At 49.5% G+C, this 144179-nt stretch overlaps 1 protein-coding gene across 1 annotated transcript; it reads right to left on the bottom strand.

The window, feature by feature from the left end:
* Positions 1-52117: 52117 nt before the first annotated feature.
* CRIP2 (cysteine rich protein 2) lies at positions 52118-112041 on the bottom strand. The gene is given in 10 exon segments (XM_032783475.2): positions 52118-54214; positions 55078-55135; positions 56941-57035; positions 58822-58890; positions 60699-60836; positions 61578-61635; positions 73032-73126; positions 111673-111808; positions 111810-111854; positions 111856-112041. Coding segments are annotated over 10 exon segments (948 nt in total). The 3' UTR covers positions 52118-54146.
* Positions 112042-144179: the final 32138 nt, after the last annotated feature.

The raw sequence follows: 144179 nt of genomic DNA, 5'->3' as shown, positions 1-144179 counted from the left end.
TTGCCTACAGCTGAACTGCCTGTCCAGTACAAAGGCTGGTCAGGAATGTGGACTTTTGCAGTCTATGACAATTATCCATCCCCATGCTACTGGGGGAAGACTTGGCCAACCAAGTGAAGCAGTCCAAGAGAGTGGGAATGGTTACACGCAGCCAAACCAGGCAAGCTTCCAGACCCATTCCTGTTCCTGAGCCGTCCACAGAGAACCTGTCTGTGTTACCAGAGACCCAGACTGAGGTAGTGGACCCGGATCCCATGTCAACGGCTGAACCAGCCACAGCACCTCCAGTCCCAGACCCGGAACTGGAACAGCAACCAGCACCAGCACAAGCAAGTGCAACCACACCTTCAACCCCAACGCCAGAAGGGACCAACGAGCCTGAACTGGCAGAAGCAACAGACAACCATACCGAAGAGGCTCAGCAGAGCCTGAAATACCACCAGGTGCACCAGCGGACAGCGGTACACCAGCTACAGAAACAACCCCATCATCTACATCACTTCCAGAGGGACCAAGCCCAAGTCCCCAGTCTGAGGAAGAACTGGTGTCCCCAGCTTCAAGGGAACAGTTCCAGACTGAGCAGGAAGCAGATGACAGCCTTCAGAAAGCTTGGGTGGCGGCACGGAGCAACCCACCGCCTCTCAGCTCTTCTTCTAACCGATCCCGGTTTGTTATAGACCAAGGACTTTTTACAAGGAAATTCTTTCTGGTGGACACGCCAGGAAGAATGGCAGCCGCACAAACGGTTGGTGGTTCCAACTAAATACAGGGGGGGAAGCTCTTAAGCTTAGCCCATGATCATCCCAGTGGTCATGCTGGGGTGAACAGAACCAAAGACAGGTTGGGGAAGTCCTTCTACTGGAGGGGATGGGCAAGGAAGTTGCCCAGTATGTCCAGTCTTGTGAGGTGTGCCAAAGAGTGGGAAAGCCTCAAGATCTGGTCAAGGCCCCTCTCCAGCCACTCCCCATAATTGAGGTCCCATTTCAGCGAGTAGCTGTGGATATTCTGGGTCCTTTTCCAAGAAAGACACCCAGGGGAAAGCAGTACGTACTGACTTTCGTGGACTTTGCTACCCGATGGCCAGAAGCAGTTGCTCTAGGCAACACCAGGGCTAAAGCGGTGTGCCAGGCCCTAACAGACATTTTCGCCAGGGTAGGTTGGCCCTCCGATATCCTTACCGATTCAGGATCTAATTTCCTGGCAGGCACCATGAAAGACCTGTGGGAAAATCATGGGGTGAATCACTTGGTTGCCACCCCGTACCACCATCAAACCATGGCCTGGGAAAGGTTTAATGGAACTTTGGGGCCATGATCCGTAAATTCGTAAATGAATACTCCAACGACTGGACCTAGTGTTGCAGCAGTTGCTCTTTGCTTACAGGGCTGTACCACATCCCAGTTTAGGGTTTTCACCCTTTGAACTTGTGTATGGCCATGAGGTTAAGGGGCCATTACAGTTGGTGAAGCACCAATGGGAGGGGTTTACACCCTCTCCAGGAACTAACATTCTGGACTTTGTAAGCAACCTACAAAACACCCTCCGCCATTCTCTAGCCCTTGCTAGAGAAAACCTAAAGGATACTCAGGAAGAGCAAAAGGCCTGGTACGATAAACATACCAGAGACCGTTCCTTCAAGAGAGGAGACCAGGTTATGGTCTTGAAGGCGCAACAGGCCCATAAGATGGAAGCATCATGGGAGGGGCCATTCACGGTCCAAGAGCGCCTGGGAGCTGTTAACTACCTCATAGCATTTCCCAATTCCTCACTAAACCCAAAGTGTACCATGTTAATTCTCTCAAGCCCTTTTATTCCAGAGACTTACAGGTTTGTCAGTTTACAGTCCAGGGGCAGAGGACGCTGAGTGGCCTGATGGCGTCTACTATGACGGGAAAAAGGACGGGGGCGTGGAAGAGGTGAACCTCTCAACCACCCTGGAACGTCTGCAGCGGCAACAAATCCAGGAGCTGTGCACCAGCTTCGCACCATTGTTCTCAGCCACTCCAGGACGGACTGAACGGGCATACCACTCCATTGACACAGGTAATGCTCACCCAATTAGAACACCACCCTACCGGGTGTCCCCTCACGCACAAGCTGCTATAGAGCGGGAGATCCAGAACATGCTACAGATGGGTATAATCCGCTCATCTACCAGTGCATGGGCATCTCCAGTGGTTCTGGTACCCAAACCAGATGGGGAAATACGCTTTTGCGTGGACTACCGTAAGCTAAATGCGGTAACTCGTCCAGACAACTATCCAATGCCACGCACCGATGAGCTATTGGAAAAGTTGGGACACGTGCCCAGTTCATCTCTACAATAGACTTAACCAAGGGGTACTGGCAAGTACCGCTAGATGAACCTGCCAAGGAAAGGTCAGCATTCGTCACCCATGCAGGGGTGTATGAATTTAATGTACTTCCTTTCGGGCTGCGAAATGCACCCGCCACCTTCCAGAGGCTGGTAGATGGTCTACTAGCAGGACTGGGAGAATATGCAGTTGCCTACCTCGATGATGTGGCCATTTTTTCAGACTCCTGGCCCGAACACCTAGAACACCTGGAAAAGGTCTTTGACCGTATCAGGCAGGCAGGACTAACTGTTAAGGCCAAAAAGTGTCAAATAGGCCAAAACAGAGTGACTTACCTGGGACACCAGGTGGGTCGAGGAACCATAAACCCCCTACAGGCCAAGGTGGAGGCTATCCAAAAGTGGCCTGTCCCAAAGTCAAAGAAACAGGTCCAATCCTTCTTAGGCTTGGCCGGGTACTACAGGCGATTTGTACCACACTACAGCCAAATCTGCACCACTGACCGACCTGACCAAGAAGCCCCAGCCAACTACAGTTAAATGGACTGATGAGTGTCAGGAAGCCTTTACCCAACTTAAGGCGACGCTCACGTCTGACCCTGTGCTAAGGGCCCCAGACTTTGACAAACCATTCCTAGTAACCACCGATGCATCTGAGCGTGGTATAGGAGCAGTTCTTATGCAGGAAGGACCGGATCACAACTTCCATCCTGTCGTGTTTCTCAGCAAGAAACTATCTGAGAGGGAAAGCCACTGGTCAGTCAGTGAAAAGGAATGCTATGCCATTGTGTACGCCCTGGAAAAGCTACGCCCATACGTTTGGGGACGGCGGTTCCAGCTACAAACTGACCATGCTGCGCTAAAGTGGCTTCATACAGCCAAAGGGAACAACAAGAAACTTCTTCGTTGGAGTCTAGCTCTCCAAGATTTTGATTTTGAAATTCAACACATTTCAGGAGCTTCTAACAAAGTAGCTGATGCACTCTCACACTGGTTAAAACTTTTCCTTAAGATGTAGAAGTCTTGTAGTTTACATGCTTACTAGTATATGTAAAGGTGCATGTGTTGTATTACTCTGATTAGTTTAAAGTTCTAGGTAGAAATCACCTCCAGTGAAATTTTACACTGTCTGTGATTTGGGGGCGTGTCATAAGTAGATAGGTAAGGTAAGGGTTAATTTTCTTTTGCCTGTAAAGGGTGAACAAAGGGAACCAAACACCTGACCAGAGGACCAATCAGAGAACTGGATTTTTTAAAAGTCAGGGGCGGGAATTGTGTACTCTGGGTCTTTTGTTTTTCCCAGCTATGGAGGAAACAGCTTTTCTGCTAACTCCTATTTCTTTCTAATAATTTTCCTCCTACAAAGTGTGAGTACAAAGGCACAAGGCAAATAGGGGGGTCCCCCAGGGAAAGGTTGGGGTGACTCGGGGTAACTAGGAACCCTAAATAGTCCTAGTTGGTGGCAGCGAGATAAAATCCAAGCTGGCTATGAGCTTGGGGGGAGGTTCAGATAAACACTCAGATTTTGAACTCTAAGTCCAGATTTGAGACAAACGTTTATTACAGCTCCATGTGTTATAAAGTATGTCCGCCCCTGCCACAGATGTTCACAGTCTGGGGTTGCTTTAGAACCACGGACTCTGGGATTCCGATGTGACGCATGCTGCAGTTCATCTGCTAACAACTAGGAGTTTACAGCATTTCCTGGCTCATTTGGATTTTGCCCGGTGTTATCCATGCCTGTCACCTACAGCTTGAACTGACGTAATACAAGCTACTTGGGCCATCCTCATACACTACTCAGAAGCTTCAGCTTGGTGCATGAGGTGGCAACCCACTTGCCTAGTAGAATGGGTCTGTGTGAGCACACCCTGCCTCTGCTCCATGAACAGCCCTGGCTCAAGGGCGAGTTCTAATCTCTAAAGTTCTACGTTGTCTTATCTCCTATGCCCTCGAAGCCAGCTGAGATCACCAGTTCATTGTGTGCTTACAGGCCCAAGCTATGCACTCGGAGTCAGGCGGTTTCCAGTTGAAAGTCCCCAGCTATGAGACATGCTGCCACTTGCAGTCACCCTTAGAGCTCAGGTTAACTGACCTTCAAGGCACAGTGTAAAGCGCAGCTTTTAGATCAGTTGCTTTCTTCACTATGGACAATCAGTAGCTCATGTCACAATCCAGTTCAAGTTGCTAAGTGACAACAAGTGTTGCCTGTCACTTCCTTTCCAACAGCCAAACACTTGAGAGCAAGGCAGTGATAATTAAGGACATCATAAATCGTACACTGCTCACATAATCGACACATACATGTGCTTGTAGTCAAGGTGCTGCACTATGCACTAGGAGCTCTGGATTCGGCTTGTGGCTCTGCAAGACACTTGAGCACTCCGTACCCATCTGTAAAATAAGGACAATACACCTTTCTTACGGGGGTCGGGGGGTGGGTGTGGGGGATAGATCCACAAGAACTTGGAAGATGCTCAGCTAGGATGATGAAGTGGTGAGGAAGCAGACTGATTTGTTGCAGAGGCACAAGGGGATATTTGAATGGACTTGTTGCTACATAGGATCTTGAATCGATTTGTGGCCAAATACACCTCCGTCCCTGTCCCCCATACACACACAAACCTAAAAATCACACATCAGAGCACATAAATGGAGTGTATAGAAAATCTGACAGCCATCAAGGGGATATGCATGTCTACTTAGAATATAGCAGCCACACAGCTCTTGCTATTTCTACCACAGAAGAAATACCACTGCTTCAGCTGGAGTGGTTGAAGGTGGAGGTTTGGCTGGATACAGGAGGCCAAAAATCTAGTATTTTTATAGGACACTCTCTCCCTCCTCACTGTGAATTCTGCAAGCCCTTGCAGACACCAGGCGTTTGATATGAAGACCATAGAAAGCCTCTCATTGGCTTCAGTGAGCTTTGACTCAAGCCCCAGTGGACTCATTTTAGGTTTCTCTCTCCTTTGCTTCAGATCTTGATGCTTCTAGGGCTCTTTGGTGAGCTCTGTAATTATGGAATCTCATAATAGTTTCTCTGGCATCTCTCATTCATCCACAGGGGTGCTGGCTCGATTCTGTGTTTTCCCACTTCCAGTTTAAAGGCAGCAGGAATCCATTGCTGGAAGCAGGACACTGCTTCAGGCCTTATGACAGCCCACTCACTGCTAGACTTCTCTTTCTCCTGGATCTCAATAGCTTCCTTTTGGTCAGCGGTGGCGTTATTTGCAGCCTATTGATTAGCCTTCTGTGTTGATCTAATTTCCAGGACAGTGATCTGTTCTTCAGACAGAGATGAGCTTCTTATACTTCTCCCACTGTACTGGTCATCTTTTCTACTTTTCCCATAAGAACAGCGATACTGGGTCAGACCAAAGGTCCATCTAGCCCAGTATCCTGTCTTCTGACAGTGGCCAATGCCAGGTGTTTCGGAGGGAATGAACAGAACGGGTAATCATCAACTGATCCATCCCCTGTCAGACTCTGGCAGTGAGAGGCTTAGGGACATCCAGAGCATGATGTTCCATCTCTGACCATTACAGATTTTTAAGGCTGGCCTCCTGCATAGCACAGGCCAGAGAACTTCACCCAGCAATTCCTACATCAAGACCACATCTTGTGGTTAAACAAGATGTGTATTTACTAAAGAGACATCCAGTCCTGATTTAACTTACCTCCCAATCCTGCAACTGGATTCTCCCCAGGTGAACCCCTGCGCTATCTATTTCAGCTCCCAGTTTAGCAAACTTTGAGTCCCCAATAATTATAAGGTTAGTGGTCACTCCTGCAACAAGTTTTCCTTGGCATCTGTGGCTGTCTCAGTACTGGAGAAATGCAATAGAAGACTCCCCCAATCTGGTGTAAGAATTGCTGAAAACAGACAGATAATGAGAGAACAGGTTCAACACTTCTGTTCATACTGCTGCAGTGCCAGGGGCAATTGTGGGTAACCTCACCCAAACAACATGCAAGGGGGACAAGCTTCAGAGAACTACTAGTAGCTCTCGCAGTGTAAATGGACACAGAGGGGTGAACAGCGCTGGGTGGCCTGAACTGACAGACAGTACAAGTATCACTGCCCACAGTTTCCAGCACAACGAAGAGCCCTGGCTAGATGAATCAGTATTTGGCTGTGATTTGCACAGAGTTGTGCATCTTGGCATAGCCCGTGGGCGTCTCTCTCCTTAACACCACACGTTGATCTAGCCAGGCACATTGAGGGAGCAGCCCCCTGACAATGGGAACCAGATTTTGGGAGGCTGCTGACAGAGCAAGACAACATGTGGCCTCCTGTGCCTAGTGTTTCGACAGGAAAAACACCCTGTGTCTCCAGAAGGCATTTGAGAGGGACTGTAACAAAACTCTTTCCTAGCTAAGACTGGAGCGAGAGTTCAAAGGCAGGAGCAGATCTAGGCAGTGCAGCAGGCCTCACCACCCTTAGCCAATGTCTGCAAAATCCAAATTTCTAGCCCATTTTCTTGCAGAAACAGATTTGCAAAGTGAACCTCTTTAGCTAACATTCATCTGCCGGCCTGCAGACCCCTGCAGTGACCACAGGCCTAGCAGACACCAGTCTCACCTAGACAGCTGCGTCTTGAAAAGCTTTTCTAAATGTTGTACATGCTAAATTGTTGACAGCAAGGGTATTTAACCATTAGAACACAGTACCACGGGAAGTAAGAGAATCTCCATCTCCTGGGGTCTTCCAACCCAGACTGGTTGCCCTTCCGGAAGATTTGCTTTAGTCAGACTAGTTCTTGGGCTCAACAACAGGGGTGACAGTATGAAGTTATCTGGCCTGTACTGTTCAGGAAGTCAGACTAAGTGATCTCACGGTCCGCTCTGTCTTAGACTCTATGCCTAAGCCTCAGCACAAACTGCACAGCTGGTCTTCACTTGCCTCCAGCCTAGAGAGAGCATGGAGATTTCCCATGTATGATCACTTTGAGAATACATCAAAGAACAGTTCCCTGGCCCTTTCTCAAACCCCTCTTCTAACTACATGGTTTGCCATCATAGGTTTCCACTCAAAGAGGGAAACTCTTTGTTGCCAGAACATTTTTTCCCAACTGAAAATTTGGTTGGTCCTAAGCTAGGTGCTTGTATAACACTGACAGACCCTGCTCATCAGTGGGCAGGATCCAACCTGAGACCTCTGGAGCTTAGCGCATGAGCCTGTACTGCATGAACTAAAAGCCACATGGCTTGGCTATGGCTGTAGAGCAGACTCATTAATCTCTCTCTAAGTGGTCTCGGTGCCACTAGATGGGATAGAGCACCACACCCAGGTGGTGTGTGGGTTACACTTGCTTGTTTTCCAAATGGCAGTCTGATACCATGTGGGTCAGTCTTTCATAAAGAAGCAATTATTTGTACAAGTTTGCATACAATTCTGCATGATTCCACTCCCCTTTGCAATTCTTGCCTCAGCAGCTGCTGCTAAATGTAGACAACACTGAAGGAGTGTTAGTACACAATCAGTATTGCCAACTCCAAGTGTTGAAAATCATGAGATTAAAAAAAATAATAATTCAGTGACCTCACATTTATTATCTACCTTTTGAGCTTCCAGAGATCATATTGTCCAGTTTCTCCTCCCCTCCCCCCAGCCATTAGGGCTGGAAACTTACTTTTGTTCTAAAATGAAAGCTGAGTGTGTGTAAGACACACGATTCCTGGAGCTGGGGCTTTCACATAAATGTTGTACATTGCAGGAGCTGACAATGCTGCACCTGATCTATTTATTGTGACTCACTGGCAAGCCGAGACATTCAGAGCCATTTTCTGAGTACAGCCTATGGTAGCAGCAACTAGCATTATTTGTATTCTCTAGTGCCTGGGAGGCCTAGTCATTGACCAGGACTCCCAGTGCTAAGGTGCTGTGCAAACACACAGCAACAAAAGATTTTGCAGCCCACTTCCAGACCTGGAGACCATGCACGACTAGGCCAAACTTACTCTTGCTCTCCCCTTCCCCGGTATTGGATTTTCAGATTCATTCCATCGAATTCTGTTAATTTCTAACAAACGTGGCTGGCTGGCTCTAATTACAAAGGAAGCTGAGTTCCAGAAGAACATCCAAGTCTCATGATAAATGGGGGTAAAGAGAGAGGTTTGTAACAATAACACATCCTAGGAGGGCTGTGGCAGGCATGTAGCACTGGCTGGCAGTGACTGATGCAGAAGCAAGGCATGAGGAGGCCCATGAATCAGTACAGGAGTCAGATTAACTCCTGGCAGAAAGTCAAGTACAGGGGCCTGAAGGTGGAAACTCTGCCCAGGAAGGTGGAGGGAATGTAGCAGCCCCTAGCACATATAACCCCTCTCTGCTACAGGGCTCAGCGCTGATCAGTGTTGCTCCAGAAGTGGACATCAGTGTATGGATTGGGGGCATGACCAGGGCACTTGGGACATATGTTGATTCAGTACTTCCCCCAGGCAACCTCCTCCAGCAGGTCTCCTATGAAGTCCTAGCTAAAGCCATTCTCCCTGGGGTCAAAGCAAACACCACTGCCTTCCTCTGGGCCACAGCTGCCCCTGCTGGCTTAGGGCTGTACTAACTGCACCCCTTGTGCAACGGGTGAAGGGCTGGCTTAGAAGACTCTTGTAGCCCAGCATCCAGGACAGCTGGGATCTCCCCTGGTGGTTCATATTGTGAAAAACAAGTCAGATGAGTAAAAGCCACTGCGAAGTCCAGCAGTTTCACATTGCGCAAGGGAGATTTCCACGCAGACTGAACATCTTCTAGTTGCCAGTAACAGAACCACACAAACTGGGGGCCAACACTAGCTGCTAACTCATAGTCCCCAGCTACCTACCAATGCACGGATGTGCTCCTGGGACAGTTGAGGATTCAACCCAGACCAGTGTGGGGCTGTGTCACCACCTGCCCTGCAACTCTGTCTGCCTTAAATGCTATGCTGCTGCGGCTCACAGCCCTGACACCAACAGCCAGTGGGTCACACCTGGCTTCAACTACCCAGTCACTGTTTGCAGAGTGACCTGCCCCCCCAACACTTCCTCCCGTCCAGTCCCAAACTTCCCCCAAATGGTCTCCCTGCAGAGCCCAGCCCAGCCCAGCCCTCTCCTGGGACACTCACTGAAGTAGTTACATCTGCTGCCCCTTTAAGAGACAGAAATTGCAGCTTGGTATCTTGAATGGAGCGAACAATCACTTCAATCCAATCAAAGCACTGGGCTGGTTTAGATACAAAGTCAAACAAGTCTATTTGATTAAAAAGTCATTGGCTTAAGTTATACCACATACAAGGAGTAAGGACAGAAAGGGTTACAAGCAAACGAAAGTAAGAAAGACTAAAACTTAACTTCAGCAAGTTGCAATCTTTGCCTCAGCCGGTTTCTCACCTATATTCAGATACCAGAGACTTCACCTCCCCTTAGCTGAAGGATCCTCTTTTCTCTAGCCTCTTGCGTTTCCCCAGTAACAGATTCCAAAATGGCTTTCTGTCCTCGTTATCTTCCAAAGCTCAGTGACGTCTCTTCATCAGGCAGGAAGCCCTCCTGAGGCCCGGCTTGATGGCTCCACCCAGGACCGGCGCTAGGGTTTCTCGCGCCCTAGGTGCACGGCCATTTTGCCGCCCCCCGCACTGATCACACGGCTCCGGTGGAGCTGCCGCAGTCATTCCTGCGGAGGGTCTGTTGGTCCATGGCTCTGGTGGAGCTGCTGCAGGCATGCCTGCGGGCGGTCCACTGGAGCCACGCGAGCAGCTGACCATCCGCAGGCATGACTGCAGGAGCTCCACTGGAGCCGCGGACAAAGGGACCCTCCGCAGGCATGCCTGCGGCAGGTCAACCGGAGCTGCCTGCCGCCCCCCGAATAATCCTGGTGCCCTAGGAAATTGCCTAGGCTGCCTAAACAGTAGCACCGGCCCTAGCTCCATCAGGGAGATTCATTTTGGCAATCTCCCCCTCATATACTAGGTTGATGGCTTTGTTTCCTTTTACGTAATTGTGCCTTCATTATCTCTGCCAGGCTGGTCAGACAAGCAACTGCACATTCCTTTGTCTAGGGCAGCCTAGGCTGTAAGAAGATAACTCTAGCACATATTGATACACATGCCATACAGTGGTTTTCAGGACCAGCATGTTAGTGTAACCCACACACCACCTGGGTGTGGTGTTCTGTCCCATCTAATGGCACCGAGACCACTGTAAAGCAATGAATCTGCTCTACAGCCTTAGCCAACAGGCATATGGCTTTTAGCTCATGCAGTACAGGCTCATGCACTCAGCTCCGGAAGCCCCAGGTTCAATCCTGCCCACTGACAACCAGAGTCTGTCAGTGTTACATTAGCAGTTTGTATATGATCCCTTACAGAACCCCTTTTAGACACAGATCATGACAACGGTGTCAAGTGCAGGGGGCACACCAGACCTGACAAGAGGAGAGAGGAACAGAGGAGGAGAAGTGTTGCCAACACAGAGAAGGGAACTTCTGTGTCACAGCTCCCGAAAGTGTTTTCCGGTCCTGTTAATGGCATAAGCAATACAGCTTCCCAGTGCCCATAGGGGGGCAGGGGCATGACACAATCAATCGTTATCTTTTGCTACCTTGCATGTGCTCCTAAACCAACTGTGTAAGAGGGCACTGCCCTCAAACACTCCCCCTTGGAGCACAATATGACCCTGCGAATTGCACTGATTTACTCCCAGCCCAGAGGGCTGAGACCAGGACTCCCCCTTTATGGGCTGGTTTATTAACTCTGGTAGCAGTACAAATGCAGTAGCTCCTCAACTCCACCCTTCTTCTGGGAGCTGATCATGGGTGTCCTACATTCCAGAGTCCCACAGCCTCCCCCTGCGCCAGGGTAATAATTCAGGTAGGCTTACGCTCCTTGTATTCCTGAGTAGCACAGCTCTCCTCCTGGGGCTGACTGGTGAACAGCCAGGCTCTTCCTTGGACCAGGAGTCCCCAGCTCTCCTCCTGGAGTGCGTCTGTAACTCAGGCCAGCGGCAGGCTTCAGCTAGCTTCTCGCCAGGAGGCCCCTTGTCCCTAGGGAATCCTCTCTCCCCTCCGCCCATGTTTGGAGAGATTATCAGAGCCAGGTGCTTATTACTAACTTAGCTGCTCACCAGTCACCTAAATACTCAATTACATGGGGCTGAGATGGGCTTCTTCTCCTTACAGAAGGCTGTTTTGGGTAAACAAGACCCTGACTCCTCTTAAAGGGACCCCTGACAAACCCACTCCCTCTTTGATATTTACACCCCTTATCTTAGCTTCTCTTTGGGCCTGAGCCAAAGCCCAATGAAGTCAATGTGAGTCTTTCCATTGATTTCAGTGGATTTTGGATCTGGTTCTTAAGCCATCCCTGAGCCAAGCTATACCTATTTTGCTTTTTGAATAGTTTATCCTAAATCAAATCCTCCAGCTCTTGAGTCATTTTGGCTCCTATTGGCTGACTTTCAAGCACTGGGTCTGTATCTTTCTTGTACAGGTGCCCAGAACTGGAGGCAGCATTTCAGCAGAGGTAGCACCAGAGCTGTACTGCAGGAATAACAGCCACACTGTTCTGTGCTTTGTCTAACAGGGCCAATATCAGCTTGGCAGTCTGCTATCACCCCTCTCCCACGCTCTGCACTACTGCTTCCAGAGAACACCTTCCTGTTGGGCAGCTGTGATTAGATTATCTTTTCCCCACACAAATTAGCTCATACATGCCCAGGAGGAATCTCCTTTTGGTGTTTCCTGCCCACATGTCTAATCACTCCATGTCCATGCAGTGTCTTCCGTCCTCTGCACAGGTACTCCCCAGTCCAGTAGCATCTGTGAATGTCATGAATATGCTGTTTACTCTCTGCTCCTGGTCATTAATGAAGATTTTAAGTGAAACCAGACCAAATCCCACTGCATATGCTGTCTAGGCTGCCACTGGAACATCTCCCTCCCTCTACTTCAGTTCCACCCACTCGAGGCAGGCCAGATCAGTCGGCTGTATCCAGGGCTCCATCAAGCAGTAGCCATGCCCCAGCCCTTTGAAAGGGGCTGCTATCCCCCAGGTGTGTTGATTAAGGGCCTGAGGCGAAGCAGAGGGTGGGAAATGTGCCATGGCACTGGTTATTTACATGGGGTAGGATGGCTCTGGGGCACACTTTGCAGCAACATTGCTCATGCATCATCCTCTGCCATCCCAGCACAAACACTGGCCAAGGCAGTACTATCCATAGAACAATACAGAACCAGGCTTATGTTTCTCATGGTATCTGCGTATGTTGGCGGGGAGGGCCTTGGAGTTTGTGTGCACACACACTCCATTCCCTCATCAGCTGGAGCTGAGAGTCCAGCAATGGAGAAAGGCAGAAACCAAGCGAATCTGTGACTGAAGGGACCTGAGGAGCTGAATGCTCCAGGGGAGGTAGAATACAAATCACCCCTATGATACACCAGGAGCTTAATATTCTGCAAGCTGGCGCATTTGGAGCATGGGGTAGTTAGGAGACCCAGTGAAGAGGGCCCACCTCGCAGGCAGGAAGAGAAGAGGTATGCTGCATCTATAGTGATTAGCTGGGAGACCCAGTGGGGGTGTGGGGACGTACAGACAGGCCCTAGGACAAGTGACTCAAGCCTTCAAGGCATGCCTAGATCCCTAAGATTTAAAGGTCTGCTGTCAGGTCTTGTTAGCTGGCTCTGTCTGACACTTTCTAACACTACAGTCTGGACAAGACAAGCTGTACTTTAGCATCCACTAAACAGGCTGAGTTACCCCTACAGGGAGGTCACACTTCACTTGGCCACTTGAACAGGAGTCAAGCCGTAATCTGTTGTGTCTACACAGAGTCCTATGCGTAGTCTAGGCACAGCAAAGGAGCAGGGGTCAGGACAGGCTCAGCTACCAGCGACCTGCTAACCCTGCTCTCTTTCCTAGTCTGGACAAAGCCTTAGAAGGTGTTAGTTCAGCTGAGCCCATAAATCCTAGTCAAGACAAGGGCAGCTTCATTGCACTAGGGTCTGATTCGGGGACAGAGCAATTCAGGGATTAAACAGGCATCAGAGCGGCAGAGCCAACAGTACAGCTCTCTTCAGCTCCTGGCATGGCACTCGTGAAGCACTGTCCATCGGGAGAGACTCTCACAGCAGCACAGCCACTCCCAGCACTGGAAGGAAAGAGCCAGTTTGTCTCTTTCCAGGGAATATTTAGGTTCCCAAGTGAAATGCTCCCTCAGCCCCGCCTTGCTCTGGCAATGTGTGGGATAACACAGCCTCTTCCCTAGCCGAGCCCAGCTGCATGTTAGCTGGAGCTGGCACGTCAATGAGCCCCAGCTGCATCTGCTCCATTAGTCCCTTCCTGCCTGGTTCCAAGTCTGCGTGCCTGAAAGGAAAAGGAGCTCTGGGGCCTTGCCTCTCGCTGCAGCCACAGCTTGACTGTCCCGGGCCACCCTTGCTCTAAAACCATTATCCTTGTGATGGGGCATGCTACCCTCCAAGCAGAGGGCGAGGAGGGTGGTGGTCATGCCTCCTGCCAAGGGCCCTGCAGGGAGCAGGCCATGCTGTCTGTAGCTATGCATTGTGGAGACTGCATGTGTGTGTTGCTGTCTTGTGTTCTCACACGGATTCTAGCACGGGGTGGGGCGAACTGGAGTCTGGTTTGGAGGGCGCCCTAGGACTATGCACACAGCTCACACAGGAGACGCAGCTCCCGGACAAGGTCAGGCAGCTTGTGTGGGGGACAAAACTGAACTGGGACTTATTAAGTGTTATGGTTATTTAGATAGCTGGATTGTTGTTTTGGCAGAGGCTAGGGCAGATTAGGATGACATGTAACAGAACTGCAACTTTGGCAGAAATATTGACATAGCAGCTGGGATCCCAAGTGTGAGAGTCGGCTGCTACTGGATAAATGACAATTATTTGGGGGCTGTTTCCCTAGGCAATGTCAAATTCAAAACCTCTGCAGCTGGCACAGTGCATGAAGTGATGCCTCACTTGTGAAACAGGCACTGAATGGGAGGGATTTCTGCCCTTCTCACTGCACCATTGGATGGCACTGGGACTCACCCCACTGAAAACCTTATACCCTTGGAAGTATTTAGTCACCTAACTCCCATTGACTTCATTGGAAGCTCAGAGCCTAAATACCTCTGAGGATCTGAGTCTTAGTGTCCTTCCCTCCTAACCAGGTCCCTGTAGGTGAGCTACTCTGTCCCTCTGCAGCCCCCCAACCCACATGGCAACACTCGGGTTTTCCTAACCTAACAGGTTGCTAAAACTTCTCTTTGGACGTTGGCTCTGACCAGGAGCATAAGTGGCATTAGAGGGCCCTTGGACAAAGCAGTGTTCATGGGAAGCCCAATACAGCCCAGCCACCATTCATTCCAGTCTCACGGCTTCACGCTGATCCACTGACATCTGGGTATCACTCGCTTTGCCTTTGTGGCTCATGTCACTCCGTAAAGAGGCCATGACCCTCCTCGGATTGAACCCACCTTTAAAGATACCCATATGTCAGAGCCAGGGCAATAAAAATCAATGACAGTTTTGAAGATAAATAAATAAATAAGTGGGTTTTTTAGAAAATAATCGTAAGTTTTTCTTTTTAAAAATAGCCTTGTTCAAATGAAAGCTGAATTTAATACAAAATATGTTAAGGCGTAAACTTATTATAATCTTGCAAGATTTAAATAAAAAATAAATACACCCAATCCATAAGCCTCATCAAAAACATCATCCACTGAGCCCACCTAGGTGGTCTATACTCCTATTTTATAGCTTCTCCCTACCAGAGCTCTGATTGGCTCAGTTCTCAAATTATGAATATCTATAACTCCACCCATCAGTCACCATTTTCTAACATACTAAAAATAAACAAATAAAAGAAATCTGTAAATACTAAGCTATATAATTGCTTAAATATCATTATGCTGTAGCCTCCTAGGTAGCAAAAAGATGTACCAAATTGAGTGTCCGGGCTCCATTTAGTTCTAAATCAATATATTTTCATGTTCACATCTACCACTGAGAATGCACCGTTCTTTAGAAACTAAATGAAGTACAAATGGAAAAGTCAATTAAAATCCATGATTTAAATCAAGGATTTCTACTTGACATTTTAAATTATGATGTAAATCACTGCTTTAAATTGCTTTGATTTAACTCAATCTGCCCTGCTCAGAACAAGCCTGGCTACTGGAAGAAAACCTCTCCAGCCTTTGCAGTGTTTGCTGCAGTGCCTAGTGAGCATTGCATAGCCTCACCCCAGACATGACTGTGGATGTGCACACACAGTCTAGCATATTCCACCCTCAACTGTGCTCCTGGGAGATGGTTGCCCCCATCTTGCTAAACCTGGGCCCCTTCAGTATTCAGGCTGGCACTTTTCCATTTGTACTTCATCTAATTTCTGAAGAATGGTACATTCTGTGGTGGGCTGAAAGTGACTGTAGCATGGAGGGGAACGCAGCTTACTACTGAGAGACAGAGCCAGCTCCCATTCTGGCCATGTCTCTGTTACAGAAACAAGATGGCAGCTGATTCCTGGCACTGTCTAAGCATGGCACTGATTTGATCTATTTTTGTTTTACAGTTTTCCCCTAATAAAACTGTCAAGGGAAAAAGTAAAAAACTCCAGTATCTGAAAGTCTCCATCTGGGAGTAATCAGCCAGCCTGAGCCGGGGGAGGCTCCTTTTTCCACTTTCTTAAGCGCTGTTTAACTTTAACCAGAGCTGGCATGCATCTGTGCCAACTAGCAGCTGGGGCCACCGCCCAGGATGGCAGATAAACATTGACAGGAGCAGGGCTTAGTGTGTTTGCACTTTCCGGTCACCACAGCAACATAACACAAGAGTGTGGGCAAGGTGTGGCACTGCAGATGGCAGTAACAGAGCCTGCACTTCCAGGGCAGGCCAAGCCCTGTGCAAGAGGCCCAGCATGGGACCAACAGGGGCCTACAGAAATTGGCTGAAGAGAGCACAAGACGCTTTCCATGGGGCTTTGATCCTCACTGCAGAATGGCTCAACACCCCAATGGGCAGGAGGCCATGCTCTGCCAATACTCCTGCCTCAGGATGGGCTGATCTAGGATTTGGGACTTTTCCTCTGCTCCCTGTAGCCATCTTAATTTCCTGCCATTCAGTGAACTTCCCCAGCCCCAATACCTGCTCAAGCTCACTCCACAGCCACAGCAAAGAATCAGGCCCCGCTGCAGGGTGTGTGCCTCGCTCCGTGGAACAGCTGGGTTCCTGGCTCCCAGCTCCGAGAAGTCACGGCTGGGCTGCCTCAGGGAGGGGCTCTGTAGCTCTCCTCATGCTACCCTCAGGCCTGGAGAGATGCAGGAGGCTGGGAAGAGATAGGAGAGAAGAAATGAAGAGGGGGTGCCAGCCTTAGAGATCAGAGAGGGCCGAGAAGTAAAGGAGCCAAGATCCCACAGCAATCCCCCTCAGGCCTCTGACTGACAGCTTTGTATTTCATCTGGACTCCACCCGCCTGCTGCAGTGCCATTGGCCACGTTCTCTCTACACTGGGCCCCCTCCTCTTGCTTACTCTGAATGGGCCAGCGGTCCCTGCAGTCTGCCCCTAACAGTGGACAACGGCAGGGATATCAGAGGAAAGTGAACATCTCCCTGCCCCGCCCCACAATACACCTATCTGCACACTAATTGCCATGCAGAGGCACGTACTCTTGACTCCACCTGTGATCAGCTGAAGTCCTGAACCCTGGAGCTGGAAGCCCTTGTCATTTCACCCTGGCCTTGCACATCTCACCCCTTGTGCAATGCCAGAGCTGTTACCAGCACCATCTATTGGTGGAAAGGAAAGTTGCAGGCTTTACAGTGCTATGACAATGTTAGTAACCATTATACTTGTGACTAATTAGTATGGGACGCAGGCCACTTAACACTAGCCAGTTGGGCAGTGCCCTGGCCCCCCTCACTGGGAGTTAGACCTAGCCTCATATATGTCTCTCAGGGCTGGTCTATGAGCACTTAATTCACTGCAAGCTGGGGTGTAAATCTTACCTACCCTAGAGTGCTGGGGACCCTTCTGCTGCACACTTAAAGCTCCATAGTGCACTTTGATCAACCTTGCTTTGAAAGGGGAGCAGATTAAAGAGCACTAGAGAGATTATAGTGTACAGTAGATGTATACCCCAGCATGCCAAGAACGACATGTTTTGACAGACAAGCTCTCAATCATCAGTACAAGCAGGGTGCTGGGACACAGCTGAGAATCTGAATGCAGGAAGAGATCCACTAGAGGGAACCCTCCTGTGGACAGGCGCCTAATCCCCTTCCTTGACCTTGAGCAGTAGTGGGGACCTTGGAGCCTATAGGCTGCACAGGTCAGCCACACACTGCACACCTGTGTGACTTCACTCCACTCCAAGCACGTGTAAAATACCTTGGTAAGAGTGTGTGCTTGGGCCAGGCCCACATAGTATTGTGCTCTGGCAGAGAACACGCTGCTTTTCTGATGCAGCTCTCCAGTGCTGTTCACACATATCATAAGTGCCACTCATAATAGTTACCTCTGCTCCCTCCAGTCATCAGAGCCAGGGACAGCTCCAGCTTTTTTGCCGCCCCAAGCAGCGGGGGAAAACAAAACAAGAGTGAAAAAAAAGAAAAACCGATTGAGCTGCCACTGAAAGCGGAGCAACTGACCTGCTGACGAAGTGCCACCGAGGACTAGATTGAGTTGCTGCCAAAGTCCCGTCGAAGAAGAAGAGAGGGACCGAAGGATCCGCCACTGAATTGCCACCGCATACCGGGATGTGCCACCCCAGCAATGTACAGAGTACCACCCCTTTCTATTGGCCGCCCCAGGAACCTGCTTCCTTCACTGGTGCCTGGAGCAGGCCCTGATCAGAACTGATCAGGGTCAATTTAGTTCTTTGCCTTTCTCCTCTCAAGTAGTCCCTCCAGTCCCTTCATAATTTGTGTTGCTTTTCCCTGGCCCATCTTTGTGCTATGGGGCTGCCCAGAGTCATACAGAGAGAGGCTGTGACCATGCATGACGGCACCCAGAAATGTGTGTTATACAGGAGCTCAGACAAGCTGATCTAATGGTTCCTTGTGGCCTTAAACTCTGTAGAATCACATGGGCTTTTTTCCTGTCTTACGGACCATACTGGGTCAGATAACGCACTCAGCGTCTGACTGAGCCTTGGAGGAGAGATGGTTGAGGCTCACCCTGCATAAGATGGAAGTGATGCAGAATGGATGGAGGAAAGCAAACAGAAGGCATGACAGAAAGTAGATTAGCCTCTTTGCTGATGCAGTGCCCGTGAATCACTATTTAGCACCAAGGAGCGTAGTTTAGAGCAGGGGTCCCCAACGTGGTGCCCGCGGGTGCCATGGTGCCCACGAGGGCATCTAAATGCACTCACATCCTGGCTGGCAGTGGAGCATCTGCCAAAATGCCACCGAATTTCTGCAGCGTTTCGGTGGCGACACTTCTCGATGACGCCGAAACACTGCAGAAATTTGGCGGCGACGCCTCTGGATGATGTCACTTGGCACCGACAAGCGACATCATTGAGAGGCGTCGCTGCCAAAATGCCGCAGAAATTTGGCGGCACTTTGGCGGGTGCTCCACCGCCGCCACGGTCCTTTGTCTGGTGCCCACAAGACAAAAAGGTTGGGGATCACTGGTTTAGAGAGTGCCATAGGGTTTTGGTCACAGCTGTAGCCAAGACTGATGCTTTCCCTTCCCCTTGGCATGAGAAGGGAGCAATCTGTTCTGCTGGGTGCTGACCTCACCCCAATTAGTCACACCTCTGTCACCTCGAGACTTCGCAGCTGGGTGTGCTCCAGGTATTTCCCTGCAAACACCCCTGAATTTCCCCAACCTTCCCCCACCCCCAGTGGTTAACCATTTGCATGCAGTGTGGCCAATTTAGTCATTGGTTGGAAATTAGAAATTGAAACAATACACGTTAAAAGCATATACAGTATATGAGAAAATACTTGTACCTGAGAAAGCATAATGGGTTTGAAATGTATGAACAAAGACTAGCTTCCTCATACAGCTGTTATTTATGACAATGACGACACATTTGCTTCGACTACATTGACCATCCTAATAATTTCAAATTATGATTTGAAGACAAGATATGAATGAGCTCTCTCCTGACAGCTAGTGATGAGACAGGGTGGTGGGAAAGCTTCAGCACCAGACTGTATTATGGCCTGGTCTACACTACGCGTTTAAATCAATTTAACGCTATACCCGTCCACACTACAAGGCTCTTTATATCGATATAAAGGGCTCTTTAAATCGATTTCTGTACTCCACCCCGACGAGAGGAGTAGCGCTAAATTCGATATTAACAGTTCGGATTACGGTTAGTGTGGACGAATCGACGTTAGGCTCCGGGCGGTATCCGAGTGCAACATGACGCTCTGGAGCATCTGAATCGGATGCAGCGGGCCAGGTAACAGAAGCCCGCGCTTTTGTTACATTTCTGCTTGCCCCGTGGAGTCTGATCAGCACGGGTGCCGTGCGTCTCAATCCAATTAAAGGCTTCCACATGGGACGTAAGGGAGATACTAGTCTGATCGCTGTTGGGGAGCAAATCTGTTGTATCAGAGCTCGTTACAGAACACGAATGCCAAAAAGCGTTCTGAAAAAAAACCAGAGAAATAACGCACAGCGCTCAGATAAGACAGTGTAACGGGAAGCCAGAGACTCAATGGACGCATCATGGATGGCAGGGGTACTGAGGATCAGCTATCCACAGTCCACGCAGTCTTCTTGAAAGTTTGATTCTCTTGGCTGAGCTCCCAATGTTGTAGGTTCAAACACAGTTCTGGTGGTTCAGGAACAGTCTCAGTTGTCTTTCCGCCCCCCACCACCACATGAAAGAAAGGGAAGAATCATTCCTTGACTACTTTCAGTGTCCCTATGTTGTTGAATGCTGGTGGTGACGCGATTGCTGCAGCGTGGAAGAGCGTATCGCTCTTTCTCCCTCTCCCCTCCCTGGTGGTAGATGTGCAGTAGGCTAGTAACCGTCTTCATCAATATTCTACATGGTGACATTGACCCAACATTGGTGGTTACTCCCAGTAGATTAGGACAGAATGGCTATAAACCAGCATTATTCAATCGCAACTGGGGCTTCAGCCCCTCCCTTTCTGTGTAAAGAAAGGATTCCGTAATGCTGGACTTCAGCCCCGGAGGCTGCTCCAAGTGCCTCCCCCACCCTCATTTTATCTCACTACAGTCTCGTGTTTATTTCCTGATTCAATCAGGGACACAAAGGGGGGGGACCTGCACGCGTAGCCAGAAGGTGGGGGAGGAGGAGCATATGGGTGTGGTTGTTGCAGGGGCACCCCCTGAATACTGACAAGGAGCAGTGTGCTCTGATTACACTGGGTTCTGTTAAAACTTGCCCTTATTCTAGCAGGTGACTCTATTTTAGAAACCATAGGGAGTGATTGACTCAGTCCCAAGTGAGTCAATCCCAATTTGCTTTAAAATTTTCAGCCAGGGGCAATTATGATACGTGGACAGTACAGGGGGATGAGCTAACGTATCCTCATTGCAGTTTTCCGGCAGTAGAGGTACAGAATGAGCGAGTGATCATCTCTGCTATATTGCAAAGCAAGATGATCTGCTTGTAGTAGCGTGGAGTTTGCCTCTCTCTCCGATAGCATCAGCACATACCGGTGCGGAAAAAAAAAGCTGAACGGGCTCATGGTTGCCGCCGCTTGGCGTCTGCCGGGCAATCACATGGGAAAACGGCGCGAAAGGATTGTCAGCTGATGTTTTCCTGGAGGAAGGAATGACTGACGACATTTACCCAGAACCCCCCGCAACAATTAAGATTCAACCCTGAATTCCAAGGGGCGGGAGAGACTGCAGGAACTATGGGATAGCTACGAAAGTGCTACCCACAATGCAACGCTTCAGAAATCGACGTTAGCCTCGGAGCATGGACGCACAACGCCGAATTACCATGCCTAGTGTGGTCACATGAAATCGAATTTATAATATCAGTTTTATAAAACTGATTTTAGCAAATTCGATTTTATCCCGTAGTGTAGACGTGGCCTTACATGAACACACCTACTGTGCCAGCAGACAGAACTGTGCTGCCAAAGTGATCAGTTATGGCTGGTGGTGGGTTGCAAATCACTTTAGTAGAATGTGGGGGTCATGGAAAGTTATCTTTATTATATAAATAAAGGGCAGCAGAACTGTGCTTGACCTGTCTGAATGAGGAGGTCTCCCTCAGTGCTTAATTTGTGCTAGGGCTTGCCAGGGCTGAGCCCCAGCACCTCTAGGCTTGGAAGTTCATAGCCCCGGGACCTCTGGGCTTGCCACATCAGTTATGAAAGTAACAAATTTGCTTGAGCACTGGTCACTCTCAACTGAACTCCATGCCCTACGCAAGAGGTTTGATGCCATATCCTAGTGAAAAGAGAGAGAGAGAGAAGGGCATAAGTGTTTTGCTTGGTGGTGATGGCTCTGCCTAAGAGGCATGGGCACTATTTGACCTCCCCCTCTCTCCTGTTTAGAGATAGAGGTGATTAGAATTCATAGAGAGTCTTTTGGTTCATTAAGTGACCACTAGAGCTGAAATCATTGATAAGCAGGTCTAAGAGCTTAAACCTGCTGTGGGACAGTGTTTCTGTGGAAAGACAGCCCAGCCTGCACTAGCAGTAAGATCCCCCCCACTGAGAGCTGAAATCATTGAGAGCTGAGTGGAACCTCAAGAGCCCAACTCTAAGAGGTCACTGTGGCAGGTGGTAGCAGAATGTGGCTGTCCAGGGCCAATGGGGACGGAGCAGTGGAGTGACACTGGCATGACGAACAACAGTGGCCAAAGAATTTGTTTGTTGGACTATGTTTTAGTGACTTCGCTCCAGAATGCTAGATTTGTGACTGGGAAACGTATATAAATGTATGTTTCCTAGTAGGCCAAGATTTTTAAAATGCATTATTTGCCTAGGTTGTTATCTTACATCATTGCTATCTCAAGGCGTTTCTGTACTAAACCTTTTTATATTGTAATTAATTTTTATGTAAGAACAGCCATATTGGGTCAGCCCAAAGGTCCATCTACCCCAGTATCCTGTCTTCCGACAGTGGCCAGTGCCAGGTACTTCAAAGGGAATGAACAGAACAGGGAATCAGCCGATGAGCCATCCCCTGTCATCCATGCCCAGCTTCTGGCAAACAGGGGCTAGGGACACTCAGCATATGGTGTTGCATCCCTGTCCATCCTGGCTAATAGCCATTGCTGGACCTAACCTCTATGAACTTATCTAGTTCTTTTTTGAACCCTGTTATAATTTTGGCCTTCACAGCAGAACTCTGGCAAAAAGTTCCATAGATAGGACAGTACCGTATTTACAACCTCTTGCAGGTATCCCACCTTCTTTTAAAAAATGGGCAAATTGTCCAGTATTTTCCATTCCCTTGCTGGCCAGTCAGTGCAGCCCCAACTGCGTCTTGTTTGTGGCTGGTGGGTGAGTGCGGGCAGGCGGTGGCCAGTCAGTGAGAGCACATGGTGGCCTCAGGCTGGGTGGAGAGACAGGAAGAGGTGACGTCAGGTAGGAGAAGAGGCAGCCCTGTGGGGGGGGGGTCACTCTTCCCCATGTGAAACCTAAAGCAGGGGTTCTCAAGCAGAGTCCACAAGCCCTTTCAGTGGGGCCACTGGGCGCCAATGCTGAAAGCCAGAGCTTCAGCCCCAGTGCTCTCCATGGAGCTGAAAATCCAATCCCTGGCACCCTCTGTGGGGCTGAAGCTGGGAGCCCTAACGTGCCCTCCTCCCCCAGCTGAAGCTAGGAGCTGTGGGGCTGAATGCCCAGGCCCTGGTGACCCCTGCAGGGCTGAAGGCAGGAGCTGCAGGGCTGAAGCCCCAATCCCTGGTGCACCCGCCCCCCACTCCCTGGGGCTGAAACTGGACCCATGGGGCTGAAGGTCTGATCACCAGTGCTCCTCCACTGGTCTGAAGCCCCAATCCCTGGCACCACCCTCCACCCTGGGTCTGAAGCCCCGATCTCTGGTGTCCCCATTCCCCACTGCCCCCACTGAAACCAGGAGTGGCAGGGCTGAGTCCCGGATCCCCGGTGCTCCCTGTGGGCAGCGTTGGGGGGCATCAAAGATGTTGCCCCTCTAAACTGCAGTGGAAGTGCAGGGCAGTCCAGGGGCAGCTCCACATACCCCCACACCTCCTTCTCTCCCTGCCCCCTGGCCAGTTCGGATGGGAATCTGGAGCCAGACAGTGTGGAGCTAGTGACATGGAGGAGACAGCTGTGATGTTCTCTCCTCTCCTGCTGGGCCAGGGGGTTGAATAGTTTCAGCTCCCAACCCCATTTTTTCACGCAGCCGGTAAGAGCCATGGCTGGCAGAGCCCTCAAGGAATAGGGACCGTCCTGACTGCACACAGCCCCTAGCGATCCCTCCCCTGCACCCTGACCTACCCCCCCTGACCTCACACAGCTCCTAGCTACCCCTTCCCTGCACCCTGAGCTACCCCCTCTGCCCACACACAGCCCCTAGCCACCCCTTTCCTTCCCTGCCCCATGAGCTAACCCCCTGCCCGCACACAGCCCTTAGCTACCCTTTGCCTGCACCCTGAACTACCACCCCTGCCCACACACAGCCCCTAGCCACCCCTTTCCTTCCCTGCCCCATGAGCTAACCCCCTGCCCGCACACAGCCCTTAGCTACCCTTTGCCTGCACCCTGAACTACCACCCCTGCCCACACACAGCCCCTAGGCACCCCTTCCCTTCCCTGCCCCTTGAGCTACCCCATCTGCCTGCACACAGCATCTAGCTACCTCTCTTTCTGCGCCCAGAACTGTTTTCAAACTTTTTGAGCTGAACCCCCCACCTTTGAGTTATAATTTTTGGTTGTGTCTCCCCCACAGCCACAACCTAGACAGGTTGAGTGCCCTGCTGAGAAGAATCCCTCCCTGGCCCCGCCATATGGAGCTGACTTGAGCCTCACTGGCCCCTGCCCCCCAAATAGAAGGCATATGCCTATGCCCGAAGCCCTCCTTGCCCCGCTGGCTTGGAGTTTTTATAGCATGTTGGGGAGGGGTGAGGTGGGGGGGGGCTACTGCATAGGTCTCATTGCTTGCCATTGATCTCACTTGAATTTGAACAATTTTACCAGGGTTCCCGTATTCAGCTAGGGAAATATGGTCACCCTATCCATAGGTGACTGTGCCTTGTATAAAAAGTACTTCCCTTTGTTTATTTTAAACTTGCTGCCTATTAATTTCATTGGGTGACCCCTGGTCCTCATGTTAAGTGAAAGGGTAAATAACACTTCCTTATTCATTTTCTCCACACCATTCACACTTTTATAGGCCTCTATCATATACCATCTCAATCGTCTCTTTTCCAAGCTGAAAAGTCCCGGTCTTTTTAATATCACCTCATATGGCAGCTATTCCATACCCCCAATCATTTTTGTTGCTTTTCTCTGAACCTTTAACAATTCCAATCTATCTTTTTTTGAGATGGGGGTGACTAGAACTGCATGCAGTATTCAAGCTGTGGGCATAGCATGGATTTATATACTAAAAGTGGAAGAGCTTGGTTTGCCAGGCTGATCACATGGCTAGTGAATGCACCAGGGCAAATAGGCATCAAGTATTAAGTCATTGTGAACATTATCGTGATGTCCATTGTAGGCCAGTGGATTCATTCCAGATGTTCAGGTTATAGAAGACACATCAGCTGCATCTGTGACATCTTAGAAGAGTTAAATGTCTGTAAAGTGAACCCCAGACAGATGGCTGTTTGTGCATTTGATAGAGCTATAAATTTCTCTGGAAGACATAGTGGAGTACAAGCTTTGTTCAGAGAAAAGTCGAACCCTAATTTCTCCTATATGCACCATCTACTTCAGCGAGTGCTGCAGAATCTTCAAAAGACAGTTAAAAGCCACACATTTAATGGCTTTGTTATATTCTTTTTTCAGCAAGAGTCCAAAAGAACTGAATGTCCTGGAAACAAATAAAAGATACACTGGGACTGAATAGAATTATGTGTTCTGAAAGAAGTCACCTTCTGCCTGATCGTGAGCATATCATGAAGGACTGGAAGCAACAGACACACAAAAAGACACCAAAGGCTTGTGCAAAATTACAACAAGAAACCAAGAAGGATGTAGATATCGTCCTTCATAGTAGGCGTGAGTAGCCAACTTTAATTTCTGTGATGATTTTAAAACATGGGTTAAATCTAATAAAATAATTGTGAAACGTTTTTCAGTTTTTACTATGGTGCCATATAGCCCATCACAGTCTCAACCCTCGTCAGCCGTCACCACCCATATATTCGAACGCCCCTCTAATTTCAATTCCTGGGAAAAACACTGTGCTCTGAACTGGTTACACCTGAAAATCACAAGGAGACTTTAGTTAGTGCAGAACTTGCCTGCACATAGATTATTTCACAGATCCAAGATCAGAAGGGAATATTGTGATCATACAGTCTGACCTCCTGTATGATTATCAAGGCTGATTCCCCACTCTGGCACTTTCCTTTCTGCCTCTGTTAGACCTTGGCCTGAGCTAAGGACATCCCTCCATCCTGGAACCAGGATCTCAGTTGGGGGAGGGCTGACCCTTCTCTCCTAGGAAGTCCCCATTCCCCTATCTGCTCCCTTCATTTCCATCATGGAGCTGGATGTCTGTACTTGCTCTGGGTCAGTCTTCTCTGTGGCGTACCGCTGCGGGAAGACTTGTTTTTCTAAGGTTTCGGTGCCTGACCTCAACCTCACGCACAGGTTGCCCTACGCTAGCCTAACTATTTCACTGCCACAAAGCTAGCAAAACTATATAAACTGCTTTTTGGACTCCCTGGCTTTGCAGGCTCAACCCTTTGTGTGCCTGTTCTCCCTCAGGCAAAAAAGAAAAGAAAAGACAAGAAAACAAAAGAAACAAAACCCTCCCCGGCTTGTAGGCTGTCAAAAGGAAAAATGTGTCCTTTTAAAATCCTGAGGTTTGTGCTTCTGGTTCAAAACGATCCCACCGCTCTGCCATCATGTCAAGGCTGATTCCCCACTCTGGCACTTCCAGTGCAGAAGGCGGAGGCCCACAAGGATTCTAAAGATTGACACTGGCCACTCCAGACTAGTATTAAACTCCCAAGGTCACACGTTCTCTCTGACCTAGGATGGGTAGATGCTGCCACCACCCAAGTGCAAAACCCCTTTGAGAACCCAGGAAGGAGCACTTGGGAATTCCTTCCTGTGGGGTACCCTCAAGCCCTTTCACCCCCACCCTCCTTGGAAAGAGCTGAGAAAGGAACAAAGGAAATCAGCTGTTGACACCAGCTAATTAAACAACATGTGCACAAAACCTCTTAGGGACACAAATAGCCAATCCTGATCTTAAAAAAGGTAAATTTTATTAACTCTCACCCCCCCAAAAAAAGGAAATACATTTGGAACTTAGGCTTTTTGCTAGATCTTAAAAGAACAATTACAAAAATTAAGCATCAAGATAGCTTTCTTGAGGTTCAGCTTAACAGTTACAGGCAAAACAAAAGCATCTGAGGTTAGCACAGAGGAGTCCACAAACCAATAAAAAATAAAAGAAATAACTCTATGTGCGTCTTCCTAGACATTCCCTAATTTACTTACATTTCTAGAGTTTCAGATAATCAATCTTTGGGTATGATCTGATGTTTTTTTCATACCTGCTTAAAGCTTCTCAGAGCATAACTGTTCCCTGTTCCCCTCTTTCCCAGAGAACACCACCACACAAAGGGAATTTGGGGGTTGGTACTGCTTTGAGCAAGGAGTTGGACTAGATGACGTCCTGGGATACCTTCCAACCCTGATATTCTGTGATTCTATGAGTCTGTTCTTTTTTTCCCAGTTGGCTTTTTTGATCAGGTGCCCAGTTGTTTCCTTTTACCTGTGGGCTTGTTAACCCATTACTGGCAGGGGGGGTACAAGGATGTTTTGCTCCCTAGGCGAAACTTCCGCCTTGCACCCACCCCCTCCCCAAGCTCTGTGGCAGCTCTCCGCCCCCAGCTCTGCCCTGAGGCGCCCCCTGCCCCCCACGGCAGCTCCCCCCTTCTGTCCTAAGGTGCCCCCCCTCCGCGGCAGCTCCCCCTGGCCCAGGGAGCTGTGCGGCAGCGCCCCAGCTCACCTATGCTCTGCCTCCTCCCCGAGCACGCCATCGCCGCTCCACTTCTCCTGCCTCCCAGGCTTGCGGAGCTAATCAGCTGTTTGGCAGCGCAAGCCTGGGAGGGACAGAAGCAGAGCGGCGGTGGCATGCTCAGGGGAGAAGGCAGAGCAAAGGTGAGCTGGGGTGGGGAGCGGTTCCCCTGCATGCCGTGTCCCCCCTTACTTGCTGCAGGCGGCCCTCCCTGCACCCCTCTGCCCCAGGTCCCTCTGCCTAAATGCCGACGACGATTGGGGTGGCCGAATATCCGGCTGCCACAGTCGCTGCTGAAGGACCAGAAATGCCGCTCCTCAAATCCTAATGCCCTACGCAACTGCCTAGGTCGCCTAATGAGTTGCACCGGCCCTGGTTACAGGTAAAGCAAGTAGAGAACCACCACCAAAAGGGATTCAATAGCCAACTGGCTGGCTGGGTGTCCACAAAAGGGAGCTTCCCACCCTCTCATTTATCACAATGACAGGTCAGAGAACTGCCCAAAATAATTCCTAGAGCAGAGCTTTTAGGAAAACATCCAGTCTTGCTGGAGAATCCACCACAACCCTTGGTAAATTGTTCCAATGATTAGTTACTCTTACTGATAAAAATGTCCATCTTATTTCCAGTCTGAATTTGTTTAGCTTCAACTTCCAGACAATGGATCATGTTAGACCTCTCTCTGCTAGATTGAAAAGCCCATTATTAAATATTTATTTATTCTGCACATAGTTGTTAATATTAAGCATTGTTCCATGCCAAGAGCCTGGCACAGTCTGCTCCGGCTTCGTTAGTTCTGAGCTGGAATTTAAGCTGTTGGTTTTGACCTATGAAGGCCTCAACAGTTTGGCATTTGGCTACCCATGGACCAGCTCTCTCCTAGGATACAGCTGCAGTTGTGGTCTGTGGAGCCAAGCGAACAGCCTCTTGGTTTAAAAGGGAGGAGGGCTGATGGCAGAGCATCACCACTCTGGAACTAGATCCACACAGCCTAGGTTTCTAGACCTTCAGAGGATGCTGTGGGACTGGTTTTCTCCTGCAGTAGGTGGGTGAGGGTTATGGGGTAGCATGGCTGCAGGCTGGTATTATTTTAGGATGAGTCAACCACATGAGTGGTCTGAATTTCAGAGATGGGTGGGTTGGAGGGAGGATTGGTTCAGTCTTTGTAGATATTGATCCTTGTGTTGGAGCCTAATCCAAACACCATGGAAACACAAGCCCCTAGTGGTAGAAAAATCTCCACCCCTTCCTTACAAGGATTGGGACTACAGCTAGGTTGGGTGTCAATATTCACTAGCCTTGTGTGAGGAGCAAGAGTAGCCGCTCAGCTGAGATGGTTCAGTAACACTAAAACAGGCCATATACCATCCATCAGCCTGGGCAAGTAGGGCTCATTTCATGGTCTGGAGCCGCTCAGAGGCTGAGCCTTATGAATCTAGAGGAGACAGGGCTCATTAGTGCCTGGAATGCTGCCTTGGATGACAAACTCAATCAGTGACCTTCCTCGAGTGACAGTCACTCTGCACTTAAATACTTGCACTCTCGGAACAATGAGTTTATACAGACAGTACAACCTAATCCATCCTAGTGCAGGAGAATCATTTCAGAGACCCGGCACTGGCTAATGACCACATCAGTGCAAGTAAAGGCCATGCTGGTGTGACATCTGCATAGACCTTGTGGCTGGAATGTATTTACTCAATATGGCAGACTTTGCTTTCTGGCATGATTGGGACTCCTGCGTGATATAATGAAGCCAACTGGTATGTGTGTGATTTCTCATTCTCTATAGCACATGGTGGGCTAGAAACTGGACTCGCCTGCTGCTGGTGCCCAACAGATCCATCTTGGAGACTGGAAACTGTGTCACTTACCCCTGTATTCCCTCTGCCTCACTGCGAAGCTGGGGGTATTTTCTTACTTCCAAGTGCATACAGTGGGGAAAATATATATATATCTAACTCCCCAAAGGCATGTAGGAATGGATGGTCCAGTGGTTAGGGCAATAGCCTAGGATTTGGGAGATCATGGGTCAAATCCCTGCTCTACTACAGACTTCCTATATGACCCTGGGCAAGTCACGTAGTGTCTCTATGCCTCAGTTTCCCATATGTACAATAAGGGTAATAGCACAACCCTGTCTGGCAGGGGGGTTGCGAGGATAAATACTTTACAGACTCTCAGGTGTTCAGAGATGGTGATAGGAGCTAGATAATACCTAGGACAGACAGTGGATCAGACTCAAGGTCCCTCTGGTCTGGGATTCCATCCCTGACAGGGGTCAGTAACAGCTGCTTCAGAGAAGGGTATAAAACTCTCCAGAGCAAACAGGTATGGGGCTAAGTTCCTGCTAAGCTAGCCACTCAGGTGGGGAGAGGCACCTTTTCCCTGGTCCCAGAGCGGCTATGGCAAGAGAGGGCATGGGGAGGAGACTTCTCTTCCCTCTGCAGCCTTGGGGCAGCCTAAGCCCCCTTGGCCCCACCCCACCACACATCACTTCCATATTGGTGCACACAACAAAATTCATTCCGCACATGGACATAAAAAATTAGAGGGAACATTGGCTATAGTGTAACCTGCCACGGGCCAAATCCATCCTGCCAGCCATTTTAATCTGGCCCTTGAGCTCCCACTAGGGAGTGGGGTCTGGGCTTGCCCCGCTCCGGTGCTCCAGCCAGGGAGCAGAGTTGGGGGCTGCTCCGCGTGGCTCCCGGAAGCAGCAGCATGGGAACCACAGCCAATGGGAGCTGCAGGGGCAGTGCCTGCAAATGGGGCACCCTGCAGCAGGGATATGCCTCTGCTTCCGGGAGCCGCTTGAGGTAAGCATCGCCTGGAGCCTGCACCCCTGACCCTCCCCCCAGTGCCCCAACCCCCTGCTCCAGCCCTGATCCCCCTCTCTGCAAACATCTCAATCCCAGCCCGGAGCACTCTCCTGCACCCCAAACCTCTCATCCCCAGCCCCACCCCAGAGCCTGTACTCCCAGCTGGAGCCCTCACCCCCACCCTAGTGCCCCAACCCCCTGCCCCAGCCCTAATATCCCTCCCACCCTCCAAACCCATCAGTTCCAGCCCAGAGGACCTTCCTGCACCCCAAACCTCTCATCCCCAGCCCCACTCCAGAGTCTGCGCCCCCAGCCGGAACCCACACCCTCAACCCTCCTGCCACAGCCCAGAGCCCCCTCCCACATCCTGAACTCCTCATTTCTGGCCCCACCTCGGAGCCCGCATCCCCAACCAGAGGCCTCACCCCCTCCCACACCCCAATCCCAATTTCGTGAGCGTTCATGGCCCACCATACAATTTCTATACCCAGATATAGTCCTCGGGCCAAAAAGTTTGCCCACACCTGGTTTAGCTAGTCTGGCTTCAGACCCTGACACTGACTCAGTTTCCCTTCCTCCCAGATGGTTCTTCTGCCTGCTTGCAGTATGGGTAGGTCACTGAGGTGACAGCCTGCAGCTGAGCTATGAAAGCCCCCACTTCCAGCACTAATCAAAGCCAACACAAAGCCTCCTGCCCTATGCTCTCGCCAGACTCTGCCCTTCAGTTCAGGGGCAGGCCTCAGGCCCTGGGGCAGTGTGGGCTCTTTTGTTCCATGCAGGGGCTACACACCAGCTCAGGCTCCAGAGAGCTGTCATACTTTGGCCTAATTCTGTTGTTTGGCTTGGCATGTGGGTGGCCTGTGATACTCAGAGCGTCAAAATAGATGATCTGGTGCTGCCTTCTGCCCTTAATCTCTCTGACCTCCTGCACACAACAGTCTGCATCCCTTCTGCCAGGCTGCACTCAAGTCCTTTCATTCCCCCTTTGTTGGCTGTCAAACCTCACAAGGTGGCACTATAGGGGGAAAATCCCAGCCCTGGGACTCTAAGCAATTAGACTAGCCACCCCATAACCCTACCTAGCCTGGCTTTCCTTCCCAGGGCCTCCTTCTGTATGCTCAGTCCAAGCTCCTCACTGGCCTTTTCTTGGATGCTTACCTGCCTGTCAGTGCAGCATCCCCTTCCTACGTTTCCTGAATGAAAGCAGGCTGTGCTTTTATTTCTCAGCAGGCTGGGTCACATGCTCCTCCTTGGCACAAGACCCCTGTACTCTCATTCCCTTCACCTGGGGAAGTGGGCTAAACATGGCAAAGGTGAGGCTAAGTCCCTCCTCACCCCAAAAGGTCAGCTTGCCCTATGATAGAATCATACTAAGCTCTTTTCTTTCAAGCATATCTTGTGGCAGTGAGTTCCACAGGTCAATTGTGTGTTGAGTAGAAAAACATTTGCTTTGATCATTTTTAAATTTCTTGTCTTTTATATTTACTGGAGACCCTGGAGAAGGGAAGTGACTCTGGTTAGATGCCCAGATGGGAATGGTTTATTTGGAGAGACTGCAAACGCTAGGATTGTTTAATCCTGGAAAGAATAGTGAGGGCTCAGTGGAATTAATCAAAATTACGAAGGGTATAGTGACAATTGAGCAATCCCTTCAATTACTCCACCTCATAATCTGAGACCAAGGTAAAATACTGTGAAGTTGATGGATGGTATATTTGGGACCAATAAAAGGAAATAGCATACAGTCAGTCTGTGACATTCACTGCCGTCCTGGGTCCTCAAAGACTCCGGTTGGAATATGAGCAGGGTTTGCTGAGTTAACTGTTGTAAATAAAATTTGTAGTAAGGGTAGTCACAGCTCACAGCTCAGGGCATCGGCTAATCGGTACAGGCAAGATCAAGAAGAAATTCAGCCCCCTCTCCATGCACAGCACTACACAAAAGGCCAGCGGCACCAATGTGAGTTCTCGAATGCCCCAAGTTTTTGTAGAATCAGGGCTTTGCAACTAGAACTGCCGCTAAATGGAGCATTGATCTGATCCAGTTCATCCTCCTCTCCGTATGCCTCTGCCCCTTCAGAGCGCAGTTTCAGATCATTCTCTACAGTACATTCTCCATGTCTGTGTCCACTCAGTGTGGATGACACACACTGGGCTGTCCCTCACTTCCCTGGGAGCCTGTGACATGTGTAGCATAGCTCTTGCTATGGGGATCTTTGCCTTGGTTTCATTTCATCCCCTTGGTCCTACAGTCATTACTGATGCTGCACCCTGGGGGTTGCACACACCCTTCAGCTACTCGCAGCCTTTCCTCACATCCCCTCCTACCCATCACGCACCCTAGCTGTGCACATTCAACGCCTTCAATCTTACTGCCAGCACCTGGTCAGCCTACCTGCTCCTCCACAGGCCCAGACCCATTCCTATTGCTGTCAATGGCAAATCTCCAACTGCTTTCTGTTACAGCAGGATTTCCAATGGCCCGATTCCCTCCTCGGTATGATCATTGCAGTGAGCATCTAAAGCCTGGCCCTAGGCTGCTGTCTTCACCGTGTCAGTAACAGAGGGGGATTCCATTGCACATGGCAAGGGGAAGTCGCTCAAGGCTGCTACAGACTAAGATACACTAATACCATGCTGAGCTGCTTGAGAGATGATCATACTATCAGAGCCACATAAGCTCTCTAACAGCAGCCAGGGACCAGTGCACCATAGGGGCACCCGTGCCATTTTCTGCAGCCTGCCCCTGCAGTGAACCTCCTATGGCACAGGGGTCCTTGGGTATCTCTTTGCACTGTGGCAATGGGTGAGCATCCCAGTGCCAGTTCTGCTGGGTTTATGGCCAGGATCCAGCAGTAGCGTGGCACAGCACAAATCAGGAACGCCACACTAGCGGGGCTGACACATCGTTTCCTGGCACCACTGGTGAGCTACATAGCAGCTGGGCTGTTCTGACTCATGTTCAAAATACCAGCAATCTGGCTGAGTCCAGGTAGCTTTGCACATACAGTCACATGCACACAGCTGTAGGGCATTCAGCTGCACATTGAAATGGTTGCATCTCCATGCACAGAGCCATTTGTGCATGTGTGTGAGCAAATGGCATTTACACACATCCATCCAATACGTGTGCACAAGTGACAGTAACCACAACATTGCATCATCACAAAGACTGAGCACATGCCAGGAGAGCCCAGCTGCTGCAAATTCAGCCAGCGTGAGTCAGCTGGTAGAGGAGGATAATTTAATAGGGAGGCTGACCCTGGAGCACCAGTCCTGAGCTCTGAAGCATTGGGAACAGAGAGTGGCTGTGACATGCAGCTGGAAGAGGTGAGCAGAGAAAGCTTGTATGCCTGCTGCTGGGGGTAGCTGGTGGGCAGCCATCTCCAACACATCACCTTTCACTAGCAAGTCAGGGTAGGTTTACTATGTAATTAGCCACCCACTGCTGGCCCATGCCAGCCAACTTGGGCACACAGGGGTTGCAGGGCTGTTTCTTTGCTGCGAAGGCTTCCAGGCTCGGACTTGAGTCCAGGTTCTGGGACCTTGCAGAGTGGGAGGGTCCCAGAGCTCAGGCTGCAGCCCGAGCCACAACCACAAGTAAACAACCCCACAGCCCAAGCTCTGCGAGCCCAAGTTGGCGGTGGGTGTCTACTTGCTGTGCAGACATACCCCAAATGGGAAGGACAGGATGGAATACAGAACTTGTTTGATGTCCCCGCTCATTCTCATAGTTTGTATGAGAAGGGAACGTGTCTGGGCTGTGTTTGCGCAGTGATGGGATTTCGTCTGAGCATCACGGTAATGTTTTCCTCTCCGGTCCATCACAGCAGCCCAGGTGTGGCTCTGATTAGCTTTAGAAGAAAGACCAAAGCTCCCCATTCCATGCTCCAGCTACCATTCACTCTGACCAGCTCCCTATTGCCCTGGGAAGACTGAAAGTGCCCGGGCCAGGCTGGAGGTGACTGGTGTGCCCCGGTCAGTTACCACATTATGGTCAGGAGAAAAGTAGCAGGGTTGGGGTGAGCCGGGTCAGGATACCAGCAAGGCAGAGTCAGACAGGCAGGAGGCAAGTAGCAGAGTTGGGGACTGTCATGGTATAATTCCCCAGTCTGAACCTTAGAGTCCAAAAGATGGGGTACCATCATGAATTCCCCTAAGCTTAATTACCAGCTTAGATCTGATAGCTGCCACCAATCAGGACTTGAAGTGCCTGATACACTATGGTCCCCCCAAAACCTTCCCTGGGGACCCCCAAGACCCAGACCCTCTGGATCGTAACACAAGGAAAGTAAACCTTTTCCCTCACCGGTACCTCTCTTAGGCTTTCCCTCCCTGGGTTACCCTGGAAGATCACTGTGATTCAAACGCCTTCAATCTTAAAACAGAAAGGAATGTCCCTTCCCCACTCCCCTTTCCCCCTCACCCCGAGGCAATACAGATTCAAGCTCTGTGAATCTAAAACAAAGAGGAAATTTACCTTTCCCTCCCCACCCCCGCTCTCTCTCCAATTCCCTGGTGAATACAGACTCAGTTTCTTTGAGCCTTAACAAGGGGAAAAAATCAATCAGGTCTTTTAAAGAGTAAAACTTTTAATAAAAGAAAGAAGAGTAAAGATAATCACTGTAAATTCAAGATGGAATATTACAGGGTCTTTCAGCTTATAGAAACTAGAGAGAAGCCTCCTCCAGCAGAAATACAATTTAAAATACTTCCAGCCAAATACACATTAAAACTCTACCAGCCAGATACACATTTGCAAATAAAGAAAACCAATTAAAAAGACTAAATCACCTTTCTACTTGCACTTACTACTTGAATAGAAAATTAGAGCCTGTAGTACGTCCAGTCACTCTCAGATCCCAGAGATGACACGGATAGAGAACAAAGAACACAAACAAAAGCTTCCCTCCACCCAGATTTGAAAGCTTCCCTCCACCCTGATTGGTCCTCTGGTCAGGTGTTGCAGGTCACTGTTTGTTAACCCTTTACAGGTGAAAGAGACATTAACCCTTAGCTATCTGTTTATGACAGTCCCCTTTAGGATCTAGCGTCTCCCCCACAAGACAGGTCACTCACATGTTTTTCACCAGGGAGGCTGCAGCGGGAAGGCCAAAGGAAGAGCTTAGAAAAGGGGGAGCTTCTCCAAAAAAGACAGGAACCCATGCCCAAGGGATGATGTGTGGTTGGTGTATGAGCATTCCAGGACTCCCAAAACACCCCAGTTAGGGGTAACTGGGTGCAGTCTAGTCTAGTGGCCTCTTCCTGGGTTAGGCTTATGTGTTTGTTTTCAATAGACTTCTCTGGGGCACTGTTGGACTTCCTTGGTGCCTTGTCCCTTTATTTGTGGAATTCTCTCACAAAGGAGTAGAGCTTCAACCTGGCACCACTCCAATTCTCAAACACCAGCTCTCCTCAGCAGAAGTGGAGCACGGACATACCAAGAAAAATAATACATGTATGTGCTGACTCTTTTCACACTAGGCAAATGCTGGGTTCTTCCCTTCCCCTGCTCTTCTGAGCAATCCTGCTTCACCCAGAGCTGACACAAATGACTTTATTTAGTGGAGAGAGTGGGTTACCAAGCCATGCCCCTAGAGGCAGATTAAGATGTACTGGGGCCCTGGGCACAAAGAACATTTGGGCCCCCAACACCCCAAGGGGCCCGTGGATACCGGAATGAGAGTGCCAGGGGTGTCATGCCTGCCCACTTTTTAACATGGGCGTAGTAGCCTTGGGCAGGTACGGAGCAGCGGCAGCAGGGACTATGCTTCCTGTGGGGGGAGCTGATAAGTTGATCAGCTGCCCTGCCATGAAGTGAAACCCCTCTAGCAGCGTCAGCCTCTTCCCAGTAGGGGACTGAGGTGGGCCTTAGACCTCCTCACCATAGGACCCTTCCCCCTGCTCCTCTTCTCTCCCTGAGGCCCTAGCTAGACTGGAAGCTGGAGCCAGGCCGTGGTAAGTGCCACCCAGGGAGCCTGGGCCACTGTGGGGAGCCCTAGACCCTCCACCTGCCCTGGACGGTGTGCCCCGGGGGAACATGAGCCAGGGACTGCTTGCGGGCACCCTGGCACCCCACCCAGGGCAGGTGGAGAGTTCGGGGCTCCCCACAGCAGACCGGGCTCCCTGGATGTCACTTACTACGGCCTGGCTCCAGCTTCTGGTCTGGCCAGGAGGTGGGGCCTCAAGGGGGGGAAAGAAGGAGCAGGAGGTGGGGACCCCAGGAAGAAGAGGAGGAGCAGGGTCAGGGGCACAGTTCCAGCACTGAGCAAACCAGGGTCAGAAGCCAGACTGTCCCCAGCAAGGCAAGGTTTGAAGCAGCAGCAGGCAGGCTATATCAAAGTTCAGACAGCTCCCTAGAATGGCTTCCTGGTTTATTACACTGGCATGAGCCAGCACTCGGCTGCAGGGAGCCGCACTCAGGACCTACTGGGATGTATTTTGCAGTATCTAGCTTTACAGGGCCTCGCAGCCTAAGCTTCCAGGGGTGATGCAGAAGCGTCAGTAGCCAAACTGCCCATTGTCCCAAGTTCTAGTCCTGCGGGCTCTTACAGAAACAGAGGCAGTGGTGTGTGGGAAGCCGCAGCATGCAGCCAGTGTGTCTAAATCCTAGAGGATTAGATTGGAGTCCAGGGTCAATGACTCGCTAGGCTGAGCATGAGAGATCCTGACTGACAGCATCCATTGTCTGACTCTTATCGGGGACAATTATCTCACTCAGCTCTGCGCTCAGTGAGAGCCTTTGCCGGAAGCTGTCTGGCGCAACTGATGCAGTCTGACACTTACAGGAAAACACTGGTATCCCAGATGGGATCAGTATGAAAATTGAAGTGGATAAGAACTGGTTAAAGGGGAGACACATTGGGTCGTACTGAAGGCGAATGGTCAGACTGGAAGGAGGTTACTAGTGAAGTTCCTCAGGGATCGGTTTTTGGACCAATCTTTTATTACTGACCTTTGCACAAAAAGTGGAATGTGTAATATAAAGTTTGCGGATCGCACAAAGCTGGAGGTATTGCTAACACAGAGAAGGACCGGATACCTACAGGAAGATCTGATGACCTTGTAAACTGGAGTAATATAAAGGATTAAACTTAATAGTGACAAAGTGCAAGGTCATGTCATTTAGGGATTAATAATAGAATTTTAGTATAAATTGGGGACACACAGTTGGAAGTAACAGAGGAGGAGAAGGACCTCGGCGTATTGGTTGATCACAGGATGACTATGAGCCGCAATGCGATATGGCCCGTTAAAAAGCTAATGGGCTTTAGGATGCATCAGGCGAGGTATTTCCCAGCAAAGATAAGGAGGTGTTAATACCTTTATACAAGGCACTAGATGAGACCTCATCTGGAATACTGTGTGCAGTTCTGGTCTCCCATGTTTAAGAAGGATGAATTCAAACTGGAACAGGTACAGAGAGGGCTACTAGGATGATCTGAAGAAGGAAACCTGTCCTATGAAAGGAGACTTAAAAGCTTGGCTTGTTTAGGCCTAACCAAAGAAGGCTGAGGGAGATATGATTGTTCTTTATAAATATTCAGAGGGATAATATTAGGGAGGGAGAGGAATTTTTAAGTTAGTACGCAATTGGACACAGAACAAATGAATAAAACTGGACACTAGGAACAGGTCCTGCTTTAGGAAGTGAGGCCCAATTTGAACAGTTTCGACGGGCCCCAGCAGGGATGACTTAAAAAAAAAAAAAAACGCATGTGGCTTGTACTCCGGGTTTCGGTGGCCCTGAAGGACCCTGCCGCTGAAGCGCCGCCAAAGACCAAGAGTGAGCGAAGGACTGCACCGGTGCCACCAAAGACCCAGAGCGAGCAAAGGAGCTGCCGCCGAGTGCCGTGGAAGACCCAGAGCGCTGCCAGGTGAGTAAAAATTAAAAAGGCAACTCTAGCCAGGGAAAGGATTCTCACTGGGCGGGGGACCCCTTAGGTGGCGGGGCCCGATTCGGGGAATTGGTGGATAGGCCTAAAGTCGGCCTGATTAGGAAGTTTAGACTTGAAATAACGAAGGTTTCTAACCATTAGAGGAGTGAAGTTCTGGAACAGCCTCCAAGGGGAGTAGTGGGGCAAAAGACATATCTGACTTTAAAGACTAAGCTTGATAAGTTTATGAGGGGATGTATGATGGGTAGCTTAATTTTGGTAATTAATTTGGCAATTGATCTTTGATTATCAACAGGTAAGTATGACGGTCTGGGATGGATTTAGATGGGATGGGATCTGAGTTACTACAGAGAATTCTTCCTGGGTGCTGGCTGTGAGTCTTGCCCACATGCTCAGGGTTTAACTGATTGCCATATTTGGGACTGGGAAGGAATTTTTTTCCAGGACAGACAGATTGGCAGAGGCCCTGGAGGTTTTTCGCCTTCCTCTGCAGCATGGGGCATGGGTCACTTGCTGGAGGATTCTCTGCAGCTTGAGGTCTTCAAACCACAATTTGAGGACTTCAATAACTCAAACATAGGTTAGGGGTTTGTTACAGGAGTGGGTGGGTGAGATTCTGTGGCCTGCATTGTGCAGGAGGTCAGACTAGATGATCCTAATGTTCCCTTCTGACCTTAAAGTCTATGAGTCTATGCTCAGCTTACTTTGCTCCTTTGCAGACTCCCATGAGGGGAGAGCTCAGAAGAATCACATGAGAGAGACAATTTCATGGGAAATGCTGCCGGGATTTTCAAAAGTGACTGGTGATGCTGGGTGCCCAACTTGACACAGCTTTGCGGGCCTGTATTGCCATTGCAGGGTTGCCTGGTGCTGTCTGGCAAACTGTAAGTTGAGCACCCAGAAACAGAGGTGCCTGAGTCACTAGTCACTTCTGAAACTCCTGGCCATGGGTCTTCAAAGGGTGTCATTTGATAATGAGGTTTGTGGGGCAGTCCATGCATTGGAGCATCAGCTATTTTGTTAAATTAACATCATCACCCATAATGCACTGCCCTTTTTAGCACTATTATCCCAGAATCCACCTCTCTGAGTGCTGAATGCTGCCGGCCATGTCCCTGACAATTCTTGCTCAAGCAAGCTGCACTAGAAAGGCAGCTGCTGTCTTTTCTGGGTTTTCCATGGCTGTGGCTCCCACAGGCCCATTGTGCCAATGGGGGGTCATTGTGCCATGGGGGTCATTGTGCCATGCTAAACATGATAGGGCCACAGCTTTGAAGGACCTCATGAGGAAACTTGCACAGCTCCTGGCTCTTGGGAACCCATCAGCCTCACCTAAGCGATGCTTTTAGATGCAATTCCAGTAACCTGCTAAATCTGCATGACGGGGATTAATGCAAAGCAGTGCATTGTTCTGCTGATGCCTGGAGCTGCTAGTTCTGGCAGGCTATTAATTCAGAGAACCCTCAGATGACTCATAACATCAAGGATGTCTACACGGCTTCACTGGCTTTGGCTGAGGAGCTCGGACCACCCACAGGAAATGTCTGTACAGTCCCCTGTATGGCTTTGCAACTGCCTTGGGCTTGTTATGTGAGATGTTAGGGGAAATTTTCCTGAGAGTGAAGCAAAACTGATGCTGCTGTGAGAGTCCAGCTAAAAGCAGGATTCAAGTGGAAATTAGAACCAGCCTTCAGAAGACCACTAGTGACCCAAAGTCTTGAGGTGGGAGGGATAGCTCAGTGGTTTGAGCATTAGCCTGCTAAACCCAGGGCTGTGAGTTCAATCCTTGAGGGGACTGTTTAGGGAACAGGGTAAAAATCTGTCTGGGGATTGGTTCTGCTTTGAACAAGAGGTGGGACTAGATGACCTGCTGAGGTCCCTTCCAACCCTGATATTCTATGATTCTTGCTAACCATCAGCTCAGATTTTGCACATGTTGTGCCTTGTACCAAGTTATCACTACACTCACCTAACCCAGTCACAGGCTGGAGCCACAGCCCTGTCATCTGTGCTCACCCTCCCTTCTAAAGGGCATTCCTGGGGCTAGATTGAGGCCTAGCGAGGAGCAAGCCTGTCAAAGGTGGTTCATACTGCATGCATAGTCATAAATTAACAACAGGATATTACAGCTACAGAGCCAGCTTCTCCATAAAGCCACTGAAATCACTCTGGATTAACAGTTGTGGTGGCACTGAGTGCAGACTTTGGCGTGAAGAAAGAAGTAACAACTGTGTCTCTAAACTGCAGTGCCAGGCAGATAGTGCCGTGGGCATTACTACTCAGAGGGATGTTGTTAATACACAGCAGTGGCTTTATTGAAAGCAAACACAATGTGCCCTAGGGAGCTGTGTCTGACAGCATGGCATTTTGGTTTCTCCCTGTCTATCGTAGCCCGCAGTCTGCCACAGGTTATGCTCCCTGCAGGTGGTTTAATAAGGTCACACCTCATTGTCGTGGGATGGAGACTGCCATGTGGGCACCTCCAACATCAGTCTCCGCTGAGACAGCCCCATCCCTAGGCTGAAGAGTAAGGCCTTGGCTACACTGGCGCTTTACAGCGCTGCAACTTTCTCGCTCAGGGGTGTGAAAAAAAACACCCCCCTGAGCGCTGCAAGATACAGTGCTGTAAAGCGCCAGTGTAAACAGTGCCGCAGCACTGGGAGCACAGGTCCCAGCGCTGCAAGCTAATCCCATGAGGAGGTGGAGTACGTGCAGCGCTGGGAGAGCTCTCTCCCAGTGCAGGCGCTGCAACCACACTCACACTTCAAAGCGCTGCCGCGGCTGTGCTCCCGCAGCAGCGCTTTGAAGTTTCAAGTGTAGCCAAGCCCTAAGGAAGACTGGAGACTGTGCTTGCTGAAGAAGCTGTGCATGCGCACACATAGAAACACCCGCATCACTGGGTGCTAGTCTCCATGGATACCCCTTTGAAACATAAACACACCCATCAGATTTCCCCTGGCAAAAGAAAACAGCTTTTTGATGAGATTTCATAGTGTCTGGGAAGTTGGCCCTGACTCAGGAAATCTGTTTGTTATTTCAATCCCTCCAACTAGCTGCTGGGAAAAAACAGCTTTTGTGCCTCTTGTTTTGTCACTGAATTCCTCCTAGTTCCCTTTATGACCATTACATATTGCTTAAGCCCTGCAGATTTAGATTTCACGGCTATGGACTTTGCTGCAAATGCAACAGCTTGACCTCTGCACTCCAGCATGTTCTTTTCATTAAGAAATGGCTTCTGAATGTCCTCCTTGAGAAAAAAAAGCTTTAGAAAGGAGAGGCGAGTAGAAGCAGTGCAAAGTTGGTCAAGAAAGAAAACACCACTTTCACAACAAGTTTCAAAATAGTTTCCAGGGTGCAGGTTGGAAAATGGATAATTGGAGCAGATTGCAACATAGCCACTCAGTGTTCAGCGGCAGTCAAAAAAGCGAACAGAATGTTGGGAGTCATTCAGGAAAGGATAGATAATAAGACAGAAAATATCATATTGCGTCTATATAAATCCATGGTATGCCCACATCTTGGATACTGCGTGCAGATGTGATCGGCCCACCTCAAAAAAGATATATTGGAATTGGAAAAGATTCAGAAAAGGGCAGCAAAAATTATTAGGGCTATGGAACAGCTTCCATATGAGGAGCAATTAATAAGACTGGGACTTTTCAGCTTGGAAAAGAAATGACTAAAGGGGATAGGATAGAGGTCTATAAAATCATGATTGGTGTGGAGAAAGTAAATAAGGAAGTGTTGTTTACTCCTTCTCATAACACAAGAACTAGGGATCACCAAAAGAAATTAATAGGCAACAGATTTAAAACAAAGAAAAGGAAGTATTTCTTCACACCACGCAGAGTCAACCTGTGGAACTCCTTGCCAGAGGATGTTGTGAAGGCCAAGATTATAACAGATTTCAAAAAAGAACTAGACACATTCAAGGCTATTAGCAGGATGGGCAAGGAAGGTGCCCTTAGCCTCTGTTTGCCAGAAGCTGGGAATGGATGACAGGGGATGGATCACTTGATGATAACCTGTTCTGTTCATTCCTCCTGGGCCATGTGGCATTGGCCACTGCTGGAAGACAGGATACTGGGCTAGATGGACCTTTGGTCTGACCCAGTATGGCTGCTTTTATGTTCTTATGAGGTTGGAGAAGAGGGACCTTATGCTGCTGGGAGGCCCAGAGGGGTGGAGCCTTTGTCCCCACCCCACCCCAATTGACAATAGCTACTGAGCAATAGCCATGTTCCTAGGGTTTCACACATCCTGTTGTTGCTGGGGAGAGGTGTGCGTGTACGTGTGTGTCTACAGAGACTTCCAAGTCAGGCCTTGATGGGTCAGGAATAAAGTCATCCCAAAGCCCTGACCGGTGTGTGGATATGACCCTGCATGAGTTGGGTAGAATCATAGAATATTAGGGTTGGAAGGGACCTCAGGAGGTCATTTAGTCCAACCCCCTGCTCAAAGCAGGACCAATCCCCAACTAAATCATCCCAGACAGGGCTTTGTCAAGCCTGACCTTAAAAACCTCTAAGGATGGAGATTCCACCACTTCCCTAAGTAACCCATTCCAGAGCTTCATCACCCTCCTAGTGAAAAAGTTTTTCCTAATATCCAACCTAAACCTCCCACACTGCAACTTGAGACCATTACTCCTTGTTCTGTCATCTGCGACCACTAAAAACAATCTAGATCCATTCTCTTTGGAACCCCCTTTCAGGTAGTTGAAAGCAGCTATCAAATCCCCCCTCATTCCTCTTTTCTGCAGACTAAATAACCCCAGTTCCCTCAGCCTCTCCTCATAAGTCATGTGCTCCAGCCCCCTAATCATTTTTGTTGCCCTCCACTGGACTCTTTCCAATTTTTCCACAACCTTCTTGTAGTGGGGGGCCCAAAACTGGACACGGTACTCCAGATGAAGCCTCACCAATGTAGAATAGAGGGGAATGATCACATCCCTTGATCTGTTGGCAATGCCCCTACTTATACAGCCCAAAATGCCATTAGCCATCTTGGCAACAAGGGCACACTGTCGATCATATTCAGCTTCTCGTCCACTGTAACTCCTAGGCACTTTCCTGCAGAACTGCTTCCTAGCCATTTGGTACCTAGTCTGTAGCAATGCATGAGATTCTTCCTTCCTAAGTGCAGTACTCTGCACTTGTCCTTGTTGAAACTCATTAGATTTCTTTTGGTCCAATCCTCTAATTTATTTAGGTCCCTCTGTATCCTAGCCCTACCCACCAGCATATCTACCACTCCTCCCAGTTTAGTGTCATCTGCAAACTTGCTGAGAGCGCAGTCCACTCCATTCTCCAGATCATTAATGCAGATATTGAACAAAACCAGCCCCAGGACTGACACTTGGGGCACTCGGCTTGATGTTGGCTGCCAACTAGACATCGACCCATTGATCACTACCCGTTGAGCCCGATGATCTAGCCAGCTTTCTATCCACCTTATAGTCCATTCATCCAGCCCATACTTTTTTAACTGGCAAGAATACTGTGGGAGACTGTATCAAAAGCTTTGCTAAAGTCAAGGAGTAACATGTCCACTGCTTTCCCCTAATCCACAGGGCCAGTTATCTCATCATAGAAGGCAATTAGGTTAGTCAAGCATGACTTGCCCTTGGTGAATCCATGCTGACTGTTCCTGATCACTTTCCTCTCCTCTGTGTGCTTCAAAATTGATTCCTTGAGGACCTGCTCCATGATTTTTCTGGGGACTGAGGTGAGGATGACTGGCCTATAGTTCCCTGGATCCTCCTCCTTCCATTTTTTCCCTTTTGGGTAGGCCCAACAGAGTTAAGATAAGACAATTCATCTGCTCCTTGATGCCCACAGAGGGCAGAGGTGGCCTTCAGTGCTGGTAAATGCTAAGCAAACGCCTGCCGTACAGAGGATGTAACATGCACTGGTGCTTTAGCTGGTCCAGAAGTTCCCCCTAGCTGAGGTGAGTTCCCTCCAGTCTACGCCACACCATGCCCAACTCTCTCCTGCTGTGCTGCTTGGGTGACCATTTGCCCCTGTGAAAAGTGCCGTGGCACCTGCCACATCACGATGGCTGAGTTTCACACCCACTTGGCACTGAGGCAGACAACAAACATACTGCGGGGCAGAGACGCTGGGGGCCCATGCCTGAAAGTGGCGCTATGGGGCCCTAGTGTGGGCTGAGGATGAAGTGGCAGCAGCTGCGCAGAGGTGCAGTCCCACATGCTGCAGTCTATCTGGCCAATTCTCCTCATCACACCATTTGATTCTGATGTTAAGCCATTGATCACAGTGAATGCTAATGGCCCTGGGTGCATAGGCATGGCAAATATCAGGTGCTAGGTGTGCAGAAGAGCCGCAGAGTCCTCCGCTGCATGCCCAGTCCACTACATATCTTTGGATCTCGCCACAGCCTGGATAAATAAGGTACGATTGGTGGTACTGACACACGCTCACTTCACTGAACCCACTGGGCCAATCCAAGCACGAGCACAGTCTCTTCCAAGAAGCAGCAGGTGCGACTGACCCTAGCAGAAGTTCCCATGGTCACTGCTCAGCTTGGCAGCATTAGAGTTTGCTAATTAGCAGCATCGCTTAGTTCCCAGAGTCCAAGCTCCTCCGGGAAATAGTGTTGATGTCTGAAGCTGGGTGTTGGCAGTAGCTGTTGTATTTCAGCAGTAAAAATGCAGCTGCCAGGGTTTAGCAGCTGGCCAGCAAGCTCTGCTCCTCCTGCACTTCACTCTAGCGCTGCTGTGTCCAGTCTCCATTTCATGCCGGATTCTAGAACAGCAGTTTCAGTTTGCTCTGGCTGTGCAACAGTCCTCTAAGGAGGACTTGTTTTTGTGTTGCGGCTAATAGAACAGAAAAAAGTGGAAATACATGAATTTGCTGTACATGCAGGTAGGGCCTCACCATTCCAGCGTCCCATTGCCAGAGAGTGGGCTGCTGCTGGAGCGCCTGAGCCATCACGTTACAACATTCACTAAGCAGTGGCCCTTGCTAATGTGATGCCATCCACCATGCACAGGTCAGTGTCCCACAGGGAACCGAACAACCACACCACAGCACTCCAAGTCTTGCTCAAGAGGCTGATGTAGTAGTGGGGAATCTCTGCCTTTAAGGGCTGAGTGGCCCCGCCAGATTGGCTGGATGAAGCAGTGTTAAAGCTCTTGTTGAGCACAACCAGTTAGACCCAAACACAGGGTAAAACAAAGCTCTGGCAAGCAAGGAGTGAGCTCTGAACACCATAGCCCAGACCGTGCTGGCACTGGCCTAGGAACTTCATAGAGCAGAGCGGCTGAGCCAGGAACCCTCATTGCCTGCCTGGCCCCAGTCTAAAGAGACGGTGCCAGGGAGAGGAGCAATGGGGCAAAAACTCAGACCTGAGAGGGTACGATGGGGAGGTGCAGCCACCAGGAGCTTGTCCCAGCAGCAGCAGAGACTTTTAGCTGAAACAAAGCAATGGCCCCCGGCAGCCCCTTCCCACTGAAAGGCCCCAGGGGATGATGGGGAGCATGGATTCCTACCACAGCGGTGGCCACCAGCCACTCTCCCTTTATTGTATTTGTTTAAGCTGCACCCGGTCCACAATTAGTGGAGCACAGTGACTATTCCTTGTGCTCCACTAAAGCCCTTCAGCTAAGATGGTCCTGGCAAGCCGTTGGCCATTCCTGACCCTCCCGAGGAGGCCCAGGCTGCTGTAACATTGGACTCATCCTTGCAGCAGCTCCAATGGGAGGCTGGACCCCAGAGCCAGCCATGTCCTCTTAGCTTTGCCCCAGCTCATGTCCCAGTTCCTGGGCATCCAGCAGAGGTGCTCACACAGCCAGCTCTGCAGCTTCATGGTGGGCTACACCAAAGCTAGGCTAACTTCATCCACACCCATACGGGCTGGGGGAAACAGCAGCAATGAAAGGCAGGTGCAGGGCATCCAAAGAGACTGGAGCCATCCCTGAGCCAGATGCTGAGGCCTGTTGCATTGCAGGAACCCACCCATCACACACCATCTGGCAGCAGTAAGCTGGTTCCCAGAGCCAAGCATAGCCAGAAGCAGCGACTGGGACTCAGGAGCTCTACATAGGGCAAGAACACAATTGCCAAGAGTTACAGGCGCAATATGTCCCAGAGCATGCCCAAGCAGGCACATAGCCATCGCCATAACACAGACACAGCCAGTGCCGGAGGGCTCTCCCCTGACATCCATCAGGCACCAGCACTGCCCTCAGCACTCACCGCCCGCCACCATGAGTCCAGTGGGCCCTGGAGAATGTCCTTCCGTTCCAGCTTCTCCAATACAGCAATGCAATACCATCCAGCTGTGTAGTGCCCTGATCCCGTGGCTGGCTGCCTGGCCAATAGTATGGAGAGAGCTACAGGACAGAGTAGGGCTATGAGGATGACTGGAGGAATGGAGAACCTACCTTACGAGAGGCCGAGAGGACTCAGAGCTTGGCTAATCAAATGAAGGCTGAGGGGAGATAGGCTTGCTCTCTATATCTACAGCAGAGAGATAAATAACTCCTCTCCCTCCCTGATGTTACGTTAAGGGCCAGTGTTGGCACAAGAACAGATGGCCATAACCTGGCCCTCAAAAAGTGTTGGCTTGAAATTAGATGCAAGTTTCTAATCATCAGAGGAATGAAGTTCTGGAACAACCTCTTAAGGGGAGTAGTGGGGGCAAAACTAACTTGTTTTAAGACTCAGCTTGATAAGTTTACGGAGAGGATGGTGTGATGAGATTGCTAACAATGGCATGTGGCGTCTGGCCCGTGGGTGTTGCCCACATGCTCAGGGTCTAACTGATCGCCATATCTGGGGTGAGGAAGGAATTTTCCCAAGGTCAGACTGGCAGAGACCTTGGGGGGTTTTCACCTTCCTCTGCAGCATAAGGCATAGGTCACTTGCTGATTTGAACTCAAGTATAATGGTTGAGTGTCTGTTACCTGAAGTCTTTAAATCAAAATTTGAGGCCATCACTAACTCAGCCAGAGGCTAGGGGCCTATTACAGGAGGGGATGGATGAGGTTCTGTGGCCTGGAATGTCCAGGTCAGACTAGATGATCACGATGGTCCCTTCTGGCCTATGAGCCATGGGTGCTGGGTGACTGCTGGTTCATGTTCAAGGAGCTGTCTTCAGGCCTGCACACCAACAGCAAATCCGCTGCTTGCTCCGCCGATGCTACTTAGCGCCCATTTCCTCACACATTCTGTTGCTGAGCTCTCCATTCAGGGGCAGGAGGGGGCAGTTTCGGCTCAACCCACATGGCCCTTTCAGCCATGAGCTGACTGAGTGGCCTGTGGTGGCAACGCTGAGAAACAGGGGAAGCTCTAGGTCAGCTAGCTAGAGTCTGACCCACTTAGCACTTTTCCATTAACCCCTGAACCTCCAAGGGCTTGACTGCCCAGAGCAGTGCAGGGACAGAGAGGCGAGCAAGAAGCTCTCACCCCAGCTGCACAGGGATCGCTAACCAAGTCTCTACCTGCACCTGCCTCTCCCCAGGAATACTGGCTCCACAGAGAGTGAGACAGCAACTGGGCCATGAGCAAAGCATGTCCCACCCTCCGTACCATGCATAAGGAGCAATGCTGGGAACTGCTAGGCTGGGCCACTCCACATCACCCCCAGCTGCAGGGCTGAGGCTTAGCCACCATACTCCAGCCCCAAGCCCCAGCCAGGCTATTCGGGCTGGGGGGTTAACGCTGGGGTGTGGCTGGGTTCTGGGACCAGTTTCCTTTACAAAGCTACGTCAGGCCAGTAACGTTAGGTGAGCGGCTCCTGAAGCAGGAGGCCTGTCCCTTAGATAGCTCTGCTCATACTCCCTGGAGCCAACTCTCAACACTTGGCGTTTCCTTTTTCCACTCATGCTGGGCTCCATGCTCCTTACAGCGAGAGCTTACAGGAGGCTGGGGAAGTTCTTCTCAGCAAGTGACTGCTTCCATTGCAGAGCCGCCACCCCCATCCCCACAATGCCCCCATTGCTGCCCTCTTTGTGTACTGCTGCGGCCCAACTCCCTAATACATTCCGGCTGCTTCAGGAGCACAGTGGTGGCTCTTTGCCGAGCACAATGCCGTAGAGCAGTGGTCCCCAACACGGTGCCTATGGGTGCCATGGGGCCTCCTGGGGCATTCATGTGCACCCGCCTAATGCCCAGCAAGGGAGAGAAGCCATGGCCCCACACCTGACAGGGACAGAGAACTCAGGCTGTGGGCACGGTGTTCTCTGTTCCCAGCAGGCACAGGGCCCACCTAATGCCAAGCAGGGGAGAGAAGCCGCAGACCTGCTGCAGGCTCCAAGGTTCTCTGTCCTCATGGCTTCTCTCCAGCTTCTCTCTGCACTGTCCAGAACTGCCACCAAAAAACAAAACAAAAAAATGCTCCGACTCTGCCATCCCAAGAATGGAGGGAATGTTGCCCCATAGCATGTGCTGCCCCAGGCACGTGCTTGCTCCACTGGTGCCTGGAGCTAGCCTTGTATGTGAGTATTCTTCCGCTGCACTGATACTGCTGTTTTCTCGTGCTTTGTGATTTATTATTTTTTTTTAAATCTTGCCCCAAAATGAGTGGTTCAAATAAAAGACAATTATGTATTATTTCAATGCCAAGTGGGAAGAATCCTATTCAGACAAGTGGTAAAGTCTAAAGGTGCTACTATTGCTTCCTTTAAAATTGCTCATCTACTCGCAAAGAAGAAAAAACTCTTTCAAGATGGTGAATTGCTGAAGGAAGCATTTTTGACTGGTGCTGATTGCCTGTTTCAAGGATTTCCTAACAAGGGTGAGATTTTGTCAGCAATACAAGACTTGCAATTATCAGACAACACAGTTACGAGAATACATGCAATTGCAAGCAACTTGCAAACTCAGCTAAAGGATGACTTGGAAATACGTGACTGGTTTGCACTGCAATTCGACGAGTCGACAAATATATCTGATACAGTGCAGTTGGCAGTTATGGTGAGGATGGTATTTAGTGACTTCACCGTAAAAGAAGAGTTACTAAAAGCATTGCCTATGAAAGGGAAAAACCAAGGGTGAGGACATCTATAATTTATTCAAATCATACGCAACATCAATTAGTATGCCACTACACAAGCTGTCCGCTATCACCACTGATGGGGCACCAGCAATGATGGGCAGCGCCAATAGATTCATTGCACTCTGTAAGAAGAATGAATCCTTTCCAAACTTTATGTCTTATCATTGCATTGTCCACCAAGAAGCTTTGTGCGTCAAAGTTCTTTCTTTTCAACACATAGTGAATGTCGTTATTAAAATAACTAACTCTATTCGAGCAAAACCTTTGCAACACTGACGTTTTAAGGCCCTGTTGGAAGATGTGGATGATAAACAATCTGATCTTATCTTGCACACAGAAGTACAATGGCTGAGCAAAGTTCTTGCACGTTTTTTAAGCCTAATTGAAGAGATCAAAGAATTTCTGAAGTCCACAAATCAGAACTTCAAGCAACTAGAAGACTCCAGCTGGTTAATGGACTTGGTTTTTCTTGCCGACATCACTGACAAATTGAACATTTTAAATCTTGAGCTGCAGGGAAAAGACAAATATGTGGTTCAAATGATAGGATCTGTAAAATCATTCAAAGCAAAACTGATCTTGTGGATATCACATATGAAGACAAAGTTTCTCGTACATTTCCCAAGTATGAAGGAAATGGTATGTGACAGTGATTTTAACCCATCACCATTTGTTATCCATATTCAAACACTTCTGGAACAATCTGAAAAGAGATTTCAACAGTTCACCATCATTGAGCCTGCAGTTGCCTCTCTTGTGAATCCTTCTACTTGCCAAATAGAGGTAACAGAAATGGCTACATCAATTGCAAGTCTCATTCAAATAAGAACAGAAGACGTGGAACTGGAGATTTTGGACCTTCAAAATGATATTGTTCTAAAATCCTGCACAATAGATGAAAACTTTTGTAATCTGGTTGACCGAAATAAGTTTCCTGCCTTAAAAAATGAAGCACCCAAAATAAAATCTTATTCCGGTTTCACTTATCTATGCAAAGTTCTGTTTTCAGCAATGAACATCATAAAATCAAAATACACATCTCGGCTTACAGATGCCCATCTTGACGATTGCTTATGAACAGGAATATCATCCTATTCTCCCAACTATGAAAAATTGGCTGAAGAAATGCAGTGCCAAAAATCACACTAACTATTAGAAAAAACACGTCAATTAATTATACCTATTTTCCATTAAGTGCTGATGAGCGTGTATGATTAACTTGTGTTTAACTTTTTTTCATAATTCGTTTGTTTGTTTATTGAAATCTAGATACAAGTAACAATACAAAGAATATTTTTAATTAACCATAACTGGCTACTATGTTAAAGTAAGAATAAAAAATATATTTGGACCAGCAGTTCAACAATGTTTTACTTTTTAAAAATAAATAAGATGAAAACTGTTTATGATATTTATTTTGTGAAAACTCCTTAATTTTTCTTACAGGTAGATAAAAAAGAGCAAATTTACACGGTAAGTAATTGCCAAATCATTTAATTAATGCCTTTTACATGTAAAATTACTTTTTTGTCTTATGGATTCATATATTATGCCATATTAAATATGATGTTTTTTCGTACAAAATAAGCTTTGAAAAATTGTTGACACTCACCACAGTCTTCTGAAAACATGAATGTGCTACTGGCCACAAAAAGGTTGGGGACCACTGCTGTAGAGAGAGAACCTTACGGGGCTGCTTCTCTGCATCCATGGCAAACAAGGGAAGGACGATGAAGCTGCCACAGTGAAATCCGCAGGCTCGGGAACAGGTAAGGCTCCCGCAGGCCCTAGGGAGAAGAGCAGGTCTATGCCCCGGCCTGCCAGATCCACTCAGGGAAATGAATTTCAAAGGGCCTCCGTAGAGGGTTTGAGATGTTCCTTTGGAGAGCTCAGGAAATAAATGAAGGCAACTTAGCAGAGCGTGGGCAGGGCATTTGCTCCAGGGATCCTTTCCCTGACCAGGATACAGAAGGGGGAAATGCCCATAGCCAAGCACTGGGAACTCAGGCAGGGGGGTTTCAGACCTCACTGCTTGGCTGGTACAGCACCTAGCACTGCTCTGCTCCAGGTATCAGTTACACTGCATCCATTCCCTAGCATCTCCCAGGACGCTTCTTTGATCTGAAGCTCCATGTACCCTACTGGGGCAGCATCTGAGTAGACAGTAAAGCCCTACAGTGACAGAAATGGGGGGGCTGGAGCTAGACAGGCCAGCATGACAGAGTAATTTTAAGACTGTTTGCCATGTACTGAGCTGAAATGGTGCAGAGAATGAGAAGCAGCTAAGGGACGATTCTTGCATATTCCACCTCCAAATGGACACTTCCAGCAGAAACCCCACTGTACAACACGAGTCCTTCATGTATCACCCCCATCCAGCCAGCAGTGTGCTGAGACAGTCGGCTCCACTGAGCTTCTACTGACGGCGCTCAGGGCCAGATACCAGGGACAGCAGGATCTGTGAAGGGGGTAGAACCCCAGTACTCCAGGTTTAAAAAAAAAATCACACCCCCTGACCTGTGTGATGACAGAAACTCTCCAGAACCCAAGGTAGAGCAGGCCAGGATCTCTCACGTAACTTGTCAGGCCTCCTTTGTATTATGCTAGCATCATGGGTCCAACTGAAATCAACAACCCATTGTGCTAGGCGCTGCACAGATACCGTGTGACAGTCCCTGTCCTCAAGAGCATTTCTAAACAGACATGAGAAATGGTGGGAACGGAAAACTGAGGCACGAGGTCTTGCACAAGGTCAACCAGCTGGGAAGTGGCAGAACCAGGAATAACCCCCAGTCCAAGATGCTGCCTCTCCATCACGAAGCAGCTGAGACACGTACAGTGCCACTAGTTGTCTGCTTTTCCAGGTCACCTCAGGGGAGCAAAGGCTTCTAACTCAGAGCTGGATATGTGATAAACCTGAGTGACAGACAGCAAGGACCACATACCCCACATAATCAGACCACGCGGCTTGTTGTTCAAAACTTTTATTGTCAGCAATAACAACAGGACATCAGTTTTGCTGGCTTGCTTCAGGTGCATTCTGGTTGGCCTGTACCTGGTGGGAGCATGGCAGCTGGCCCTGTAGGTTACATTAGTCTAGGGCGACAGGCCAGGCTGGAGGCAGAGCACAAGCTCTGTAGATTTGCTCCCAATTCCCTCTTAGGGGGTCAGTGTGAATGGCCAGTGCAGGTGATCTGGGGGGTGACCTGGGGAGTGCACACCATTCACCGAAGCAGAAAGCACATTTCTGTTCACTTATAAATAGACTAAAAAACACACACACACCACAAAGAGTCTCCTCCGAGAGGGCGAAGGTGGGAGCCCTGCACACTTCACACCACTCAGCCGACTTCCAGCCATTGTCCCAACACCCCTGACTCTCCCACCAGCCCCTCCCAACCCATTCCCTTACCATGGCCATAGTGTGCTGTATGGCACAGACATGGGACCTGCGCTCCTCCTCCCACACAGGCTAGCATTTATTTCCCTCCTCTGCAGGGCCCACGTCACAGGGACCCTCCTATGGTCCTGGATGTAGTGCACTGCAAAGTTCAATGTTACTGGGGGTGCAGGCTGGAGTACATGTGCACCCACAGCAGCACCCTCAGCTCCCAAGCCAAACTCAGCGCCACAGTGAACACATTTGGGATCACACGGATTGACCGCTCCTTGCAGCACAGAGCAGAGAAGCAGCTGTTTAGACAGCCCCGAAAGTGCACTAAGTTGCTCTCAGCTGTTGGGAATGGGCATGCAGTCTACATACCAGGGGCTGGCATCACACATGTACATCTCAGCTGTTCCCAGAGTCCAAGCTCCCAATTCTGCCACCTGCTGCAGAGAACAAGGTGGGTGGGTGGGATTCAGGGCCAAGGAGATGCTAGCCCTGAACAACACAGCAGAGCGCGCGGATGCCAGAAATGGGACACCCATGCCCATCAGCACCAGGCTGGCATGGTCACCTACAGCAGGACTGAAAGGAACATAGGCCATATGGCCTTGTAACCCACCAGTAGCTAGGACGCTGAGCCCGGGCTCTGCCCGTTGCTCCAGGCAAGGACACGAGCAGGCGAGCAACTACATGGTGTGTGCACAGAGCTCACAGACTGAGGGCACAATGGAGCCCAAAGCAATCTCCCTGGGCTTGAAGAGAACACCTGCTTAAGGAATGACTCCCACACTTAACACAACAGTTTCTGAGGTGCAAGACTGCCGTCCTACACAGCCAGTGGGCCATCTGTTCCTGGGCCTCCCCAGAATTCCAGCAGCCACTGGCCAAACCCAGCGGGAGGGCTGGCAGCCCACGGACCATTTGCTCAAGGCTAGGTGACTCATGGGAGGGACACAAAGGGGGGCACCAGCTGAAGGGGGCACTTGATCTCCCCATGTGACATCCCCCCACACGAATCCTGCCTGCCTCCACCCCATCCCATGTTACCGGGGGGAGTGGGCTCTGTCCTCCTGCTTGCGACTGGAACTTCAGCAGTGAAAGGAGCTGCTGTTAGATACAGATGATCTGGGACAGAGCTTGCCCCAGCCTGCAGCACAGCATGAGCCTGCACTTGCTGCACATCATCCAGGGCCTGCTGATGGGCTCGCTTGGAGAGGCTACCATGAACTGCGATGCCAGGTGCATATCAGTCATGCCCAGGAAGCCTCCATCCCATGGCTGGCAGGGGACTGAGGGCCTGAGGGACAAGGAATCCCATGGGAGAGCTCAGGAAAGTCAGGCACATTGGGAGCAACCAGAGACACTTTCTACTTCTGTCTTTAACATCAAAGCTTATATTATATTATAAAATCCCGAGGGCGGGACCGCCCCGCCCAGAATACAAACAGCAGGGAGCACAGCTCTGTGGCCAGCCAGGCTCAGGGCGGCTCCAGTGCACGGCTTGGCTGTCCTGGAGCTAAGCTATTTCTACAGAAGGGAGCTGAGGAAAGAGGGAGCAGTGTGAGTGGCCTGTGTCGGGCGGGCGGGCAGGAGGGAGGCAGCAAGCTCCTTAGGGCTGGTCCTTTGCTTCGGGGTCTTTATCGTAGATGTAACTTCCAACAGCTCCAGTGTTCACTCCTACAACAGAGAAAGAGCCCCATGTAAGGGCAGGGCCAGGATAGCCAGGCAGGGTGCTGATTGCAGATACCTCCCCTTAGCCTGGGGGCTGTGCAGAGCCCCAGCCAAAACAGCCGTGGAGGCCGGGGACAAATGGATGGGAAAGGTCAGAAAAGGGAATGAGGGTGAGTGGAAGGCCAAGAACCTGGCCATCCCTGCCTGGGATCCAGTAGTGCAAGCAGCCAGTCCTCCCACATTAGGGAACCACGCCCCATTGCCGAGGTTTCACCACTCCACAGGCTGGGAGCGTAGGGGAGGAGATAGTCAGGAAGGGTCAATGGAAAAGTGGGGGCTGAGCAGTAGGGGAAATATTTGCACAAGGCCCTCACCAAGGAGCCAGAGGATCCTTGCCCAGTTGAGCCCCATGCACCCCCTGGCCCTGGCCCCTAGAGGGAGCTAGGGGACTGTGCTCAATTTGCGTTCTGCTGGCTGGGTTCCAAAACACAGCAAGCCTCGGGTTTCATCCATGGACCCCACAACACTTCCCCTGTCCTGGGCAAAGGCTGTAGCACAGTCAGCAAAGGGCTGCCCTCCCTCCTGGAGCCTCTGGATGTACTGGATGTGCCAGGGCACCCTGATGTACCCCCATGGGCGATCTGCTCCGGGGCCTACAAACTGAAACCGGGGATGGGAGAATATCCTGCAGAGGCAGTGTGCCCAGTCACTGCTGACAGGTGCCTCATGCCCCGTCCCTCTCCCCACACTCCAACCTACCCCTCTCCTTAGGGATTCATTGAGGAAAACCCATTCCCCACCCTCCATTCTGGCCTCTGGACACTTCCTGCCCTTCCTCCAGCAGCTCCTGTTCCGTGCAGCACACTCACCCTTTGGCCCAAAGAGGATCCCGTAGCAGGGCTTGTGGCAGTATGGCTGCTCGTCATGCTGTGAGGGAGCAAAGCAAGACACACGTCAGTGCCACCCAACCCAAGAGGTGCAGAAGAACACGATGCAGATGGCCACTCGCCCTGCCCTTTCCCGGGGCACAGCCCTGCCATGGTAGCGCACTGGGGGGGGCTCCTCAGCAGCATCCTACTCCAACTGCACGGGGCTCCTGGAGAGACATCACTCAATTTGCATTGCCCTGAAGCTCCCCATGGGGCTGGTTTGCTACCACAACCCTGGCCCCCTGACAGCTCTGCCAGTGCCCCCAGGCCTGGGCTGCTGTCTCCCTGCTAGCGCAGCACTTGCTCTGCCCGCCTGCCCCTGGAACCTGCCCTCCGTGGCACAGACAGTCCCTCACGCCTGGAGCACCGAGCACAGACTGATGTCGTGCGTCACTTTGATCCACAAAGCCCTTTGTCCTGCGAGCAGTCCAGCAGCGCTGAGCAATGGGAACCTCCCCCGCGTGTCCGCATTCGCCTTCCATCAGCCAGGGCTGCCCCCAGCCAACCGCCCCAGCTTTCTATTTAAATGCAGTCTGTCCTCTGGTGGGCACGCCTGGGATCGCTGGAGCACGCAATGGCAGGAGAAGTGCTGAGTTCACAAATGTGGAGAGTGCTCCCCAGCCCTGGGATGAAATTATGGGGTGCAGCTATTCCTGTGAGACCATCCCTGGGGGGTGGGGGGAACAGAACGTCACGGGGCTCTGTCCTGCCCCCACTGCAGCCGCTGCCACATGGCCATGCAGGCCGTGAGCACTGTCTACCCACTGCACACAGGTCTCTGTCCAACACAGGCCATGCCCTTTGTGCAGCCCTCCCCTCCAATGCTGCAGGGCCAGAAATGCTGCCTGACAGCAGCATCCTCCCAGGAGAGAGGCCAAGGCCCTGAACCTGTCAGAGCAGGAGCAGTCGGGGTGGAAGGGGCCTGCGGCGGTGGCTGGAATCTGGATGCAGGCAGTGATTGGAGTCTGAAGCTCCCCATCTTCTCCAGCAACAATGGGGAAGCAGAGGTAAAAGCCTTCCGGCCACCAGAGGCCCAGGACTGCTCCTAGTAGCCCTGCACTCCACTCTCATCACACCGAGCACATGGGAGACACCACAACAGATCAGCTCCGGGGGATTGGACACACTGCAGTACAGCTTTTATCCCTTTACACCGCACGAGCCCAGGCCTAGCTCCTAGCATACAGGATTCTGGCTACTGGCCTGGTTCTGCCACCTGGAGTCCCCAAACCACCAGACAATTAGCCAGCCAGCATGCGTTCAGATGACTGACTCTGTCTTAGGGGTCCGTGGCCACTGCAGTCCCTGGTGATCCCCAGGCGCGGGCAGTGAGCACCAAGGACTGGGGAGAGATCACAGGCGAAAAAGCCATTGGCCAAGCTGAGAGAGAAGCAGGGGGCTGTGCCCAGCTGAGCAGCAAGTGTGTGAAGTGAGGTGGGAGGGTCAGATGGGATGCTAGCCAGGGGTGCAAGGATTCTGCTCCAGAGCTGAGACCAGCTCCCGCAACATATCCCTTCCTCTTGTCTGGGTGATCAGCTTTATCATGTGGGTCACACCAGGATCACAGCTGGATGCAGCCCAATTCCAGACACTGCCCCCCAGGGTATGGGCCATCACTGCTGCAAAGGCAGCAATCGGAAGAGGGACAGGGGAATGAAATATTCAGTCCAGAGGTCTAACCCCATCCCTCACTAGCCTGAACATGCACATGCACCAGTGTGAGTGGAAGGAGGTGGTGGCAGCGAAAGACTGCACCACAGCACACATGGGGCAAACAGATCACAGCATGTGCTCAGTTCTTACCTCCGCGTGGCCGCCAGGGGTCAAAGTCTTGCCACAGCGCTCGCAGCGCAGGCAGGGGCGGTGCCAGTCCTTCCCCAGTGAAGTCACCTTCTCAGCTGGAGCAGAGACAAGAAGGGACATATTCCAGTGGGAGCTCTTCGCTCCCTGCCTTGGCATGAACATGTCCGAGCCAGGGCTTCCACAGCATGAGCTCGCCCCCTGGCAGCAACCCACACAGCTACAGGCAGGCTGAGACCACCCCGATGGGGCGCCCAAGGGATTGTGGGTAATCTTGCAGATGCCCCAGTTGGCCACACTAGGGAAGCATTCACCTGAGAACTGCCCCCTTCTTAGCCATGGTGCAAGAGAGCCTCAGTGCTCACACACAGCTCCCACAGCTGCCAGGCTCTTACCCCCTAGCCCTGCTGCCCAAAGAGCCCGTGTCTAGGTCAAACCAAGAGCACAGGCACCAACTTTTTTCGGTGCCAGTGGGTGCTTGTGCCCCCCCACCGGGCCAACCCCCACCCCGACTCCACCCCTGCCCCAAAGTCTCCCCCCAACTCCGCCTCCTCCCTCAAGCGCACTGCATTCCCCCTCCTCTCCACTCCCTCCCAGGCTTGCTGTGCAAAACAGCTGTTCCGTGGCACAAGTGCTGGGGCGGGGGGGAGAAGCAGGACCCGGCGATGCGCTCAAGGGAGGAGGCGGAGGCAAGTTGGGGCGGGGGGGGAGGGGCAGGGCAGGGAGCTTCTGGTGGGTGCAGTGCACCCACCAATTTTTCCCCCGTGGATGCTCCAGCCCTGGAGCACCCACGAAGTCGGTGCCTATGGCCAAGAGGGAAACCTGCTGGCAGTAGTGTGACGGCTGGGCCAGACTGCTCTTGAACCAGGCCTCCAGCGGCAAGAGGCTGCACAACACCCACTCCACGGGCAAGCTTTGCTCTTGGAGAGCTGAGGTGTTGCCAGCATCCCACGAAACCTTTGCAAAGAACAGCTTAGGCCTTTACTGAAGAGTCTTTTCCTTCTCCCTTGAGGGAGTCAGCTGCACCCATACCCTGACATGCTGCTGAGCATGTTACTGAGCCTTAAGGAAAGCTGCCTCCTACTCAACCACAGGAGCAGCAAAGGGGTAAAATCAGCCTCCCCCAGTTCAGCCCTCGGAGGTGACAGCTCCTGCGCCTCCCTGAGACCATGTAAATATTCACCTAGGTAACAAAGAGCCAAATTCCCTGTTGGCAGAATGTCACTGACTTCAGAGAATGTGGCCCAAACCTTTGTAACATTAGTGGAAGTCATGAGATGGCACCGTTACAAACAGCCTCACAAATTCTGCGTGGGCGACTGTATGAGCACATGTGTGTTGGAGACATGCCATTGTTAGTGTGGTGCAATTCCATTTAGAAGGTAAACATGTTACTACCAGTACAGTCTGCTCCTCTACCTAGAGCGCTGCAACGATTTAGCTAAAAATGTGATTTTAAACCAATTTAGACTCACCCAAACTTAGCCTCCCAGATACCTTCTCCCCAAAGGCCCCCTCCACTGAAGCAGTCACATCCTCCAGGCCCCCCATATCAGCAGCTGAAACCCTCCTGCAGAGGAAGGACTGCCATATGGTTAAGGATCCCAAGCCTCAGTTCAGTGACCTGGGTTCTACTGCTGGAATGCGACCTTGGGCAGGTCACAATCTTTCTGGGCCTCAGCTTCCCAGCAGTAAAACAGGGCTAGTAATCTTTTGTCAGCTATTTCCACCGACTCTAAGTGCTGTGCGGCAAGGCCTCTCTCTTCCTATGTGTATGTGCAGCACTTAGCCCTGATCTCTGATAGGAATGTCTCATAGTACAAACAAGTGACCCTGGGGCATAAGCAGGGAACACTAAGGGAGCCAGCCTGCCCCAGTCCTTACCGAAGTAGACTTTTTTGCCACAGCGCGGGCACATGTTGGGCTCCCCGGTGAAGGTGGTGACACTGGAGGCTGAAAGACAAGAGAAGAGTTTCTTTAGCATCCTAAAGAAATCTGCTATGTGGACCCCCTACACATCCGAGTGCTACTGCACCATCCATGGGCCCTCTCTCCAGCTAAATTCAGAGCTCATCATCTCCAGCTGGCAACCAACAATGAACCATGCCTTTGAAAGGAGGCTTTCATTCGCTGCAGAATCAACAGGCTAAAGCTACCATTAAAGATCAGAGCCAGGCCAGATCTACACTATAAATGTACACGGGTGTAACTACGTTGCTCAGAGTTGTGAAAAATCCATACTCCAGGAGCGCTGCAATTATACCGACCTAACATCTGGTGTAGACAGTGTTATGTCAACTGCAGAATTTCTCCCGTTGACAGAGCTATCGCCTCTGACGGAGGTGGATTAACTACACTGATGGAAGACGTGCTCCCAATGGTGTAGTAGCATCTTCGCTGCAGCGTTTTAAGTGTAGATCTGTCCCCAGTCTCTTTAATGAGTGTAGGGCCTGCATTAAACAGTGCCCTCTCTTCTGCCCTGCATCCTCCACCAGAGGAGATCACAGCCCACTGGCGCATGTCATTATTTGCTCCCACAGCAGCGCTTTGAAGTGGGGATTAGCTTGCAGAGCTGAGAGCCATGCTCCCAGCGCTGGGAACTGTTTACACTGGCGTTTTGCAGTGCTGTAACTTGCTGTGCTCAGGGGTGTGTTTTTTCACACCCCTGAGCGAGAAAGTTGCAGCGCTGTAAAGCGCCAGTGTAGCCAAGGCCTGAGTGATGGCTCTGTTGCAGCCATACGGTCATGGCCATTTCTGTTAAGCAGATTAGGTTGGGTGGAACATGAATATGGAGATAACACCCTCAGAGCTAACAAGGCGGGGTTGCAGCATGGGAGATGCACAGCTAGCCTCTGTGTCTCTCCCAAGCACCCCTAGCTGTGCATCTCAGCAGCAGCCAAAGCAGACGAGCTCTCAACAGGTCTATGATCCAGCTCACTCTAAGGGGTTTCACTCTGAACTGGTTTGATACCAGTCTGGACCCGGACAAGCTGATATAGTTCTGACAGCCCTGCTGTTACTATCCCACAGTGCCTTCTGAGCTACCCCCAAACGCGCTGCTTCTGGGAGCTTTGCCAGGAACTGCGGGGTAGGTACCCAAAGGGCACGGCATTGGAAACAGCTTCCAACAGGGCTAGCACGGATGCAGGGCAGTCCTGCAAGAGCTCTTTCAGCAGCTCAGCAAGGCAGCGAGGACACAAATGCTCCATGGGCTGAAGCCTTCTCAACCCCCTGCTATAGCACTGACCCAACCCTCGGGTGTCATGTCAGCAGGAACATAGGGGCTAGTCTCTAGAAAGACCACCACCAGAGCACAATCAGGCCCACCGTACTATCATCCAGGCCATGGTGTGGACCCACATCTACCTGAATGCAGGCTGTAGCAGCTCCTATCTGGAGTAACACGGTCCTTCTGGAGAGTCCCACAGTGACATGTGCACTGTGTGCTATGGACGCCCCCTAGTGGTCATTCCAATCAATACATGCAAAGCAGAGGGAGCACCCAGAATCATTTTAGTACCCTCATTCCACTCACAGCAGAGCTTCACTGCCACTGCACTAAGTCCCTGGCCACGCAGCAGCTAGTGGCACCAAGTGCAGGTCTGAACAAGGGCCATGAAGTCTTAATTACCGGCCCCACCCAGCCCTCCCTTGCCTCATCTGCCCCCCTTGCCAGAGTTCCCCGGTCAGCTGGCAGGGTTCTCACAGCAGAGCGCAGAGCCATGCTGGCTTTCCAGCCTCTTGCCCCCTTCATTACTTACCTCTGCTGGGCCCCTTCGGTGGGCCACTCACTTTCTTCTCTTCTACCTTTGAAACATGCTCAATGGGCCCAGGAGCTGGCTGCTCTTCCATCTGAGGCTTCTCATAGATATAGGAGCCAGCTCCACCAATATTCACACCTGCAACAGGAGTATCAGCGTTTGTGGCTGTTGGATCCAAGACACTCTTCTGGGCTTTCCTCCTCTCCCAGGACACAGGGCCGTTACGAAAGGCAAGCCTTGGCCAGCCTGCACTCCCAGCTCCAGCGGGAGCCGCTGGTCTCTCCAGCTCTCCTGCTCTGCTGGCCCAGAGACACATCCTCTCATTGCACCTTCCTGAGATGTGCAGCTGGGAAGGGGGCATGTCTGCAGCACACCACAAATGGCTTCCTGGCCCCTCTCCCATCCACAAGCTGGAGCTAGTCACCCACCACAGCTCTGCCCCACGCGGCTCTCTCCTGAGACTATTTTACCTCCTGGAGGGCAATGCTGTCTGAGTGACCAGCCCTTCCTGTGGTTTGCAGGGGAGCTGTCGTGACTTCTCCCCTGAAACATCTAACCTCCAGCTCTGTGAAGAGCAAGTTCCACTGAACTCACTGCCAATCTGGAGCCGCTCAATGTGGGGTTTGGGGCTGTGAAGTGCTGAGATGGTGGCTCTTTGGATTTCCCTGGAAGAATCCCTCACGCAGCTTTGGCCTATGCTGCTCTGAGTCTGGGGCAGTTATCAGGGCCCGAAACTCTCCTGTTAAAACCTAGGATAGGACAAGTGTTCTAAATAGCTGCGTGAATCACTGCAGCCCTGAAAATGGGCAGCATTCATCTTTCTGCCTCTGGGCGTCCATTTTTCATATGAAGGGGAGGCTGGTCAGGAGGAATACGTACCTTTTGGTCCGAACAACGTTGCATAGCATGGCTTGTGGCAGAAGGGCTTCCCATCATGCTGAGGGAGAGAGAGAAGGGGCATTAGGAACGGAGGTTAGCAGGGGCATTTCCCCTGACATCTCTAGTGCCAGTCACCAAGCCCTGGGACATACTAGCTGCCATACCAGGCATTACTGAGAGGCGGGAGCTTACATTCTTTAAGTGTCTGTAAAATATACACAAAGAGACAAAAAGGGAATGAATTTGTGGACCAACATTAAGGAAGTCCTGTTGCACATACTAGTCAAATAGTTTATAGAGAGAGGAAGAGCATTCTGGGTAAGGGGAGGGAACTTCACAGCAAGAGGTATTGCACTCTCTCTTATGTACAATGTTCCTCACAAAAGACCCCCAGCCCTGCCCAAGAATGCATCCCATTGCCCACCATCAGCTTCAGCTAGAGCACGGGTTGGGCAAACTACGGCCCATGGGCCACATCCAGCCTGCCAGTTGATTTAATCCAGCCCTCGAGCTCCTGCTGGGGAGCAGGGTCTGGGGCTTGTCCTGCTCCCGTGCACCAGTTGAGGAGCGCAGTTGGCGGCCACTCCACCCGTGCCTGCCTCAGCTCTGCACAGCTCCTGGAAGCAGTGCTTAAGGTAAGCGCCAAGCGGAGCCTACACCCCTGAGCGCCCCCCACAATGTCCCAACCTACTGCCCCAGCCCTGATCCCCCTCCCACCCCCCGAACCCTTTGATCCCAGACTGGAGCACCCTCCTGCACCCCAAAACCGCTCAGTCCCACCCCAGAGCCTGCACCCCCAGCCAGAGCCCTCATCCCCCTGCACCCCAGCACCTTGCCCCAGCCCAGAGCCCCCTCCTGCACTCTGAACTCCTCATTTCTGGCACCACCCCAGAGTCCGCATCACCAGCCAGAGCCCTCACTCCCTCCTGCACCCCAACCCCAATTTCGTGAGCATTCAAGGCCCACCATACTGTAACTCCTCACTTAACGTTGTAGTTCTGTTCCTGAAAAATGTGACTTTAAGCGAAACGATGTTAAGCAAATCCAATTTCCCCATAAGAATTAATGTAAATGAGGGGGTTAGATTCCAGGGAAATGTTTTTCACCAGATAAAAGACTATATATACATATACACACACGTGCACACACACACACAGAGTATAAGTTTTAAACAATTTAATACAGGTACACAGTGATGATTGTGAAGCTTGGTTGAGGTGGAGGAGTCAGAGGGTGGGATATTTCCCTTACTGCTAAATGATGAACTAGCAATTGTCTGAGCCCTCAAGGGTTAAATCTCTCACTCAACAAGACAGAAGGAATGGAGGGAGGGGAGACATCACAGACAAACACACTGCTGCAAGCTCCCTCCATCCTGAGACCTGGTGTGTCCCCCCTGCTCTATGGAAGATGGGTTAAGCAGAGTGCAGGAGCAGGGGGGAGGGGGACACCCTGACATTAGCCCCCCTCTTCTCCCCTCCCCCCCGCACAGTAAGCAGGAGTCTCGGGGAGCAGCTCCAAGGCAGAGGACAGGAGCAGCACATGGCAGTGGGGGAGGGACAGCTGCAATTGCTAGCCTGCTAGGCAGCTGCTCCACAGGGAACTTAGGGGAGCAGGGAGATGATAGGGGGGCTGCCGGTCCACCCTGGTTCCAAGCCCCAACCAGCTAGCTGCAATGGGCTGCTTTTCCTGGAAGTAACAGGCAAAGCAGGCGGCTGCCAAACAACATTAGAAGGGAGCATTGCACAACTTTAAACGAGCATGTTCCCTAATTGATCAGCAATGTAACAACAAAACAACGTTAACCAGGACAACTTTAAGTGAGGAGTTACTGTACAATTTCCATACCCAGATGTGTCCCTCTGGCCAAAAAGTTTGCCCACTCCTGATCTAGAGTAACACCAATCGCCTGCCGGCTTTCCTCACAGCACTATCCTGGGACTCTAGATACCCAGGTTCAATTCCTGCCCTGCCCCAGATCCCCTGTATGACCTTGGGCTAGTCACTTTGTGCCTTAGTTTCCCACCTGTACAATGGGATAACAGCACTGCCCTGCCCTGACCCACCGGGCGGTAGTGAGGTCTAACACATTGAAGACTGAGGTGCTCAAATACTGTGATGATGGAGGGGACCTTGCAGGGCCCTAGATAGATTATCAGGTTTACATCCCCGTGTCTGCAGTGAGCACGTGATGGTCATCACACCAGGGGACCGAATCAGAAAAATCCAGAGCCTGGAAGCATGAATGGCTACAGTGTGAGCTCAAGAACCAAGCTCCTGTCGCTGAGGGCTCTTATAGACTAATATCCTGTGTAGATCAACACTGAGAGGGACCCATAACACAAACTCACCGCTGGTAACCCATACAGCCCACCCCGCCCAGGCCCCAGTGCTGAAATTGTGGAGTCCCCCTCCAGAGACCTGCCACAAAGCACTAACTGAACCAAACGTAAGTGGGCTGTCACTGGCACCTTGTGCCCTCCTTCAGGTACCTCAGGGCTACATGCAACTGAATCCAGAACCAATCAGAGTATCAATTTCAATAACTAACACTCTAAATACACAGCCCTGGGCATCCACTTCAGTGAATATTCTGGGGGTTTCATGTTTACATATCTCCCAAACGAATTCAATTTCACCATAAAACAACCACATGAAGAGAAGGCACACCAGAACCCATGGGCACGGGCTGTCAGCTGAAACTCTGCAACATGACACATGGATCCGGTGACATACGATTTTGCTTTTTAACGTATTCTGCAGGTTGGACTTCTCTTGTTTATATGCTTATTTTGGGGAATTATTTAATGTCTTGGGAGCCAAACTGCGTCATCTTGGCGAGACTGGACCATTTATTTTAAGTGACTTCCATCTACTGTGGAGTTCAGATTGTGTTATTACTACAATACTTTTAGACTTGGAGATGAGGAGTTTGTATATATAAACAGAGGTCAGATTTTCAAGCTTCGGTGCTTAAAGTGAGACACCTAAATCCATATATAGATCCCTAACTAATTGGCCTGATTATCAGCAGACGGAATGTCCATAGCTCCAGTTCTCTGTTTTGAATTTTGTCACCCTTTGCTGTGCAGCCTGTGGAGCCGCAACATAGCTTCATTTTTTGGTGCTCATCTGTCTTAATTGATTTTTGGGTATTTTAATTTCCGAATCCGATTGGTCAGTTTAGTCACACCATGGGATATTTTCCAAATGCATTTCTTTTGAAACAAACATAAAGAAAACCAATAAAAGATTCAGCTGAAAATTTCAAAGGTTAAAAAAAAAAAAAGGCCTGTTTGAAAACGTATGGAATGAAAACCCCTCCCAAAATCTCAGCAATTCCCAGTGATCTTGAAGGCAGAGTGGGGCCAGTCCATTTAAAAACAAACAAACAAAAATATCCTCCAAGTTTCTAAATAGCTTTTCTGCAACATAGCGGCATGTGCAGGGGTAAGGACTGGGATAAGGTATTATCAGCCTGCATTTGAGACCATGCATAACTCACTCATGCACAACACATCTACCCTGAATCATATCAATCATGCCACTCTCCCTCTGCTGCCCTCATTTCCCTCACCTCCATGCTGCACCCCAGTCTCACTAGCAAAGCAAAGAGAGAACATCCCCAGGAGGCCATGATACCATTCCCTCCTAGGGTCCCTCCCCTGGCATGGTTGCTGTGGTGCTTGCCTCCTCAGAGCCCTTATCTGCTCACATTATCAAACAGGGGCTGATTGCTTAGAGGAAAAGCAGTCTTCTCTCTGGACAGAGTGATAAGGAGCGAGTTTTCCCCCCTTATGTCACACTCTTATCACGAGGACTGGGCCATATGTGCTGCCATTGATGGGGGGGGGGCTGAGGGGGGACGGACAGGGGCTGGGACAGCCAGCAGGCAGAAGATAATGTTATTCCAGCTCCCGGCAGCAGTTTCCCACCAGAAAGTGGGAAGCGAGTCAAAGAAAAGAGAAAGTATCTGTGGGCTCTGGCAGCTGGGTTCTGCAAGGGCTGGGATGCTGAGCACAAACGGCTCTGCACAGAACCAAAAAGGAAGTCAATTGGCCATGTGTCTGTCTCCTTGGTAAATGTGGAATTCACTGCCTCTCATGCAGCAAACTGGAAGGCCTGGGCCCATCCAGATGGGACACTGGAGAACCAAAGCACATGCTTCTCGAGTGAGTCACCAACAGAAGCGTTCTGCTCCTCCCAGACACTGGGCACTCTCAGCCTTCTTGGCAGGGGCAGAGGTGCAAGACACTTTGCGTGTCATGTTGCTTTGCTGGTTTAAACGCACTGAGATTTTGCACACATTTCACACCCCAAAAATTGTTCTATTTGCTGCAGCATGTTCATTACTTGGTTTCAGGACAAGTCTGACTAGAAGTCAATGCAGCACCCCAGCTCTGCCAGCACTGCTCCACACTCCCAACACACCTGCCTTTGACCTGCAGCACCCCCTGCTGTTCCATTCTGCTCTTTACCACCCTCCCGTACTTCACTATCCCATTTCTAAGCCCCTCTTTCTCCCCTCCCTCCCACATCTTCTCACCAATACATTTCATGCTGAACTGCATCACTCACTGCAATTCCAGACTTGGGTCCCACTAACAGCTCTGCCAGTCATCCTCAAGCCTCAGCTACCACACTTTCTCCTGCAGTGGTGCAAGGAGCTGTGATCGACCCCACCCAGCCCCAGATGGCAGTGCAGGGTCTGCGCTAGGGAGGGGGATGAAGAGCATGTCTGGACTGGAAGATTCTTCCTCCAATCCCAGGACCAGAGACTGAGACACAGATCAAAGACTCCACAGCCCCAAGCTTTGGTCATGGTGTATATAAGAGCAAAGATTAAAGTAACATAAAAAGACAGCCACAAACATCCCCTGGGCTCTCTGTACCCCAAGCACTGCCCAGCACCAACCAAATGTCATTGCTGACAGGACCTACATCCCCATCCTCCCATTTCAGTGTTCGAATCAAGCTCCAAACAGCTAGGAACTTCCCCTAGAAACCAGGATTCCTAGGTCAGCCCGAGAGCAGAAGCGGCTGCTCTTGGGTCCCTCACTGCTCAGGGACTGTTATTCACTGGGCTCAGGCTGTCCTGCTTGAGGTCTGGCAGGGTCCTGGGTTTCTAAACAGAGGAGCACTCAGCAAAAGAGCAAGCAAGAGCAAAAAGCAAGTGAGCAAGAGATGGGCAGGAAGGACTTGTGCCAGCACACCATGCTTTGGAACAATGCAAGCCATGCACAGGTCCCAGCACCACACCCCTGACAATGTGAGAGGGAAAAGCCTGAGCTAGCCCAGGATCCTCCCTGATGTTGAGGGCATCCAATGATTACACCCCAGGTCACAACAGCAAAGCCCTGTCCGTCCTCCCCACAGGAGCTCCAGCCCACGACAGCCCTGTCCGTCTTCCTCACGAGAATCCCGGTCCACAACTGGGATCAAGAACTCTCCTCTATGGGGCATGCCTGGACAGCCTGCCTGGACAGCCCCACCTGTCGCTCTTCATTTCTATTCCACAGTGTTGTCACAGCTGGGATCCCCTCATCCCCGAGTGTAAGCAGGTGTGCCTCGGAGCCACCTTCTCCAGCGCTGCACTGGGTGCTCCAGGCTCAGAACTGAGTGAAAGACTCTCCAGTGTCCCCCATAATCACTTGCTTCCGGCTTCACTCTCCTGGCTGGGCAGGATGGGCCGGTTCCCAGAGAGCATCTTTCAGTTCAGAGCCCTTGAGGCCATGGCCTGTTCTGTCTGCACTCGCGCCACCTGCACTGGAGGGGCGGGGGAGGGGGGCACGACAGAGCTTCACACCTCCTCCCCACCCTGCAGGAGCCACAGCCATCCCAGCATTTGTCTACGGTGCTCAGTCCTGAAGACCCAGCAGGCTGCGCAGCAGTTGTCACATGCCAGGTTTCAGGCTCCCATTCCCCAGTGCCTGCTGCCCTGCACCATCAGGAAGAGACAGTGTTTCCCCATGGACGCTCCTCCCATCTAGGGTGACCATACGTCCCGGTTTGGCCAGGACAATCCCGTTTTAAGCCCTGTCCTGGCCGTCCCGACCTTTTTGGCAAACACGGGCATTTGTCCCATTTGCTCTTGCCAACTTGATCAAAAAGTTTTTTGTCAAAAATTAGGGTGCGGAGGAACATGTGGGGTGGCAAGCAGTGATGCCAGCCTCACGCAGGGTCCAGGGAGGCAAGGCTCGGGCGGGCAGGCAGGGCTTGAGCAAGCAGCGACACCAGTCCAGCGTGGGAAGGGGGGTTTGGGTGAGCAGCATGGGCCAGACTTGTGCTGGGGTGGGGGGGCCGCATTCAGGTTAGCCCCATGTGGTGTTCTGTTTTCCCTTTGGGAAATATGGTCAGATATGGTCACCCTACCCCCATCTGCAGCCTGAGGAAGCAATGCCACACAGCAGCGGCCTTTGCGTACAAGGGACTATGCTAGCTCACTGCTGCCCAGGGGAGCCTGGAAGTCCCTAGTCCAGGGGTCAGCAACCTTTCAGCAGTGTTGTGCCGAGTCTTCATTTATTCACTCTGATTTAAGGTTTCGCGTGCCGTGCCAGTAATACATTTTAACGTCATTTAGAAGGTCTCTTTCTGTAAGTCTATAATATATAACTAAACTATTGTCATATGTAAAGTAAATAAGGTTTTTAAAATGTTTAAGAAGCTTCATTTAAAATTAAACTAAAATGCAGAACCCCTTGGAGCAGTGGCCAGGACCTGGTGTGAGTGCCACTGAAAATCAGCTCGGGTGCCACCTTCGGCACACGTGCCATAGGTTGCCTACCCCTGCCCTAGTCCAAGGAATATTAACTATGGAGTTATTGCACCTTCCTCTGTGGTATCTAGTGCTGGCCTCTGCCAGAGACAGGAGCCTGGGTTGGATTGACCTCGAGTCTGACCCAGTCTGGCCATTCCTACTGTTCCTATAGCCAGGGCTCGCACAAGAGGAGAAGTGGGCTTACCAGGCCTCAGGATGGGCCAATGCAGCTTGCCAGCCTACCATAACTGACACTATCTTGGCTGGCCAGAAAGTCCTTTAGGTGGCCCATCAGCTGCAGCATACCTAGCCCAGGACAGGACACTGTTTGCAGTAACACCAAGAGGGACAGCCCTGAGAGCAGAGACCAGACCAGCTTCCAGGGACACAGATCCTCAATTTACACAAAACAGTCTATTCTCATGCAGACCATGGGTGGATTCTCAGCACTCTGGTAAAGTCCTGGCAAATTAGTCCCTGGATCAAGGACACCTGCAGCTCAGCCCCTATGTGCTTTGGCCAGACTTCAAAGACTGCGTAAGCCCAGCACAAAGCTATACCTGGCCTTGGAGAGAGAAAGACCTCCTCCACTTTGAGCAAGATGGCACAAACTCTCCCCTTTCCTCCCCTCCAGGTGAAGACTGGAGGGCACTGGGAAAAGGAAGCCTTCCTGTTCCAGGCATGCCATCTCTGCCATTGCCGTGGGCTGAGGCAGCAGTTTGCCGTTCATGGAAGCAGCTAAAGCCTCCTCCTTCCATTTTTATTCTGACACTGGCTTCAGCTGGATTTAGCAGAGACATTTGAGAAGGCTGCTTTCTGCTAAGCTCTGCCAGGTCCCCATCAGGGACTCCCCAGGCTTCCGTGTGCACCTCTGGACATGGACACAGCACACACTGTTCCCAGCAGCTCCCCCCATACCAGCTTTCCAGGATGGGAATACAGGCCAAGAGGAACCACTTTCCGACACAGGCTCTGCTACTCGAGCAGCAGAGCATGGAAATCTGACAGATCTTAAAACAGCTACAAACAGGTAAAGTGTCATGTGAATTCAGTCTTAATACAAAACAGAATGCCATAAATCTGTCTCCAAGACAAAGAACAGCTTGACATAGACCCACGCGCCACTCTTCTCACATCTGCCTGCAGTAGTTGCCACTGCAGCATAAGGACTGTAACAACAGCAGATGCCGAAGCACAGAGGCAGAAGCAATAATCACAGTACAGTTCTCTTGGCCTGGGTTCTGTTAAAAACACAAGGAAGAAGCCAATGAGCCAAACCCACTGAGACAGAAATGGGATTGTCAGCTGTCGGGGAGGGGCTCGCAGGCTGCAAGAAAGGAAAACTGAGCAGAAAGACACAAGCTTTGCAACAAATCACTGGCCCTTTACCCTAGCTCACAGGAAGATAGAGAGGAAAACCGGCATCATCCTGAACTCAGAGACTTCTCTTAGATAGTTCTTCATTGCAAAGCATCTCTGTGTTGCTTGGTTAACAAACAAATGGGACCAGATGGGAAAGCATGTGAGCAGTGCAGTGGGAGCAAGGGTGATCCTGACAACAGACAGCTCCCAGTGGCAGAGCTCAGCCTAGTCTGTTACTCAGAGGTCCAGCTCCTCAAGGGCAGAAGGCTACGCTGGAGCTACAAAGGTCCAGTGTCTAGCACCAGTTATGTGCACTGCATGGTGGATTTTCAAATGTGCCTCGGTGACTTGCAATGGGGCTTGTGCTGCTAAGCCACTTCTGAAGATTCTTCCATACACCCACATCTCCCATGACAAGCAGGGGCAAGATCAAGCAAACCTCGCCTAAAAATGAGGAGGTGGCTTTGGTTCCATGAGCAGGGAAGAGGGCATAATGCAGCAGAAAAGGCCTGGCAGAACCACTGAGCCTCACATGGGTTCCCTACCCTAACCAGCTGCTGCCTCCAACAGAAATCACACAGCACACGCTAAAAGGGCACTAGGACTACAGGAGCTTAAGGGAACACCAGGCTGAGTGGGAACAGGCTTAAGGGAACACCAGGTGGCTGGCTGAGAGCACACAGCTGGAAAGGCTTGTGTATGATAAACTTCAGTGTGCTTTGTATTAACAAATCAGAGAGCAGAGCAAGCATTCAGCTATCTCCCTGGGTCACCTTTATTGCCTTGAACAGAGGAACACAGACTTCTGAGAAGCTAACAGAGGCCCAATCCTACTCCCACTGCAATCACTTGGAGTTTGGCTGTTTACTCTGCGGAAGCAGCACCAAAGGACATACCAAGGGCTGAGGATCTAGCCCAAGGGCCCACAGCGACAGGCTAAGGCCGTCCTACACAGATGCCTTGCACAGATGGGCAGTTTTCTATTCCAGTTGTCTTATTAAATGTGTTAACTTATTGCTACTTAAATTCTTAAATACATACCAGAGATACACAGGAAGTGAAAGTGGCCCAGCCAATGTTACCATGACAACCTTTATTCTTTTAATTGCCTGCTTTTTGGCAATTTCAAAAAAAAAAAGAAAGAAAGAAAGAAAAAAAAAAGAAAAGCAAAACTGGTTTTAATTTCTCTTCTGTTTTTGCTTTTTAAAATAGATCCAAACAGAAATTGCCTCTGCTTAGTAGCTTCAGTTCATATGGGATTGTCTACGCTCTTAGAACTTGTTCAGTTTTAAGTCCCCCCTCAATTTTAGGAAAGATGCCAAGCCTCAGGACAAAGTGTGATGAGCTTCAACTCTTCGCCATTTAAGTTATCTGCAGGAGAAATACCTAATGGTCAGGCTACAGGAGACCAGATTTCAGGGGTGCTGGAACAATTTGTATAGGGAGGTGCTGAGAGTCATTGAACCAAACTGTAAACCACTTTAAGCCAAGGAGTGCAGCAGCACACCCATCACCCTTAGTTCCAGCACCTATGCCAGATTTATCACTCTGTTATAGCAACTGCAATGGTTGACTGAACTATGCTCCCGTTTCCCAACAGAGTTCTCTTCTCGGCTGAGATCAAGCATGGGAAGGAGGGGGAAACGGGGGTTACAACAGAAATGGTTCTGTTCTGCAACTTTAACTGGAGTGTTCGCTACCGTATCAGCAGCATCAGGGTCCAGAAGCCTCACAACAAAGTCCACTTTTATCAGACATCCAGCCCAGGTTCCAGAACCAAGAGATTCAGACAAGCAGTACAAAACCACCAAGCCTTCTCAGGAGTGCCATCTCTGCAGCTACCCAGCACAGGTAGGCTGTATGTCCCTAGAGGGGAGAATCTGCAGTGTGGCATATAGAAACACATCTGCTTCTCTAGGGCCTCCAGTCAACCCCTCCCCATTATGTCATGCCTATGGGTAACCACCCACTCACAGCCCCATTTACCCAACGTCTCTATTCAGACCTTCATCCCACAACAGCCCTCAGAACTATATTCCATAAATACCCCTGCTCACTGGGGTTCGTAAAGGGCTTCTGAAGGGAGTGGAGTCCAAGTGAGAGTTAAACAAGACCATCCTAGCACTGCGCAAGGTCCTTTCCCAAAGTTCAGCAGGGCCTCGGTTCTTATGTTTCTCCAAATATTTATATTTGAAAATGAATTCAGATTTTTTGTATCCCTTGATAGCTGTATGGAGCTGCATCTCCAACTCTTGCCTCGCCTGAACCCATCTCCGAGAGCTTGGGCAACCCCCTCCTTTTCATTTTAACTGGATGAGGACTCTGTAGACAGGGTTTTCTTTATAATGGCTTGGTGGAGTGCTTTGGAAAGGCTGTGTTTGAACCTACCCAGCTCAGAGCCAGCACTGCTTGTCCTGGATTTCCCTGAGGCATCTTCCCAAATGCTGATTTGTGTTTGGTGATTGTGCTATCTTCTTTCCCTCCCCAGCACCTCTCTTACTTTGCACACATGGCAGAACTGGCATCATTTAGCCTAGTGAAAACCCCTGAATGATGACTCAGCTAGCACTAGGAGTACCCTGTGTGATGGAAAAGTAAAGGGCTACAAGAGCTTCCCGCTTTCCCACACATCCCGAGATCCAGGACCCTCTGAATTAGCAGAGCACCGTGAGGCCTTTACACGCAACTCAATGGCATTTCTCTGCCTGTCTGCAACACGATAACTTTTGAAAATCTCATCCAGGCTGCTCCAAAATTTCAGGAAATGTTTGAGGTATCAGTGGGCAGAATCCTACCAATTTTCACCAAAACTACAAAACTGGAAGAACCTGTTTTCCACCAACCTAACTTATGATTCTACAGGTTGAGATACAAGGGCGAGGCAGTAACCTCCAGGTCAGGGCACCAGAAAGCCATCTCCGCCCGCAGCACCACACAGGCACTTTGTGAGCCTGGTTTGAGTGAAGATGAAGCTGCTACAAGCCCCTCACTCCCTACCCCGCCACTGCAAACCAGGCCTCCTAGCTGGGCAATGCACCCATGGGGGGTGGGGAGGGGGAGGAGGTGGCTGAGTGTCCAGCTCTGCCTACATAATCAATAAAGCATGCAACCCCCTAGTATATTATTACATTCAGTTCTTGGCTACTGGGATGAGACTCAGTTATTGTGGTAATAGCCCCACCCTAGCGGGCTCCCTAGCCATCCCAGCAGAAGCAACAGCATCTGGTGACTCTCCATCATCTCAACCTCGAAACGGGCTCACATGCTACTGGGACATTTTCCCCCCGACCCACAGTGGGGCAAATGCATAATTGATGCTCTAATGTTGCTCTTACCTCAGCATGGCCCCCGGGGGTCAGGGTCTTGTTGCAGCGCTCGCACTTCAAACAGAACTTGTGCCAATCCTTGCCTAAAGAGGTCACTTTCTCGGCTGCATGAAAGACAAGAGAAAAAGCAGGGTGAGTCAGCTTGGCTGGAGAGAGAAGGCAAAAAGCAAACATCTGCAGAACAGGGCCCGGCAGCCTCACTCCGAACTAGAGGGCCAGGATTCAGGTACGTTGGAGTCTGCATCTAATGGCAACTACTGCTCTTAGCAAACATTACTAAAAATACTAATTTTGTCTGCAGCACAAATTAATCACCTTACTTCTCTTCTCTCCTGTAATATGACCTATTAGGGAAGCCTCACCTATTAGGGAAAGTTAAAGGACGAGATTGCGGAGGAAAAATTCATTGTCTGACTTTCACTCCAAAAGACCCCACAGCTCTCTACCAACTAGACAGAGGCACAGGAATCACTTGGCTTACTAACGAAATGCAGCCATCTCCAACGTGGAAGACAGCAGTGGTTAAACTGCTCAGAGTGACACTTCCCCATACCATAAGGTCAGGAAGTGCAGAAGAATCCCTTGTTTGATAGAAAACTGCAGGGGCAAATTTAGGTCAGCACAATTGTTATTCTGCAAGTATAAATGGTGCTTTACAAAAAACACACAAAAACAAAAGCTCTGCCGGATGAAGTCTAAGCAGACTACAGTTCCCTGGAGCTGGATCAGCCAAGACTGGAGTCAACGGCTGACCAGGGCCAGCTCCAGGCACCAGCAAAGGAAGCAGGTGCCTGGGGCGGCACTCCATCTGTTATTGGGGCAACACGTCCAGGACTTTGGCGGCAAGTCCTTCAGTCCCTCTCTTCCTCTTCGGTGGCACTTCAGTGGCAGCTCAATCAGGTTTTTCTTTTTTTTTCTTCACCACTTGGGGTGGCAAAAAAGCTGGAGCTGGCCCTGTGGCTGACTCTTGTGAAAAGCATGATGGAATCATCAATAACCACAAATGGTCAAGGCTTTGATTTTAAGCCTCATCTGTCAGCCTGCCCTTCCTGCATCACAACCCCCGAGCACCATGGTACGTCCTGGTAAAAGGAGCATCTCCTTACTGAATTGCTGACTTCTGATGCATTTCACTCCACCACAACACTGAGCAGACCTGACCATGACCTAAGGTGACAATTTGCCCCGTTTCGTCCCATCAGCCCAATTCCCAGAGGGACATTCTCTCTGGTGAGAGCCTGACATGCATAACTGACAGAGACCTGTGGACAAAAGCCCTTTGAGACAGCTGGAGCTGGGAGGATCCAAGGGCATCACCAGAGGGCACTGCCAGTCAGCCCTCCTGCCTCACAAGTCAGGGGTAGGGCCAGTGCCCCTCACCCCCCGCAGCACTACCAGGATCTCAGCTCAGGATCTCCTCCTACACAGGACAGGTTTGGGGATCAGTCCTGACTGCCTGCTAGTCCCAGCGGATTTTTAAGATGACTTCAGGAATGCAGCCTCCTTAAAGCCTCCAATAATTCCAGATTTTCAAGAGAGCTCAGCACCCCGTGTTAAAATCGGGCAGAGCACTGCTAAAGGTCTGGCCCTTCTTTAGTTGCTTAAACAGAGCTGGACTCTTTGGAAAAAACTGGCCCCACCTGTGGGAGGGGGTCCCTTGGGAATCTAGGCCTTGGAGACTATTCCAACCATTTCATATTCTCACTGGCAGGAAAATACAGGCTGAACATCAGGGATGTTCCCTTTTATTTGTCACTTCTCTTTACACCTCTTTGTACCCCCCTAAAGAACATGCTTCTAGTCAAATGTTTGTGGACTGTTAGCACTTCCACTCCAACTCAGCCCCTTTAGTCATTTCTTAGGCTTTGTCAACACTACACAGTTTTTAGTGACAGGGCCATGTCACTAATAAGGGTATGTCTACACTGCAAAGTCATTGACAAAACTTTTGTCTTTCACTGGTACTTTAACACACACACACACGCCGCAAAAGACAAAAGTTTTGCGACACAAGTGGCAGTGTGAACGCGGCAGGAGTCCTCTTTTGTTTTGTCATTCAATTGGCAGTGTAGACTAAGCCTTAGCCAAGCTACACACATTTAGCTCTTTTAGTCTCTCCTATATCAAGCCATCCCTAAAGGCCCTGGGTCCTCAGCATTCTTGGAGAAGGAGCTCAGAAAGGAACAGTCACCTAGGTGTGGTCACATCAGAGCCATATATAGTAAGGGACAATTAAGACCACACTTTGGAAAGCATCCATGTATTCAGCCTAAAAAAAAGTCACATTTGCTTGTGCAGCGCAGTCATATTACAAGTTCATCTTTCTGACGCTATGTCGGTCTCTCTATCACTGCTCCCCAGACTTCTCCCACATACTGAATAGGAATGGTTTTGATTGTGTATCCCAGATGCATTAGCTTAACTGGGCCAAGTGAAATCTCATTTTGTGTTTCCTGTCCATATATCTAGTATCTCTCCTCTCCCATTCAGCACACTAAACAAAATGTTACGTGAGACCAGATCCAGCAGCAACACCGATCCTACCTAGGGCTTTGCAAGGTCACCCTTTGCTGTGCCTTCCACAAAGATTAAACATTACAAACTCTCTTCCCCCAGCCCTGCTGGCTTGAATGAGCAGAGCTTGCTAGAATTTTTCATTATCTGAAGCAAGTATGCTTCTGTGCCTCCAGGAATCATGAAGGGAAAGCCACACAGAAGACATGGGTTCTGCATTTAGTTTGCATGTGGCAAGGGTGCTAGTCTCTGAGTCCAGGTTCTGGGAAAGTTCTGTCTCTTTTGGAAACAAGGCTCCTCTTGCTTGTTGGCTACTTTTTCCTCCAAGGGAGCAAGCTGTTGTGTGAGGTCATCACCACATGGAAGAGAAGGAATTCATAGATCCCAAGGCCAGAAGGGATTATTGTGATCACCTAGTCTGACCTCCTGTACAACCCAGGCCAGAGACCTGCCCCCAAATAATTCCTAGAGCAGATCTTTTAGAAAAACATCCCATCTTGATTTTAAAATTGCTATGATGGAGAAAATTATCCCAATGGTTCATAACTCTCACTATTCAAATGTACAGCCTATTTCCAATCTGAATTTGTCTGGCTTCAACATCCAGCCACTGGATTGTGCTAGGCCTTTTCTCTGCTAGATTGAAGAGCCTATTATTAATGTCAGTCCCCCCTTAACCTTCTCTTTGTTAAACTAAATAAACCAGGCTTCTTGAGTCTCTTGCTACAAGGCATGGTTTCTATCCCTTAACTCATTCCCGTTGTTCTTCTCTGAACCCTCTCCAATTTATCAACATCCTTCTGAGGCCACTACTATGCCAGGCTTCGAAAGCCAGAGCAGCAACCTTGAACTGGACTCTGGTTTCAATGGGAAGCCCACACAGAGATTGGTGATCACACCAACCCATATTAGTGAGCAACCACGTTGCTATGTTCTGGGCCACAGGTAGCTTCCCCAGAACCGAAGGCTCCATTCCCAGGTATAATAGATGGCAGGAGCTGAGTCTTGAAGCTACAGTGTGCATCAGGTCAATGTCTAAAAGGACCAGGGTCATCCTCTGGCCAGGCGCAGAAGGAAGTGGGTGTTCCTCACCACTGTGGCTACCTTTGTGCTCAGGCACAGGACAGAGCCAAGGAGCCCCCATGGCTGCAGACAGATCCAACAGGTGCTGTCTGCGGCAAGGTCCCTCCTCTTCCACCATCACCTCAGACGCATCACGGCTCAGTCCCAACAGCTGCAATCCCTTCTTTGGACTGTGCTGTGAACATGCGCTGTCCAGGTACTCCTGGCATTATGGCCCTTGTTCTCTGCTGACTCTCTCTACATCTCCAAGCATATTGGACAGGAGGGAAAAGAGGACTGAACCTTGAGACAACAGCCAATGAGGGCCCAGGGAGCTGAAGAATAATTGCCCATAACGACTCTTGCTGTACCCTGCTCCACATCTGCCTCCTGCCATCCCTATGCTGTATGTCACTATTTAGCATTACCCCCAGCACCCTTGGGCAGCTAGCAGGCTATGTCACTGCACTCACACACACACTGAGAAAGATGTGCTAAGACCCCAGGCCCCAAATGCCTTCCCTAGAAGACCATCTTCCGCCCTTTCATCAGCCATTAGCTTTCTAAATTCACCGTGTTTACCTAGGATGATTAGCAGTCTGATTCCCCCTTGCCTTACACCAGGTTAACACAACTGGAACCAGCGCATTATACCAGCACTCAACTGGAGCAATGCAGCAGGCAGGCTGGCTTTGTGTGCCAGGCCCACTTCTCACTCAGGATTCTAGCACTCTCTTGCCGCTTAGATCTCTCCCCTGATGTTTGTCCACTTCCTTCAGCAGGGACTCAAGCTAGATTTACCAGACAGAAACAGGTTGGGCCATGCTGCCTTTCTTTAGGACTGGTGTCTCATTGGCTTCCTTCAAACTCTCTGCTATCTCTTGGTTCTCTCCTTAGCATGTGATGGATCATTTTCAGTGGCTCTGTAAACCCATAAGACAGTTCCCACAGCACTATAACCTTAGGCACACGTCACCCACACCTGCAGACATGTATACAACATTCCCCCTGACCCTCCATAAGGGTTACTTCATGGGGGTTTTATTAACAGCTACCAACATATTGACAAAACCTTCCTTATTCCCTCTTTGCCCAGGCATCTGTGCTTTATATTGTTATTAAAAAGGAATCTAAATAAGCACCGTATCTCTGCCGTTTCTGAATCAGTTTCACCCCACTCCACCCTCTGTCTCTCTTTTCCGCCCAAGATATTTATATGAAAGTCCTTTTTGTTCTATCCCAAACTCCTTCTGGCAGCATTAATTCATTTTGCTACCCTTATCTTTTCCTTGCATGCCTAACCAAGTATATTCATTACACTGCCTCCCACCTCTTTCCCATTTCCTCTTCAGTGCTGGGATCTGTCTTTGTTCTTCAAACCCACTAATTCCCCGTTGGTTTCTCTCTCTCTCTCTCTCTGACATACAGACTTGGGTGACCAGGCACCAAGTACAAAAAATGGGGACACGGGTGCGTGAGTAACAGGAGCCTATATAACAAAGACTAAAAAATCGGGACTGTCCTTACAAAATTGGGACATCTGGTCACCCTAACACAGACATGCGTGCACATACTCTGGCTACTGCACAAACAGCTGGAATATGGTAAAATTCAATTAAAGTTGCCATAAAAAGAAGTCATAAAAAGCCAAATGAAATATTTAACAGGCAAGTCAAGCAGTAGGATTCTACTCTATTCTACTTCTACTCTAAATGCGACTGAAAATAGCATTATGGGTTTTTTTGTTTATTTATTCTCATTGGCTTCAATGGGGGGGGCGTGGATGTCAAATTTGTTTTGTGTACATGTTGTTATGCTGGAACTTGGGAAAAACCTCACTGGAGGTGGTGGGTGTAACAGCTGCCTTCCATTCAGACAAATGAGGGAACAATTAAATGACCCCTTTGTTTAGAGACAGCCAAAAAACAGGAGCCACCACTCAAAAGAACAGGTGGCTCAGGGGTCTGAACTATGTGGGAGGAGGGGTTTCTCTGTGGGATGAATGTAAGTATCAGGATAGGGAACTGATTTTGATTCCATCTGTGCATGTGGGAGAGAAGGGGCTGGAACACCACAGCACATAGAGGAGCCCCAGACACAGTGAGACTTTAGAAGCTCTCGTAGCATGACCCTGAGAAAAAGCTAAGAAAGAGTTTTTGAGCAAAGTGCTGGCTGGAAAGAAGCTTGCAACTGCAAGCAAAGAAACTCCCTCCTGCTGTTTAATTCCTACTGTGTTCAGGACTTTATGTAACTTCTTTGTAAACAAACAGAATTACCTTCAAGAAATACATGAATCCATCACCAATGTCTCCTCCTAATGGAAACAAACCGGTAGACCCTAAACTTTGGCGAACGCTTGGGTCACAAGGGGGCAAGACAAAAGATGTTTTGTCTACCTGTCACACCAGCACTATCTGAAATCTGAAAGCTGAGCTGGGTCCTTTCTTGTTCACTCAAAGTCCCCAGTAACAAGGACTTTGCAAACCACATTCTGCTCTCCATTATACTTTCACATCTTCTTTGACTCCACTGGAGCTGCACAGGTGAAACATAAGAATTTGGCCCAGGAGCTAGAACAGTAGTCCCCAAACTTTTCAGGATTGCACCCCCCTTACTCCTGTTCGTGCCTCCCCCCGGAGCCAGGCCACGGCTCTGGAGGGCGGAGGGGGACACAGATGGGGTAAGGGGCCCCAAGGCTGGGGCCACAGCTGGGGCCAGGAACAGAGCCACAGCCATGGGCCGAGGCCGAGGGCAAGGCCAGGGAGTGGTTGGGGCTAGGAGCAGAACTAGGAGCGGGGCAGGGTTCAGTGGTATGGCTGTACTGCCCCCAGCCCCTCCCACTTCACTAGCACAACCAGGTACAGCTGCCAGTGAGCTTTGGTGCCTGTCCCAGGTGGTGGCTGGCAGTACATCCACCCCAGAGGAGCAGCCGATGCAGGGTGCTGGCTCCTGGGAGCAGTGACCCGAGAGGCTGCTGCTTTCGCCGCTGAGGTTCCCAGTAGAGCCCCGCAGCTCCACGGATATTAATTTATATCTGGGATATCAATTCTGTATCCACGCAGGGCTCTATCCGTCCGAGGGTGGATTAGGGCTCCAGCCCACGGCTCCCACTTCCCAACAGAGCAGCCATTGTGATAGTGACATGGGGAGCAGGAGGCAGCCAATACTAGGCAGGGAACCTCTAAGAGAACAATGGCTCTCACCCCTCAGTAAGAGGAATCCAGAGGAACCCACACACACACCAAGCCCCAGCAACTTTGGACTCAGGGGGCCCCCCCACTGGCCATTTTCAGCATCTTCCTCTTTGTGCTTCAACTAAGAATTTGTACTCGCCCATCTATTTGCACCAAGCTGTTGTCTCTTGTCTATTTAGATTGTAAACTTCTTTTTCGTTCTGTGTCTGCCCAGTGCCCAGTACAATGGGGTCCTGGCCATGACCAGGGCAACTGCAATACAAAGAACAGAAGGCTAAGAGCTTGACATTCTGGATAACTACCTTTGTTCCACCTCTTCAGAGCAGGCCCAATACAGGGACTTGGGGTCAGGCTACACTCCTAGCTCCAGATCAGGCTCCCTAACTAAGAGCATTTGCCTCCTGCCCAGAATTCTCTGGCAAACCAGTTGGCTCCCTGGGCACAGGAGAGGAGCAGGGGAGGGCATGCTGTGCTTAGATCCAGCAGTTCTCAGCTCACACAGGAAAAACCTGGCAGCAGGACCATGCACTAAAGGGATGGAGTATGCTAAAGTGTCTACACCATGGAGAGGAAGTCAGTGATTCCTACCTCTCTGGTGCTCTGCTCCACAGCTCAGCCCTGCCCTGCAATGCAACTGGAAAGAGTTGAGCAGCTCACTCCCACACACCTTCCTTGGATCTGCTCCACAGAGCATTAAAAAGCAGACATTCGCTTCTCCACGGCATCCCAGGAATCCTTCCCACTGCCAAGGAGAGGCCTATGGCAAGCTGCCTGCCTCTCAGTTCATCGCAAGCCTCAGGAGGGCAGAGCATGGCAGCCTCCAGACTGTGGAAAGCGACACTACTGCTACCGTGCCCAGCAACTCAGACCAAGCCAGGCATCCCAACAGGCCCTGGCCACTGGCCCTAACAAAGATAGCCAGCCATATGCCAGATACACATACCCACGCAGTGCAGTCTCTACAAGCTAGTGAGGCTCCCCAGGTCAGGCTTGCTCTGAGATTCTGGACTGGAGAGAATCACCAACCCGATATGGATTGCACTTGCACTCAGGGACTTCCTGGCTCTGCTGAGTGGGGGCTGCCCAGATGCATCAGGCATTCCCCCTCGCCTCTCTGTTACGAATCAGGCCATGGGTGGTCTCGCTTCGTGGTCAGGCCGGGAGGCTGGCACAGAGGTGACCAGGCCTAGCAGTCAGATCCTGAATCAAGAACCAAGTTACCAAGACAAAGGAGTGAGCCAGAGCCGAGAAACAGAAATCAGGAGTTGAGGGTTGGAAGGCACATCTACATACACTACAATTCTTGAAACATTCAAAAACCAGTAGGAGAACACTTCAGTCCCCTTGGACACTCAATAACAGACTTAAAAGTGGTAATTCTTCAACAAAAAAACTTCAAAAAGAGACTTCAAGGAGAAACTGCAGAACTGGAATTCATTTGTAAACTTGACACCATCAAATTAGGCCTGAATAAAGACTGGGAGTGGCTGGGTCACTACAAAAAATAATTTTCCCTCTGTTGATACTCACCTTCTTGTTAACTGTTGGGAATGGGCCACATCCACCCTAACTGAATTGGCCTCCTTAGCATTGACCCCACACTTGGTAAGGCAACTCCCATCTTTTCATGTGCTGTATATTTATACCTGCTCCTGTATTTTCCACTCCATGCATCTGACGAAGTGGGGTTTAGCCCACAAAAGCTTATGCCCAAGTAAATTTGTTCGTTTCTAACATGCCACAAGGACTCCTTGTTTGTTTTGCTTATTGTCTAGATTTTGGCTTGTAGCTTGTTGCTTCGTTTTTTTGATCAGCTCCCGGCAAGCAGGGGCAAGGGGGGACAGAGTCAGGGGTACTCAGCAGACCCACCTTAGTCCCAGACTGCACGCCAGGGGGATCTAGTCACACAGAGTGTTAGGGATCTTAGGGATTGGCTTGTTTTGGTCTTGTTTTGAAATGGGATTAGCTCGATTTTGGCATATTGTGGAAGTCGGGGTGCTTATTTGCTGCATGAAATTGGCAACTGTGGTTCTGCGGCCTCATGTTCAGGGAGGGTTTCAGAGCCCAGGCTTCACCCTGAACGCGAATGTCTACAAAGTATTTAGCCCCACAGCCCAAGGCCTGTGAGCCTGAGTCAGCTGACTTGGTACAGCCATAGCTGTGCTGTGGGTCTTTTACTGCAGTGTGGATGTACCTAGTGCTGTGGTTAGACATCAAATAACAAGTCCAGGCAGAGAAATGAAGCTGAGGGTCAGAGCCGAAGTATCAGCCAGAGCAGGAGTAGCAGCCAAGGGGAGGAAACCAGGAGCCAGGAACAAGGAACAAGGAGTGAGAGCCAGGAGCAGGAACAGAACATAGCCGTGGGCATGGACCGCTATTGAGGGTGGCTGCAGCGTTTAAGAATGGCTAAAGACATGAGCAGGCACAAAAATGAGGCTAGGTTCATTAACTAAATCAGCTGAGGGCAATGAGCTGGGTCTGGGTTCAGATGTGGGTCCCTAACACTTTCCCTCACCACAAACAGCCCACTGCCCCCGACCCATATAATCCAGGGCAGGGGCCAGGTCCCACCCCAATGCAATGTCAGCAAACCCAGGGAAAAGACATGGAACCATTCCCTGCTCCTGAGGAGCAGGCTACAGGGATGCAGTGACACCCCACATCACAGCCCTGTGGGCATTTGCTTCACAGCCCAGTGTGCAACAAGAGCGTGTGTTGAGCAAGGCTCAGAGTGTGCCCTACCCCACAGCTCACAGATGCCACGGCAGATGGAGCCTGCAATGCCTGTAGACTACTGAAGCTACATTGCAAATAAACCAATCTTAGCCATACACAGATTCATGGCTCTCCAAACACTTTCCAAAGGCATGCATGACTCTTAAGCACCTGCTTCCCCCTGCCCTAGGTCACAGCTGGAGGCACTTTGCCACTCCACAGGAAGGCACACAGACCTTGTCTGGCATTACTGAGCCCCCCACAGATCTCCTGGGAGGGGAAATGGAGCATGAAAGCTGTAAGCGGAGCCTGGTGTTGGAGCACAAACAGCGTGAGCAGCATTGTCGTGGCAGAGAGGTCAGGCTAACCCCTGGCTTGAATTTCAGCAGCGTCAACCAGGAACTCTCCTCTCCCCACTGCTCTGAACGTCAACAATAGCCATCGCCCTCTTACAGCAGTGAACCGCAGCAGAAAACGGCCAGAGACCACAACAAAGAGGCTGTCTCCATTACAGCCCTGCCACAGGCCAAGTGTGCTCCACCCCCACGCCCAAGCCTTGCTGTGAGCCTGGTAGCATTGGACGGCTGCTTTTTAATATTTCAGGCTGGTTTTTCACAAGGTGGAGCAGGTACAGCTCAGCTACCAGCCATGACCACACCTTAACCAGATCCTTAAGGAAGGACTCTGGACTGCGAAGGGTCTCCAAGCCCATGCTCAAAAGATGGTGGGCTAACACCACAGAGGTGGGACATGTGGCACCCTCTGACACAGGAAGGCCTGGGACCCAGGGGGAGGTGGGTAAATGCTTTGTCTCACTCTGCAGTGACCCCTGAGGGTCTAGCGGGAGCCACATCCAGCGCATCTCAGCAACAGGCAATTCTCCATGAAGCCAGGCCTGGCGATGGGAGATGAAAAACATGGGGGGTGGAGGGAGAGGAGATCTTTAGAGCTCAGAATCCATCTCCCACCTACCCACCGACACCACACAAATAGCAGGGCCCAGAAGGAAATTTCCTGAGATCATAACCTGCCATAAACTCAGGCTGCTCAAGGGCTAAGATCTCCTCCTTGGCACCAGGGAGTGGAAGAGACTCCAACAGGACCTTGCAATCCCTGTTAAGGGATCACTGGGGAGTGGGAGACCTGCTAAGACATCATCTCCCACATGATGGGGGTAGAGCATTCCGCCCGGTCCAGATCCCTCCATTGGAGACCAAAGCTCTCATCCAGACATCCTGCTGAGCCACAGTGCAGTCAACCCCGGCTGAGCTCTCTGATTCCATGTGGCAGATGTTTGCAGACAGTTATCCTGCGCTGCACAATGGCCTCACGCTCCCCAGGGAGCGCAAACAAGCCACCTCTTAGCCAGGCGGTCAGCCAGTGGATTAGCAAGAGTTTTCCAGGCTGCATTGTTTATTCCCGGCAGAGGAAACAGCTTGGAGACACCCAACCCACTTCCAGGGTACTGACATCTCATTTGTGTTCAGAGTACTATAAATCACCACACACAGAGAGAAAACAAGAGTTCCGATTTCCTGCTGCTTCGCCTTATCTGCTCCATAAATACACAATTGCCATCCCCTTCCAGGGTACAGCCTCAGGCACAGCACAGAGTCGAGACTGCAACCCACTCACCATGACCCTCCTGGGACCAAGCAACATGCTGAGATTTCAGCCAGCTCAATATTTGCTGAGAGTCTCTTCAAGGATGGTCTTGGGCAAATCAGATCCCAAATCCAGCCAGTCCTCTTTAGGGACAGCAACAGTGCAGGCTTCACACAAGTTAATCAAGGATTGGGTGTGCAGTGAGACACCCATCCACCCAACACAATGGACACTCATCTACATCCACTGCTGCTGCTGCCAGGGTCTCCACTACAGCTGTATGCCTGAAACAGTGGGGCTAGTCTACCATGCTGTCTGCTTTGGTCCCTTTGCTATTGCACCATGGCACATGCGCTCCACTCTGCCTCCCTTGCTCAGATTCCAGGCCGAGAAGGTCAGCCTGCAGCAAGGCCCCTGGTTCCCCTGCATTGTGACATACATGGAAAATGGCACCAGAGAGACTTATGGCCATTAGAAGTGAGGGAATCAGTAAGGCACCAGGTATGTTACTACAGCAAAGAAATAGCAAGGTATTAGGTTTGAGAAATAGCAGGCCATTTGTCATTTAAACGCTGCATCATAATGTGACCTTCCCACGGGGCAGAGTTAAGGTTACACAGGAACATGAAATTTGGTATTTCTTGACTCAAGCACTTCACTCTACGTCCTCATAGTCCCCCCAACATAGTTCTTCATATGAGACCTTCTACTGCAGGGAAGATACAGATGGATTCTCAGTCAACCTAGCTCTCCTTTAGCCTCTCTGTGCATCTATTCCCTGTGCAATAAGTCCCCTTGGAGAGCAACTGCTTTCACACCTGGGAGGGGAGGCACCCTGCCCAGCACCCTCTCCACTTGTGTGTTTGTTCCTTGTTACTTACGGTGGGATCGTCATCCCAGAAACAGCTCAGCAAGCACCAGGGTCCTGGCTCCTATGACATGCACTTGGGTACGAATCATCTTGCCCAGGCCACAAAGAGAGGATGGAACTGGATCAACAGCAAAGCTCCCATCACAGAGGATGGGGGGGAATGATCCCAAAGCTCTTTATAGCCATGGCTGCATGGGTTCCATGCCAGCCCAATGCTGCAACAGACACATGGCATTGGAAATGATACAGGAGAAAGATCAAGGGCCTGCAGCACAAAAGAGTTAGCAAGAAGCAGCTCCCTCAGAGACCCTCTATATGTCAATCAGGGTCAGTACTAGCCAGAGCACATACCGAAGTCTCCAGTACGCTGTTTATTACACTGACATGCTGCTCCTGGAAGAGTTACTTTGCAATCAGGACAGAGAAAGGAGGGGCTGCCTTATACAGACACAACATTGCGACCCAGCTGTACTCTGGGCCACTGGATTCCTCTGTGTTCAACCTGCAATTACTGAAGATCCAACAGGACCTCACTCACTCCCATCAACACACAGCAGCCATCTCCTCCCCTCTATTGGCAAAGAGCAGAGATGCGCTGGAGCGAGTGCTCACATCACCAAGACTTCAGCACTGCTCCCAGTTATACTCAAGAGAGCTCACTAGCAGGCTAAAGATGGTCATAAATAATTAAACCCAACTGCAGTGGGTAAGATGAACAACTGCAAGGCTCTCCAAGACAGCAGCCCTGCTCCAGGATTGGGTTTGTTCTCAGAATTCAATTTTGTTACTAATTTGCATGGGTCTCCCATCATTAGGACAATTAGCAGGGCTCTGCTCAGTGTGCCAGCCCAGAGCTCCCTGACACCCAGCCCCAGCCTTTTGCTTCTTTCCAACTCCTAGCCCTCCAACCGTTGGATCCCAGCAGGAAGAAATGTGATGTCACGGCACATTGCCATGGAAGTGTGAGAGATGTGGCCACAATATAGCACAGCAAGTTCGCGGACGACACTACACTGGAGAGAGAGGTAGATATGCTGGAGGGCAGGGACANTAATACAGTGGTAGTACTTAAATATATTATTGTTAGAGGTCTCTGATTAGTATATATAGATAATAATAATTTGAACTTCTACAATGGCCTTCATCTGAGTTTTCTCAAAGCACTTTAGGGGGTGGGTGGGTATGATAGTATTATCCCTAACCTATAGAAGAGGGAACTGAGGCAAGGAGGTGAAGTATGTTGCCCAAGAACTTTTAGTTAAAGATAGTAAGGCATAAAATGCCGGTCTCCTGGTATGTAATCCTCTCCAGGACTCTAATTAATGATGCTGCCCTTGTTGCCAAGAAGGCTAACGGCATATTGGGCTGCATTAGTAGGAGCACTGTCAGCAGATCGAGGGAAGTGATTATTCCCCTCTATTTAGCACTGGTGAGGCCACATCTGGAGTACTGCATCCAGTTTGGGCCCCCCATTACAGAAAGGATGTGGACAAACTGGAGAGAGTCTGGCGGAGGGCAACAATTATGATCAGGGGGCTGGAGCACATGACTTATGAGGAGAGACTGAGGGAACTGGGGTTATTTAATCTGCAAAAGAGAAGAGTGAGGGGGGATTTGATAGCAGCCTTCAACTACCTGAAGGGGGGTTCCAAAGAGGATGGAGCTCAGCTGTTCTCAGTGGTGGCAGATGACAGAACAAGGATCAGTGGTCTCAAGTTGCAGTGGGGGAGGTCTAGGTTGGATATTAGGAAACACTATTTCACTAGGAGGGTGGTGAAGCACTGGGATGGGTTACCTCAGGAGGTGGTGGAATCTCCATCCTTAGATCTTTTTAAGTCCTGGCTTGACAAAGCCCTGGGTGGGATGATTTAGTTGGTCTTGGTCCTGCTTTGAGCAGGGGGTTGGACTATATGACCTCCTGAGGGTCTTCCAACTCTAATCTTCTATGATTCTATGACTGGGATGAAGGCTAAAAATGGCCCTTACCTTCAGAGGAGATATTTTCTTGTTTCCTTTCCAGTCCCATTTGCTTTCTCCACATTGGCTCAGAAACACCTGGAATCGCACGCCCAGGTGCTCCAACAGCTCTAGAACAATCATGGACCAACCTAGGAGCACAGCTCCAGCCCTGCCAGCTTCATGCACCCACTCAGCACCTGTTCTGCTCGCAGCTGGATGGTTGCAGACAGCTGTGTCTGAATATCCCTTCCAGAAGGAACGACTCAGGATTAGCAGTGGGCCGATTTTCTGATGGCATTCCTAGGAATACCACCAGCACCAGAGTCAACATCCAGGTTGGCGATAGTTATGCTGCTGATTCAGAGGGAATGGATCTGAGCACACACCCACGTGCATCTCAGAAGCACCTGCCAGGCTCATGGCTTTTGGAAAACTCAGGACCTCAGAGGCACCTGCCGCAGTAAAGAGACTCGACCCACAGCACTCAAGAGTACTGAGACTTCGGGGCTCCCATGCCAGGCCATACTGATTTGTCCCATTGCAAACCATAACTGATTTAACAGCCAGGCTGCAAAGACCAAGGGATAAAGCATCTTGGGGTGTTGCACAGCAATGACTTGCAAGGCACAGCAGAGATAGATTTACTAACTTGCTGCAGGTTGAGCATAACTTCTGCAGCTGTCCTCTTCGCTGGCCCCCTATTTTTTGGGTGATGGGAGTTTGACATCTGAAATCAGCAAGCACCCACTTAACTCTTGTCCTGCTTCCCATCTTTAAGAGATCTGCACATTGCAATTCTATTGCTTGAAATGCATTAAATTCCTAAAGCCAGATCCTGGCCCCAGGGGCTGCTCTCAGCTATAACAGCCCCAGAGGGGACCACCAGAGTGCAGCATAGCCAGGCCACAGTCTTTTCCCTTCATAGCACATCCCTTTTGCTGGGACTGGTGAGGAGCCAGAACCAGGTACATAATCAGGGAGGGCAGTTTAAGCCAGCTTCTGTCCCCTTTGCACCACTGATGGAGCAAAATATAAAACTTAGCACTTGAATCTTACATCTTGCTTTATGCCAAAGATTTTCCATGGCTGATTCAGCCCCTGCTACAACTATAGCTGCTTTCAGAGTCTGGTAAAGAGATAGCCTTTGTACTGTACAGACATTGCTGTAGCTACGGGTTAGCAGGGAATTCCACCCATTCTGAATGGTACTGGCAGGGAACAGGGCTGTATACAGCATCGAGTGGCCTCTGGCATCCAGGAGGTCAGACTGATAATCAAGTCCTCCCTTCTGGCCTTAAGCTCCATGGCTCAGGGCTAGGGAATGCCAGAGGAGTGAGTTTTCCAGGTATATCGCTCACTCAGAGGAGGAGAAACAGTCTTCTCAGCCCAGCAGGAGCTGTCTGTACTCCAGGGCCCACCCCAACCAGCAGACATAAGACCTTTGCTGCACTAGCCCCCTCTCATCAGCCTGCGAAAAGTGACCAATGAAAGAACGGAAAGTGGGCTTTGTGCCCTTTGTTGTGATTTCTTCTCGCTGATGCGAAGACTCTGGCAAATAAGTAGGTTCCCATTTGGAAGTGGTCAACATGGTAACAGATCTGCACACACCTTAAGCAGGGTTGAAGTGGTACTGAGGCTTTGGGCTGACCCTTGCGCCAACTGCCTGTCACCCCACCTGAAACACACTCCAGGCCACCCATGCAGGTGGGAATTGGATCCGCTGCCCCTTCCCCTCAGATTCAGGGAGGTGAGTCAGCAAGAGGTCCCCAGGTCTCCAGCAGGGAGGTCAGACAAACTAACATTATTCAGGAGCAGGTTTTGTTGTGTCTGGGGCTCTGTAACTTGCACAAGAACTGCCCTCCAGCGTCCAAATGCCTGGAGAAGAGGAAGAATTTAAAAAAAAACTCCAAACCAGAAAACAGATTTCTGTATTTAGCAGCCAGATTTCCAGCACAGGATGCCACAATGATGTAATGTTCCACTTCCAGAATCCAGCGACACTCTGCCAGCTGCCTGCACAGAAGCTCAGTGTTCCCTCCAAAAGGGGAAATGAAGACACTCAGAAAACAATACAATGTGTTTTTTATTGCACAGAGCGCAGCAGTAAAGAACTCCATGTTCCCTCCCCTTAGCCAGACTCAGAACCACTAGCACAGACAAGATACGTAAGAGACAGGTGATGGAGTTGGCCACAGCAATACCTGCCCAAGGTGCAGTGAACCTCGCAAAAGGTAAACCTCGGGATCCATGTAAACCCTCTGATTGGCAATGATGGGCAAAGCGGAGGAAACACCTTACTCCCTGTAGTCTGCATGTGCAACACTATTGGACATCACACACTGCAGTCAATCAATGGGTAAAGGCTGTGGCTCAGGGATGGACGTGCTCAACTTCCAAACTAACCTTCTGCAACATCTCTGCTCAGCACAGCCCCTGCAGGCCAGCAGGGAGACCATTTTAGGGGGTGATGCACAGGGAATGGAAGGGCTGGACATGACAGCAGCCAAACCTTGACCGAAGAGGCTGCACTTCAGGCTTGGTGGAGAGAGGGTTTCCTTCAGGAAACTCCTGAAGTGATACTTGAACCCCCTTCATCTACAACATTTCTTGCTGAGCCCCACCAGCAGGGGGAGGCTGTCAGGCTTCCTGGGTCCAATTCCCCAGCCAACTCTTGTGGCAGATGTAGGGTGACCAGATGTCCTAATTTTAAAGGGATAGTCCTGATATTTGGGGCTTTGTCTTATATAGGCGCCTATTATCTCCCAACTCCTGTCCCAATTTTTCACACTTGCTGTCTGGTCACCCTAGGCAGCTGCTCTGTTCAGGCTGGGGAATCCCTAGAGCCACACAACACCTAGCCTGGAAATGTAAAAGGGAAAGTCTCCCAACCCCAGGCACCTACCAATGATCTGTTACAACATGATCAGAAAGGGAGGGACCCCAGGTATCCGTCCCTAAGCTGGGGTAGTGACAGCAAGGGCAGATCAGCAACATACATAGTACCAGCTTCTCTGTAAGGGAGGCATTATCCCTATATTACCTATGAGGAATCCAAGGCACAAAGCACTTGCCCACTGTCAGAGAGCTGGGGCAGAAAGCCTAGATCTCTCGACTCCTTGCTCCTTCCTGTAAACCCCAGCATACTCCCTGCCAGAAGTAATGGCTCCAAGTCCCCTGTGCCAATCGCTGACATGCTCCCAGCTGGCACAGGCTGTAGTAGCCCTTCCCCAGCCCCACTGCCAAGCCCTGCTCCATTCCGGACAGAGACGTGTTCCCCAAGGGATCTCTACCCAGCCAACACCTTGGAGGAGCAGTCACAGAATGACAGACAGCTTCACCCAGCTGAATGAATCAGGTCTTTGTCTGGAGTCTTGGCTCCCTGGAAGCTCAGCTCCCTGAGTCACTGCTCCCTCTCCTCCCACAGCGGGCGGATTCTTACCAGGAGAGCTATGGCCGCCCTGCTGAAGGAGAAGGTGGGGGACACAGGGCAGTGCTAGCATTTCTGCAGTACCACGAGAGAGCCAGGAAAACCCTCTGGGGCTGCCCCATAACTGAGACCCAGCCCAAAACTCAGCACAGGCTGGACTGACGAGCAGGCACAGCACTGCCTCTGCTGGGCTCAGAGACCAGTGAATATGCTCTGGATGGCAGCCTGGCACCCCCACATGCCAGCCTTTGACACTTCAGCTTAGAGAGCACAGGACAGCAGGGGGGTGCTTTCACCTGCCTCCCAGCCCAGCCTGGACCAGTCCACACCCGTCATTCTCCACCCACTGAAGACAGTGGCCCATCCCTCCCTGGGCCTCACATTAGGGTGACCATATTTTCCCAAACAGAAAACAGGGTACCCCATGGGTGGGCCTGAAGCCCACCTCGGCCCTCACCTGTGCATGGGGCTAGCCTGACTCCTCCCTGCCTCCCTCCTGGGGCTGGCCTGAGGTCACCCTACCCCCACCAGTGTGTGGCCAGCCCGAGGCCCCCCGCTGCCCACCTGCATGCAGGGCCCCCCTCTCTCTAGCTCTCCCTGCCTCCCAGCTGCACAGGGCAAGTCCAAGGTCCCCATCCATCCCAGCACACGGGGCCAGCCCAAGGCCCACTACTGCCCGTCCACGGTCCCGCTCCTCTTGGCAGCCTCCCTTCCCTCACCCATTTGGGCCTGATCCTAGACTCCTGCCACCTGCCTGTGTACAAGGCCAGCTGGCCTAAGCCACTCTCCCTAGCCTCTCCTCCAGCACGGGTTGGCGTTGCTGCTCGCCCCCATCTCGCATGTTCCTCCACGCCCCACCAGAGGTCACACCCCACTTTTTTGGCAAAACTGAACATTTGTCCTGTTTGCTCTCGCCAACTGATCATCAGTTGGAGAGAGCAAAATGCCCAGTTTTGTCAAAAAAGTTGGTTTGGCCAGGACAGGGCCAAAATAGGACATACGGTTATCCTACCTCATGTGCAGTTGCCAGCAGGCTGGGCAGGTGGGCAAGCAAGCCCCAGAGGCAGCCACCAGCCCGGTGAGTGGACATGCAGAGTTCAGCTCACACAACGGCCACGAGCCGACGCTCCCTGCAGTCCACTCATGCCAACAGGTACATGCCAGGCCCAAGAGCTTTAGAATCCTTTTAAGCTTATTAAAGATGGGCTTACAGGCAGCTGAGAGAACACTGCAACCTGGCACCCAAGCATTCTCCTCTGTGGGGTTGGCAATTCCCTGGGCTATAGGTGCCTCTGCCTGTTTTTGGTCCAAAAGGGAATTATCTGGAAACGGTGCCCACCCTGCCTCCCCCAGCCTCAGAGACCCACACTGCTGCTGCTCTACAAATCAGCCAGCAAGGCTAGTGCTCCCAGCCTCTCCGAGCCTCAAACCAAGAGTTGTGAGTATACACCACCCAGAGGGCCTCTCTGCAGGGGCACAAACAGCTGCATGCCTCCCACCAAGCTAGCAAGTCAAAGTCTTAGCATAAGCACATTGGTCTCTCGGCTCACCCAGTCCGTGCCACACCTAATGGTCCACCATGCATAGTGGGCACCGTCAAGTCTCTGCTTGCACAACTATAAGGCTCTTTGGGAGCGTGCCTATGGCCAGGACAGGGGAGAGTCTCAGTACAAGAGCTGCTCAGCGCCTCAGCTCTCAAGAGTTCCCTAGACCTCCTGAAGTGTGGCTCTCACATGTGCTACCCATCAGGGATCGAGGGAGCAGTCTGGTCCAGTGAGCACACACAGGAGAGATCAGAGTGCATTTCCTTCTCTGCCTCAGGTACAGCACCTCCCGGCGGTGTCCATGACAGCAGAGGCAATCCACTCACTGCACAGTCCTGCACTTTGACTGAATGTGCTGCTTGTGATGGCTGCACTGAGAGCACCTCACCTACTGCAAGCTTCACTCCCACCTCTTCCAGGTGTCTCTCCACTTCAAAAACCCAGCTTCAAACACTGCCTGTGGTCTAGAGTCAGGGCAGAAACATGGGAGCAGCTGCCAAAACCTCCTGCAAACCAGCTCAGAAAAAAGATGTAAAAGCCCAGGCCACACTGCAATGCTCAGGGCAGCAGGGTAAAGTCCCTCTCCCAGCTTCTTCACTGGGAGACTCTTTCTGCCCAAGTGAGAATGCTGCATAGGCAGAGTGTGTTTCCCATGTCCCCCTCTGTCCTGAACACGGGCAAAGAGAGCACAGCTTTGTGGCCAAGAGCTACTTGCTCATCTGAGCATCATGCAAGGAGGATTTGCTTGGATTGGCTCCTGCTCTAATGAGCAGGCCTAGGTCAACCAGTGAGGGACAAGAAACACAACAAAAACCAGGCCATCTCCTGCTGACACTGCTTGCCCCTATCTTCTTGCTACTGAGAAACAGTAGCACATCTGTGTCTGGCTGCAGCTGTGGGAAGCTGCTGGTATGGATTAGATATGCTCCCCCCGAGCTCAGGCATGAGGCTCCAAGCTCATCATGGGAACTATTTCATAGAGCAACACACACAGTTTGCAACCATTCTGAGTGCATCCCTCTGCAGCACTGGGCTTGGAAGAGACCATTTCCCATAGCTAACAATGTCATTATGAGGCTACAAGTCTGTGAGCAGTGATTGACAGAGTAGCTGCCCAGCCAGCAGAACACAGAGCAGGGAAAACAGCAGGAAGAGCTACACAGAATGGGTCTGAAGCTACAATGAGAGAAGCAGGTGGCAGGTGCTTACTCACAGCACCATGCAAGTGTGGTCTGGTCCATCCCTACCAGTCCTCCCCTCACTGAAGGATGGGGGCATGCATCTGGGGCAGGGCCTGGAGCGCACAGCACGGCGCTGGGCACACAGCACAAGTAGTGCCCAGCCACACACAGCATACAGCACGGCGTAGCTGCGGTAGAGCATCTCAAGTCACACACAAGGAACAAGGACCATGGAGGAACGGGGATTGAACCCACCAGCACAGCGCAGTTCTCTGCCATTCGGAAGCAGAGTGGCTGGCGATGCAGCACCCCAGGGACACTCAACTAAGAGGCAGTGTCTAGTTTCCTGCAGGCTGCAGGTGCTAATCCAATTTTCCAGCTGGTTTCACAGAGGCACTTAGGGTAGCAGTCCTTGCCTGGGAAGGGGAGGGGAGGGCTAACCTCAGCCACCACCCTGCACTATGCCAGTCTGTCACTGCAGTCCCACAGACTGTGAGCAGGAGAGCTGGGTTTCCTTGTGATCAGCTGGCAGGGCACACGGAGGCACTTTCTGACTGGACACACACACACACACACGGATGCTCATGTGACTCCCCTGCCTTTGCTCACCAGGGCTCTCATAGTCTCACAGATGGGGAGCCCATCCAATCCGCTCCCTCACGGACGTACCAGGGGACCTATCATCCTGGGGCTCCTGAGAAAGCCTTTTGTTTCAGCATGCACACATCCCATCCCATCCCAACCAACAGCCGCATCCAGCGCCCTCTGGCATATGCTAGCCCAGCTAGGAGTAAGCCCCACACATCTGTGCTGCTCAAGTGCTCAGACAGCTCCACTCCACAACTCTCCACGGTGAGGCGAAGCAGGAGTTGCCTGGCAGAACATCGCAAACTTCTTCCAGACACTCAGAAACTCATGCTACACATAAGCCTGTCTTGGCTTCAGCCAGCACCCAGTCTGATCCCATCAGTTAGCCTAGCAGAAGGCTTGGGAGCCCCTTCTTTTCTTCAGTTTTATCTCCCATAGCTTGGTTCAGCCACACCACTTCTCTCATGTCCACACTGAGGACGGTTCCACCTTCAGCATGTGGCCAGGTCCCCTCTCCACCACCTCACCATCCTCTTAAGTGCTAGGGTCCCGCCCAGCTATCCACTCAACTGGGCCTCTTGGTCAGTCCTTTCCTGGCCCTCCCGCCACAGCCTTTTGTGCCCCAACCTTTGGAAAGCTATTGTGGCCCACAGCACAAGGACCAGCTACAGAAAGTAACGATGCACTCAGGCCACAGACAGCAATCCAGAAATGGGGAAATTCTAAAGAACTGGACAAAGGCAACCATTTTAAATTGGAAGGGGGAGAAAGGGGGGAAACGGAGGTCCGGCCCCAGGGAATTCTGCCATGCCACAGAAGGTTTCAAAGGCTCTTTCCACCTCCATCACCGTCTCACACAGGCTTTCTTCCTCTCCAGGCAGGTTCTCCCACACAGCGTCAAACCCCACCCTCTTTACTCCCATGACCAAGGCAGTCAACAAGTCAATTACCTTATGGGGCCAGGTTCCTAGCTGCTATTCAAAAGCAAGTCATGCAAAGACACAGAAAGTAGTTGGCATGGGAATTCAAGTCCAAGCTGGGGTGTGACAGGTGTGACTAACTGAAGAGTGTTACCCATCATGGACTGCACTTCAGGAAGCAGTGTGCCATGCAGGGATATTGATGGCTGAGGACTGCTAAGAGGAAAAACACAGACTACAGGATTATGAGATGAAGTTCATGTTACTGAAGGAAACCTGTCTGCCAAGAGATTGTTCCAAGCCCCACCCCAAGAGATGAAGAGACTCATTCCTTCATTATCCTGTGAACCCTCAGGCCAGGGAGCCGCCCTGCTCATAAGGCAGAAGAGCAGGAGACTAGAGTGGATGGGCCAGAAAAGGAGGGTAGTGTCAGGGAAGCAGATCCTCAAGATGGGAAGTGGAAGGGATTAGTTAGTCCTCCCAGATTCACCACAGAGAGACAGCTGTCTTCACCTGGATCCGTGGAAAGCTGGTTTTCCTCTGTGTATTTCCACCACTGGACTCTACTCTGTGCTAAATAACGCTCTTGGTGACATACTGAAGGGGACTGTCACCCTGAGAGGATTTCCACTGGATGCTGGAGTTGGTCCCCACTAAGGAAAAGAAACTTAAGTGTATGCGCCCATCTTCTTACAATCATAGAACCAGAGGGTTAGAAGAGACCACCAGGGTCAGCTAGTCTAACCCCCTACTAAGATGCAGGATTTGTTGTGTCTAATTCATCCAAAACGGGTGAGCTGGGTGAAGGAGCTTCCACAACCTCTCTGGGATTCAATGGATTCATTTTGTCTAGCTCGTCTGAAGACTAAAAAAGAATATCCTCGAACCTATGCCTGTCACCTTGCCATGGCTCAAATGTGGGAAGCAACAGGTGAGACCCAAAACAAGGGCCACACAAAAATTAGCAATTGCCAGAACTGGACAGAGCTGTGGGATTCCATCCTTTAGTGTAAAGGACTCTGTCTGTAACCTTGGCCCCACACCTCTCCATTCCTGATGTAAACAGCAGCATCCAACAGTAGAAAGGGAAAGGCATGTCAGATCTGCACGGCACATAAGGACGAAGATGAGCAACAACCCTGAAAGAGAGGGAAGCCTTTGAAGTGTGTCTGGTGATAATTCAAAGAGTTCTAGGCCCAGAGGAGATGAAGATAATAGAGGGAAAAGGGACCCAGTAACAGGCTGCGTTGAAAACAAAGCCAACAGAAACACCAGGCAGCCGAGAACCTTATCTGCTACTTCCATTCACAGCAGAACATCCAAGAAAGCCAGTGCACATGCAAGATTACAAACCCCTAGTTTTTGTCCACTGCCAATACCCGTATCCCATTGGTCAGAGCCTCCAGCATGATCTATGGGCCCTTGACTTCTTCAATACTTTGTTGGGAAATTCAAGGCTGCTTCATATTTGTGGGTCTCCCTGACCCACCCTCTGGTGTCTCAGAATGGCTGGGCTTTCCTCTCCCATCTCCTTTCGGAAACCACAGAAATGGGAGATGGAAGAGACTTATTACGTCAAATTGTCCCTCCCCTGTGGACAGGGCGCGCTGTCCTACAGAATATCCTCCAGGGCTCCAGTATTAGGTGAACTACGCTATTGGCCTCCATCCTGTGCTTTCAGATTGCTCAGTGGCCTAACAGACCCTCAATTAGGATATCTTTCTTGACATTTAGCTGCCTCCTACCACACTCCTACCTCCTTGGACTTTTCTAAACAATTCTTCTCCCTCCTTCTTATCTCCAGCCTTCACATATTTGTTGGCTGTTATGTCTCCCACTTCTTTGTGCAGCCAAGACATACAGACATAGTTCTTTAGCAGTAATTCAATCCCTCCAGCCCTAGAGTCACTGTTGTTGCTCTCTCTCTGAAGTCCCTCCAAGACCTGCACAAAGCATTCTTGCAGTGCAGTTTCACCCACGGAGAGAACTGTCACCTCCATGGGGATCAATCAGGAATGGTTCCAAGTGAGTCCTCCCAGTCTACCAGAACACCACTGTGAGTAGAATCAGAATCAGGATCTAGCTATGCAGCATAAAATTGCTCTGGCCTTTTTTGGCAGCCACGCTGCTTGTCTGATTTACGCTCCATTATTACCCTAATGTCTCTATATCATTGCTTTCCAGATTTCCCACTCCTATTGAATAGCTGTCTTCCAGATTATTTTGCCTCAGATGCTTTAGCTAGCATTTCATTTTATTTCCTGTCCAGTAACACTAGCACTCTGCATTAATGCATTCTTCCTTTTTGCTACCCTTGTCAATTCTCTTCAATCGTTAATTAACTTTGTGTACTCTTCTTCCAGCTCATCTGGGAATTCTTCACCCATTTTCCTCCTGTCCTGGGGAGTCTGTTGCAGTTGCCCACTGCAACTTCTCTATTATTTGTCACTCGGCTGCCATAACCTCTTTATTAAATTGTATCACACTGGTTCTGAAACTTGGACACTTCTTGTTCTAATGCGTTGTGTAGCGCTGCTGTGACCTGTTAAGCATTTGACTCACTTCACCCCAGAAGTAGGTGCATTTCAGTAATGGATTCACTTGATAGGTATGCTACTGTGCTGTAAATTCTGTGATGTGTTGTGAGATTCTTTGGGATGAAAGGTGTTGCACAATACATAAATATACTCCATTTAATGTTGAAGGCTAGTGATATACAGCACCAGCCTTCTCTCATTGCACCCACATACGCTAGCATTCCAGTTCAAATAACTAGCCCAGCAGGTTTCAGCTATGGACAGACTCCATCAGCTACCAACACTTCCAGATACTACAGGGGCAAATTGCTGCTAGCTCCTCTGGTGTACAGCACCTTCCATCTGCTGTGTGATTTGCAAGCGGGAGCCCGTGCCAGGCTTTGAGCCTCGGAGAGAAAGCTCCAGCTTTACACCCTTCCAATCAACCTCACACACTGCCAGCTCTAAAAGCCCTGCCTGCCTTCCTGCTTTACGGCAGAGCACGTGATACAACGAACTGCCCTCCATTATAACATACTGATGTCTGTGCTGCCTCCCTATCAAGCTCTCCCGAGCCAAATCCAGCCCCCAGGACCCAGCCAACATCCCCAGAACACTGGGTACAGCCCAGAAAAAGAGCCGTCACTGTAACTATTAAAAATAAAGTCCTTTCCCAGTGAGGCCATTTCCTTTTGCCCTCCAGCTGTGAAGAGAAAGGGGCATTCAAACAGCTGGGAGCCTCTCAGCAGCACACCAGGAAAGCGCCTGAAAAAAACCTGATGGGAGACCCCACCCCCCACCCCCGATTGCTGCACCAGGCAGAAGACACACAGAGCCTCGTGCTTTAGTTTGCTACTGTGAACTGTGCTCACAGGCACTGACTTGGAGGGGAGCCTCCCCAGATACCCAGTTCCTGAGCCTCTACAAACACACTCCCAGGCAGGGCCCCCTAAGGACTCCTGAGGACTGATGGGGGCAGAATCTTTTGTAGATTTCTAGTCTTCTTTGCAGTGGCTTTGGGTGGGGCAGTTGCAGTCTGCTTCTATGAGCTGATCAGTGCATGCCACCCACAGGTCTGTCTGAGGCAATCATAGGAGACTCTGCAGTACAAAGCCAGCACCACTTTTCGGGATTGGGGCCTAACACGACACAGGGGAAACAGCAGAACTGAGCATACAGGGTACTGTCAATCACACAAAGGAGCAAACAATAGAAGAAAATGTTTTCCCCACCTACTCACTTGCAGCAACAGTGATCTCAGGCTCCTCAACACAATACAGGCAAGAAACATTCACACTGAGATGTGATTCTTTTAAACTGCCGCAGCACCCTGTATCTAAGCATCTACACACAAGGGAGAGGGCTACAGAGGCACGGCCATTCTGAACCTGGGTGTTTCCTGATGCTTGGGGCCTTGGCAGTGCAGTATTAGCATTCAGTCCACGGCACTTTCTGTTTCATGGAGTATTTCCCAGCACACAGGGAATGGTGAAGGGTTCTCCATTCTGTCCACAAGCTCAGGACCCATTCCAGCTTATTTAATAATTTGTGCGAGTGTCCAAACAAGAACATCCCGACCTCAGGCACAGCTCCTCTCCCACTCTTGCTGCTGACAGGACCCAGATTAGCCAAGCTAAAAATACATAAAACTAGTTCAGAGGAAACAACGACAGGCAAAGGCGGAAAGCTCAGAGTCAGGCTGTGACATGGCCTTTCCTAACAGTGTGTCTGGACTAGGATGAGAGGAGTGGGATTTTAGATCATGTTGCTAGCACCTTCTAACACAACTTCACGTCTAACCCAGGCTCATCCCACAGGTCAGCTCAACCAGCTAGCGCGTGTGGGGGTAGAGCTTGCCTTGTCTACCTTCATGTGTTAGAAAGTACTCACTAACATGCTCTAGAAATCTATCTTTCCCCTTCACCAGGATAAACCCTAAATCTCTCACTTGGATACTCAAGGGCTTCCTTCCTGCAGGCAACAGCCCAGCCTTCAAAGAGAAGACAGCCATGTTCTTCCTGCCTGACCAGTGGATGCCAAAATTATCAACTTGCACTTCTGTTGTCCATGCTTCAGTGGGGGCCTGATCCCACATCCAGGGAGTCCATGGAGAACTTCCCACAGATGTCTGTGAGAGCTGAATCAAGCCCTCCAGGAGACAGTGGCTTCTTCAGGCAGCTGGGGCCCAATTTTCCATTGCCCTGGCACCGTTTTGCACTGGGACGAATGTCAAATGTAAATAGTTACCACTCCAGCTATGTAGCATTTTGCACCCACTGTGTACCTGCCTTCAGCTCAGTGTCTGAATGTCTGGCAACATCAGCTACTTTTAAACTAATCAGTTTCTTTTAAATATAACAGGTCATTCTGGCAGCCTGAAAAATGGCAGAGAAGGACAACTGAGCGATGAACCTACTGCTTGCTAACTACTAGGGCCTGAAGCTAGGCTCTGTGCTGCTCTGCTAGCCAGGAGATTTCCTCTAATACGCAAAAACAGAGAAGCTCCCTGTAACAGCAACAAGACTTGCAGGGAAAACACACAGCCCTGAAAGGTAATGGAGGAAGGAAATCATTCTGACTAGCTGGGTTAAAAGCATTTGTAACTCACCCGCTCAGAATCATTTCGACTGTTCCCTCTGTTCCCACCCTGATGTATATCTCTCCTCTGCCATTCACATTTTTTATTTTTTCTCCAATTTGGAGCCCAGGCAGTGTTGATAGGATCACCACCATTGTCAAACTCACTCCACCACAAGCCTGCCGAAGCTGCAAACCAAAGTCAATCACTTAGTCTTCTGGCTGATGTTCTCTGCGCACCAGACACGCTGCGGGGCCACAGGGATGGGATCATAGCTGCTGCTGACAGCTTGTTGCCATGGTTTGTTTTATTAAAAAAGAAAGCACTGAAGCATCTGCCTGCCAACATGAGTCCATAGAAAGTAACATAAATTTTGTGACCAAACATAGTAAAAGAAACAAGGCTAGTCCAGTCAGTGACCCACTGAAATCCAGCATGCACGTCTTGAATTGGCTAATTCGGCCTGTGCTCTCCTCAGGCCTGGGAGAAACTGCACTGATCTTCATAACATCCTGTTCTATGGCAGGGAACACAAGGCTCTAGATGATAACACTTGTGGCTAGGGCCAAGCTCTCTCTGAAACACACCCCAATTTGCTCATGACCGGGGCCTGCTTTCTGGAGCCCGCTGGTTCGGTGAGGCAGAGAGGTGCTTCATCTCATCACCTTCCAACCCCCAGAAGGAAGTTCTACGCTATTCATTCTTGCCCTTCCCATGGAGAGGCACCAGGTTTCCAGTATGCCCCATAGCTGCCGGAGATAAGGACCAACACCCATTTTATAAGGGAGGAAGCAGGAGCAGAGAGGGGTCTGAAGGCACAATCTGATTAGCTGGCCTGTGACGAGGAGAGCCCAGCACCACACAGGACACTGGGAATTCACTGGCCAAAGTGTTAATACACACATGGAGTCCACACGGCGTCACATGCTGCATGTACTCCTCATCTGCTGGAGGCCCTCCACAGCCTTGGACCTTTTGCTTCACGATGTATCCGAGCCTTGAAAATTGCACATCCTGGCTGCCCCTCCACTCACGTATTCCTACAAACCTGTAGTGCAGGGTCCCAGAGAGCTTCAAGCTACCCACAGATAACTCCATGCGTTCACTCAGGAAACACCAGATCTGCCAATTACCCTTCTTCACCCTTTGGATGGGTGGAAGTAACTGTACGACGGGGCCTGCTCGTGCAAAGTCACCTGCCAACACAGCATACAGTGCAGCACAGCCAGGCTTCCTGCAGAGAGCCCAGGCAGACAAGAGGTCTCATTCCTTCCAGGGCTAGGAAGGGACTCATGCCACAATGCATTGCAGGCACTCTCCTTTTTGTGCAGGATGTCACCCGCTCTTCAGAATTATCCATGCTAAAGTTAAGCAAAAGGAAGCCCACTGAACCAAAGAGTCAGTTGTCAAATGCCATGTGGGCTCGACTGCTAGGAAGGGAAGTCAGAGACATTTTCCCCTCCCGCCCTCCACCACTCATTCAATAGCTTCCCAGCCCAGAAAGGCATCGGCCCCTCTCAGGCCTGCATGGAAAGGTGAGCATGAACAGGGTGGATGACACAACAGGCTGAAAACCCTCCATCCACAATTTCATAAGGACAAACTTAACCAAACCCACTTGGCCTGTCAGCAGCATTTGAACCCAGGCCATTGAGTGCTACAAGCCTTTATTGCTGGAGGACGAAGTCCTTAGTAGACTCAAACTTTGTGTAAGAACCAGCCACTGGAGGGGGACAAAGAACCCCCTCGCCTTATGTGGGTTACACAAGCACAGAAGAAATCAGTATGGAGCGATGTCTGGGAGTGCCCAAGGACATCTGTAGGTTGTCCAATGTAATTTCCTGCATTTTACAAGATTTAAGACATTTTAGACCAAAGGTTGGTTGGTTTGTTTTTAAATTTACTTGCCTCTCTGGAGTTCAGCATTAGACCAATGCTCCATCCTGGTAGAAAGCCAACAAAACTCCATTCTGACCCAGCTGCCTTTGGGTCTTGGCTGGTATGACCCATCAGGCACACACAAAACCAGGAAGAAGGCCATGCAGAAAGCCAACATTAATATGAGAGGGGAAAGCAAAACCAGAGCAGGTTCTCTACTGACCCGCACTGGGCATCTGGGACCCACCTCCCATTCTCAGCAAGGTCTCCCAACCCTTGTCCTCAGTACTGCTTATATAGCACCTTCAGCATGCATGGTACTGTACAGTAAAAGCAGGATGGCTTTTAGTTTAAAGGCAGCAAAGATAATATATATTGGGTACTGGGCACAGAACTGAGCCTGCATACATAAAGCAGACCCACATGTGATGTAACAGAGGCTATTCATTCTTTGTGTTTTATTGTAACATTTTCTTAATAAATTGTATGGAAAATTTGTTTTGCCTCACTTACTTTTGTTTCTCTCTCTCTCCCCTCTTTATCTGCCTCTTTCCAGGCGTGCCTCTAACTTTCCCTCCCCCTCCATTCAATTTCCTTTCCCTCTCTTTATTTCCCCTTTCCCATTTTCTCTCCCCCTCCCTATGCTCTTTCCAGGACAGTGATCAATAAATGAAGCTCCCTTCTAACTGCTCACTTGAAACCTAAAAACTAAGCTCCTGTTCCTGAAAACAGTTGCACAGTACATGGGAGCATTCCCCAGATCAGGACCTAGGCTCTCACCACACCTGCTGTCAATCTGTGGTTCCCTGAGAAATGGAAGCACCACTCACTCCCTGCTGACCTAATGAGTGGTATGGAAAAACTTAGGTAGGCCAGACACTAGCTGGCTTGCAGGGGAGTCTCCTGCCAGTCCCAGGCACACCCAATCTGCCTCTCAGCTGTTCTGCAAGGAGAAGTCCTGAGCTGGCTCCCAATGAACAGCAGAGGAGGAGGGGAGCCACTGAGAACTGCAAGTATGAAAAACAGCAGCATAATAGGTGATCTCACCTCCTGCGGGGGTTTCTGCAAGGCAGTGTCTATGCTAAATGTGGGATGGAACACAGGTAGGAACAAGTGGTTAATTAACCAGGCATGTTAATTAACCTGTCCAGATCTGCTCTAGGAATCATTTCAGGGAAGTTCTCTGGCCTGGGTTACACAGGTCAGACTAGACCAGGGGTCAGCAACCTTTCAGAAGCAGTGTGCCGCGTCTTCATTTATTCACTTTAATTTAAGGTTTCACATGCCAGTAATACATTTTAACATTTTTTAGATGGTCTCTCTTTATAAGTCTATATATTATATAACTAAACTATTGTCATATGTAAAGTAAACAAGGTTTTCAAAATGTTTAAGAAGCTTCATTTAAAATTAAATTAAAATGCTGATCTTACGCCACCGACCCGCTCAGCTCGCTGCCAGCCTGGGGTCCCATTCACCTAGCCCGGCAGCAGGCTGAGTGGGGCCTGTGGCCGGGACCCCAAACCGGCAGTGGGCTGATGGGCTGAGTGGATCAGCCCACTGCCAATCTGGGGTTCCGTCCATTGGCTCCTGCCAGCCAGGGTCCCTGCTGCCAGCCCTGCTCAGCCCGCTGCCGGTCTGGGGTCCCAGCCCTGCCCACATAGAGTGGTATCTACCTTCTCCCTGGTTTTAGTCCATTCTCTTCCTCTTCCTCTGAACTGAGCTGAGGGTGGAAGTGCACTGAGCACAGGACTGGGGGTGAAGGAGCAGGCTGGAGGTTGGGGTGTAGGGTCTGGCCAGGAGCTAAAATGAGGGAGGGGGCTCAGGGTTGGGGCAGGAGGTTTGGATGTGGAGCACTTACCCTGGCAGCTCTCATTTGGTGTGAGGGATGCAGGTGGGAAAGTGGGGAGGGGGTGCAGGAGCTTCCATTTGGTGTTCAGGGTGGGGATGCAAGAGTCAGGGGTGTGGGGGGGGGCTGGGTACGTGTGACGGGTAGAGAAGTCAGGACAGAGGGCTCGGGTGTGTGTGACGGGGGTGCAGGAATCAGGGCTGGGGTCATGGGGGGGTGCAGGGGTCAGGGCATAGGGCTAGGGGGAGATGTGGGGTGTTCAGGAGTCAGGGCAGGGGGTGTGGGCTGGAGTCATGAGGATGCTCCCAGCCCCCTGCCCTGAGCGGCTCACGGCAGGGGGCTGGAGGGGATATGCCCTGATTCCACCCTCCTTCCCCAAGGCCCCGTCCCCACCTCTTCTACGGAGCACGAGCACGCTGTGGCTGTGATTCCTGCTCTGCTTCTCCCACTCCCTCTCCAGGGCCATCAGCTGTTCGGGGGCAGGGAGAGAGAGGAGGAGGGGCAGGAACCCAGCACGCTGGGGGAAGAGGCAGGGGCGGAGAAGAGCAGGCTGGGCCGGGCAGGATTTTTTAATGGCACACTGCTGCCTGCCAGGGTCCCGGCAGCGAGCTGAGCGGGGCCAGCGGCCAGGACCCCAGCAGGCAGCAGTGTGCCATAGGTTGCCAACCCCTGGACTAGACGATTACAGCGGTCCTTTCAGGCCTTGGAATCTATGAAACACAGTTAGCAACTGGCATCTTGTCTTTCAGACCACAAGCTCTTTGGGAGCAGAACTTGAATGTACATCTGCATTACTGCTATAGAAATGTTTGCTAATAAGCAGCAGACATACCACCAGCGAAGAGGCAGGAAGGAAGGTTATGAGCTGCTACTGCAGGAAGGCCTATGCAATTTTCTGTCATTTGCAGTATTTGTCCAAGTACACTACAACTGTGCCAGTCACCCCACTCCGCAGTTTTGGGCCATTTCCTGCTCTCTAGGACTTTCACAGCCAAATCTCCGTCAGCTGCTTGTATTCTGATACCAGCGTCAGGCAGCAATTTGCTAGAAACCCTAGCTCCTGAGATGGACACACCCAGAGAGCAGCCTCTCAGACATCAAAATAGGAGATTATATAAGAGCCAGCTTCCAGGCCATCAGCATTATCCCTGGCAATAAAGCAGCTGTGCTTAAGTCACCCATATAGTCACTGCCATACAGGCTGTGCTGAAGAGAAGGCTGGCGTTTTCTCAATATTTTAAGAAAATCTATAATACACATACAGACAAAATCCTCACACTCAGCCATGCAGAGCCAGCCTGGGCAGGAGATTTTCAGGCTATGGGCACTGGAAAACAGCAAGCATCTATTTCCAAGGACAGTGGTTACTTATTAATTGCAGAGCTGCTTCTGCTCTTCTAGCTTGAATTTCTCGAGAGCAAACAAGCCTGTGCAGAGTCTGCAAAGCACAGAAGGAAGCAGTACTGGCCTGGATATTGTATTCCTAAATACAGCGGCAGCAGGAAGCTGATACACAGGTGACTGGTGTAGCAATGATGGGCATTGGGCATGTCAAAACCATCCAACGGGCCCCTTTACTGAGCCCAGACCCAGCTGCAGCGACCATGGATCAGATTCCCCTTCACTGCACTCGGGGGATCTGCTCACCTCTTGCTAACACTTGTTCCCCTTTCCAGTGATGCTGGACTGTTGCTTGCCAAGGGTTCCTATGGGGAGCTTGGGCTGCTCCCCCAGGGTATCAGTGAGAGGCAGCTTGCCTCCATTTTTCTCCTATGGTGATGGTTACTGCTGGCCCGAGCTACAGAGGCTGACGCTGGTCTGTCCAGATAACAGCTGGATGAGCCTTATAATAATAAATATATTGTAACAGCTGGATGAGCCTTACAACCCCCACTCTGCAACTCAGCAGCACTCTCCAACCTCAGATGCTGGCCAATACTGGCAATCAAACGATCCCAAGCTAAAAGTCTCTCTCGCTGCTGCCCCCAGACAGCAAGCTCCTCATTCCACACATACAAGATTTCCCCCACAATACCTCAGCACTCGCTGCTACTGCCAGTTGCACAAAAATGCTAAATTCTGGGGCTATTTGGCCACTTCCTCCTCATGCCTGTGGGTACATGCCAGCCCATGCCATTCTGTGCACAGAGAAAGTCACCCGCTTGCAGCAAAGCTCCCTGACTCTGTAATTGCATGCGCGCTCACACACACTCCACCAGATGAGGTCCTTTAGAACAATGCAATCAAGAACAAAAAGAGCCTGTTTGTTATCTGCCTGCCTGGGTTCCAGCAGAATAAGCAGATGGACAATAAATCACATGTATCTGTTACATATTTTGTCTTTTTAACTCTGTATTCAGCTCAGAATTCTGTGATAAACATTGCACAGAGGAAGCAGCAGGATGCTAGCTACTGCAGTCCTCTCTCTGCAGTTCACTAGTCTGAAAACAAAGGCTAGTAGAGAGGGGCAATTCAGAATTTTCCCCCAGGCACAGGTCACAAAGGCAGCGACCCTGCAAAACTCACTTGGAGACCTCTCTTTTGTATTGGTAGCTTAAGAAATACTCAGTTGTTTTGCTTCAGGCTGGCTGTGACCACCAACTCTTCCTGGTGAAAGAGACCAAAACATGCGCTACTTGCAGTTAGGGCTCTAGGAGTCAGCTACAGAGCATTAGCATCAAGCAGTTACTTTTTCACTTAAATAGTCCCAACAAGTATTCATTGGATCTTTCAAATTGCATTAAAAAAAAAAAAAGGTAGACTAACCAAATGGCCCAGCTGCTACTGGGAAAAAATTTCCCATACCACAATGTGCTTTTTCAAAAAATCTATTTTTATGTTTTCCTGCACTTTAACTTCATTCTGTAATTCAGGAAACACCCACATCCCTTTCATTACAGAGGAAGGGTCTGCCAGATTTTTCTGTGGAGTAAAAGGCAACAGGAAGACAAAGTTAATTTTCCATAAATAAAATTACCATTATTTCTGGACAGCTGCCCATTTCAGTACATGAGCATCTCAACAAAGTCGGGGGTAGGGCAGAGGGAAGAGAAAAAGAATTTGATTACATTTTCATGAAATTCAGAATCACAACTCCTGTCATCTAAAAAAATTATAATCCAGGGTCATTCCTCACAAGAAAGTAACACTTCCAAACAAGCAGGACTTTATTAATCAGTCTCCGCTAATTTAAGGAGCAATAAAAGAATTCATGCACACACACAACCTGTGGAAGATAATTTCACTATTGCTTTCCCACTAGGTTATGTGATTTATTAGTCAATTGCAGTGGAAGTTCAAAATAAAAACTGGCCTTGGAAACAAGAAGCAGGAAAATACCTCTTCTCCTGCCACTTTCCTGATATGTTTGGACTAGATCTGGTCAGGAAGTGATTTCCTCAACTTGCAGAAAAAGTGTTCAATTTTTTTCATACCGAAAGAAATGATCATGTTTTGATATTTGGGTTGGGGGTGGGGTTATATGCATATTTCAACAAAAGGATACCGTTTTTGCAACATTTTCCATCAAAAAAGTGTTTCAACAGAAAATTTTGGATCAGCTGACTCTGCTCTCGCCAGTCCCTTGAATACAGACCACCTTGGCTGGCATAGAACCAGCACTGGCTCTGTAGCACTGTCTCCCCTACACCCCCTTCCTTGGACCCTACAGAGCCCTCCTACTCCCCGCTCAATAAAGCCAGGTCTCCATCCCCCCCCAATAAAGCCAGGTCTCCATGGGAGTCAGGCAGCAGAGGCTGAGCGGGGGCCTGGGAGGAGCCAGGGAGCAGCCACAGTCCATGGCATGCAAAGATGGCTTCTATCCAAGCAGACTTCTGCATGCTGTTGCTACAAAGTAGGCAGAGTGGGGTGTCTCTCTTCTCTCTCTAGGTTATCACCTGTTCCGTGCATCTAGGCAGCTCATTTATGTAGCTGTGGATGGTCACTCAGAGGCAGCATGGCACCTGTATAAACCCATCTTCCCTGAGACCATGGAGCAAGAGGGCAGGGGAAGTAACAGAGCCCATAGCTTCTGCAGGACTGATGCTTCCACTCATCACAAATCCTGGGAATGCTGACCTGATCTCTCCCTAGACGGGGAAGATTGGAAGTGAACTCTGTGAGGTCATGGTTTCTCTGGCTCACTCCCATCGGTACTTCTGCTCGGGCACAATATGGCCCCATTTCCCTGACTGCACCTGGGGCGGTCAGGAGAGGACAGTCTTCTCCACTACCAACAGCAACCAGTGATTCCACGAGAACAGTCACCCAGACAGCAGGGAGAAAGAAACTAACATCAGACTGGGGCCTCCAGGAAAACAGACGCAGTATTTTCAGCTTAAAAGGGAAAGATTCACACAAGGGATGAAATCCAGCAGGCTGAGTTATTCCCGCCCCCACAAAAAGATTTACTTAGAAGGGGAGAAAAAGCAAATTCCTATTTCTGAGTGTTTACTTGGAGATGGCTGGGGCGGAATGAAAGTGCACAACCCTTCCCAAAGCTTTGAACGCTCAGATGCTATCATAGCCCCATGGTATTTCTCTATCAAAATAAACAACCACGAGAAGCAAGGACTGGGGAAGATGGATACTTGAGCTGTCACCCACTTCGCTACATAGCAGTATATCATAAGAGGGAGATGAGAACTATCCTCCAGGGTGGGAATAACCTGCAAGCAGCACTAGCCAAAACTAAGCCAGAATGCAAAGCTAACTAATTCAATCAGAAAGTGATCTGAGTAATGGAGATTAATTCCCCATGCCTTTAAAATGATCCTAATCTTCAGCAGTAATTCTCAGGACTCTAAGACCATGACAGGTTGGAGAAGGGAGCAAGTCAAAGCTACATTCTAGTTGGTGCCAAGCCACATTCTGGACCGTGTACTTTTCACATAATAAAAGCAGTATTGGAAGAGGTACGTTTTCAAATGGCAGCAAGGCACAGGAAGGAGTCAGGAGACCTGGCCTCTAGTCCCAGCTTGGCTACGACCAGCTCCATAAGTTGGGGAAAGTCACTAAAACCAGGACGTTCCACTGGAGATGCCCTGGGTCTGATTTTTAGGGGGGAGGGGGAAAGCAGCCATCTCTTCAGCTGCAGTCAACAGGAACTGTGGGTACTTAGTGCTTCTGAGAATGGGGTCCAAGATGCCATCCCCAAATTCAGAAGCCACTTTTTAAAATATTATTGTCTTCGTGCCTCAGTTTCCCCATACGTAAAATAAAACTAATACTTCTTTACCTACCTTTGTAAAGTGCTGTGAGCTCCATTAGTGAAAAATGCACCATAAGTAGAGTATTTTACATACATTTACATAAAGGAGAACAAAGCAGTTCAGAGACTTTGGAAATGGCTTGGATGAGACACGCTCTGTATTTCAACATGCAGAATTGGGGGGAGGGGACACATGTAGTTAACCTTTGCATTCTAGCTCTTTGCTGTCTGTAGATGCTGCTGGAACTCATTTCTGATTTTGACCTCCCATTCTTCCCTCTACTGCCAAGTTCTCCTGTCTTTCTAAAAACAACTTTGCCCATCCTCTGAAAAGTCAATGTGTCCCAACTCAGGCAGGTCTCAGGGCACCGCCATCCTGGCAATACTGGTCAGATCAAAGCCACTCAGCACCCACAATCAGGGTGAGATTTGCAGATGATTATAGACCAGTCAGCCTAACTTCATTATCTGGAAAGATATTGAAACAAGTTATTAAACAATTAAATTTGTAAGCACCTAGTGAATAACAGGGTTATAAGTAATAGCCAGTATGGATTTGTCACAAACAAACCATGCCAAACCAAACTAATTTCCTTCTTTGACAGGATTACTGGGCTAATGAACAGGGAGAAGCAGATGTGATGCACCTTGATTTTAGTAAGACATTTGACACAGTGCCACATGACATTTTCATAAGCAAACTAGAGAAATGTGGTCTAGGTGAAATTACTGTAAGGTTGGTGCAAAAGTGGTTGAAAGACTGTAATCAAGGAGTAGCTATCAATGGGTTGCTGTCAAACTAGGAGAGTAAATCCAGTGGGGTCCCACAAGGGTCAGTCCTAGGTCTGGTACTAGTCCAATATTTTCATTAATGATTAGGATAATGGAGTGGAGAGTATGCTTATATGCTTTGTGGGGGACACCAAGCTGGGAGGGGTTGCAAGCATTCTGGAGGACAGGATTAGAATTCACAACAACTTTGACAAATTGGAGAATTGGTTTCCATTCATCACGATGAAATTTAATAAAGACAAGCACAAAGTACATCATTTAGGAAGGAAAAACTAAATGTACAACAACAAAATGGGGACTAACTGGCTTGGTAGTGGTACTGCTGAAAAGGATCTGGGGTTTATAGTGGATCTCAAGTTGAATCAGAATCAACAATGTGATGCAAAAAAGGCTAATATCTTGGAGTGTATTAACAGAAGTGTTGTATGTAAGACATAGGAGGTAATTATCCTGCTCTACTTGGCACTGCTGAGGCCTCAGCTGGAGTATTATGTCCAATTCTAGGCACCACACTTTAGGAAAGATGTGGATAAACTGAAGGGAGTCCAGAGAAGAGCAACAAAAAAGATGAAAAGGTTCAGAAAATCTGACCTGTGAGGAAAGGTTAAAAAACCTGGGCATGTTCAGTCTGGAGAAAAGATGACAGAGAGAGGACCTGATAACAGACTTCAAACGTGCTAACAGTGGTTATAAAGAGGATAGGGATCATTTGTTCTCCATGGCCTCTGAAGACAAGACAAGAAGTAATGGGATAAATCTGCAGCAAGGGAGATTTAAGTTAGACATGAGGAAAACGTTTCCAGCCATAAGGGTAGTTAAACTCTGGAATAGGCTTCAAAGGGAGGTTGTAGAATCTGTCACTGCAGTTTTTTTAAGAACAGGTTGGACAGACACCTGCCAGGGATGGTCTAGGTTGATTTGACCCTGTACAGCCCAGGGGGCTGGACTTGATGGCTTCTCAAGGTCCCTTCCAGCCCTACCTTTCTATGAATCTATGATCTCAGCACACTGGGTGGACAACAGACACTGAACGGTTTTGAAAAATCTGGTCCCAGCTGCAGAACCGAGCATTTGAGAGATTGGCCCCCCTGCTCTTCACCTGGGTCAGCCATACACACCCATCTGGGCAGGGGATCAGACAACTCAGCAGAGATCCCAATTACCCTGTCCCAGCAAGCACACACAGGGACTCTCCCAGAGAGCCAATACCAGAGGACGAGATCAAGTGGAGCCCTCACAATTTTACAAATACAAACAATGCAGGTGTTTCCCCCTAACCAACCAAAGCAGCAGAGGTTTAGCTGTAACCCTTTCCCTGCCACGCCCTATCCCCGTAGACTCTATTCACCATGTTAACTCCCAGCAGAGAGCCATAGACCAAGGGTCCAGTATGTATAAAAAACAGTTATAACACGCTCAGCTGCCCTCTGCTCCCAGAGAGGGGGAGCCTGCAAACTGGAAAGCGAGGGCACCCAGGTTGGGGATGAGCTCACCCCCCTTATTCCCAGGTACGGGTGCACACAAGGTGGGGAGGAGAGACAACAGCTGCCTTCCCCGCCCCGCCCCCCGGGAAGAACGCACTCACCCACGAAAGCTCACGCTCCAAAACGTCTGTTAGTCTATAAGGTGCCACAGGATTCTCTGCTGCTTTTACAGATCCAGACTAACACGGCTACTCCTCTGATACTAGACTGGGGATGGGCTCAGTTCTCGGGAAGGGAGGAATGGGGTTGCAAGGCAAGGGAGCACCCAAGGTGGGCAGCACGGGGGTGGGGGGGGTCGCAGCCCCTACTGCCGGGTTGAGGCTGCACTCGGGATGGAGGGAGAGCAGAAGTCCCTTTTCCCAGACTGCGGGGAGTGTGTGAAAGGGAGACACTAGTCCCTCCTGGGAGCGGGGAGGAGAGCTGCGGCTAGGCTGGGGAGCGCAAGGGGGTAGCCTCTGTTCCCGGGCGGGAGTGCCCCAAATTGGGGAGCGAGGGGGGACCGGTCCGTGCCCCGGGGGATGCCCCAAATTGGGGAGGGAGGGGGGACCAGTCCGTGCCCGGGGGATGCCCCAAAATGGGGAGCGAGGGGGGACCGGTCCGTGCCCGGGGGATGCCCCAGACTGGGGAGCGAGGGGGGACCGGTCCGTGCCCGGGGGATGCCCCAGACTGGGGAACCAGGGGGGGCCGGTCCGTGCCAGGGGGATGCCCAGACTGGGGAGCCGGGGGTGGGGGGCTGGTCCGTGCGGAGGGCTCCCGGCACTCACCGAAGTAGACGGCCTTGGCGCACCGGGGGCACTTGGCTGCCATGCCGCGGATCGCGCAGCCGGCGAGACACGCTCCTGTGTGCGGGTCTCTCAGCTCCGCCCGGCCCAAGCTCAGCTCCGCGCCGCCCACAGCCCGGCCCGCCCGCCAGCCCATTGGCCGCGCTGTCGAGCTGGGGGCGACTCCCTCCCCGCGCCGCGCCGCTGAGAGCCACGCGCGGGCCGGGCCTGCCAGCAGGTGCAGGGAGCAGCCCCCCGCCCCCCCATCACACCGGGCTGCGCTGTCTGCACCCCCCGAGCGTGGGGCCGGAACCGGGGCTGGCTGGAGACACGGGCCAGCACGAGCTGGGAGTTGACCCTGCTGCTGCGCATCTCTAGTCCCTGCCAGGGCTGGAGGCTGGGAGCCGCAGGGCTCTTCGGACCCTGGCCCAAAGCGAACTGCACCCCGCCCGGGGCTGTCCGGTCCCAAACACCTGGGCAGAGCAGGAGAGGGGCCCCCAGCTGTCCACTTAGCACCCTCCCCCCAGCCCAGCCACGCTGGCCCCACCTGACTAGGGAAGGTTAGTGCCCCTGGATGTGTAGACAGGCCAGCCCCAAAGGCTGCAGGGAATTACAGACGTAAAACGGATGGCGAAGTAAAAGGCCCGAGTCCAGGAGAAAGGCATGTGTGATGGGAAGGCACTGACAGAGAGTCAGGGAGCACAGCACTCCTGGCCAGCTGCGGAGGTGACAGTCCCCACCCCTGGGTGGCAGGTAGCAGTGAAAGAGCAAAGAGGAGGATGAGGATAGGGGAGATGAGCAGGATTAGGTCCATACCTCTTTTCGAAATCAAAGGAAACAGGATTGTGTTCAAAACTACTTACAACAAATCTCATTGATCAGTTTGCTTAAGTGCAACCTCTTCCCTCCCAGCAGAGCAGGGGCATGAGAGCTGAAGGCGATCTAACTACATGGATCATTCCAAGGGGAACTAACCATCCATTTTCAAACCAGGAGGAGGAGACAAGACACAGGATGGGATTTTCCTGCTCCCATTCACATAAACGGGAGTTGAATACCCATGGAGAGCAGGATCAGGCTCCTGCACATATTGCTCATAAGGGTTCTGCAATAGCCAATGCCTTAAATAGATCCGTTCTATATACATTCTTATGCCATACTCAGCACTATAGTAGCTGAGTGCCTTTCTGTAGTCACCTGACTAACATCTGTCATGGGTTTGTTCTCTCATCCTTGCTCCACAGGGAGAAAGGTGTGCAGGGAAGTGTTTTGATTTGGGGGAAAAAAGGTAATACACACACACACGGCTCTGTGTCCATTAGTGACGGCATGTCAAAGAAACATACCTTGCCCTTGGAGCTCTGACGGTGGTGAAGTTTGGGATGATCCTTAGTTTCTGAGGGAATTCATTCCACAGTCTGGTACCAGCCCCAACAAAAGGTTTGGCACCTGCACAGACAAGCTTTCCCCTTGGGCTAGAGTGTTCCACTGTGCCAGAGGAGTGAAGTTTTCAGCCATGGACCTCAGCCCGGGCTTTAGGCCCTTTCACATACATTGAGTCCAGGCCATGGAGCTCCTTGAAGGACCAAGACCTTGAACCTGACTTGATAAATATGGGCACCCAGTGTAGGGAGTGGAGGGCAGGTTTGATGTGGTGGTGGTTACTGAGCCTGCGTTGCTGAGGAGACACACTGCAGTGTTCCATACTAGTTGGAATGTTTCAAGGGCTGAAGGCTTGGTGACCAGCTGTATCACATTGCTATCATCCAGACAAGAGGTGACAAAGGCAAGAAGAACTGAGGCCAGGTCTCTATCCACCAGAATGGAACGGAGGCTTCAAGCCAGAGATGGTAGAAAGCGTTACTCACAGATGCATTCCTACACTAGGGAAGTTTTTCTGAACATAATGAATTGTCTGAGTAAGGATGCCTGTTAACTTAAAAGCTTATAAATAAATGGTGCCATTCAGTAGTGTTTACAAAGGGTCTACCACCATATGAGACAGGTAGGTTTGAACACTGCCTCAGGGCAGAGGCAGTTTTCAACAGCAGGAATAGTAAAGGGTTTTGGAAAGGGTCCTTCTTTGAAAACTAGACCAGGTTCTCTGACAATGAAGCTGAGAGACACAAAAAGTGGCATTGACGGATAATGTCTTTGTCGTCAGCCTGCTCCTTTTCAAAGGTCAAGGCAAATGTCATAACTGCTGGAATCAGTCCTTCCCATCAGTTCCCCCTTGGCCTAGGATGAAAAGGTCCAGTCTGCAAAGGTTGTTAGGCTCCTAACTTCAACAGAAATCAAAGGGAGTTTGTGCCTAAATACCTTTGAGGATCTGGATGAAAATGCCCAGCTCTGTTTTCCAGAGGGGGTAACAGAAGACCTGATGTCCCCGGCATTGATCCTAGTGCAGTTATTTCTACCCAAGCACAGTCGTACCCAGTCCAAATGATAGCGTTTACTCAGATGTAGGTGACAAGGCGGCAGTCATACAGACTGCCTAGAGGATTTAAGCAATTTGCAAAGGTTACATAGGACGCTTATGGCAGAATTGGGGAAAGAACATTGAACTGGGACGTGATGGACACACATCTGAGCCATCAGGTCACAGTGCCTCTGATGCAAACAGCTTAACGCCTCTGTACTTAGGCTACCTGTATGTCATAAACAGATAAGAAAAGTTAATAGCACAGAAGTACTTTATATCTCTTTGACTATAAAGGGTTAACAAGTTCAGTAGGCCTGGCTGTCACCTGACCGGAGAACCAATCAGGAGACAGGTAACTTTCAATCTTGAAGGGAGGGGAAGTTTCTGTGTGTGCTGTTAGAATTTGGTGGTTGTTCACATCTGGGGCTCAGAGGGACCAGACTGCAACAGGTTCTCTCCAATCTCCTGATACAGGTTCTTATAGATTCCAATAAGTGATACTAGGTAGATGGCAGTTAGCTTATGTTTGTTTTCTTTTTGCAAATGTGCATTTGGCGGAAGAGTTCAATTTGTATTTTGCTGAAAGGATTTTAATTTGTACTTGAAACTTAGGCTGGGAGAGTATTCCCAGTGCTATAGCTAAAAACCCTGTACCTATTCCATTTAATTTACAAAGATAATTTTACTGTTTTTCTCTCTTTAATTAAAGTTTTGTTTAAGAACCTGTGTTTTTTTATTCTGGTGTGAGACCCCAGGGGACGGGGTCTGGATTTACCAGGGAATTGGTGGGAGAAAGGAGGGAAGGGGAGAGAAAGGCTAATTTCTCTCTGTGTCAGGATTACGTCTCTCTCAGGGAGAGTCTGGGAGGGGGAAAGAGAAGGAGGGAGGAAGGTGAATTGTCCTCTCTGTTTTGTGATTCAAGGAATTGAATCACCGTGATCTTCCAGGGGAAGCCTGGAGAGGCAACGGTGGGGGAAGGGACTTTTCCTGTGTTAAGATCCAGAGGGTCTGGGTCTTGGAGTCCCCGGGCAAGATTTTAGGGGGACCAGAGTGTACCAGGCACTGGAATCCCTGGTTGTGGCAGCGCTACAGGTTCTAAGCTGGTAATTAAGCTTAGAGAAATTTATGCTGGTACAGCCCATCTCTGGACGCTGGGTTCAGGTGGGATTTGTACCATGACACTGTAAAATAGGGCTACTTCCACCCACCTTTTTGACCTACAGAGGGATAAAAGCACTGTGTATGCAATGTATTATTATAGCCACATTTCCAGATACAGGATAATTTAAAAATACCCCTAAGATTAAGTAGCCTGGACACCAGGCCTGGTATTGCAGTGGTAAGACATTGCTGTGGAACTTGAGCACATTGATGGTGTTGCTGTCACACTGACTAGACTCATAGACTCATAGGTCAGAAGGGACCATATGATCATCTAGTCTGACCTCACGCACAAGGCAGCCACAGAACCCTACCCAGTCACTTTAAACAACCCCTAGCCCATGACTGAGTTATTGAAGTCCTCAAAATTGTGGTTGAAGACCTCAAGCTGCCAGAGAATCCACCAGGCGACCCATGCCCACACGCGAGAGAAGGCGAACCCTCCAGGGCCGTGCACATCCTCGCCTGGAAGAAATTCCTCCCGCCACCCATAGCGATCAGCTAAACCCTGAGCATGTGGGCAAGACTCACCAGCCAGCACCCAGGAAAGAATTCTCTGCAGTAACTCAGTTCCCATCCCATCCAAACATCCCTACAGACCATTGAGCAGACTATCTGCTGATAATCCAAGATCATTGCCCAAAAAACTATCCATCAATATATCATCCCCTCCATATACTTATCAAGCTTAGTTTAAGCCATAATCTTTGCCCCCACTACTTCCCTCGGAAGGCTGTTCCAGAACTTCACTCCCCTAATGGTTAGAAACCTTCTTCTAATTTCAAGTCTAAACTTCCTAATATCCAGCTTGTTAGGAGTTTGGGGGAGTATTGAAGGTGCTACTCACCCTGCAAGGCTAAATTAGCTCTGTAATGGTGTCAGGTGTGAAATGAAGGATATAGTGCTCCACAGAAGCCATTTTCTCCTTGTCCAGTGACTGCCACTCTTTAACCTAGGACTCTGATGATGCTTCCAGCTAATTTATTTAACATTTAGATAAGGTGGTTGTGATGATATGTCATGATACTGCCTGCAGTACAAGTGTGTGTTTGTCATGGGGCAGATTGATGATGTCTTTACTGAGACATTTCCTGACTTTGAAGCAGGTGGATTTAGTATGTGCAGGAAGAGCTCAGAGCACTATTATCACCGATTTTTTGATGGAATTCTGTGAAGCTCAGAAGTGTTGGTTGTCACAGGGTTAGCTCACCCCAAAGTAACCAGGCCACCTCCTCACTGTGACCAAACCAGCGGCTCTCTCCAGCAGTCAGCACAGCCCCATCCTCCACAGTGTATGATGCAACAGGGCCTGGTGGCAAATGAGCTTCCCCTGCCATGACCTTTCAGGCCCTTTTCTGCCTGCTCCTGACTCCTGCCAACAAACCCAGGAAAGGGAGGAATTCCTGCATCTCTTGAACCCCAGATGGGTAGCAAACTCTATCACACTCATTGCTCAACTGTGGGTACTCAGTCACATCCCATATGTGGGCTGCTGGGAGATGTACGAGCCCACAGACGCTCCAGGCCTCCATGTCTCGTGGTGATCTGGGGAACACAGCTGCTTCACCATCCTTTGTTTCCAAGAGTGAAGGGTCTGCCTCCATGCCCCTCCTCACTCCTGTGTGTCCAGACTCTGCACAGAGCTGGGAGATACAGAGATGTGCCCTCTTCCCCCACAGAAGCCTGAGCGGCATCAAGGCCTTGCAAAAATAAATTAAAAGGATTATTCCTCATTTATTGCCAGACCATCGAACAGTTAGCAGTGCCCAGGGACTTGCAGCACAATTTTGCTTGGTTACCATGGCAACCACAGCATCAAAATTCCGTCAGCTGTTTCTTAAACAGAGAGAAGACTCAAGATGAAATCCTGGAGATCTGACAGAGATGTTCTTTGTTCAGAAGGGTCTGGCTAGGGTTTTTAGCAAAGGTATCGGGCAGACGGCTCTTTGCTGATATTAAAAGGGACAGCGGGAGAGAGCAGGTTAGGCTGGATGCTGGATTTCAGTCCAACAGTACAGCTGGCTGATTTATTTTAGCAAATAGTAAATTTTCGGATAAATGCATTTTTCAGGGCACCAAACTATTTGTGAATTTAAATCTAATTCAGTGAACAGTTTCAGTCAAAAAAAAAACCCTGAAAACAAAAATTCCATCCGTGTCGAAATAGATTCCTAGATTCTAAAGCCAGAAGGGACCATTGCGGACATCTAGTCTGACCTGCATAGCACAGGCCAGAGACCTGCCCCCAAATAATTCCTAGAGCAGATCTTTCAGAAAAACATCCAATCTTGATGTAAAAATTATCAGTGATGGAGAATCCACTATAACCCTTGGTAAGTTGTTCCATCCCCACTCCAGCGGGTGCTGTAGGGCATCTTTCTAGCTGGCTGGCACCCACCATACAGCCAGGGCCTCTTGACTGTCTCCTCCCCACTCTGCGTCCCTGGCGATGCCACCAAACAGCCTGCATTCAGCAAAAGGGGTTACACCAACAGAATGGAAAAGAAAAACCTGTAGGCAGCTTCTTCCAGGCTATGGGCCCCTCTTACTTCAGAGGCAATATCACTGTCCACATCAGAGGTCAGTGGGCTCCAGTACAAGTCTCAGCTCTTTTCTTCTTCAGCTCAGGGGATCTGCACCTCTTTCTTCCAGGGCAGGTGCTCTGCAGGCTGTCAGCCCTCTCTCCAGGGCCAGAGAAGCTCAGCCTGTTCCCTTCCTAGGGCAGCCCCCATCTACATGGACTTCCTTCTTTAACATCTCTGCCAGTCCTGGAGTGATTTGCAGGTGTGGAAGGGCTGGACCACTCCAGCCCAAAGCAGCTCCTTAACCCCTTCCATCCACTGTGGGGTTTATGTACCCCATCGCAATGCCACGTTAATTTTATTTCATTCCAGTTTTTTAATCAAAATCTTGTGTGGTACCAAACACCTTACAGAAGTCTCAGTATATTATGGCAACACTATTACCTTTATCAACAAATTTGTAATCCCATCATAAAAAGCAAGCAAGTTAGTGTGACAATCAATTTTTCCATAAGCCCATGCTGATTGGCATGAATTACATTACCCTCCTTTACAAAACAAAATGTCTCCTTTTGAAAATGTCACCATAAAGCATTTCGACAGTTCATTTCAAATCGATGTTTTCAACACGTTTCCTTTGACCCAAACAAAATGTTTTCAGCTTTTCGCTTTGGTGAGAATAAACAGCAAAAAAAAAAATCCATTTGTGTTCAAACTAAATTTTTTTTCTTTTTCGGTTTAGCCACTGAACAGAAAAAATCAACTATTCACTCAGCTCTACTCAACAGTTGTCAGCAATTATTCCTGCTCTTAAGACAGAGATCACATATGCAGGAAGAAGATGGGGCGCTGTGGCTGTCAGTCCGAGGAGGTCCCAGAAGCTATATATGCAAAACATCCCCAAACAGATGTAGGTCTAGGCCCATCTCCCCAGTCTGGGCTGACATCTGGCTGGTCTTTGGCCTATCCCTTTGCACACTTGGACAGGGCTGGTAGGGCGGCTCATCCTGCCATGCTGGGTTCTGTGGTTCAGAGTTAACTGGACAAGCTGAGGAGGATAAAGAGGCATGCACAGGAGAGGATGACAGCAGGAATTAAGCCTTTCCCTCCCACAGGCAGTTCACCCAGGGAGGGCACAATGTCTTCAGCAAAAGCCAAGACCCTTCATGCCTCTTTGCTCCAGGTATGAAAGCAGCCAGGCAGGAGTGTGGCAGGAGCAGCAGTGGGGCGTGAGAAGAGCATAAGGTGGGTCTTTGCACACACAGTTTTATAGTAAGCATTAGTCCTGACTAAATTATTATTTGTATTTCAACAGCATGGTGAGGGCCCAGGGCCCCATTGTGCCAGGCACTGTGCAGACATGTCAACAGAGAAACTCCCTGGCCCCAAAAGCCGACAATCTAGATGGACAAAACAGACCCAGGGCGGTACCTATGGCAGGGAGGGTATTAACCTGAAAGCTGCTGCAGGGCTGGTTAGTCGCCTGTTCTGGCCAGAAAGCTCCTGGTTTAGCTGCTCTGCATTACGCTCAGAGTCCTCCAGGAGTCTAACTACACAGAGTGCCAGCTGGAGGATTCTAGCCAGACAGCCGTAAGCCTAGCGCCTCCCAATCCACCCATGGCCATAGGCTTGGAAGGACAGCTATGGTGAGCTTTAGCCAAAGATTCCTCACCTTCTCACCCCAGCCAGGGAGCAAATGGACAGCCAACTAGGGGCCAGCCACCCAGTCACAGCATCCCTCAGCTGATTCCTGGAGCTGCCAGATCACCCTTCCAGCCCAGGGCAATCACTCAGCAACAGCCCTCCCCACTCCAAAAGCTGCCAGAGTTACTTGGGCACAATGCACAGTGTTCCACCCAGCAGCTTGGTAACCAGGCCATTGGTCATTTATGTTTGTTAATAAGGTAATTGCATATTCAGCTGTCACCCATATTAGTCCATTTTTATATAAGCTCTGAATTTCTGAACCGACAGCTATGGTGAAGCAACTGGCCTCAGGTCATACAGCAGGTGAGTGGTGGAGCTGGGAAGAACAGCCAGGTCAGCTGGGCCCAGGTCAGTGCCATGTCCATTGGAACAAATTACTACCAGATACAGTGACTGAAACGTATGGTATGGAGTTAGTATTTTAGGAACACTTGATATTTTCTTCTGAGGCCTGGTCAAAAGATCTGGCACAAGCATGGTCACTAAGGGGTACGTGGGTGACTGTGAGACTTCCGTGTGGATGGAGAATGTTGCAGTGGACATGGCTGCTGGTTGAACCTAGCTAAGGAGAGCTGGAGTGTGGCAGAGCAGCTGGATGCAGGGGGTTAACAGCCAGACCTGCTCAATAGTGAGAATGAGTGAGTCCATGTGCTCAGGGAGAGTCCTTTAAACTTACTTCTGCCTCGTTGCCTACAGAGCAGCCCAGTAGCACTGCCTAGGCAGGTGATGCACCAAGACCCCCTACTCATTGTATTACACCTTGTTCGCTTTACTGTTACCTTCTTCCCCCACCACATACCCTGCTTGTCCAGCTCCCCCAGCCCTTGCTTCTTGTCACAACATAGATACTCTGACCCCCAAAGAGATAGCAAGTTTTCTATTGCATGCCCCTGCCCCCCAGCACCCTGCGTGTTGGCACTCCAATCCCCAACTGGTGCCTCTAGCCACAAATGCCACTGCTGCTACAATAGTATGTGGCTTTGTGGCCTGGAAACCTCCATCCAGCCCAGTTTTAGCAACAGGAATACTGGAAGCAGCACAGAGTCAGAGGGAGAAGCTGCTGGTAAGAGGTGCTGAGACCTGTGTGCATTAGCTGGTTTTTTCGAGTGGAACTGTCTTGCGATCATTTTTGTCACCTTTGTTCCAAGTGACCAGGATTTAGGTCCACATGGTAATTAAGAGAGAAATGTCTCAAATCTATATCAGTGATTTCTCTCCCAACAAGGAACTGCTCACTCGAAAATGACCTAGCAGCAATACTTAATACTTCTGTGGGGCATTAGGCTACCTCTGTATAAACATCACACTCATAATGGCCCTTCGAGGCACAATAAAAGCTCCCCTGCACAGGACCTATCACTCTGAATTACCTGCAAAGCACTAAGCACTCCATAAATTATAATTACCCTGATTCTTCAAATGAGACAGCTTAGACAGGGAAGTTAAGAGATGTGCCAAAGGCCACACAGCCGGTTCCATAGCAAATGATACTAGAACTCCCGAGTTTCTTGCTGACAGCCCATCCACAGTCCATTCAACCATGCTCCCTGCCAACAGTAGCCTGATCTTACATAATGTATGAAAGGATTTTGGGGTAGGCTCCAGGGATTCATTGAGCTACCGGATTTGAAATTTACCACCTTCATTAGTTCAGCTGCAAGACTCCAGGCATCACTAATCTAGGACCATGAGGTCCCGTTGCAGTTTCCGGAATGCCTGCAATGCATTTGCAATAAAAAGCTTTAAGTGGCAATAGATAGAAACCACACAATGCAAGCGCAGAAACCTCAGCAGCTGCTTGAACAGTACCCATTTCAACACTACAGTACAGCAATTATGTCTGGTACCATGACATTCCTGCTGCATTTGTGTTTTGATTTAATTTGGTTATTTTAGTATGCCTGGGAGTGCATGGTGTAGTCAAGTTTCTCTGTGGCTGTTGATCTTTGGTATCTCTATTGTTGCAAAACAGTTTTGTTTCTCATCATGGCCTGCCATAAGAAGGGAATACATTCAGGGGGGAATTTAAAGGTAAAATCTGATGTCCTCAAACAATCTCTTTGGCTTGTGTAATTTCTCAGGACTAATATCAGTCTCCCTGATCTTGCTAGGACACATTAACATTAGAATTCTTCCTTCCCTAACCTACTCACAGTTTCTTGGAGTTATACGCTGGCTCTTTAAAGGGGGCCTGAGGGAGCTGGACACTGATGACTTTCAGTGTGAGCTAGGTAGCTAAATCCATTAGGCTGTGTTGCAAATCCCAGCAATAATGAGAAAAGTGAGAGGAAAAACTATTTTTTCTGAAATCTAACAAGAATGAGACTGGATGAGTTTTCAGTTTAGTTTCCAGGTGTGAATATGGATGGAGCAGGGGATCAAACTCTGCTGGCAACCTATGCTGGAACTCGTGGCTTATACAGGGTGGATTTTCTTCTTCCCCATTAAAAAAAAAAAAAAAAGATTTAAATGTACAGAGTGAGAAAAAGTACCTGTGAGAAAGAGGTTTCATAGCTAAGCAGTTACATTATGGCCATCCCCCAAACTTCAAAAACTCCAAACTCAGGCTCCCCCTACCAAAATCACGAGAGTTTGTTTAATATTATGACAGGTTTCTATTGGTATGCATACTTCCACCTTTTCATGTTCTCTGTATGTATAAATATCTCCTGTCTGTGTGTTCCATTCTATGCATTCGAAGAAGTGGGCTGTAGCTCACGAAAGCTCATGCTGAAATAAATTTGTTAGTCTCTAAGGTGCCACAAGTACTCCTGTTCTTTTTTTAATATTATGTTGTCCAACTTTAGTCTGTCTTTTGATTTGATTCCCTATCCCACCTCACTGTCTGTGTGAGTGCACGCCTGCCTCAGAGTGCACATCCATCTCAGTGTGTGCATGCATGTGCCTGCCTCAGTTTGTGTGTGTATGAGACAAACAATTGGTGTCACCCTAGGTATTGAGAGAGGTGATTCTGGCTCTGCTGCAGCAGCTTTCAGCTTATCTCCAACCCCAGCATTTTCCTGGGTGTCCCCCCAACATCTGACCAGCCCCCAGATCCCACATGAGTTTCTCCTGCAGCCCTTGGGGCTCTTCACCCCCTGCCCCCAATCCTAGGCCTTGGAAGCAGCTGCAGCAGGGTCCTGTGAGAGATTTCAATCCTCAAACCTGAGCCCGAGTGCCCCCAGGCAGTGTTCAGACGACAGCCACAACCCAGCAGCTCACCTCAATCACTGGATGGGACTGCAAAGCTCTAGTTCACAAAGGGCCCCACCCATGAAGCTCCTGATTGGGGAAGACATTCAGCCTCATTGATTGGTTAGGAAGCTGTACTTAAGCCAGAAAGAGGTACAGGAAGTTGTCCAACCAACTGGAGGACTCTCTGGCTGGCTGCTACAGTGGGCCCTAGCCCTATGTACCTGCCTAATGCCTGAGCCCTGCCTCCCTACCTGTTCCTAGTTCATGCCCTCCTTCTCCCAGACCTCCATCTAGTCCCAGTTCCTGCTCTCCTGCCTCACTCCAGGTCCCTGGTCTTATGTCCTACCCCGATACTGATTCCAGATTCAACTGCTCCTGACTCCATCTCTGGTTCTAAGTCTAACCTTTGACTTGGTACTCGACTCTGACCCTGGCTTTGTTCCAAGCTCCTGACTCTAACCATTTGGCCTGAATGCCCATGCCCCAGTCCCTACAGCTTGCTCAGACCACTGTCAACTTCTTTGAATGGGCTCAGCCAAGGACGGACCCAGAGAAGTTCCCCGTACCAGAAGGTGCATGAGCAGGTGATCTGCCTCCAGGCAGACAATCGAGCATTGCAGGAGCAGAACCCGCAGCTGGCCACTGAAAATCAGACATTGCAGGAGCAAATCCATCAACTCCATACACAAAATGCTGTGCTCCAGGCCCACCCATCTGTGCTGTCACCTCAGCTGGGACCTGCTATCCCTCTGTCTGAGTGTTTCGATGGGAGCCCCTCCAAATTCCAAGGCTTCATGAATCAGTGCTAACTCTTGTTCTGCCTTCGACCGCAGCTACATGCTTCCAACCATACAAAACTAGGCCTGGCAGTCAGCCTGATGACAGGGGAGGCATTGGACTGGGCCTCTTCTGTGCTGGAAGCCAACAGTCCAGTTCTGTCCAAATGGGCTGCCTTCCAGCGAGCGATATTGACCATCTTTGACAACCCCAACCACATTCGCTTCACTGAGGCTGCCCTGCGGCAACTCCAACAAGGGTCGGGTATGGCCATTTCCTATAGCCGATTTCCACAGTCTCGTATCAGACACAGAATGGAATGAGGCGGCCCAGTTAGGCCAGTTGCGATGGGGCTTGCGGGACAAGTTTAAGGACGAACTGGCCCAATTCAAGACCGCAGTAGCTCTGGACACTGTCAAAGATCTTATATCTGCACTGAAAACTGCCTGTGGGAGTGCCTGGAAGAAAGAAGAGGAGGTCACAACTGTACCCCCCACTATCGGATTCTGCCTCACCAATTGAACTGATGCAGATAGACCTGACCCGCCAACAACTCCCCTCTGAAGAGAAAGCACTGGTGACGCCTTAACCTGTGTTATGACTGTGGTGAGGTGGGTCATGTAGTAGTAGGATTTTATGTTTGTAGTTTGTATAATTTAGAATGAAGGATAAAGAATAATAATGTAGCATGTATGAAATGTATTGATGCATTATTTGATCATATCCTGCCAGCCAACCTTTTTGAATAGCAGACAGGAATGGCCTAATGGGCCATTTGGTAAAGCCGCATCAGCTGGAATCTGTGTCTGGGCTGATTTCAAGGCAGTAACAGACGTTTTAAGGTCACTGTTTTGTTGTAGGTTTAGTATTTTAAAATAAGTAAAAGAATGCCATAATTGTTTTCTTGTGCATTGCAATTTGATGTTCCTATTCAAAATGTTCTGTGTAAATTAATTCTGTTGTGTGTGTGAATGAGGAATGTATGGGTAAAGAGATAAATGTGAAGGCCATCGCTGAGCCAGATGTATGAGGGAGGAACCAGAAACAGATGCAAAGGCGCCAGGAGACTGCAACACGCCCTTATTGAAATGTGAGAGGAGGGCAGACTGACGACTCTAAAGATGAGACAGGCACCTATCAATGGGGACAAGATAGCTGTGATAAAGAATGAGAAGGACAATTTAAGAAAACAAGCTCTCACCAAACAACAATTGATTACAGCATGATGGTGCAAAACTCATTGGTCCCAATGAAGGAAAATCACTATATAAACAGGGTGCCTTGCCATGAAACTTTGGGTTCGTCCTGCCAAGACTTCCCTGGAACATCATGTCACGACCACAGAACCTGGCTCCTTCCTACTCATGATCAACCTAGCTGGCCACTAGGTTGATCCAGACTCTGGACTGGTAACTATAACATTGACTGGCGGGACAGTGTGCGCGCGCATGCGTGTGGTGTGATTGAATGCATATGCTAATTGTTGTATCTTCAATAAACACAGTGTATTGCCTTTTCCCCTGAAACAGTTCCCATGTGCTTCTTATAAGCATAACATTTTTGGTGGAGAATTGTGAAAGGGAGAAAACATGCATTGTGATTGATGAAAATACTGCTAAATGTTGTTAAAAGGTTATACCATACGCATAAAGTGATCAATCATTCAGGTGTGCACACCCCCGGTCATAGAAGTGCCAGGCGATAGGGGGAGGATTAGAGTCCTCGCTCCTACCCATATGTAGATATGGCACCCCCGAAATAATAGATTCTGACAATGGGGAAGCCTTTGTAGGAGAAATTTTAACAACAATGATACAAGCCTTGGGAATTAAACAAAAGCTCCATATACCTTACTGGCCTCAGTCCTCAGGCCAAGTAGAGCACATGAATTGCACTATTAAGGAAGCTCTCTGGAAGGCAGTAAATCACACGGGAAAAAACTGGCTGGCTAAACTGCTTCTGATTTTGACTGCCACCCACAGCAGTAATAGACTAAGGACAAAAACTCAACCCTTTCAAATTCTGTTTGGACATTCAACGTGCCTAATGATTGATCCTAGTTACCTGGTACAGGGTCAAGAAGAAAGCTGTACTATAACCCAGCATGATTATTTTCGATGGCTAAAGCAGTTACAAGAAGATAAAGCCACCTTCAGTATAGGGTTAATCAGGCCATCGAACACATGAACAACAAAATTCAGAAATAAAAACCCACCAAAGCAGCCCTGTGAGAAACAGGGGAGCGAGTCATGTACCTTAAAATGGGGAAAGGGGGTCACTCACTGGAATCAAAATGGATAGGCCCTTACTCCATAGTGGACCACCTCAGCCCACTGATAACCCATATTGAAAAAGATGAAAAACTGAAATGGGTACATGTTTCACAAATTAAATTGTTTAGATAAATAATGATGTTTGAATTCTTTGCAGACAAGGACATCCCAGAACCTGAGGCACCACAATTTTAATCCACAGAAAATGAGACTCCAGTGTAAGATTTGGCTTTACATGCTTCAGGGAACTTTTAGTGCCCAGATAATTAGAGCAATCATGGGAGAAGATGCAGCTCTCCTTATAAGTCAATATTTTTGGAATAATTCACTCTCCACCAACTACTCAAGGATTCCTACCCGTGATCCAGTGATCCTCATGGAATGGTATGATAAAAATACTAGCCAACTCTTAAAACCCTTAGGAAATACCAATATGTATGCATGGCAAGGGGAAGTGGGACTTGAGGCTCACCTTATAAACACCACAGGAATACCAAACCACTGGGAAATAGGGGTTAAAATAGAGGGTCCCTATGGGGATAGCACCTGGAGTTCCGGCTAACCATGATTATCAGATCAGTGGGATAAGCCTGTTCAGACAGGAACATTACTAACAGTTACTGTGGAGTACTGTCCAATACCCTGGAGTAAATTGGAACCTAAATGTTCACCCTACTCCCTTCCTATTATAATGGCCTGCATAAAAACACATCAACACTCCAATGGCCGACCAAAATGAGATGTAGTAGACACCACACAGGGCCGGCTTTAGCAAGTGCGGGGCCTGATTCGTACTCACCCAGCGGCACTCTGGGTCTTCGGCGGCACTTCTGCAGTGGGTCCTTCACTTGCTCCGGGTCTTCGGTGGCACTCAAGGACCCGCCGCCAAAATGCCACTGAAGACCCAGAGTGATTGAAGGGCCCGCCACCAAAATGCCACCAAAGACCCCCCGGAGCGCAGCCGGGTGAGTAAAAATTAAAAAGGCTCTGGCGGGGGGCCCTCTTAGGTGTCAGCGTGGGGCCCAATTCTGGGAATCGGGCAAATCAGCCTAAAGCCGGCCCTGCGCCATATTAGGAGGAGCTGGATTTGGAGCAGAAATTGTGAACACTGTAGACCTGGAGGTAATCACGAATAAGTTAAGTTTCTTGTCACAGCTGCAAGATAGTCTCATTCATAAGCAAGCAGATAATACTGTGGATTTGGTACAAATAGGTCTGAGAAACCTGAAAGCAACATGAGGAATATGTGTCTAAACACCACCTCCTGGATGCTGTATAAACAACAAATAGTGTTAGGAAATAGAACTGCCTTGGCCATAGGATGGACTGAGATGCAAAATCTTAGTTTAGCATCACTTGAACACAAAATGTTTTGGGTAATATCTGAGAATGTTTGAGTATTAATGCATCTTTTAAAACAACGAAAGAGGTCCTTGTTTGACACCTACAAATATAAAGGGATGCAATATGTTTCCAGCATTGTTAAGCCTGATTTGTTATTAGATGAAATTATTGTTAAAATTGCTCACCAACAATCTGTGGAGACAGAAATATGGAAAGGGAGCCCGCTCCCAATATTGACCATGGGATCCTTTTGGCTACCCCAAATTATAGGTCAGTAGGCTGGGAAAGCGGAGAAATTATTGGACACCCAAGGGTGTATGGAGTGGAGATCTCAGAAATGTGTGTGTTTGTCCCTACCTGTCACCACAGAACCATGCAGCAAGGACGCATCATTGGGATCATTTGTATGGGATGAACTAGAAAAGGTGACTCAGTTTTTACAACAGATACGGAGAGATATAGAGAAGCATATCATTCAAATATTACATGCGAATAGAGATGTGCTAAAAATTCCTAAGTCTGAAAAAGAACTGACAGCCTATCACTGGTACGATGTTTTTACAGGCTGGTCCCCGACCTTTAAGGGCATATTGTCTATTATGTTTCACCCATTACTAGTTGTGTTACTATTGTCCTGTGTTTGTTTGCTAGGAATGTGTTGTATGTGCTGTTGGACAAAAAGAATGTTTGTTAAATTACAACTACGATCTCAATTTGTCTCGGTATATTGCTATGAAATAATTGTAAAAAATATGACCCACTCAAGAATTGTTCTTGAGAGGTCAAAAGGGGGACATGCAGTGGTAGAATTTTATGTTTGTATTTTGTATACTTTAGAATGAAGGATAAAAAATAATAATGTAGCATGTATGAAACGTATTAATGCATTATTTGATCATATCCTGCCAGCCAACCTTTTTGAATAGCAGACAGGAATGGCCTAATGGGCCATTTGGTAAAGACGCATCAGCCAGAATCTGTGTCTAGGCTGATTTCAAGGCAGTAACAGACATTTTAAGGTCACTGTTTTGTTGTAGGTTTAGCATTTTAAAAAAAGTAAAAGAATGCCGTGATTGTTTTCTTGTGCACTTCAATTTGATGTTCCTATTCAAAATGTTCTGTGTAAATTAATTCCGTTGTGTGTGTGAATGAGGAATGTATGGGTAAAGAGATAAGTGTGAAGGCCATCGCTGAGCCAGATGTATGAAGGAGGAACCAGAAACAGATGCCAAGGCACCAGGAGGCTGCAACACGCCCTTATTGAAATGTGAGAGGAGGGCAGACTGACGACTCTAAAGATGAGACAGGCACCTATCAATGGGGACAAGATAGCTGTGATAAAGAATGAGAAGGACAATTTAAGAAAACAAGCTCTCATCAAACAGCAGTTGATTACAGCATGATGGTGCAAAACTCATTGGTCCCAATGAAGGAAAATCACTATATGAACAGGGTGCCTTGTCATGAAACTTTGGGTTCATCCTGCCAAGACTTCCCTAGAGCATCATGTTGCGACTGACAGATCCCGGCTCCTCCCTACCCGTGATCAACCTAGCTGGCCACTAGGTTGATCCAGACTCTGGACTGGTAACTATAACATCGACTGGCGGGACAGTGTGTGTGTGTGGTGTGATTGAATGCATATGCTAATTGTTGTATCTTCAATAAACCCGGCATATTGCCTTTCCCCTGAAAAAGATCCCATGTGCTTCTTATAAGCATAACAACCATGCAACTTCCACTTGGCCCATGAGGAACCCAGTTAGGGTGACTGGATAGAAAGTGTGAAAAATCTGGACAGGAGGTGGGGGATGATAGGTGCCCATATAAGAAAAAAGCCCCAAATATCGGGACTGTTCCCATAAAAACATCTGGTCACCCTAAACCCAGTCCAAAGGAATCCAGAAAACAAGCCAGCCCAGGTTTAGTGAAAGGGGCTAGCCTGAGCATCCTAACAAAATGTCCCTCTGAAACCTGACCTGAGCTCCTGACAGGAATGCACACCAGCCCCTGTCAAGTGGCACCGCATCTGCAAGTACAAATCCTGGGTCATCCCCGACCACTTCCTCCACCACAAGCCCTTATTGACTCAAGCGCAGCAGACAACTGTATCGATGAAGAGACAGTTCCGCCACTACAGATTCCCCTGTGGCCCAAACCAGATCTATCTGGATTTGATAGAGATGATCAACAGTTCCCTCTTTTCCTCTGACTCAGTGGCCACAGAAATCATTCCTCTCAAAGTCAGTATCCAAGGGCATCCAAGAGCCATCCACTCCTCAGATTTCCCTCTGATCCTGGAGTTGAACTTCTCTCAGAATTCTGCCAGCAGCACTGTTTGACCCCAGGAAGTGTCCAGTAGTTCCCCAGAGGTCACATGCCAGGGTAGCTGGCCCTGCAGAGCCACCTGCTGAATCTGGTCTTTGACTTCCATCCAAATACAGTGACTACAAAGACGTCTTCTAAAAAACAGAAAGCAGACACTTTGCTGCCACACAAGGACTGTGATTGGCCAATAGAGCTACACCTAGGAGTAGACATTCTGGCCAGCTGTATATACGCCATATCAGAGCCTGAACTAGGTGCACTACACACATACCTTCAGGAGAACCTAACCAAGGGCTTTATACATAAATCCACTTTGCCTGTTGGAGCATCAGTCCTTTTTGCTTAAAAAAGATGGAAGCCTCTGATTATGTGTGGACTATCGGGACCCAGGTCATGTCACCATTAGAAACTGATACCCATTACCACTAATCCCTGAGCTAATGTACCACGTGAGCACTGCCTACTATACACAAAGCTACCCCTCCGAGGTCATACAACCCCATATGTATTAGAACTGGGGACAAATGGCAGGCCACCTTTTGAAGATGTTATGGTCACTTTGACTATCTTGTGATGTCCTTCACTTTGACAACTGCAGCCACAATGTCCCAGAGCTCTATTAATGATGTACTCAGGGACATCCTGGACCAGTATGTGGTAGCATACCTGGGTGACATGCTTATTCCTTTCAGCCAACACCAAACACCACAGGATGCATGTCCGTTCCCTCCCAAAGAGGCTGCACTAACATGGCCTCTATGTGAAGGTAGAAAAATGTGCCTTTGTTAAGTCGTCCCTAGAACTCCTAGGGTTCATACTATCTCCCACTGGTATTTGAGGTTTTTCCAGCCTCAGAAACCTGGCCAACTACCACGTCAGGGTGCAATGTGAGGGAGCACGGGGCCCAAGGCAGTACTCAGATCACAGCCACCACCCAGCAGCTCACCTGAACAACTGATGGAGAAGGCCAACAAAGCTCTAGCTCACAAAGGGCCCTTGTGACAGATTTTGTTACCAATCTACCTGAGGCATTTGGTGATCAGGCTGAAGCCACAGGATTTTTAGGGGAGGAGATGATGAAACACACCAAGGGTCTAATTTAAAGCTTTATTAATAAAATAATAAAATAACAGTGGAGAGTGAGGGGTGCTCCCCACGTTACTTAGAGGAAGGAAGAAAGATTAGTGCCTCAAGCCCTAAACCACTTTTATACTTACACACGCTTTACCCTAGGCTGGCTGAGCCTGGGTGTAACATAAGAAGAAGAGAGGGGAAGGGTGGACAGCGGTTTTGTTTTGGACATAGGTTATTTGGAAATCCGCTGTGATTTTCGAATTGCTCCAGCTTTTTGGAGGGTTTTTAAGTTTAGGGTGTCTTTGGGGGTGTTTTGCTTCGTGACCTTTGTGTTTCGTGTTTTTTGTACCAGGTTTTTGTGGTTTTTAAACTAGAATTTGTTGGGGGGGGTGGGTTGTTTGTTTTTTTTGTGCTGGCCTTTACTTGCTTTGCTTGTTATGGACTGCCTTTGCAGGTTTGCTTAGCTGCATTTTTTTTTTTTTAATGGCTGATTGGTGAATTCTGCCCCCTCCCCCTCTTTTTTGGCAGACAGATGAGAGTTAGATGTGTGTTGTGGCCTTGAGAGGGCCGGAGTTAGCGTTTTATTTTTAGGCCTAGCAGGCGCATGGAGTTAATCCGTTTTTTGCTCTTTTTTTTTGGTTTTATGTGAGCTGCAAAAGAATTTTTTATTTTACATTATTTACACCTTTGACCCTTCCCAAAATGTCCTGTGATGCTTGCAATAGTCTTAGCAATATACAGTGCTGATTTGCCTTCCCAGGGGACTCCCTTGGGCCACTGGGGTGTGACAGTCCCCCCGTTAGCCCCAAATCAACATTTTGTTGGGAGGGGTTACCACTTAGCTTTTTAATTTTTTTTTTTTAAACGGTGGCAAGGGTTACTGTTGGTTTTTTACATAAACAGCGATATAAGCATGCACTAAATTATTAGAGCAGCAACACTTGCATACACAAGCCAATAATGATTTTTGGCTTTATTAGTAACATAGCGTAACATATCCCCTCATTGACATAGATGCCCCCTCCAGATGGCTGTTGCAAAGGCAGCTTTTTTAAAGTTGGATGTGTGTTGCAACACTGTGAAGGAGGAGACATTTGTCTGGAATACGGAAAGTTGCTTTTGGTTGTGTGTTAACGGGAGGAACACATTGGGTGTTATTTATGAAAAATTAAACATAACATAATTAGAAACATTGACAGTTTGTTGCATAACAGCAGGCCAATACACTGAAAAAATTTGTGTTTGTGATTTTTAACAGCAAGTAGAGAAGCACCCTGGGGTCGGTGGTTCTCCAACCACATGCTGAGGTATTGGTAAACAGATATGTTGCAGTGGGGGCATATTTTGATGCCTTTCCTTTTCAACAGATGTGCTGACCCACCTTATAAAAGCAGCTTGGCACTGCCTTTTTTTTAATACACCATTAGAGAGAGGTTATAGGCCAGAATTGCCAGGTGTTACCCTCTGCAATTTATATGTGCTGATAGTTCGGGGACGCAGTCAGCACATACCGCTTGGCCGTGTTATTTAGGGCAGCCACCGCTTTTTACATGTTGTGATGGACTACCCAGTCTCAGAAGCAACCTGCCCAAAGACTTGGTTGGATTTTTATAGCAGGGGCCCATACTTTTTTTTAATGGGGCTGAAGGCCATGAAGGAGCAGGCAGAAGTGAGCACTCTATTTCCTGCTGGGACAAACAAGCAACCCCTCTCCCTGCAAGTCAGTCATCACGGTTTTTACGGTGAAGGCCAGCTTTGGGCTGGCAGAGGTGAGCACCCGCTCTATTTCCTGCTGGGACAAACTATTTACATGTATGATGTTCCAGAGGGAAAGGAACCAGGTAGTGGCCTTTTCCGTTTTGAAGGGGCCAAGCTTGTGAGCCAGCATGGAGATGTCCGCCAGGCCCAGCGGACTCTGAATTCTGGCTGTAACACGCTGAGTCTGGACCCAAGCCACCTCTTGAAGTTGTTTAGTGGACCTCTCCTTGGTCTTAATGAGGGCCGCTGTGGGGGTGCAACAAAATCCACCCACCCTTGGGGATCCTCGCAAAGGGAGAAATCAAAGTCCTCACATGGGTCACCTGACTCATCCCCGTGAGGCTCGCCACCTGGACCAAATACACGGTCAATTGATGTTTTAACTGATCGATTTCCTTTTCATGGCGAGCACATTGGTAGGCTGCTACATTGGCTCCTGCCTATTTGCCTGGCTCTGGACCCCTGTCTCCCAGCCTGTTCCTGATTTCTGTCCTCCTTATCCCAGACCCTAGTTTATTCTCAGTTCCTGTCTCACTCCAGGTCCCTGCTCCTACATACTGCCCCCAATGTTGACTCTATCCCTGACCCTGGCTTGGTACCTGACCGTCTCCGGCTCAGAACTTTGGCTTGGCAATCTGCCTCTGACCCAGCTCCATTTCCAAGTGCCTGACCCTAACCATTAGACATGACCACCCATCCCCCGGTCCCTACAGGTCCCTTCCCTCCAGGCCTAGTGTTGCAGGGAAGGCGGGCGGGGAGGAGGCACAGAGCATAGTGAGCCATTGCTTCTGAGAGAGAAGGCCAGGAGGGAGCACAGGGCAGACTGATGCATTGCTCATGGGGGCGGGGGGCAGGAGGGAGCACAAAGCAGACTGACCCATAGCTCATGGGGGTGGGAGAAGAGGGAGTGGGCTCTTTCTGCTCTCTCCTTTCCCCTCCCATCCTGTGAGAATGGTATCTGCTTCTCCCCACCACTCCCTGACCCAAAATTTCTCTGGGCTGCCACCCTACGCAGGGCAGGGCAGGGCTGAAATGCCCAAGAGAGCAGGTGCTCCTGGTGTCACTGCAAGATGGGCAGAATTCCCCCATGCTGGATGCAACACTTTCTGAGTTAGAGACCTGGCATCGATAATGGTTAAAAATTCTAAGGGTGTTTTACTTCTCCAGCACGTCACTCAGTTTGAAGTCCCCCACGATCACAGTGTTTCTCCCTACATGCTGTAGATAGGGGCACAAGGAGATGGACATCCTGTTCCCTAGCACAGTGGTTTTCAAACTTTTTTCATTTGCTGACCCCTAAAATATTTTGATGGAAGTGCAAACCCCTTTGGAAATCTTAGGCATAACCTGAGGACCCCCAGGAGTCAACAGAACCACAGGTTGAAAACCGCTGTTCTATGGTAATGACAACCTTTTGCAGACCCCTTAGACATAGTATGGGGCGACCCCAGGAGTCAGCAGACCACAGGTTGAAAATCATTACCTTAGCATGATTCTGTAGTCTGTAGCAGATACCAATTAATGCCCCATCTTGCACTTTATCTGCGAGGACACAGATCCATAAGCATTCAAGAAAGTTTTCTTCCAAGTTATCAGAGACTCAGAAACAGGTAATGCCATTTTTGACAGAGTGCCACTCCCGCTCCCCTTTTGCCCACTCAATCCTTCATAAATAGGTTATAACCATTGATTTAAACATTCCAGTCATGCAAATCATCCCACCAGGTTTCACTAATACCAACTAGAGAGAATTTATGCTCATTAATGAGCAATTCCAATTCCTCTCATTTGTTACCCAGGCTCCAAGCATTGGTGTATAGGCTATTCAATAATTTCTTCTCCATATTCTTTGATTTCTTAGTCAAGTTTGTTCTCAACATCTCAATTTTGTGCTGAGTGCTCATATTTTCCCTCTTTTTACCCTTTCCTTTTACTGTTAGTTTAATTGTAAAGTAGAGGGGCACAGATTCTGTGTGAGACATCCAGACAGTGCGGAAAAGAGGGACTGCTAGATTGTCATGGGAGAAGGGGGCTGACCCAAAGAAATGGGGGTTGAGGCTGTATATAATTTCTTAAAGTGAGATCAAGATATACATCCCTTGTGGAGTCTGGGGCTAACACAGACACACATGGCAAGTGGTGCCAAAATCATGCGTGTTCTGAGCCACTGAGATATATACATGCAGTGTGAAACCCTCTCTGGTAAGAGGCAAAGGGACCTTGTGCAATAGCTACAGCCAAACAGTCATTAAGGGGATTGTCTGCAGATGCCTCAGATCTTTTTGTGACTCCTTTGTGATTCAGAACAGCTGCATTAAAGTTAATACCCAGGCTCCTCTGGCATACCTGGGAGAACAGCTTTGGACTAGGGCTTTCCCAGGTGAGGGGCACTAGCCACAAAGAATGAACAGTGTTTTTAAGCAGACAGGATCAGGAGAGCGGTGACAGCCTGAGATCTCTGCAAAGGGGACCTGACAATGTTTGTGACCACTTTTGGTCCAGGTAAACAGAGCATGTGTCTATCCGATAAGTAAATATGAAAACATCTTGACTGTGTAACCCATTTCTCCTCCAACAGGAAACTCACCTCCTGCCAGGCCCCCAAATCTGCACCACTTGGCAACTGGACAGCAATGCATCTCATTGTCTCTAGGTGCACTAGAACCGCTCGGAAGAACCAACCACTCTTAAGACCATAGATAGGTAGAAAAACCTTTCTGCGTCCTTAAACAAATGACAGGTACAGCTGCATATTAAAACCAACAGTTGGGCAATTGATTCTGCCTTCTCTTACCTGCCAAGACCTGAGAAAGCAGTCTGGGTTTCCCTAGCAACAACAATTGATGTTACATCACAACTGCTCTTTCGGGCCTTTTTTGCCTTCAAATGCTGAGCAAATTCCAAAACTGGCATCCTAGGCCACAAAGTAAAAAATAGAAAGAGGCGCCTTCAGCAACATTTCAGCCCACCACCCCTGCTCACACAATTGGGAAGGAAAGTACAACACTGTTGAAGGGGCATGGATCTAGCATAGCATTTCTCAAATGCAGCCACTAGGGGCCTTTCATATGATCACAGTCTCCTGGGTGGTGATTGGGGGGGGCGGGGAAGCAGTGTTAACAAACATACAAATATCACTTTTTACAGAAACAGACTCACTAGCTAGCAAGTCTTTTAAGAAAGAAAGAAAGAAAGAAAGAAAGAAAGCACCTTATTTGTTTCTGTTCGGTTTAGATCCAGTAAAGAATAGAGACAACTGCACATCATTTTTATTGTTGAGTCTGTAATAAAAACCTATATAAATAAATGACAATGAGTTGGACATGGATCTGTGCATATGTATTTGTTTTTCCTAAAGTTAATTAACTATTTTAGGGAAAACTGTCAGAGTGGCCACCAGCAAGAGTTGGTGGCTGCACTCCGAGGCCACCAAAAATTTTCCCGTGATCCCCCCGATCTAACACATCCTCCTGGTGCCTCTCCAATCTACCAGACCTAGCATGAGCTTTGCCAGCACAAGTATGCCTTATGACAAGTCAGTGGGAAAGTGAATTATTCCCCGATGACCCATTTTCCACCAATCATACAGCAGGATAGCCTGTCAGTTCAGCCTCTTCTCATTAAAAGAGCCAACATTAACAGCAGCCAGATTTTCTGAGCAGCTTTCACTTCACAGCTTTGCTGGCTGAATAAATATGACAGCATGAGACATTAATATTCGATATTTATTGATTTCTGTATTCCCAAATTATCCAATTACACGGGTTCACCAAAACAAGGGGGTATTCTTTACGAGCTGCAGCCTGCATAACTTCTGCACAAAGCAGCAGAGTGAGCGAGTTTGCACTGTTTTTCAGGCTGTGTGTTCAACAACATAAATGGTTGCACAAGGATTTTTGCATGTTAATTTTAATATTTTAAATACTGAAATATAAAAGACATCAGGCAGGGTGGAAGCAGAAATGGCAGCCAGGGTTGGAGCAGAGCCCTGGATTCTAATCTTAGGCAGCTCCTGATTTACCATCAGACCCTTTGGGCAAGTTACCCAGCCTCTATCTGCCTCAGTTTCCTCACCTGTAATATTTACCGGCTTCATTTGCGAAGCTTAATGTTTCCAAGGCACCTTGAAACTCTTGGATAAAGAGACTGTATAGATAGAGTATTATTATTAAGAATTTCAAATTAAGGAACAAACCAGCCAGCCCTACTCAGCCAGCTAAATCATAATCAGCCAATAATCAGCTTTCCTATATTTGGGAGCACAAATGCCAAAGTACAAATGCCAAGTCTCCTTAAGAGCATTGCAGCTGTTATGCTGGCAGCACACAGAGAAGTTAGAATAGTTTGTTTTTATCTTTCTGGAAGGTTGCATTAAAATCCAGAAAGTTAACACAGAGAGAGAAACCAAGCTGCTCCCTAAGGAGTGAGACACAACTCAGCACACATTCTCGGCTGGCTCTTTGCAGGCTGTCTGCTGAAAAGAGACACAGGCCACACACTTCCCTATAAAGCCCCTTAGTCTGCAAGCCGGACCAGGAAACCCCCTGAGAATGTCAAGTTATAGCTTATAATTTTAACAGAGTTTTCAACACACCACACTTACCAGTCAGTCACATGACCATCTCAGAGTTACTCTTTGAGTCTTGGCCATTGGGGTACTTGTGGCTAGTATTTCACTGTGCACTTAGCAACACCTAGAGCAGAAGCTGAAACTGCTCTGGAAAGTGACTGTAAAAAATAGCATCTAGGGTTTCATATTTTTTGCCCCTCAGAAACACCAGAGCAAAATGTGCTCAGTTTACACCTAAAGATGTTGTTTGCTGACAAACATGGGAGTTGCCAGCTGAGCTGGGTTCTTTCTGGTTTATGCATCAGCAGAAACACAAGACTCCACATTCAGAAATGTATGAACAAACTTATTGATAATGCATGAGCCAGAGTAAAACTATTGCTGTGTGGGCTAGGCTGAGCTAACTGGAGCAAAACAACAGAGAGACTTTTTAATCACTGAAGTAAGTAGGTGGGACTCTGAAGACACACCGGAGCAGGTTTGTGAAGTAAAAAGGGTCATTTTTGTATACTTTTTCAGACACCAGAATCTCAATCAATGATTCGTGTTGTCTGATGATGGCAAAAATCTTCCTTGTGTAGCCATGTGTCCAGTCCGGCCACAAGAAGCGGGCTTCTCGGTGATTCAAATATTGGGCTTTGTGGGTAGGCCCCGTTGATGCCAATTATGGCTGCTTGTCATGTATGTGGCTCATGAGTGGCAAGGGCTGGATGATGGTCTGTTCAACCATTTGCACATTTGCTTGTTCAATAAAGAATCTGAGGTTTGTTTTCTTTACCAAACTCTTGCCTGTGCGGTCACCTGCAGCCTCCTGGCTCTGGAAAGTCTAGTTAGCTGCTCAGGCTGGAGGGTGATGGGGAACTAATTGCAGATAAAGTCACAGCTTTATCGGGAGCTGGTGATTTATGTGCCCACATTCTCTTCCTCAAAAACCGAGATGTATCACCGGATGACCTGGCCCTTTAAAAAGGGGTGAGGCTCAACCTCACCTGGGCCATGTTTAGCTCATCTCCTCAGGGCAAGGCAATAAGAGTTTAGGGTCACATATGACTAAGAACCAGGGCTGCTGGGATGGACAGCCTGTCCTGCAGGAGAGAGACTCCAGGGACAGCAGATCCATGAGCCCTACTGAAGTGCCATGGAACAACAAAGAAAAGGCTACTGGGAAGGCCTTGGCTAGGAGTGTAGGGCGTTGTCTTGGGAAGGAAAAACAGGCTGGTTTGGGTTGTGGGTTAAGCAGTCCAGTTACTGAGAGTCCAAGGGCTGGAGACCTGTAGTAGGGGGTCGGTGTGAGCCCTACTTGCCACCATCAGCCTGCTCCCCCTGTTACCAAGGGGAAGAAGGAATTAGCAGGAGCCCACTAGGGCAGCTAAAGATTATTAAAAAGAATGGCCCCACAAGGAAAAGTTGTGCCGGGTGAGAGCCTGGGGTAAAAGGCTACTCGTTTCCCATAAGACTCTGATTTACTTTGGAAGGAGTGAGATCGCTGACCCTGCTGGAGAACTCATAGCTGTACCATAGAATCATAGAATATTAGGGTTGGAAGGGACCTCAGGAGGTCATCTAGTCCAACCCCCTGCTCAAAGCAGGACCAAGACCAACTAAATCATCCCAGACAGGGCTTTGTCAAGACTGACCTTAAAAACCTCTAAGGAAGGAGATTCCACCACCTACCTAGGTAACCCATTCCAGTGCTTCACCACCCTCCTAGTGAAATAATGTTTCCTAATATCCAATCTAGATCTCCCCCACTGCAACTTGAGACCATTGCTCCTTGTTCTGTTATCTGCCATCACTGAGAACAGCCTAACTCCATCCACTTTGGAACCCCCTTTAGGTAGTTGAAGGCTGCTATCAAATCCCCACTCACTCTTCTCTTCTGCAGACTAAATAATTCCCTCAGCCTCTCCTCCTAAGTCATATGCCCCAGCCCCCTAATCATTTTCATTGCCCTCTGCTGGACTTCTCTCAATTTGTCCACATCTCTTCTGGTATGGGTGGACACAATACTCCAGGTGTGGCCTCACCAGTACCGAACAGAGGGGAATAATCACTTCCCTTGATCTGCTGGCAATGCTCCTACTAATGCAGCCCAATATGCCATTGGTCTTCTTGGCAACAAGGGCACACTGCTGACTCATATCCAGCTTCTCGTCCACTGTAATCCCCAGGTCCTTTTCAATAGAACTGTTGCTTAGCCAGTCAGTCCCCAGCCTGTAGCTGTGCATGAGATTCTTCCTTCCTAAGTGCAGGACTCTGCACTTGTCCTTGCTGAACCTCAGATTTCTTTTGGCCCAATCCTCCAATTTGTCTAGGTCACTCTGGACCCTATCCCTACCCTCCAGCATATCTACTTCTCCCCCAAGCTTAGTGTCATTTGTGAACTTGCAGAGGGTGCAACGAATCCCATTATCCAGATCATTAATAAAGATGTTGAACAAAACCAGCCCCAGGACCGACCCCTGAGATACTCCACTTGATACCAGCTGCCAACTGGGCAACAACCTGTTGATCACTACCCATTGAGCCCAAAAATCTATCCAGCTTTCTATCCATCTTATAGTGCATTCATCCAATCCATACTTTTTTAACTTGCTGGCAAGAATACTGTGGAAGACCGTAACAAAAGCTTTGCTAAAGTCAAGATTTATCACATCCACCACTTTCCCCATATTCACAGAGCCAGTTACTTCATCACAGAAGGCAATCAGGTTGGTCAGGCATGACTTGCCCTTGGTGAATCCATGTTGACTGTTCCTGATCACTTTCCTCTCCTCCAAGTGCTTCAGAGTGGATTCCTTGAGGATCTGCTCCATGATTTTGCTGGGGACTGAAGTGAGGTTGACCAGTCTGTAGTTCCCCAGGTTCTCTTTCTTCCCTTTTTAAAATATGGGCACTACATTTGCCTTTTTCCAATCATCTGGGACCTCCCCCGATCGCCATGAATTTTCAAAGATAATGGCCAACAGCTCTGCAATCACATCACCCAACTCCTTTAGCACCCTCGGATGCATTAGATCTGGACCTATGGATTTGTGCATGTGGAGTTTTTCTAAATAGTCCTTAACCTGTTCTTTCACTACTGAGAGCTGCTCACCTCCTCCCCATACTGTGTTGCCCAGTGCAGCAGTCTGGGAACTGACCTTGTCTGTGAAGACCGAGGCAAAAAAAGCATTGAATACTTCAGCTTTTTCCACATCATCTGTCACTATGTTGCTTCCCTCATTCAGTAAGGTTCCCACACTTTCCCTGACCTTCTTCTTGTTGCTAACATACCTGTAGAAACCCTTCTTGTTACCCTTCACATCGCTTGCTAGTTGCAACTCCAATTGTGCCTTGGCCTTCCTGATTACACCCCTACGTGCTCTAGCAATATCTTTATACTCCTCCCTAGTCATCTGTCCAAATTTCCACTTCTTGTAAGCTTGCTTTCTGAGTCTAAGCTCACCGAAGATTTCACTGTTAAGCCAAGCTGGTCACCTGCCATATTTCCTATTCTTTCTGCACTTCGGGATGGTTTGTTCCTGCGCCCTCAATAAGACTTCTTTAAAATACAGCCAGCTCTCCTGGACTGGTCCTGTGATGCACTGAAGGCTCATGCATAAGGATTCTCCAAAGGCCAATCAGCCTAGGACAGGCACAGTATGTGAAGCAGCAGCAAGGCTTGGAGGCAGAGTGAGTTCAGGGTGTGTCTGAGTTAAGTTTTCCAGTGATAACCAAGTAGCATGAAAGCAGAATCACTTTCCAGTGGAATCCTGGCACGGAGGAGGTGATGGTGTCAGTTACTTACAGAATCTGCTCAGTGTCTTTGAAATTCTGGCTCTCCAATCACACAGGGCTGTCCTCTCCATTCACCTAGCTCTGATTTGGCAAAGAAAACTGCAGGTTAAATGTAGGCCTTGATCATAAAGGGTCTTGGGACCAACCACACTACTTCAGCTGTGTATCCTCACCTTTAGGGGCATGTGTACAGTACCCCCCTCATGCGCGATGCAGCATTGCAGTGTCTTCACTTCTTTTATCCCCCCTCTGGCCAGTTCCTTGACCTGCAACAGCCTTTCACAGCCTACGTCTTCTCCCAGTTCCCGGTCAGGGTGTTCTGTGGCTGGGCCCTGCGGCCAAGTCACATGAAAGTCTAAACACCTTCTGGGGCAGCACAGACAAATCCCAAATGAAAGTCCAAACAAATCTGCAAACTAACAACCCTTTGCTGTAGCTCCCTTACCAGTCCTCCCTCAGGGCTTCTCCTGCAGCCTCCTATCTTGCTCCTGTGGAGTTCTTACTCTATTGCAGGGGCAGGCAACCTATGGTACGCGTGCCGAAGGTGGCATGTGAGTTGATTTTCAGTGGCACTCACACTTCCCAGGCCTGGCCACCAGTCTAGGGGGCTCTGCATTTTAATTTAATTTTAAATAAAGCTTCTTAAACCTTTTTAAAAACTTATCTACTTTATATACACCAATAGTTTAGTTATATATTATAGACTTATAGAAAGAGACCTTCTAAAAATGTTAAAATGTATTACTGGCACCCAAAACCTTATATTGGAGTGAATCAATGAAGACTCGCACACCACTTCTGAAAGGTTGCCAACCCCCTGTTCTATTGTATTCAGCGTGTTAAAGCATTTCCCACAGCTCCTCTTCACCAGAGAGACTTGTTGCCTCTACAGCCTCAACTCTCTATCCAAGTAAGCCCCCTCTGACTACTTATAGGGCTTAGCTCTACCCCCTCTAATCAGGAGACTATGGCTCACCCCTCAGGTGCAGAGCATGACTAACTGGGTTCCTGCCCTTGCCTGGCAGGTGATAGGGGGTTTATGCCCAGTCACAAGCTGACATTGCAAAGGAGCACGGAGTTTCATCACTTAAGCAAAACTAGAAATAAACTTATAGCAAGCACCATAAGACTACTTAGAGACTTTCAGAGAAACAGGAGTGTTTTAACTACCCAGCACTTCCCATACTGGTAAAAGATGTTCTGTTCTGTATGGGTATTCATACCACTCTCATCACCACAGTAGATGCATTGTATGACGTGACCGACATTTGTTTATGGTTCGTTCTCTTGTTCACTCTGTCTGTAGGAGAATTCTATTTTGGTAGGGTTTTTTAAATGTACACGTGGTGTTTTTATTGGAGAAAGCAAGCCAAAGAAATGTGCCTTGAACTTGGGACTCAAATGTTGAGCTTTGTGATGGTCCTTGGTTCTTGTGGGAGTCTGTTCCAGTTGAAAGTAACGGAGGAGGAGAAGGACCTTGGAGTATTGGTTGATTACAGGATGACTATGAGCCGCCAATGTGATATGGCCATTAAAAAAGCTAATGCAGTTCTAGGATGCATCAGGCGAGGTATTTCCAGCAAAGATAAGGAGGTATTAGTACCATTATACAAGGCACTGGTGAGACCTCATCTGGAATACTGTGTGCACTTCTGGTCTCCCATGTTTAAGAAGGATGAATTCAAACTGGAACAGGTTCAGAGACGGGCTACTAGGATGATCCGAGGAATGGAAAACCTGTCTTATGAAAGGAGACTCAAAGAGCTTGGCTTGTTTAGCCTGACCAAAAGAAGGCTGCGGGGGGATATGCTTGCTCTATATAAATATATCAGGGGGATTAACGTTAGGGAGGGAGAGGAATTATTTAAGTTTAGTACTAATGTAGGCACGAGGACGAATGGGTACAAACTGGATATTAGGAAGTTTAGACTTGAAATTAGACGAAGGTTTCTAACCATTAGGGGAGTGAAGTTCTGGAACAGCCTTCCGAGGGAAGTAGTGGGGGCAAAAGACTTATCTGGCTTTAAGACTAAGCTTGATAAGTATATGGAGGGGATGTTATGATGGGATAGTTTAATTTGGGCAATTGATCTTGGATTATCAGCAGATAAGTCTGCTCAATGGTCTGTGAGGGGATGTTGGATGGGATGGGAACTGAGTTACTGCAGAGAATTCTTTCTTGGGTGCTGGCTGGTGAGTCTTGCCCACATGCTCAGGGTTTAGCTGATCGCCATATTTGGGGTCGGGAAGGAATTTTCCTCCAGGGCAGATTGGCAGAGGCCCTGGAGGTTTTTCGCCTTCCTCTGCAGCATGGGGCATGGGTCACTTGCTGGAGGATTCTCTGCAGCTTGAGGTCTTCAAACCACAATTTGAGGACTTCAATAACTTAGACATAGGTTAAGGGTTTGTTATAGAAGTGGATGGGTGAGATTCTGTGGCCTGCATTGTGCAGGAGGTCAGACTAGATGATCATAACGGTCCCTGTCTGACCTTAAAGTCTATGAGTCTATGAGTCTAGGACCAGCCCCCAGGAAAGCTCAGGCATCCACACAGATGAGCTGCACCCTTGTGGTATAGCTCCAGTGGGCCAGAGAATGGAGCTTTTGACCCAGGCTTCATTCCAGAACCTTAGACTATTTTAGACATCATGGGCCCAGGCCATTGAGAGAGAGAGAGGGACCTTCAACTCACCTCAGTATTCAAGGGGCAGCCAGTGTAGAGCTCAGAGAAGGTGTGATGGGCTCATGGTAGCCCACATGAGGGAGAAGATGTGTTATAATATTTTATAGAGAGAAGTTTTCCTAAGTGCCGAAGGTTTCGCAGCCAGGTATATCACATGGCTGTAGTCCAGTTGGGAAGTGACAAACATGTGAATAACGAGGCCAGTTGATTGTCTTTCACGATGGGATGGAGTTTCTTAGCCAGGCAGAGATGATAGAAAGCATTATTGGGGGATGCTGCTATGTGAGAGCTCAGCATCAGTGTGGAATCCAGGAGCACTCCTAGACTGCAGACTGAACTGACCAGTTGCAGGTATAAGCCTGCCACCACAGGAGGCTGCACTATGGCTGCAAACTCAGCAAAACACTTTCCTCTGCCCACCAACACAGTAGCGTAGCTGGGGGCAGCAGGGGGAGCGGCCGCTCCCCCCAAGCACATTCACCAAAAGTAGCAACTTTCCGTGCAGCCAGCACTGGGCTCCAGAGCTGGGTTTTGCTGGCTCTTGGCTCCGCATCACCCTCCCACATCCCCAGCCCGGCTCACTCCAGGGCTGCAGGCGGTGGCAACTGGTTGCCTGGCTCCCCAGCGATGAGGAGGAGGAGGCTCCTGCCCACCCGCAGCAGTCCAGCTCTCGCAGCCAAACCCCGCTTGGCACACGCTGCCCAGGCAGGGGTGGGGTCTGCTGGGAGGGGAAGGGGTGGCAGTGCAGCACCCCAGTGCAGCGGAGGGAGGGGCACTGAGGAGCAGCAGCAGGTGTGTGGAGGCAGCTCGTCACTGCTGCAGGTTGTTGAGGGATAGAAGGGGACTGAGCACTCAGGACAGGGCGAGGACTGAAGGTAACTGCTTCTAATGCCCCCCCCCCCCCCGCCTCCTTTACA

The sequence above is a fragment of the Chelonoidis abingdonii genome, chromosome 7 (assembly GCF_003597395.2).
Source record: "Chelonoidis abingdonii isolate Lonesome George chromosome 7, CheloAbing_2.0, whole genome shotgun sequence".
NCBI lineage: Eukaryota > Metazoa > Chordata > Testudines > Testudinidae > Chelonoidis > Chelonoidis abingdonii.
This window is presented reverse-complemented; position numbering and strand designations above follow the sequence as displayed.